At 33.4% G+C, this 108966-nt stretch overlaps 11 protein-coding genes and 2 long non-coding RNA genes across 18 annotated transcripts; 7 read left to right on the forward strand and 6 right to left on the reverse strand.

Moving 5' to 3' along the window:
* Positions 1-1371: 1371 nt before the first annotated feature.
* Positions 1372-3263, reverse strand: LOC111011090 (CBL-interacting serine/threonine-protein kinase 5). The gene has a single exon (XM_022284716.2). It carries the CDS (start codon positions 2931-2933, stop codon positions 1596-1598), a length of 1338 nt encoding a protein of 445 aa, XP_022140408.1. The 5' UTR covers positions 2934-3263; the 3' UTR covers positions 1372-1595.
* A 10457-nt stretch (positions 3264-13720) lies between these two features.
* TAF5 (TBP-associated factor 5) lies at positions 13721-21210 on the forward strand. Of its 2 annotated transcripts, XM_088119728.1 has the most exons (19): positions 13721-14011; positions 15053-15134; positions 15221-15299; positions 15387-15484; positions 15579-15635; positions 15771-15858; positions 15969-16078; positions 16539-16646; positions 16804-16955; positions 17342-17452; positions 17539-17608; positions 17687-17726; positions 18413-18577; positions 18667-18743; positions 19785-19901; positions 20320-20585; positions 20670-20765; positions 20850-20925; positions 21009-21210. In XM_088119728.1, exons 1-19 carry the CDS (start codon positions 13842-13844, stop codon positions 21069-21071), a joined length of 2025 nt encoding a protein of 674 aa, XP_087975854.1. In that variant the 5' UTR covers positions 13721-13841; the 3' UTR covers positions 21072-21210. The 2 variants fall into 2 exon arrangements, with proteins under 2 accessions (XP_087975854.1, XP_087975855.1); XM_088119729.1 differs by lacking the exon at positions 13721-14011 and having other exon boundaries at positions 15087-15134; positions 15406-15484.
* A 512-nt stretch (positions 21211-21722) lies between these two features.
* Positions 21723-25207, reverse strand: LOC111006068 (uncharacterized). The gene is made up of 3 exons (XR_002600815.2): positions 24364-25207; positions 22367-22615; positions 21723-22096 (listed from the first exon to the last, which is right to left on the reverse strand). It is a non-coding gene; the product is annotated as an uncharacterized LOC111006068 (long non-coding RNA).
* Positions 25208-35746: 10539 nt separating this feature from the next.
* LOC111008929 (DOMON domain-containing protein / dopamine beta-monooxygenase N-terminal domain-containing protein) lies at positions 35747-39256 on the reverse strand. The gene has a single exon (XM_022281810.2). The coding sequence runs from the start codon at positions 38913-38915 to the stop codon at positions 36219-36221; it is 2697 nt and encodes an 898-aa protein (XP_022137502.1). The 5' UTR covers positions 38916-39256; the 3' UTR covers positions 35747-36218.
* A 3375-nt stretch (positions 39257-42631) lies between these two features.
* CLPB4 (casein lytic proteinase B4) lies at positions 42632-49141 on the forward strand. 3 transcript variants are annotated; one of them, XR_002600699.2, is made up of 12 exons: positions 42632-43080; positions 43557-43775; positions 43849-44086; positions 44479-44674; positions 44833-44887; positions 45123-45273; positions 45434-45742; positions 45841-46106; positions 46255-47184; positions 47335-47670; positions 48017-48131; positions 48842-49141. XR_002600699.2 is itself a non-coding variant. In XM_022276378.2 (10 exons), exons 1-10 carry the CDS (start codon positions 42805-42807, stop codon positions 47644-47646), a joined length of 2952 nt encoding a protein of 983 aa, XP_022132070.1. In that variant the 5' UTR covers positions 42632-42804; the 3' UTR covers positions 47647-47930. The 3 variants fall into 3 exon arrangements, 1 of the variants encoding a protein (XP_022132070.1); XR_002600701.2 differs by having other exon boundaries at positions 48025-48131; XM_022276378.2 differs by lacking the exons at positions 48017-48131; positions 48842-49141 and having other exon boundaries at positions 47335-47930.
* A 1580-nt stretch (positions 49142-50721) lies between these two features.
* LOC111012098 (U-box domain-containing protein 45) lies at positions 50722-56302 on the forward strand. 3 transcript variants are annotated; one of them, XR_015789083.1, is made up of 4 exons: positions 50722-51560; positions 52164-53107; positions 54318-54401; positions 55425-56294. XR_015789083.1 is itself a non-coding variant. In XM_088120299.1 (3 exons), the coding sequence occupies exons 1-2, from the start codon at positions 50974-50976 to the stop codon at positions 53083-53085; spliced, it is 1509 nt and encodes a 502-aa protein (XP_087976425.1). In that variant the 5' UTR covers positions 50722-50973; the 3' UTR covers positions 53086-53107; positions 54318-56302. The 3 variants fall into 3 exon arrangements, 2 of the variants coding, with proteins under 2 accessions (XP_087976425.1, XP_087976424.1); XM_088120299.1 differs by having other exon boundaries at positions 54318-56302; XM_088120298.1 differs by lacking the exons at positions 54318-54401; positions 55425-56294 and having other exon boundaries at positions 52164-53224.
* A 1104-nt stretch (positions 56303-57406) lies between these two features.
* On the reverse strand, positions 57407-59876 carry SDF2 (stromal cell-derived factor 2-like protein precursor). Its single transcript, XM_022285513.2, has 6 exons — positions 59481-59876; positions 59091-59231; positions 58832-58972; positions 57961-58010; positions 57742-57871; positions 57407-57637 (listed from the first exon to the last, which is right to left on the reverse strand). The coding sequence occupies exons 1-6, from the start codon at positions 59583-59585 to the stop codon at positions 57554-57556; spliced, it is 651 nt and encodes a 216-aa protein (XP_022141205.1). The 5' UTR covers positions 59586-59876; the 3' UTR covers positions 57407-57553.
* A 1162-nt stretch (positions 59877-61038) lies between these two features.
* Positions 61039-61949, forward strand: LOC148208026 (uncharacterized). The gene is made up of 3 exons (XR_015789007.1): positions 61039-61193; positions 61358-61567; positions 61654-61949. It is a non-coding gene; the product is annotated as an uncharacterized LOC148208026 (long non-coding RNA).
* A 1151-nt stretch (positions 61950-63100) lies between these two features.
* On the forward strand, positions 63101-80212 carry PKL (chromatin remodeling factor CHD3 (PICKLE)). The gene is made up of 31 exons (XM_022281549.2): positions 63101-63413; positions 64352-64501; positions 65214-65351; positions 65449-65603; positions 65767-65928; positions 66754-66998; positions 67088-67183; positions 67273-67409; positions 67483-67695; positions 67835-67942; positions 68871-68921; positions 69028-69127; positions 69609-69751; positions 69837-69940; positions 70171-70309; positions 70450-70619; positions 71031-71097; positions 71182-71304; positions 72178-72287; positions 72367-72448; positions 73414-73611; positions 74246-74402; positions 74495-74600; positions 74765-74839; positions 75216-75277; positions 75793-75869; positions 77603-77733; positions 78101-78479; positions 78638-78770; positions 79378-79448; positions 79559-80212. The coding sequence occupies exons 2-31, from the start codon at positions 64355-64357 to the stop codon at positions 80090-80092; spliced, it is 4413 nt and encodes a 1470-aa protein (XP_022137241.2). The 5' UTR covers positions 63101-63413; positions 64352-64354; the 3' UTR covers positions 80093-80212.
* Positions 80213-85005: 4793 nt separating this feature from the next.
* LOC111007449 (HXXXD-type acyl-transferase family protein) lies at positions 85006-89139 on the forward strand. The gene is made up of 3 exons (XM_022279820.2): positions 85006-85666; positions 86486-86920; positions 88422-89139. The coding sequence occupies exons 1-3, from the start codon at positions 85220-85222 to the stop codon at positions 88917-88919; spliced, it is 1380 nt and encodes a 459-aa protein (XP_022135512.1). The 5' UTR covers positions 85006-85219; the 3' UTR covers positions 88920-89139.
* Positions 89140-89240: 101 nt separating this feature from the next.
* Positions 89241-94164, reverse strand: LOC111007438 (two-component response regulator ARR12). Its single transcript, XM_022279809.2, has 6 exons — positions 93713-94164; positions 92925-93077; positions 92181-92561; positions 91798-91874; positions 90466-91725; positions 89241-89550 (listed from the first exon to the last, which is right to left on the reverse strand). The coding sequence occupies exons 1-6, from the start codon at positions 93840-93842 to the stop codon at positions 89479-89481; spliced, it is 2073 nt and encodes a 690-aa protein (XP_022135501.1). The 5' UTR covers positions 93843-94164; the 3' UTR covers positions 89241-89478.
* An 8787-nt stretch (positions 94165-102951) lies between these two features.
* Positions 102952-103716, forward strand: LOC111011115 (C2H2 and C2HC zinc fingers superfamily protein). The gene has a single exon (XM_022284751.2). It carries the CDS (start codon positions 103078-103080, stop codon positions 103660-103662), a length of 585 nt encoding a protein of 194 aa, XP_022140443.1. The 5' UTR covers positions 102952-103077; the 3' UTR covers positions 103663-103716.
* A 3592-nt stretch (positions 103717-107308) lies between these two features.
* Positions 107309-108693, reverse strand: LOC111018319 (Mitochondrial glycoprotein family protein). The gene is made up of 3 exons (XM_022294396.2): positions 108371-108693; positions 107932-108263; positions 107309-107537 (listed from the first exon to the last, which is right to left on the reverse strand). Exons 1-3 carry the CDS (start codon positions 108605-108607, stop codon positions 107378-107380), a joined length of 729 nt encoding a protein of 242 aa, XP_022150088.1. The 5' UTR covers positions 108608-108693; the 3' UTR covers positions 107309-107377.
* Between the last annotated feature and the right edge of the window lie 273 nt (positions 108694-108966).

Below are 108966 nucleotides of genomic sequence, written 5' to 3' on the forward strand. Positions count from 1 at the left end.
TGGACGTGAAATTTGAACCATGTTCTATCGAAAATGTTGTTCATGTCTTAATAATTAAATTATGCTCGAGTCGAGTTCGATAATTTATTTACAGTTCAATAATAATAAACTTGTATACTCATTTATTTGAAATCAAAGTTGGATTTAAATATCATCCCATTTTTTTATTTTTGTATTAATAAAAACACTTCTAGTAATTTCTCAAAAAAAAAAAAACTTTTGTGTTTATTTTTATGATTTAAATTTTGAAATTGATGAATATATTAATGTTTTTATTTTATTATAAACATCGATGAAATTTTAAACGTACTAACAAAATGAAAATTTAAATAAAGTATTGATGTCCATGATATATATTTTTTTAAAAATAACGTTTCGTTTTAAATTTATTCCAAATATATATCAACCTCCAAATTATTTTTAAGAATAATATTTGGAAAATAAGATAAATTTTAATAGGTAACGTTTATTTAAATTTTTTTAAAAGATAAAATAATTTACAATATGTATAATTTAGACTTGGATCTAAGACCTTTAGATAATAAAGTAGATGTGCAATCACTGTAGTAGAATAGTAAACATGTGATATTTTTGCATATGTTTTCTTTTGAAGAAACATGTCAGAATTAAAAAAAAACACATAGATGGCGCCATGTAACTAGGAAAGCGTGAGGTGGCATATGTCGTGACCTACAATTTTCCAAGCATTATTCTTGAAAATAGTTTGAGAGTTGATATATATTTTGAATAAGTTGAAAACAAAACATTATTAAAAGAAAAAAAATCTGATGTCCATGATAGTTTGGAAAAACAATGGAAATTATGAAACTTTTAAGGATTAGTTTGAGTTAATAAATATTATTTTATATCAACCTACTCATAAAAAGTTGAAAGTTGGAATTTCACTTCCATATATTGTTAAAAAAAAAATCGGTACAACAACGTGGGATGGGGGATTCGAATTCACGACCTTTTAATAGGATATAGGTATTTTTAATCCATTGAGTTAAATTCAAGTCAGCAAATCTAAACTATTGATTATATAAATTGGTTTTTTCCTTCTTTTTTTTTCTAGAATATTATTTTCTCAATGGCAATCATGAAATACGACTAGTCATATAATTATAGTGGGAAGCCCTGTTTGCGAACAAATTTTAAACCATATTTAAAAGTATATTATAAAATGTTAGTAATTAAATAAAAGTATAGCTTAGTTTCAACTATTTTTAAAATATGCGACAAATGGTGTCTAAACAAATTTTAAATATAAAATATAATATTGAGATAAAATTGAAAATTAAAAAACTATTTTAAAGACTTTTTGAAGTTGATTAACTTATTAAGCATGATTTTAAAAAGTTCAAGACCACATTTGTAATTTAAGTAAAATTTATTTCTAATTTTATATAATTGGCAACGTTATTATTTACAAAACTCACAGCAAACGTTTCGGAAAAAAAAAAAACTCACAGCAAAAAGAACACAACCCTTTTCCCTCTGGAAGGTAATTTACGTTTAAAAAGGGGAAAAAAACAGTTAAAGTAAAACAGAAACAATTTTCCCAGGCTGTGCCCGTAATCACCGTTTCTTCCTTTTCAGAAAAATCCGTCACCGTCAAATTGACCGTTACGTCCGTCAGCGTTAGGGGTACAATCACCTTGCCACGTCCAAACGATGTCTTTCAGCGCAGGCCGGACGTCGTCTTCACAGAACTTCGAATATTCCAAAGTATCGCCGGACGACTTCGAAAATTCGACGATGGCAACTTCCGGCGCTATCTCGAATACCTCCGCCGTCACAGATAGCTTTCCTTTGTGTCCCTCCGTCGGACCTTGCAGCCGTAGCTTGAAGTCTTTCACTTCTGATACCTTGAAGCTCAGTCTCTTCGCCACCGTCTCGATCTTCTCCATGATCGTCGACACCGAGCATCGAGATGTGAACATGGATCCGCTCTTCCTTTCGTTCTCGAACAAGCTCGACAGATCGAATCCGGACGACATCGACGAAATTAACTCGAACGCATTGAAGAATTTTGGCGTCGACAGTTTCGAACTCTCGGAATCGGAATCGGAGTCCTCTGTTTTCGCTGCGATGATTTCTTTCATCGTGAACGAGAGCGATCTGGAGAAGTCTTTCCGAAACCAAGGAACGCGCGTGATTGCTCCGATTGTGATTCGTCTTCCTGGATCTACAACGAGTATCTTTGAAATTAACCGCTTGGCTTCGGCGGAGAACCATGGCGGACATTCGAATTCGGCCTTGAAAACCTTCTTATACATAGTGATGATGTTCTCGTCCTGAAATGGAAGGAATCCTGCCAGTAAAACATACAAAATCACACCGCAAGACCAGATATCGGCTTTTGCCCCGTCGTAGCCCTTTCTTTTTAGTACTTCTGGTGAGACATACGCCGGAGTACCGCACTGCGTGTGGAGAAGGCCGTCGTTCCGAAGCTGTTCTGGTAGGGCGGAGAGTCCGAAGTCGGAGATCTTGAGATCTCCGTTCTCGTCCAGCAATAGATTCTCCGGCTTCAAATCACGGTGAGAGACTCCACGGCTGTGACAGTAATCGACGGCGCTGATTAACTGCTGAAAATACTTGCGAGCCACATCTTCCTTGAGTTTACCTCTGGCAACCTTGGAAAATAGCTCGCCGCCGCGAACATAATCCATGACGAAGAAGATCTTCGTCTTAGTCGCCATTACTTCCTTCAACTCAACGATGTTCGGATGGCGAACGAGATGCATCACGGAGATCTCACGCTTGATCTGTTCCATCATCCCTTCCTTCTTGACCTGGTCCTTGTTAATCACCTTGATCGCCACACTTTCGCCAGACTCCAATTCTTTACCATAATAGACCTTAGCAAAAGTCCCCTTCCCAAGTAACCTCCCAATCTCATATTTACCAAACAGAACATGCCTCTCCTCCATTATAACACAGAATCTCTAGGCCTCTAAATCTCTCACTTAATTCCTCTACACACACAACGTTTCCAGTAAAATCAATCGGAATCTAGACAAGAGATTCACTTACATTCACGGACGAATACAGCAATGGAATCCAGGAAATGACGTCGGAGATGCTGATTCCGATAATGGATTCCATCAGTGAGATAATAGATGACTTCAAGGAGGAACAAAGGCTGAAGAATGGGAGAGCAATTAAACTGTAGAAGAAAGAGACAAAAAAGAAAGAAAACAGGGAGCCGCCGTGATTCCTGATACTTTCCAGGAGCACACAGAAAGGATCCGTTACCATTGTTTTTATATGGAAGAAGAAGAAGAAGACCCAGGGGTAGAAGCGTCAAAATGGATGGAAAGCTGCTATCCGCTCCCACCACATTTTACTCACTACAGTCGCCTTAGGGACGGAACTTGCAGCCTTGGCTGCAGTGATTTCAGCAGCTAAGCCACGTGTATCCCAATGGTAGGCCCTTTTATTTTTTTTTCTTTTTCTTTTTTAGTTTTTCTAATTTTCTTTTTCTACTTCAATTGTATTGGTTACATATACTTTTTAAAAATTTTTATTCTAAATTTTTGAAACATCAATTTTTTTTAAAGACTTATTATCGTCTTTTTATTATTTAAAATTTAGTTCTAATAACTAATATTTTATTTGATTAAAAAATTAAAATATTATCAAAACTCTAACCAAACTTTTATAATCAATAATTTTCGATATTTACATGAACATAACTTAATTGATTATAATGTTAGTAACTTTTAATTGTCTTACCTTTCAAGTCCAATTTTATTTTTAAGTTATAGATTAGATTTGAATTAAGTTTTAGAAAAAAATATTTAAAATGAAAATGAAAATTATATTCAAATTCAAATAATAGATTAAAGTTTTGAAAACAAAGCAAAATATTAATTAACAAAGCTAATTTTTAAATATAAAAAAATTACAATCAAACAAACTCTAAACAAATAAACTTGATGCTTTAAAAAACTAATATATATATATATATGTATATATATATATCAATTAAAAGTATAATTGAAAATTTTAAGAGTCGTGCATTGAAATAAGAGAAGAAAACTAATAAAAAAATCCCACCAAAAGGGGAAAAAAGAAACTCGGTTGGTAAAAAGGTTTACCAAATAAAGTACGTGTCGTAATTATATTGGGCCACGCGTCCTTCCTTTATGGATTCCTACAGCAAAGGTTGCTGTGCTGGTAAATTTTGTCCAATTTTTAAGGATTTTGGTGCGGATTCAGTGAACGACGTGATGTGCAAAGTGGTGCATCGAGCTATATCGGTAATTTCATTTATTAATTTCCTTCTTTTTATCACTTTTCTGGATTGTTAATGAACTATATTAATTACATACCCTTATATAGAATTCTTTAATTTTTTTTATGAGGGTTTATTATAAGGTTTGGTTAATTTAAATAAGGTCCAGTACCTACACATTTATACGGGAGGAAAAAGACGGTTATTTAATTTTAATTCGATTCTAAATGTTAAACCCTCTCTATATATATATCTTTTTTCGGAGGAAAATATATATATCTTTATTTATTATCTCGAAGTAAAATCTTAGGAGTTAAAAATTTCAGGCATTTGAGTTCAGTCAAATCCATGTTGGAATGAAAATGACAAGTTGTGGTGGACAAAGGGAAAACAGAAATTAAGGCCTTATTTTAATGTATGTGATATGGTCTATTTATTATTAAAAGGATGAGTTCAATCATAATATTTTATTACAAGTACTAAAAAATAAATAAATAATATTTTATTACAAACTTTAAAATACTCATTAAAAAAATTAAGGTTAAAAACTTGAACCTCTCTCTCCCATATTTATAACATTATACTAATCAATAAAAAGAAAAATTAGAAATTTGTTTGATAACTATTTCACTTTTTTAGTTAACAAATGTGAGAGTAGAAATCTTTTACTTGGTACCCATCTACTAAACTATTGTTCGGATTGACGACTGTCGATTATATTTCTTTCCTTTTAATTTCTTTAACACCTTATTAACTAGCCAAATACACTTTAATTAATTTTTTATTCTCACAACTTTTGAAATATTTTGAGAAAGAAAATGAAAAGAGACAAAACACATGATCAAAGTCTTTGAATTTTTTAGTTCAACAATTGTGGGATGCGAGATCGAGAGTACCTAACTTGTCTACTTGAGCTAGATTTGAATCCATCTATTTATTTTTCAAAAAAAAAAAAAATATATATATATATATATATATATATATATATATATATATATATATATAAAAGCCCTACAAAACTAAGGTAGAATGCAAGAGGGCTAAGTAAATCTATCACTTTCATACAAATCGTTTTGAAACTATATATAATAATATAACCCATCAAATAATCTCTGCCCAGTTGGCATATTTTTCTCCTCTCCTAAGACTAATTTTTGTTTTAAATATTGTTGCTCCTAAGATATAAAAGCCATCTTTTAATTTATATTTTAGTGGAGTTTGGTTCGCTTAACCCTTGTAATTTGGCTGGAAGCAATGCTGTCTAACAACCCTTATCCAATATAAAAATATAAACACCTCTTGATGATGCCAATTTCTTTGTATTATTCCTTTTGTTCCATGCACAATCTAGTAATTTCATTCCTAATTTCATATACTTTCATTTTAATTTTTCTTCTTCTTCTTCTTTTTTTTAATACTATTTGGTAAGATATATTTTGAGATTTTTTTTTTTGCCTGGATTAACATTCATATCGGTGTTTTTATATGCCAAATATGAAATGAAGTCAGAGGTTATTGTATTCTTCAAAACTTATCTCCATTCCTCAAGTTTTCATGATCTCAATAAATTAAAATTAAAATTAAAGCAAACTAAATTAGTTGAAGATAATCATAAAAAAAAACGATTATGTTGATATAGGAATTTGAATCCGTATTTTGACGACGAAAGTTCCAATGAACACTTGCAATATATGTATATGTATGTGTGTCTATGTATATATATCTCGCTAAGTCTTCATATTTTGATATCTAAATTAACTAAAAGTTTTTTGTATCTTGTGCAAGAACTTTCTTCGTCAAAATACAATCCAAATTCCTGCATCAACAAATCATTTATCAGTGAGGTATAAAAGAAATATTTAGGATCAAATTTATAGTGGAGCCTTAATTTTGTCATTGAAGAATAATTTATACTGAGATTGAAAAATATTTTATTTTTATTTAATATATAAATATATTTTTTTTAAACACACTTTATATTTAGTAATAAATTCAAAATTAGGGTCATGTTTTAAAGGGAGAATTATTTTTTTGGAGTTTGGATAAGATTTCAAATGTATATTTAAAAGTTGACAAATAAAACACATGAAGCTAAAAACCTAGGTCTTGTTTGATAAAATGTCTTTTTTAATACTTTACTCCCTGCGCAATAAAAATGTTTAGTTTACAATTTTATTTATTAAAAAAACATAATTATAAAATTTTAATTTTATTAATATTTAAAAATAACAATATCTATCCATTATGCTAGTTATTATATTTTTCCGTTATTTGTTTCTCATTTTCAATTTTATTGAAAGCATTTGACAACTATTAATATTTATTGTTTCTCTGGTTTTTTTAGAAAAAATCTCAAAGTTGTATAGAAATTTGAAAACGGAAAAAAAAAATTATTTGGTAATTGACGTTCTTATTTCTTAATTTTCGTTTTCAATTTTGCTAAGAAATTTAAGCATTTCACAACTATTTATGTTTATTATTTCTATTTTCTAAAAACGTTTTTAAAATTATATCGAAATTTTGGAAACAACGAAAGCATGTTTCTTGTTTCTTATTTCCATTTCCAATTTGTTCCCAATTCTATTTTTCTAACCAGAAACATAAACGTTACCAATTGACCCTTAAGTTTCTTGTTTTTTTTGTTTACGTATCCAGTTTTTTTAAAGCATATAAAATTATTTTATTATTTTTTACTTATAAAATACATAATAAATATTAAAAATAATGATAACTTTAAAAAAATCTGAATATTTATTTTAAAAATTAATTTTCATATAAAATTTTTACTTTTTAAATTTAAAATTTAAGGAGTACTTTTTTCGATTGAAAAAATAAAAAAGCAAGAAATAATTATTAATTATATTTTTATTTATTGTAAAAGATGAAGCAAGCAACAGAAATATTACTGATTCAGGCTATATAGATTGAACTAAGAAATAAGAAACCGTTAAAACATTGATACTTTTTCTATAAATTCACTTACACGCATATTAACGAAAGAACTATATATATATATATATATATATATATTATTTTGAAGCGAACCATACTAAATAAAATAATTGTTGGGTCGGTAAAATAAATATAATTAATTAAATACTAAGAGGAATAGATATTATATTTAAAGTAGGAGTTAAATTGTTTTTTATATTTTAAGTTATGGGCCGTGGGCCCCACTAGTTCGCGGGCCCGGGAGGGAAGTGAAGTCCACCCACCGTAAAAAATGTCAAACTGCAACGTCGAAGTCAAGCCTTCATTACGAAACAAACGGCGGGAGCATGACAGGTGCCGACGGCGAGTATTTAACGCTCGTTTAGTCTTTGGTGTTTTGATTAATCGTCAAATCCTTACGCGTTTTCTTTGTTAAAAAGCTTCTCGATTTTTCTACACTCCGTTAAATGAGACCACTTTTATTTTATTAAAAAAATCTTGTAATTGTTAAAAAAATAATAATTTTTCAGAAAAGAGAGAATAGAAGATCCATCGAAACATTATCCCACAACCTTAAAAAATATGTGTCATGGCTATTAAGTTATACTTACGTCAAAAAAAAAAAAAAACTAATTCTCATCTTAAACACGTTCACATGGCACAAAATTTCAAATGCAGTAATTTATTAGTTTCCTTCCTAAATAGTCATATATTCAAATTCTTGCCTTGCATAGTAAAAATAAAATCCGGATGAAATTAAGAAGCCTAAATTATATATTTGAAGAAAAATAAATTACTAAATTATCCCACCAAACCTAAAAGCTCAAGCACATATGTGAAATAACCGTCCATAATAGTCCTCCAAAGTATCATAAATAGTCATTCATCCGTATTTTATTATTGAGCACATCACTTTTAGTCCAGCTGACTCTTTTCTTCTCTAGAGTATACTACCTATCTAATAGAGCTCGACCACGGGTATCAATGACCTTGTATTCAAGGATCACAACTTTTTTGTTTGACATTTGATGGTTCCATTAACACACCGCTAAGTTAGGAGCATGATCATGATTCCACTTATTAGGGACAAGAATCCTCTACATTTTTCCAATGGTATGATATTATCCCTATGTGCGTGAGTCCTTATATAGCTATTGGATTTATTGATGACACTCTCTTCATAAGACCATGCTCTAAGCCTCTAACACTATATTGATAAAATTAAATGAACATTCTACAAAATAGATCCTCGGTAATTTGATTATAAACTTTTAGAAAAAAATTGTATTAATCGATTTGAGTTGGATATTAAAATTACTCTATTTTTGACTGGTTGTCTTTATCGACACACTACTATTTTTTTTTAGAATAATCATTACAAATTCAAAACCTATAAATATTACTGATGCTTTGAGCATTTAATAGCATTATTTAAAACATTTTTTAATCCCAAAATATCAATAATATTTCAATTTTTTTAAAGTAAAACTGTTCATCGTTAATATTTTGATTTTTTTAATTTAAAACAATCTTCTCACAGTTCATATTAAAGTTTTGAGTTTTCCTATTTCAAAATTTGAGCTTGCAATTACAATAGTACTCTTTTGCATTGTCCTTTGTGGAGGGGTACAATTGAAAATAAATAAATAAATCCAATCAGGTCCCACATGGCGCGGCCATCACCCTTTTTTTTTTTTTATTATTATTATTATTATTATTATTATGTTCTTTTTATTTATTTATATGCATTGCGAGCCCCATTAACAATTTAGCACGACACGATATTATTTATTATACCTTTTTTTCTTTTTCTTTTTTCTTATTAATTTTTTTTTGGAGAGAGCAAACATTATATTACACTGAAAATAATAAGAATAATAAATAATAATTACAGTATAAAGAATTTTAAATTGATTTGTTTGCAATGATACTCTATCATACGAGATTTGATTTTGATTAGTTTTTTAGTGGAAAAAAAAACCTTATCGCGAGGAATCTCTGCCCTTCTTGCTGGAAGGCAGCTTCGGCTATTATATGATATTATTTCGAAAAATTATATTTGTTTTATTTTATTCTTTCTACTTTTAAAATATCTATTTATATTTTTTACTTAATTTTTATATCTATAAAATTATCTATTTTGATCAATATATTTTAAAAAATTGTCCTAATAATCAATATTTAAAATAATGATAGATACTTAGCATAACTCGAAGGTAATTGACATGTACTCCTCCCCTCGAGGTCGGAGGTTCAATTTCTTATATCTCCAAATTATTGTACTAAAAAAAATAATAATTGATACTTTACCTACTTAACAAGATATGGTCAAATTAACCCATCCATGCTCATTTAATGAACTAAACAAGTTTTTTTTAACTAAATATATATTATTTAGCCAACTGAAGCATAGCTGAAAGAATTAAGACACTTATATATTGGTCAAAAGGTTATAAGTTTGAATCTCGACCCAATATATTGTACTAAATAAATAAATAAATATTCTTTTAATATTTCAATTTAATTTATCAAAAGAAGACATTAAAATTTTAGAATTGTGCCAACATGAACGTAGCTCGATTAAGGTATTTTGCTCATTCACCAAAAAGGATTTCCAATCCCCCGTTCCCACCTTTGCTGTACTAAAACACAAAACAGTAGGATTATCAAGCTTTTTTCAACTCAACTACCAATTAGTGTCGTCATGTTTATGGAAATTATCATTTCGCTTAAACTCTTTTCTCCATCATATCAATTTCAATAATTAATTTAACTTGAACAGAACTCAACTGATTAATGACATATATATTATGAGTGCGTTTGATTAATGATATGAAAACATAAATTTGAAAACAAGAGAATCAATAAAAATAGAGTTCTATTCCATATTTCAGATATGTGTTTGGTAACAAAAATGAAAAGTGAATCCAAATTAACAAAAAAAGCGTGTTTGTAAATATTTGTAAGTCATTGGTTACCTACTGTTATTTAGATTAATCTAAAATATTATATATTAATTTATTAACATAAATGTTGAAAATTTTGATTCAACTAGTATTTTACAATATTATATCATTCACGATATATTATGTTTTAAATGTTTTAATTTAGAAAAATGAAATAAGTTTATATTTATCTTTCTAAATATAATTCTACATTTTAAATTAGTTTTTGAAAATAACCATATCAAGTAGATATTCACTCTATCATTTGATTCAGTAAATTTAATCAATAGAATCCGAATTTTCAATCAAACTAGCCTTAATTTTTTTTATAAGTTTATAACAAGGTCGAGTAACCAAAAATATTGCCATTTGTGGTTGTCCAAGATAACCAAGGCACGCAACCCAACGATCATCTGTCCAATGTTTTGGCACCAACACTCAAATCCTTCCATTTGTTGAATCCACGTAGCAAAACTCCAACCATTTTTTTTTTAAGAATATTTTCAATGTGGTCCCCAAAAAATGATTTACTTCCAAATATACCCTTGAAAGATTAGAAACTTTTGCAAGGCAGTCCTCAATTAACGTGGGGGCATGGTTGGTGATGGAAAATTTTGTTCTCCGATGATTTAAATCCTAAGGACATGAGTGAGGAATGTATCACTGTCTTGCCTCCATCCTTTTTGTTAGATTTATTGACTCTTGTTCATAAAGTAATCAAATTTATTAAATATTTAATAATATAACATACTAAAAGAAAAAAGAAAAGTAAGATGAAAAAGGTAATTCAAGAAGAGACCAATTTATTCAGCAAGAGTTATAGCTTACAACGTACCTATAGACTTCTATACGTTAACGGAAGTGAACAAACGATTGCAGAATTTAGGAAGTGAACAATTCTTGTATGGTTGTAAAATTTGACCATACATACTCTATTACAATTAATACTCAACTATGTAACATTAACCCAAATCACTACTACCAATTCTTGAACATAACTTAAATAGTCAGCACATATTTTCGATTAAAATATCGTAAGTTCAAATCTTCATTCTACATGTTGTACTAAAATAAAAAAAAGACCAACCACTGCCTAATTAAAAACAAATCATCAATTTTAATTAGCTAAACTGGACATACATAAAAAAAACATTATACTTTTGCTTAGAACATGAATAAATAGTCTGCCCACAATTTAAAACGGTAATGTTTTATTGGAAGGTACAATTTGCCCTGATTTTAAAATTTTTGTTTTCAAACTAATCTCTTTTTATTTTTTTCTTTTTCCTTATGAAATTGTCAGAGTAGAAAGAAAATTAAAAAAGATGTGTTAAGTTTTTTTATCTTTTTTTTTATCTAAATATTCAAACTATTTGAAGATGGTTAGGTTTTTTTTTAAGAGAAGATATATTGTGTATGAGAATATTGCTTAATTGATATATAACATATTTGACATTTTACAGGTAAACACCGAAATATTTCAAGTAAGCTATAATCTTCGTGCCGAGTTCATTTTATTTCAAACAACATTTTAAGAATATGCTAAATGAACTACATCTCATATACATTATACATACACATATCATACATATCATACACACATATCGATGATTGTAATTTTATTTTTGTTGCAAATTTTTTTTCTTTGAGAATATGATCACAAACATTTAGTTATTTAAGTCCCCTTGTGACAATCTTGTTTTTTGTTTTTTAATTTATTATTTTACTAATTATTTGTTCATTAACCAATTTCATTTTGTAGAAAAACACTTTTTGCAATCTCAATCCATTTTAAAAAACAAACCAAAAAAAAAACTACTTTTTGTAAAATCTAAAATTTCGCTGTAATTTCAAATATATGTTTTTTAATATATTAGAAAATAAAAAAATCGCCGATATATATTAACTTAAAAAGAAAAAAATCGCTCTCAGATAAATTTTTATTTGGTATTGAGTGTTCAAAACACGCATTTGCGTGGCTCCACAAAACGGCAATGCAAATGGCATTATTTGATTTGGTGTCTTTTCCCAATTAAAATACAATATATATATATATATATATATATATATATATATATATATTATAATTTTTAATATTTGGCACGCCACGTCATGGACCTGTGGTTTTGTTCTGGATGAACGTGGCATCAAATTAAAATCCCATAGGCTGGTTTTCATGTGCAAAGTTAGTGACTTGGATGTCAGCTCACACTCCTGTCACCGTCACTACCACCAGCACTACCAATAATTCTTTTTCAGTTACAACGACAACTTTACCATTGCTCTCGACCAATATTTCCATAAAACGTCGAGGTCGATATATATTTTTTAAAAAATTAAAAAATAAAAATTTAAACAAAATATTTAAATTAACAAATAATTGTTTGACCACTTCTAAATAAGTTAAATGATTAATATTAATATTATATTTATATTAGTAAAATTTTGTGATATTTTTCACATTGTTGATTTTCTTTTATAATATTACAGAAATGTTGATTTATCCTTCATGTTCATGTCGATGGATACATGAACATGTCCATCGATATTTAATATCATGCTTTCAACCATGAGCAATATAAAACATTATTAATTTTTTCGTTATAATAATGAATTATAATTTAACGATTTTATCGACATCAATTAATAACACCACAACATGAACATGTCCATCGATATTTAAATTAACAGATAATTGTTTCACCACTTCTAAATAAGTTAAATGATTAATATTAATATTATATTTATATTAGTAAAATATTTAAATTAACAAATAATTGTTTGACCACTTCTAAATAAGTTAAATGATTAATATTAATATTATTTTATATTAGTAAAATTTTGTGATATTTTTCACATTGTTGATTTTCTTTTATAATATTACAGAAATGTTGATTTATCCTTCATGTTCATGTTGATGGATACATGAACATGTCCATCGATATTTAATATCATGCTTTCAACCATGAGCAATATAAAACATTATTAATTTTTTCGTTATAATAATGAATTATAATTTAACGATTTTATCGACATCAATTAATAACACCACAACAACATAAAATAATTGATAATTTAAATAGAAATTTGTTGTATTTTTATATAAAATCACATAGCTAATAAAAATTTATAATATTTAATGAGAAGAAAATTATTAGTGGTGCAGCCAAACAAACAAAGTAAGAGTAAAATTATAAAATAATTAATCTAAATAGTTAGACACGATAAGTTGTACTAAAAAAAATAGTTAGACAGGTAAATATTTATAAGAAAAATAGTTAGGACATGTAAAAATGGTAAGAGGCAACATGATCAGAAATACAACGAAATTGATGAGTGTTTTATTTTTTATTTTTTTTCTAAGGGAATTTGCGTTATCGTAGTTCTAGTTAGAAGTTAGAACTCAACGTTAATTTCCAGAAAAAAATAAAAAATAAAAAATAAAAAACTCACTGAGGTTGTTTCGGAGTTTGGACTGCTCATAGGTGGGCTTAGGGCCCAATTGAAAAATTGACGCATTACGGGCTGACAAAAATTTTCGGCCCATGACGCTCCCGTGTTTATTTTCAGGCCCATTAATCAAACACCTAGCCCGTGCCAGGTACAGTGCCCTTCTCTCTCCGGTCCCCTTGAGAGAGAGAGCTGTGGAAAAGTGCGGGAAGAAGAACTGAGAGCTCGCAATTTGTGTTGGAAGAAGGCGAATTACTGAAGGTTGCTGAATCAGAATGGACGAAGAACAAATAGCGAATTTTGTGTCAGCGTACTTGAAGAAGAAGGGTTTCAAGGAGACAGAACAAGCTTTCCTCGAGGAGCTGCGTCACAACAAGACCAATTCCTCCTCTTCATCCTCTTCCATTGACCTCGACTTCGCCAATCACTTACTCTCCTTCACAGAGTACTCTCTTTCCCCGTTCAATTCAATTCCCTTCCCAATATTCATCTGCATTCAGTCATTATAGGGTGATTCGTACTATTTAATCATTCATATGTTGAGAAACTAAAGAGTTTAAAATGCTTTTCTGGAGCTATGGTCGTGGAGAATAGTAGGGAACTAGGAATTTTGATGGGCTCAGAGAAATGGAGCGACTGGGGTTCTTGTAGGATTACTTGATTGTGAATGTTTTTGCTTGTAGCGATTAGATTGGTACCCTAGTGAGAATGTGGATCAAATCTTGTGGTAGCATATTCTCTTTTGACATTTACTTTTCCGGAGGCCTAGGAGCTTATGAGAAACCACTTCATCTTGAAGTCATTGCAAGGAATTATTATTACGTAACAATTTTGAGAGAGAAAGCACCATTGTGAAGCATGGAATTTAGGGAGTGCTCAAATCGTTTCCCAGTATCTACTTCTTTCATTGAACATCGTTCAGTTTCTTTTCTGCCGAATTTTCCAGAGGGAAGCTTTTTATAGCGTTAGTCCACGATAGTCTCTTCTTCCCTTAAAATTCGTTAAAAAAAGAATTCCGAAAAATTTATTTGAAGGAACGATGAAATAAAAGATGGGCTTGATTCTCTTATCCACTCATACACAAGATAAGCCATATTGGGAGCGAGCTCAAATGAAGCAGTAATACTTTCACCTTCTTTATAACATTGGTTAGATTGGTGGACGAAGTACTATGAGTGGCTGTCAAAAGTGAAGAAAGGGATTTACCAGAAAATGTATTCGAAGCTTCAGAGACCCCGCCTTCTTCTTTCATTTTGGTTGATTGGACTGGCATTATGGATCAAATTGAGAACTTCAGAGATTTTCTTTGTGATCTCTCTTGGCTTTTGGGTTTGTGAGGATGTCATGGTTGCCATCCTCGTTTTTGCGTATTTCTTTAATTATTATCATATTGTATTTTATCTAACAAAAGTAGAGTTATAGAATGTGTTTTTGCTCTTTCATGTTTTTTTTTTTTTTTTTTTTTTTTTTTTTTTTTTTTTTTCAGAGCAGAGAATATTCCAGCCAAATACCTTGAAGGATATAGCAAGCTTAGGTCCTGGGCTTACAACTCACTAGATTTATACAAGGTAATTAGTTTAACTTTTTCCTCTCAATTAAGACCTATTTATCCTCTTTCTTCCTATAATGACAACGTTAATTCTTGAATTTTCAGCATGAGTTGCTTCGTGTGCTATATCCAGTGTTTATCCATTGTTTCATGGATCTTGTGGCTAAAGGACACATTCAAGAAGGTTTGCAAATTAATATCTTTCTTGATGGTCTCATGTAATGGTGGTAAATATGATCAATTTTATATTATTTTGCTTGATATCTGCCAGCTCGAACCTTTTTCAATAGATTCCGGGAAGATCATGAAATGATGCATCTGCGAGATCTACAAAAGTTGGAAGGCGTACTTTCTCCCTCTCATTTGGAGGTTTGTTGTTAACCAGTAATGGCATTCTTATGTTTCTACCATTATTTAGTGAGGACGGTATTGTTTTTGACACCATGTTGATAATATATTCCAGGAGATGGAATTCGCTCATTCTCTTAGGCAGAGCAAAGTCACCATAAAAATTTGCCAGGTAATTCCTAGGTTATTGATGAGTATGTAATAGCATGTTTGATTATCATGTGTTTGCTCTCAGATCGATCGTGAAGAGAACTGAATTAATCAACTGTATGTTCTGAAAAGTTTTATTTTCAATTATGTTGTTTAGTACTCCTATGAGATGCTACTTCAATATCTTCATAAGACCCAAACCACAGTGATACTTGGGATTATCAATGAACGCATCAATTTCCAAGGTCTGTTGCTTTTTCATACTTGCTTCACATTGTTTAATTTACTATTATTATTTAAACGCAAGCTGTAGGTGCTTTCGGACTCTGTTATAAGCCCCATCTGGTTTTTTCAGTTTTCCCTGGTCAGCCTAGCTCAATATCGGATGATGCTGAAATTGTGACACTCACTGGAGGCACCCAGGACACTGCCAATCAGATAAATCAAAAAGAAGTCCAATGGGGGGTGCGTTAGCAAAGCTACAAAGCTTACTAAGCCTACAAAGTTCTATCTTTCTGGATGATTATTATTTTGCTTGGTTGTTGCTTTCGCTTTTAGTATTTTGTTGATAAGCGGCATAAGCCTACAATCTGCAATTTTCTCTGAAAGAAGAAAAACTTATGTCAATATATAAATAACAGCAACTTTCTGTAAGTGCTGTTTATGATTTTTCTTTTCTCCCCTTTTCCTTTCTTTCTTCTGGAAGAAGTTTGAATACTTGCTGATTGGTATTCTCTTCAATTTCAGTTCCCTTTTCTTTTCTTTATAATAGATTAGGATGAGTTTAATGGTGAATTTGAGGAAGAATAGTTTAGTCAGTTGAGACCAGTGGCAAATAATTTCAACAAATATTTTTATAGTTTTCTTTTGTTGCATATACCTTATTAGTTATTGATTGTTAGATTTAAAATTATGTTGGTAATAGTTACTTGAAGATTCTTTGGAAGAACGCTTGGAGAAAGCTGCTGGTTTGCTTTCAGATTCTGAAAAGGCTGAGGGGGAAACCAAGGATGGCGATATAGATGAGAATAAGGTATTTGTGTTGATTCAATGCTTCTTATCTTTTATGGAGATACTCTCCTTTTATCTATTACTTGTTATAAATCCCCTGATGCTATTTTATAAATCTGCATTGTATTGTTTATTATTGTCCAACTTCATGATTTTCATGCCATCATTTGCTTGTTTAGAAAAGAACAACCGAGGGAGGAAAGCAAGGCGCTTCAGTTAAAAAGGTCAAGAAGGACAAGACTTCCAGTGCAACTGGGAAAACTCCAAGGGCTGAAGCTAATCCTGCATCTATGACACCACGAGTGAAGCCAGAGCTTGCTTTACCCACAATGTATTTTCTCAAATCCTGTATTATTTTATTTTTCTGTTACAGGTATAATATGTAGCTCTTAGCTAAGTGATTACTGGACTAATACAGCCTCACTGCTCCTCTTTGTATGCGTTAGTGTATGTTATCATCCAGGGGAATGATGTACCCAATATTAGCTTTTTTTTTCCAGCTTTTGTTAGATGTTATGGGAGGGATTAGTTCATGATCTGATTGTGGTTATCACATCATATAAAGGCCAGGTCAAACTAAGTTGTTGTCTTGTCTGAGATTGAAGCAGTGATAGATGTCAGAGGGAAAGATATAGGATTGGTTCTTTGATGAAGATGGGTAAACAGTAACAGTATCAATTATTCTTGCTATTGATTCATCTTGTTGGTTGCTTTCAGTTCAACAGAGGTGGAACAATCTATTCTAGAAGATTTGAGAAACCGTGTGCAGTTGAGTTCTGTTGCTCTGCCATCAGTCAGCTTTTATACCTTCATTAATACACACAATAGGTATCTATATAGTTTCCTTCCAGTTTCTGTTAACAGTTCATCGGGTCTCAATGTGCATGCAGTTGATATCATTGATTCTGATGTAGTTTAAACTGTTCATCAATATCGCATGATGGAGCTTTAGTTGCTGGTGGATTTTCAGACTCTTCTTTGAAGGTAGGTATTCTCTTTAAGTTACTTAAGATGAACTAATTAATGGTTCCTCAATTCCGACATTGGTGGGTTTCTCTGCAGGTCTGGGACATGGCAAAGCTAGGACAACAAGCTGGCAGTAGTAAGTCTATTAAATAAGTTAGGATACCATGGGATGGTTTGATTGTTTATGGCTTTTAGTTTGTAATATTTTACTGTTAATATATTTTTCTTTTGAGAAAAATTATATCTAAACCTTTTCATGCATGCTTCCAATCATGCGATCAAACAGTAGGCAGGGGCTTTGGAACACAGATTAATTTTGTTACTAAAGGCCTTTTTGTTATCCTAGAAAATTGGTGTAGATTTTTTTATTACAAACTTATGCTCAAATGTCAAGTTTGTATGCATTACTAAAGTTATCATACTGTTTAACGTATAGATATTGGTGATTGGTGTGTACTCTTTATGTAAAAGAAATATAAGTAGGGCATTTTCTGGCTGTTGATAATAAGATGAACAGAAGTTGTATAAAGTTTTATGGTGCTTCTTTTGGTGTCATATTAATTTCCCATTGATGGATTCCCCTTCCACCATCTTTCTTAATTCTTGAAGAACTTCTTATATCCTATTTCTGGATAATTGATCATCTTCTCCGTGTACCAATTTTGAATCAATTATTTACCATTCTCCTTTCCCAAATTTCATCCATCAGTTGGAAAAGCTTGCTTTCTCTTGGTGCCATATTTTTCATCATTAGTTTTTTTTTTCCTTCCTGTTGCTCAGATACTGTGGAAGGGAATTTGACCTTTACCATCACCTCTTCAGCTGTTTTGCAGGATGAAAATGACATGTCTACTAGTGATCAAATGACAGGCAATACAAGTGGGAAGAGATCTTATACATTATTTCAAGGTCATTCTGGGCCTGTTCACTCTGCCACTTTCAGTCCTGCTGGGGATTTTGTTCTTTCCTCCTCTGCAGACACGACTAGTATGATCATAATGGCACTTCTGTTTCTTTTTTGCTTGGTTATTGTTTGCTTTCTTGAGGTTATCAATTAACCTGTTGCCCTGTTACAGTTCGATTATGGAGCACAAAACTAAATGCCAATCTTGTTTGCTACAAAGGTCACAATTACCCTGTATGGGATGTTCAGGTAAATATTTTATCAATTTTCTGGTGCTCTTTCACTATCTAGTTGCCACTACATTTGGTCTTTACTCTTAACTTGATTTTGCAACATTTTTGGTGCCATCATATCGGAGACGCTGTTTATGATCCTACTAAAACGAAACTATGATTGGTGCCATCATATCTGTTTGTTGATGATCTGCAACATAGTAACTATTTCTTAAGAGAGAGAAAAAGAAACTAAAACGAAAGAAATGAAACCAAGCCATTCGTAAAAGAAGTGAAATCATGAGTATTGGATAAGGAATCTGAGTATCTGACTAGTGAGCGGTCCATGCAGATTTCCTCAAAAAAAAAAAAAAAAGGCCCATGCTGGAAATGAAGCCCCCCGGCAAAAAAAGAAATAATACGTGAAGGAAAAGGAAGAACATTCTCTGGAAACTATGTTAATTGAAGCTTATACAGTAAGAGTACGAAGCTGAATTCTACTTCAAGTGTTCTTGAGTTTGAGCTTGTGTTCTAAAACAACGCTTATTTCTCTTTTAACACATACCCCACAACTTTCTGATGATACTTGGTTTCTAACAACTTTTTTTTCTCTCCCTAAAGATATACCCCATAACTCTTCAAGGAAAAGAAAAAAGGGACATGGTCTATGGCACATCATTTCTCTGAAATACTAAGACACGGACAGAGCATGGACTTGCTTAATAAAATATACATTTGTTAAATATATTGGTTCAAGAGAGACTGAGAGAATCGTTTACTATAGGGATGAACACTGAATCTAAGATCATTTTTATCTTGTTTCTTTTTCCTTCACAAGTTGTTCCTTTAATTCTAATGTCATTACTTGCTTCTTTTTTTTTTTTTTGTGTTTTCAAATTTATAGTTTGTTAATTCTTTATAGGTAGAGAGGTAGCTCACTTAGTTTGAATGGGACTTCTCTGTTAATACTTCATTTTAATCTGCATGTGGTATTTGGATTTTTCTCTTTTCTTTATGACTTCAAGATATATTGTGCAATGTTAAAGACTTCTTCGTTACACTTGATTCCCTGGTGCAGTTTAGTCCGGTTGGACATTATTTTGCTAGTTGCTCACATGATAGAACTGCGAGGATCTGGTCCATGGACAGAATTCAACCTTTAAGGATCATGGCAGGGCATCTATCTGATGTGGATGTGAGCAGTTCATTCTCTATTCTTTCTCAGATATTTTATTGCTAACTTATAAGTTGGAACGGTTGTAATGTAGGCCCTTCGCATGCAGCATTCAGATATCCCTAAAACAGATCTATTGTAATAAGTATAATTTTCAAGCAGATAGTTGTGCCATTTTTCTTCCTGCTTGGGTTGTCTTTCTCCCCTAAAATTTGAATCATTTTCCTTTGTCATTCCCTCTCCCTGCATGCAGTCGTTTTTTCCTATTTGTTACTAGTCTTCTGGCAGTATCTTTCCCTCCCCCTTTAATGATGGAAGTTAGGACACTAATTTTCATAGTTTAAAACCTTGTCTTTAAGAACAACATTTAAGCTTTTGCTTGATGATATTTTTGTTGCATGATCCTAGTGATCCATAACAAGTCTCACACTATCTTCAGTGCGTTCAATGGCATGCCAACTGCAACTACATCGCAACAGGCTCAAGTGACAAAACAGTTAGATTGTGGGATGTCCAGAGTGGGGAATGTGTCCGAATTTTCATTGGTCACAGGAGTATGATTCTGTCGTTGGCAATGTCACCTGATGGTCGGTTCATGGCATCTGGTGATGAAGATGGTACGATTATGATGTGGGACCTGTCCACTGGGCGCTGTGTTACACCATTGATTGGACACACATCATGCGTTTGGACCCTTGCTTTCAGGTGGATAAAAAGAAAAATTCCCCCCACCCCACATTCCTGCTTGTATTCAAGTTTAGATGTTGACATTGATGTTTACCATTTCAGTTGCGAGGGCTCCCTCCTTGCCTCGGGCTCTGCGGATTGCACGGTAAAATTATGGGACGTAACTTCAAGCACAAAGGCACCAAGAACGGATGAAAAGTGAGTTCTCCCTAAAAATTTTCAAAATGTTTCTGTTAAATTCTGACGTATGCAAAATATAAATGTTTCTGTTCTCTTTATCAGCAAAAGTGGTACTGCCAATAGACTTAGATCCCTGAAAACTCTACCGACCAAGTCGACTCCGGTCTACAGTTTACGGGTAACATAGTTTACTTTTAACCTTATTTCTTCCTGTAACAGTTTTCTGACCAACCTAACGATTTCATATTCTTTTTGGATTAGTTCTCTCGGAGGAATCTTTTATTTGCAGCAGGGGCTCTCTCCAAAAGCGCATCAACTGCTTGACCCTATCCAATCTTTTGTAGTCTTCTTTAATTACAGTGTCCTGATAAAATACTCTTTATAATATTAATTTTTATTGGCTATTTAATGGTCTGTATTATTTCCAGCCTAACTTTTTTGTGCAAAAGGAAATCTTGATGTTTATCTTATCCATGCAGAATCATTCTGCTCATTTGAAATTCTGAAGTGAAATATGACACGCGGGCTCACCTCACCTCACCTGAAATGATTGTATTGTAAAAGAGAATAAAGATGAGAAATTTTTTGAGATTAGACAAAGTGTAAGAGGATATGGACTGTCTGTTGTATTGGGTATGTGAAAGTAAAATAGACAGTGTTTCAAAAAAAGATGACACAAAAAAAAAGTACAGATAAAAAAGTGACAAACTTTCACTGTTGCTCAGGACAGTGGACAGGCTGATAGAGTAGTACAATCATACCTCAATTGAGGCATATTTTTTACTTCTGCCATTTCAGTTTGAGATTGTACTATTTCTCCTGGTCTTATTTTGCATTTTGCAATTCAAAGGATGGGAAGCTCATCAAGAACAGTAGATTCTGACTTGTTAGAGGCAAACTATGAAATGATTCTCATGTTAACTGTTTATCAGGGCAGGAAATGGCAGTGTGAATTTAAGTACCAAAGCTCAGAAGTAAAAAGTATAAAGCTGGTGTCCTTTTCCTCCACTTATTCAAAGCATTAACAAGCAGAGGCCTGGGCCCTGTTATGGAGCTGAGTAGCTTACTTTGCCCCATCTGATAATTTGCAGCTTTTCACTCTTTCTTTCACAGTTCTAGGATGTTCTACTGCTGCTTATGTCATTTTTCATTCATTTATCATATGTTTACACAACTTGATCTCTTATTTGGAGCTTTAAACTTTTCTCCAATGGCTTGTTTGTTTGTACAGCTGCAGGTGTCTCATTTGTGGTTCCTACGAACCGATGAGATTACAGGTTATACTACCGTCTTCTCGGTTCTCAGTTCCCAGTTCCTCTTCTTGGCGGGCTGCAGCGCACACCCTTTCTCTGCAAGTGATTCAACCAATATTCAGTCAGTTTTGCAGATGTGTAAAACTCCATTTTTGTGAAGGAAGTTTTATGTACTCCATGAATAACCAACCAAACTTCCATTATTTTACCTATTTATGCTCTCTATATCTCAAAATAAACAACTTTAAAGGTGAGAAGTACAAGAACGCATGTTCAAAGCAACTTTTTTCAATTAAAGACTAAACTGTAATTGTTATCAACATGCAATTTTGCAATTCTCACAACAAGTGGTAAATCTTTTCCTACCTGAAGCCAACCTTTGTAAAATGAATGTCAACCGAGCGCCCTGAATTAGAAGATTAGATATCGATTCGTCCAAGCTTCAGAGGTTCTGTTCATAAATTGTATCCGTTGTATATATGATTCAACTGGTCGATGCAATTTCTTGTCTCCTTTACTTTCGGTCTCCTTGACATAGGGAAGGGTTTAGGCCGAGTTTCGTCCATTGCTCTGTGATGATAATTTTTATTGTCCTTGCTAATATAGTATGTAACTCTGAATCAACAAAAATAAATAAAATCATAGATATGAACAATAGTTAAGATCATATTATACTCAAAAGTTTTTTAGGTAGCTAGCTAGATTTACTATATTTTTGACCATGTACAGATTTTTCACATTCTTATAGGATACACAATTATATATTATATATACCCGAAGAAACGACACAGATTAATCGTTCGATTAAGTTCTTTGAAAATTTCCAATTCACCATTTTGGTCACAAACATAAACAAGAATGCAAAAAATCATCCACCACTGAACCAGCTAATTTCACACAATATCTTCTATCATTTATCTTCCTTAAGATGAAAGATTAAGAAATAACATTATTAAAAATCTCAATAGCTTAATATATGTTTAATCCTCAATCCATTATGGATTATTATTACGTAATATCAGAATATAATTCCCACCTTACCACATTACAGGTTTAAAGATTTTTGTTCCATAGATTAGAACAAACTACGCCACAGATTTCTCTAGAAGTATTAATTTTCCTCACAAAATTAACTTATAAAGAAGTTCATTGGAATTATTTAAACCATATAAAGGCAATCAAGAAGTACTATAAGAGTAAATATAAAAACATCATGAAATTGGTCTCACCAATAATCAAATATTGTAACAAACGAACTTTATTCGATATGAATAAGAAAACTATTGTCTTTCATATTTATTGAAACTCGAAAAGAGAAAAAAAGAACCCTATTTAATTCCGTTGACAGAATGGCTTATAGTGTACCCAAGCAAGTCGAAGCTCTGAAATGGTAACTAAAGGCCTGATTCATAACGTTTCTATATTCTTGTTTCTTGTTTTTTATTTTTGATTTCCAGTTTTTTAGAAACATAATCTTTTGGTGTAAGTTGTGTTTTTATTTCTCGTTTATGAAATGTTTTCAAAATTGTGTAAAAATTTTAGAAACAAAATTAAATTTCTTATTTCCGTTTCTATTTTTTTCAAACATAACTAAAAATATTATTCTATTATTGTTGACTTATAAACTGCATAATAAATATTAAAAAAATAAATAACATAAAAGAAATTTAAATATTTAATTAAAAAATGATTTAATATTTAATTAATAAATATTAAAAAATAAATAACATAAAAATATTTAATATTATTCTAAACCCCAAACTTTTACCTTTTAAATTTAAAATTAATAAGCATGATTACGAAACATGTTTCTGTTTTTTTTCTCAATAAAAATAAAAAAATAAAAAAACAACTAACAAATAATAACAAAAGATAAAACTAAGAAACGAGAACGTTACCAGATAGACTCTAAATATACTCTATACCACAAACGAATAGCCTCTCGTAGCTACACCAATATATCATGCTTCCAAAGTGATATCCCAAATTTAATCGCTAATGTAACCAATAATATAAGATAACACGTGGCCATTTCAGCTCGACATGTCGGCAAGTCGATCAACATCGAAGTGGCAATTTTTTTCAAATAACCGATGTGAAGTAATAATAATAGAAATTAACCAGTGATCAACCAATCAAACATTTATAAACAGTATAAACAAAGAAATTGGTGGACATACATCAAGAGCCAATATCTAAAACTTATATATATTGATCCTTGGGCATGCATTAAATCCAGTTAAAAGTATAATACCAAGTCAATAATGAGTTAATGAGGCAATAATTGAATTTCAAAATTAAGAAAATGAAAAAATAAATAAATAGGACATGAACTTGAAAAGAAAAATTAAGTAAAAAATTACCAATTTTCTAGTTGAAAAATCCTGCCAATGAAACAGCCTGTGCTCTCTTTCTTGATCCTCCGCCATTAACATCTGCTCTACATCTCACAAAGAAGAAGAAGAAAGAAGGCAAATTTATCTGTCAAATCTGAACCCAATAATTCACTCAATTAATAATAATGGTATTAATAAAATACAATTTTAAAAATACCCATCTAATAATATCAAGAGAAAAAAGCCAAAAAATAAAAATAAAAAAATCCAGAGAATCCCAATGAGCAAAAGACCTGGATTTAGGTAATTACCTCACTTTGTGAACAAAACCAATTCAAAGAAAGTTAAATAATTATAAAAACTAAAAATTAGATTTACAACCCAAGATGTGAAACCCCATCTCTCCATTCTCCCATGAACCAAAAAAAAAAAAAAATTGAAGTAGAAAAAAAAGAAAATAAAAAAATACCCATTTAGAGAGAAGCTGTGGAAGAGGAAATTGAATAATTTGGAGAGGAGTGAAATTAAATTAAATGAAAAAAAAGCATAAAAATGTGAAAAAAAATGAAGAAGAAGAAGAAGGAATTTGGCGGTGGAAACTGACAGAAAGAGAAGTGAGCACGCAAGAGCAATGGCATATTATCATACCAAAAGCCTCTGTGTGCTCACTCTCTTCTGTCAACTTCTAATTTTCCCCAACGCCATCGCCATTCAACAAACAAACAACAACCAACAACCGAAATAAAAGACTTCACTTTTATTGAGGGAAATGAAAAAAAAAAAAAGGGATTTTGGCAAAATGGGTCAAATCAAATCAGAAAAATCTGGAAACCCATATAAGGAAAAATGCCAAAAATGCAAAAATTCTCATGAATTCCACATACCCTTTTAATTAGGGTTTAGGGTAAAGAAATAAAGAGAGAAAGACCGAAGTCTCTTTTTTTCTTTTTTCTTTTTTTCTTTCTCTCTCTCTCTGTCTTCATTAATCAGCTGCCGTGCCTTCTGTCTTTTCTCTCTCTACGAGTTCGTGGCAGAGAGAGAAAAAAAAAAGAAAAAAGAGAGAGAAAATTGTTGTGAGCAGCAGATAGAACAGTGGGTGATGGTCATTGAAATAGGGGAAGGAACAGAAAGAGAAGAATTAGAATAGAGAAGAACCCAAAAAAGGAAAGCTTTTTTTCTTCAATTTTTTAATTTTATATTTTTTGAGATATGGAGGGAAAAAGTACAGTGAAGGGAAGGGCAGAAAAGGGAAAAAAGAAATTAAAAGCAAAGGGAGATCAAGAAGAAGAAGAAGAAGAAGAAGAAGATAGGGGTAATTTTGGCCATCTTATCAATCAAACTGTGTTTTTGATGTGTTTCTGAGAAGACAGACACTTCATTCCCATATGCTGCTTCTTCAAACCCCTTAAATCAGTGCACACAAAGAGAGAAGAGAGAGAAACTATTTCCAGCTGACGATTTTACACCGTTGGATATAGGATATAGGAGAGAAAATAAAAGATGGTGTTTTCCAACGACACTTGTTGGAAAAACGCCTCTCTTATCTTTTCTTTTTCATGCCATATGATACTCTCTTCTCTCTGTCAAAAATTAAATGGTAGGCACAATGATAAAAATCTCTGTTAGAATATCATTATATATTTTATTAGTGAAAGATATAGTTAAGTTATGTCTTATCAAAAGATTATCGTGAGTTTGAATCTCTATTCTTACATATTGTTGTATTAAGAAAAAATAGAGACGTTGTACGAAATAAATCTCTAATCTCTCAAGGAAAATATAACCACCACTATTAAATATTTGTCAAATTAAATAAGATAAAAGAAATGTAAAAATAGAATTCTTAAAAAAAAAATGAGCTGTCAATATTTCAACAGTGTCAATATAGAAATATTCAACATCCAATAGAAAAGTACTTTTTACTTTGTAACGTGGCCCAAAGAAATTAAATGATTAGACATACATATATGTTGGACCTAAAGTTCCATATATCAACCTTTTTAAGGTTAATAAAAAGAAAACTAGTCAACCTTTAATTATTTAAAGCATCTATTTCTAGTTAAAGCGAATATAGTTCAACAGTAATTAACATATAACTTCAACTAATATATTGTGAGTTCGATATCCCAATCATATATGTTGTAGATCGTAAGTTCGAATCTCCAGATGCTAAAGAGAGTTAAAAAAAAAATAAATTGATTGTTATAAATTTGTAAATATTTTGTGACAGATACCTTAAATAATTTTTTTTTTTTTTTTTTTGTCGAGAGGAGTATTGTGTGGAGAGTAGTTTGAGGGTGGCACGTGGTTGGGAGGTGGGTGGGAGACGGGGTGAATGTGGACCGTAGATGGGAGGGGGGAATCCCTGCCGTTGGATATGGAAGGGAAGGGTGTCCCCTGGAGAGCTTTTATGTCTTCTGGGAAATTGGGCTTGATGGGACTGCGTCAAGAGGGGGAGACAGTTTCTTTTTCATTTTTTTTTCGTCTTTTTGGGTTTTTTTTTTAATAAATTCTATATTTTTTTTCCTTGTTATAATGTATATATTTTTATCCTTTGTTTTGGTTGTATTTATTTTTGTTGGTAGCTTTGTGTGTGTGGATGGAATGGGTTGCTCAAATTTCATTTTCCTGACAACAAATTGTGATGCTCATTTCCTCCCACGATATGTAAGGATAGAGAAAGAGGGAGAGAGGACGTGAGAGGTAAGGAGAGAGAGATCGAGGGATGGAGGGAGAGAGGGTGTGAGATAGAAATGTTCATTTTTCCTACCAAAATTGAGTCGTAGGAACCTGCCTAAACGTGGTGGGGATGAGGAAAGTTTTTTTTTTTCCAGGGAACAAAGACTTAGTTCCTCATTTGTCCACCCGTCTTACTTTATATATACACACACGTACACAGTTAAAAATTCTTATTATTCTCTCCCTATATATACATACACAATATACGGAAAATGTCGTATTCTTCTCTATCCATCCAACACATAGAGGATTGGACTGTGTAAATAAAAACTTGTCATTGAAAATTAAGCAATTAAGTAAAATTTTCTTAGAAAAGAATATTTAATTAAAAAATTATTTTAAAAGTAAAAGAATAAATGTAGAAAAAATCTTTGCGGAGAGTCTGGTCCCGTAAATTCTCTGTGGAGAATCTCCACTCCGATCCCTGTAAAAAATTTTACGTGAATGATGAATGAAGTGGGGATGAAGACGAAAACAGAGACGGAAGAAGCCTTCTCCATCCTCACCCTGCCCCATGAACATCTCTAGCTAGTGTGAGATGCAAGGGAAGAGAGAGATGGAAGGATGGATAGAGAGATGTGAGGAGATTAAGAATAGTGGGGGAATGGGGACCAATCTTTTGTTTTGGTAAGGTTAAAAGCATGGCCACTTTTTACTTTTTTTTCTTTCTTTTTTTATGAATAAAGAAAATAAAGAAAAGAGAGAGAGGAGTTGAATATGTTTGGTGATTGCCTTTGGCTATATGCCTGAAACCTCTCTCCCACCTTCTCTTCTACTCTTTCTCCATCCCATTTGCCTTTTCCCTTTCCAAACTCACGACCTTTTGGTCCACCATTTTAGTTGAGTTAGGTTCAGGTTTAATTCTTTTTCCTTTTACTTTTGCCCTTATATACATAAAATGAAAATTTTCCTAATAAATTACAAACACACATTGCATTATATATGACTTCACACAAGGGGTGTGGAAAAAAGAGAAAATTTAAATACCATTCTCTTTCTATTAATATATTACCTACTAAAATTTGTTGACGTGACAGAAAATGAATGAAAATTAACTGTAATATTGAAAATTTTCTCGGACTAAGGTTAAAAAAGGAAGGGAAAGCCACCCTTATTAATTCCCAATATTGTGTCCCACTTCTCTCTTTGATCAAGTTTTAAGGACTCTAGTGTTGGTTGGCATAGACCACTCCTTTAAGAACTCACTTCTTCAAACTCATACCCCACCAAACCAAAATTAATCTCTCTACAACCCTCTCTTTCTCATAGTCACCATCACATTATCGTACAAAAGTTTAAGTTATATATTATGGAATAGTTTCGTACTCTCATCTCATTCGATTATTCTTATCATTATCTTTCATAGATTTCACGTCGCTTTTAAATACTAGTGATAAGGATAAATTTTAAGAATAATATAGGGTTGGGTAAATTTAATACAGGACCTCCCACGATACCATATTAAGGATGAATAAACCCCCACTCACTCCAAAAGTCTAAGCTAATGTGTTAGAAATTTAATTCATATATTGGATATCTAACAGTTAATAGGATATCAGAGCTCAAAAGTTCAAACGAGTATCTTCGATCTAAAAATGAGATCCGGTCAAGATCGATGAGCAAAAAAACCACGATTTTGAGGGGACATGTATTAAGGATTCCACGTTGATAAAAGAATGGACAAGGTTTATAATAGACATGTGCTACCCCTCTCATAGCCAATTGGTTTTGAGATGAAACCTATGAATATTAATATTAGCTACTATAATTATCGCTTTTTTCTTTATTCCTCTCTTCTATTTATAAAAACATTTATGGTCTACGATCAATAACGTAACTAAGTATTATTCAAAATTAATAAAAATAGTTTAGAAAAATATATTTTCTGATAGGTCATCATTTTGGGTGGAGATAGGAATGAGGGATAAAAATTAATCCATCCCCTTAGAACTTTCATATAATTTTTTTTAATACAAACGTTTGAAACAGACCTTTTGATCGAAGAGATAGTATAATAATATTATTATTCACTATGTTCAACTATATTAAAAGAAACCATAAGTTATAATTTTGCTTAATTATAAAATTCTTAAAAGATAGTAGCTTTTTTTTTTCTTTTTTCTTTTTGAAGGCGCATCTTCCGAGAAGACTTTAAGATTTTTGGGATCAGAGAATAAAATAATAAGGTAATGGTCCACAGTTAATGGTGAAATTCCTTTGAAAAATAAAATTATCATGGATGGCTCGTTGGTCCAAAGAGGTTAAGATAAATAAAAGAAAATATTTAGAGAAAATGAGTTTAAACCTCGTGATAATCATGCTCAATGAATATTAAAATAAATAAATAATGATAATTATTATAATAATGATGGTGAAATTATAGTTGTGTTGTGGCATGGCTAGACAAGCAAATCAAACAAAGGTTTTTTTTCTTTTCTTTTTTTTTTTTTTGTATATAAAATTATTTTTGAGTTTTATGGATCCTTTGTCTAGGAATCTTCACAAGTGGGAAGATAGATTAATTGGATCGGCAAAAGCCATGTGAAAATGTGTCGGATATGCCCCCAAAACCATAAAACCCTTAACATTATATTATTTATTCACCCCTTTTTCTTTGGAATCTTTATGCTTCTTTTTAATTTATGCACCCTTACATATGAAATATTTATTATTTCTCAATGACAAAAGTTAAAGACTAATTTGGTATATAAATCTATATTATTAAAATATAAATACTACATATGATTAAGAAAGAGATGTATAATAACAATTGGATTGCGAGGCAAATCTTATTAGTCTTCATATGAGTACTAATGAAATGTACCTAACTTAGTTCATGATGAATGTGCATTTTTTTTATTTGAAATTTATGTAAATAGATTATAATAAAAAAAATGTTTTTCTTAGTACATCATGTGTGGTGGAGAATTAAACCCACGAACTTTTGGTCTGAGATATATGTCAATTACCGTTGAGCTATGCTCGCTTCGGTTAATAAAATAAAAAAAGATTTTGAAGAATTGATCAATGTTTAATGAAATTCGAAAAGTATTTTACAAAAAATAGTACGTTTGAGCCCTCTTTTTTTAACTCAACTAGATACAAATTTTAAGCTATTATTTTATAAGAGGCTTTGTCAAAGGGATGTGTTGGAAGAAAGCACATACATAACAAAATATATACCTTGAAAAAAAAAACTAAATTTAGACTATCATTTTTCTTTTTTTCAAAAAATTAAAATCGACATTCAAAAGATGAATTAGCCACTAGTAATTCCTCCATTGAATCAAGCTCATTTAATTTAAAATTTTTGTATAATATACGGTTCAAATTCTCTCTCTCGTTTTTTTTTCAAGACATCAAATGTGGGGTATGGGGATTTAAATCTCAACCTCAAGAAAAATAGTAGATGCCTTAATCATTGAGCTATGTTAGTTATAATATTTTATTATATATATATATATATATATATATATATATATATATATATATATTTTGTAAAAAGGGAGATTTTTTTTTTTTTTACAATTCAAATTCTCATACATCAATTATAACATTATAATGAAAAATAATGATATATAATAATATAATTTTTTTTTCCTTTTAGTACAACATGTGACGGTGAGGATTCAAACTCACAATCTTTTAATTGAAGACAGATGTGCGTTAACCAATTGAGATACGTTCAATTTAGAAGAAAAATCAAATTAACATTTAACTTACAAGCTAGACTTGTATAGCTCGAGTTGTAAAGTCCAGCAATATGGATTTACTATATTGAGCACCATAATTTGCTCTACTTTTACAAATCAAATACGAATTAATATAGATTATAAAAATTTAGGATTCTTTGATAACATATATTTCAGACCACCAAAAACTACCAAATTTAAATTTCTCAACTTGAAAGTAAATATATACCTAAAAAAATGAATAGAGATTCATATGGGAGTGGTCAATGATGGAGATGGAAAATTGCAATGTGTATTCTAGATTTGTACATGCATGATGGTATGATGATATAATATATATATATATATATATATATACTCCATAGATCTCATTTCACAGCCTAAAAAAGTACAGTGCCAAACATCAAATAAAGGGTTTAATCAATCAAATCAGCACCCACTTTTTTACCTTATTTCAACTCCTCTCTCTCTCTCTCTCTCTCTCTCTCTCTCTCTCTCTCTCTCTCTCTCTCTCTCTCTCTCTCTCTCTCTCTCTCTCTCTCAATGATATGTGACATCAACTTGCACCTTGCAGCAACCTTTGACCAAAATTCTGTCATCTGCTACACAGTAAATTATCATTCACAAAAGTTTTTGAATAAATTATAATAGACACCAATTATTTAATTAAATAGTAACAAGAAGAAAAACAATAGAGTGTTGAATCATATTTCACGTCAGCTCTATAGAAATCGAAATGAAACTAATGAAAGAATAGAAACCACAATGTTAATGTTAGCAAGAGAACGTTGGAATTGTAATTTTACTGAAAACTGAAAAGTTATGTTGTTTTTAGTCTGGGTGATATGCAAAAGGAAAATAAGGGATGAGAGTGACATGGGAATCTTGAATTGAAAGGAGCAAAGACAAGCACATGGTTTCCAAAGAAGTACTATGAACTTTGAATTCAAGTGGGGAGCAAAGAATTTGTAGCACTAAGGATTGTGGGGTGTCCTATTTTAAGTATATTAAAGTTGCTTTATTTCCACATCTTGTAAATCTTTTGGTATATTGCATCTTCAATGAATGATGGTAGCCTTTGATTACTAAAATCAATCTTCATCTTCACCCTTTCCAAAACATTTATCACACTTAAATTAGAAATATGTGGGGGAAAATTCACTTTCTTTTTCTTTATTGGCCATGTATTGGGTGAGTTTTATTCTTCAATACTTTTCTAACTACTATATTATTATTGAATTTAAACTTTTCAACGACTTCAAAAATGAGCAAATTTAACGAAAGTTATTAATATATACGAAGTACTAATTTCACTACCTGTTTAAGTTTTAAGGTTCAACCCAACAAAACCAAAAAAGGTATAACTCAATGATAATCGACATATATATCTTCAACAAAGAGGTTGTGAATTCGATCCCCTACCTTACATGTTGTCCTAAAAAATATAAAAAGTTGAACCCAACAAAATTGAAAGTTAAAATTAAAACTAAGATGTGGGTTAGACATGACTTCCCCTTTTACATTATTTTATTATCAAAATTGTCCCTATAAAATCAAAGTTGGACCACTCAAAATTAGGGTGGGGGGCCATATGTCTGGAAAAAAGTGTGGATCAAAGGATTCCTAGTCAATAAAAAATTGACAAGAAAAGAAAGATAGTAAAGAAAGGAAATAATGTTCAGATAAACAACATTAACCAACCAACTAAAACCTTTTTAATGCCAAAGTGGTCACAATAAATATAGTGGAGCAACAAGGACAGCAAATTCTAAAGACACAACCCACAACCAAAGCAATGCTTTTTCTTTACCAAATCGTGGGGGCATTTCAAATGTCAATTTAGTACAAACATTCAAAGTCAACGAAGCCCGACCAAAATATCTATAAAAAAAAAATTAAAAAACAAAAGAAAAACACAATTATCAATAATTAACTGACCTCCTTTTCCTTCAAATCACAAATGACAGAACCATTTTTCTTTCTCCTTGGACACCTATGATCCTTTGAAAGCTCTAAGCCCTCTTCCTTTCAATGTTGTTCAATATGCAGGTGTGTTTGGGAGTGGATGAGTGCTTTTCATAAAAGCATTTTTATCAAATGCTTATGCTTAGGAACAAATCACTTTTGAATTTTGGTTCAGTATTTTTCAGATCCTACAAGTGTCTTATAAAGCACTCTAGTATTTTTTTTACTTTTTCAAGTACTCTGAATTCTACTCGATTTTAATGAGAGTTATCTTCCACTATGAAGAAATCATTTCTAAATATGCTTGAGATGACTTTTGTATGCAGTGCTTTTGACTAAAAGAAGCACTAATTACTGTGTTTTAAGTGTTTTTAGCTGACAATCAAGTGCTTCTAAAACTCATAACAAACACACTCTAATAATAACTAATAGGACTTCCATCAAAAGCAGAAGAGCTTGTTTGGCTAGTTGTTTAATATTCAACTTTATAAGTGGAATATAAAAAATAACCAAAGAGCATGAGGAGATCCTTACCTTATTTTCCACTTCGTTTTATTATGTTGAAAACTTTCGGTGCACTTATCATCTTCTTTCCCTCCAAAGGATATTGCTTTCGGTTCCTTTGCTTTGGCCATAATTCACAGACGTAGCGCACACGGCACTTCTCCCTGGAAAAATTCCTCGACAAACAAATTAGAGGAGAGAAAACACAACCATGTTCCAAAATGCAGCCATAAAGATGGAATTTCGCAGCCCTTTTACTGTATATTTGCTGTATAAGATTGGATGCTACAAGTTACTTGTAAATTTTTCAATCATAGCAACAGGTCTACCAGAAATTCAGAGTAAAAGTAGAGGAATGTTTGGATAACATAACCTGAGAAGGGGTTAAATTAAACGCCCACCTCTAGATAAGAGAGAACTTCTCCATTTGGCAAGTTCAAATGAAAATTTCTTTTCGTTCATGGTTATGTTTTCTACCAACCTAGGTACTGATATAAATTCCTTCATATATTCTAAGACTTCTAGAATAACATTTTCACAACTGATATACATGACATGACAATTATATCACTTCACACTCCACAAATCAATGGAAGTCCAGGCGTGGCCCTTGATAAAAATAATGACTATTTGGTCAAAAGTCTCTATGGCTATTGAGGTGGCTCTTGCTTTCAAGGTGTTTAGGAGAAGATTTTTCATGCGACTGGATGAAGAAATTTAAGGCTCGTTTGGTAACATTTCCATTTCTTGTTTATCGTTTTCAATTCTCTTAAGAAATTTAAGCATTTTACAACTAACTATGTTTATTGTTTCTCATTTTTTGGAAACATTCTCAAAATTATATAGAAAATTTTGGAAACAACCAAAATAAGTTTCTTCTTTCTTGTTCCAATTTTCAATTTATTCCAAAATATAAATAAAAAGATTGTTGTATCATACTTGAATTCTTGGATGTTGGAGCCATGCAATTCATTTTTCTTCATTAACAGAAATAAGAAATAAGAATGTTACTGAACGACCCCTTAATGATTCGATGGACTTCAGAAATTAATTGAAGTTCCCTTGAGAAACGGCAAGTTTTACTTGGTCCAACACCAGGGTGTGCTTTCTCCTGCTGGCTAAAGAGATTAAAGAGATATGTTTCAAGACACAAGGGCTTTCAGAAAAGTTAGATTAGTGCTAGACTACTCTCCTGCTGTTCTTGAAACAGAGGGAATATCAGTTGGGCTCAGTCTGTTTTTTAACTATTCAGAGATGAGAACTTCTGGCTGGACAATAAAGAACAAGGCAATCCAATACCTTAAACCAGCCTAATATTGCAAAATACAGAAACATCATCACGCAAGTTTGAGAAAAGTCATGCATATATTTTAGAAATCAAAGTAAAAATCATGTACGACTGTAAATTTGAGCCGTCACTATTCTATGCCAAAAGAGAGACACTAGGATCTCACTTACCATCTACTCTGCAAACCACTTGATTTTCTACATAACAGCTTTGCTAAACAAAGGTTCTGACTTTTCAACGCCAGATTTCACTTTGAAGTCCCTTCATTAAGAGTAGAGCACATTTCAACTGGCCAATATCTTATCAGTTATCAGTATCGTTTAAGGCTAACCTGTAAAATGTAGAAAGACAGGAACAGGAAATTAAATAACAATCATCAGTCATGTCATACACCTCAGAAGAGAAGATTTCCACTTTCTCCACGAGCTGGACATGCATCTTCTGTCCATCATGGGAAACAAAAATCAACAGAGATTACAGACATGAAATAAGTGGCCTGAAATAGTAAAATCATCATAGGAAGTATATCAATGCTCATATATAGCAGAATAACATCATCTCTTACACTCAAGATAATTGTGTCAAGTGTCAAAAGAAAACATGAGAACCATCCCGGAAGAAGATTATATCAAATTAAGTTACCACTTGATATCTGCCAATTTGAAGTTCATAAGTCTCTGGAATAGCACTTGGTGAAGTATTTCAGACAGACCGTCATCAAACGTGCTTCACAACTCTTATCATTCTAATAGTAACTATTTATCTCATCGACAAGTTCTTTAATAGAAGTGCTTACTAATCAAGGTAAGCTTGAGAGGTTTAGGTTAGCATGCACTACAGATTAGAGCTTAAAAAAGAACCATCTAATGAATGAACTTGAGTGCATTCACATCAACAAAAATGAATCAATCATACTATTGATAAATTGTTCAGCACATCCATCACAACATACTTCAGCAATAAATAGTGTACTTCAGAGTCCTTTTTGGAGTAATACTTTTAAGTGAACATTTTAATTACCAAAGACAATTGGAAAAATAACAATTAAGTACTCTTTTATAAAAGCAGAAGTGTTTTCAAGTACTTTTGAAATTTTAAAGAATACTCTTTGATACGGAGGCCATCCGTATGAAAATTTTGGAATGTGTTTCAAGAAAAGACACAACATTATTGTCCTAAATACCTTGCTTATGGGGAAATTAAACATAAAGATGGGGAACAATTGGGGCATAAAATGGATTTGACAAACGTTAGTTGCAAATATCTTCACTGCAAAGAAAAGTATCAATGAGAGTCTCATATATACAACAATATATCGCTTTCATTTCGTTTAATGGAACTTCTTGCTTCTTCTCATGCCCAAAATGGACACACCTATAAACCTCCTAACTATGTAGCTGAAACATGGCAAAATTTGCAAGCGTTATTATCCCTTCCGACAAAAAACAAACTGTAGAAATTATCCCTTTCAATTGTGTTGTATAGGTCTGGTATCGTATTCCATAATAAGTAAGGAGATGATGATCTTCGGCAGAGAAAATGGGGCGATTTGTGGGTAAGTGACAAACCCCTTCATGTTCCCGGTGAAAGCTTCAAGAACAAAACTCAAATCAGCTATCTCCATTTTGTGAAATATCAAAGCTGGTGAATGGACCAACTCCATGCCAAAAAGAATAGATTTAGACAAGAAAAATCTATCTTCTTAAAGGTTCTAACTGAACTTCCATAGTTCCTGAAGGATGAGACTCTTTGCCTTCAATAGAAATAGTTGGACCCAAAAGATCGATAGAATCGTCATCATTACCAAGCACCCAACTGCTTCTTCCAGCTATTCTGTCCCTCCTACGCTGCCTCTCCTGGTATTCCAAATAAATAACCATTAATGCAATGATCGTAAACCATGTAATTAGAGCCCAGATAAGGCCATGCACATTTTCACTGTCATATCGTTCGCCTAGATGCTTCATTCCAGTGAATTGCGCTGCAATACCAATACCAATTGCACATCTGCCTACAATTGTGTGTGAATACTCCCATAGAATCCTCTTGTGGGAAACCACTTCCCCATTGGCTGGTGTTTTTGGTCTGAAATATGCATTTATTGGCTGTATACATGCCAAAAGTATTGCAGCAATTCCAAACTTAACATGCAGTGAGCTGACGTAGAAACCCCGAAGCTCAGCAATGGCAAAGAGAAGGCCAAGCAGGACAATTGACAAACCTGAGTACTGCAGGTAAACATGAATCTGATACCACCCATCACCCTTCACATGTTTCAAGTATCTAGCAGACAAAATTCCACCAGGTAACAAAATACCCCAAGCAAGGAACATCATGAACCCATGAACGGCTAATACAGGCTGTAAATCTTGTTCGGCCTCTGCAGAACCACGCATAAGCAGCACCCGCATAGGCCTACTGCTTCGAGAAGAATGCATATTTCTGTCGCTTAAATGTTCATCCACCCATTTAGCACCCATTGCCCATACAACCTTAAGTGGAGTGGTGGGATCAATTACATTTTCACACTCTGGTCCTTGACCTTGAGTACATGATGGTTTCAAGGGGCGGGTGAACTCCAGAGTAATGATACCGCTTTCTGACTTGCACCTCACAAAGGTCAAGTTCTCTTTTGTCGGATGTACATTTAAAGCTTCCTTTCCATCAATCCAGTAGGTACTCACTCTACCTTTGCCAGTTTCATCCATCCAACCCACATAAGCATAGCTATTAACCATTCCACTTCCAAATCCAATAGCAAGATAACCGCTCTTTTTCTCACCACGAGCTGCAATAGTTATTGAATCCTCCGACAGAGTCCAAAAAAATGTAACTTGCTGGTCATCCAAAAGAACACTATTATTATACATGTCTGACAAACCACCATCAACAACCTGCACCCTCCAACCCATTTTTGGTTGGAAAATTGACTGGTAAAAGACTTGGTCCGGAGTATTCCGATCCGGTGCCCAAGTTAACTCCATGGGGCTGGCTTGAACTCCTTCCGCTTCTGGCCCTCCAGCATAAATAACCTCAGACATGTTCCTCAGGGTTGCATTTCCACCAAGCAGATCAGAAGTAATGTAGAGTGCAACATCATGCCCAGCTTGTATTGAGAACTTCACAGGCACCCCTCTCTCAACTCTTAATAGAGGAGCCTCCTTCTTGTTGATATACAGAACTTTTGCAGGATTTGGAGGATTCGGATAATGCACAGCTGGACCACTAGTTACCACAAGAGGAGAATTTGCATCTGCAATTACAACATCTTGATCCTCCTTGTCTTCTGCATCAAGCGGACCCAGACAATCATTCACGTGCTCTGAAACGTTGAGAACCAGATGCCCATAATGCGCACCATGATTTTGAGGAAGATAGAATGGCCGAATTGCATCAGGCGGCTTCATTGGTCCTACTGCCCAAATGACAGTCATGTTTGCAGTATGATTAATTGGCATATCATATTTCTTATCAACCGTAATCAGTGACCTTTGATACCGAACAAACGACACCCCGTCTCTCCTATGCCCATAAATCAATTTTGTATTGTTCACCAAACCAACAGGGTCTGAACCTTCGAAAATCGTATCTGGACAAACACCATGCACTGTACCATCCTTATTAATCATACATTCGCTGAGCTTTGTGATGTAGAAATCATCCACAAGCGGCACTCCATCCTCCTTGAACCCCATCACAGCAACATCTGCCCCAATCATGAGATTAGAAGTTTCAGTCTGGTTTGCCCACCCAAATGCCATGTAGTTCGTCATCGGAATCGCTGCCTCCAGCCCGACGTCAATCAAATGATCCTTCCTGTTCAATGTCCACCTAACCCTGTAGTTATCATTCAACACTTTGCAATTTTCAAACGCCGTGGGCTCCTTAGGAATCGAACCCACATCTTCCCCTGAACTCCCACCTACCGACGGAGATGGAGCCATATCGGGACTACCCGCCGATCCATTATTCGGTCTCCGGAGGATAATATGTCCGAAATCCGAAGCGTCGGGAAGGTCCCAGGCAGCGATGATTTGGATCTGATTCCATGTAACATTCTTCATCAAATGTACAATGAAGGTGGCGTTTTTGTACGTCCCATTAAGCTTTTGATCAGACACAACGAACCCGGACGTGAAATTGGTAAAATCAGGAGCGATCGCACCCCACCAATGCACATCGGAACCAGAAAGCAAATCGAAATTCGAAACCCTAAAAGAGCAATCATCGATTATTCTAAACGAACCTCTAAGTTGGTGCTGTACCATTTTAAATTCGGACTCGAAGTCGACGAGAGAACTGGTTTTAGAACAGCCAGATCCGGCATCCGCATAGCAACAAACAATCGAGCACAAGATAAAACACCCAACGAAAATGGGTGCGTGATGCATGAGGACGATATGGGGATCCAAATTGACTCTCTCTGTATCTAAGATCGGAAAGAATCCGGATTCCACAATAATTAAATCAACTTGTTCGGAGAAAAAACGAAACAACTCGAAATTACACCATTACCAGAGATCTTCGCCGGCGGATGGTTGAAGTTCTGCGATGGGGAATTTAATTGAAGGCGAGTTGGTTTGGAATAATGCAACACAAATTCAAGATCGTGACCAGAAACAAATTAATGGGAGAAATAGATGAAATTCCAAATCGTAGAATGTGAGGGTTCATTGGTCTAAGTTGGAAGAGTGGTTTATGAGCTGTAATCAAAGTGGACAGCCTAATGAAATAACTGCAAATAAGCATATGAATTATAATGGTTGGATTTTCTAAAAAGAAAAAAAAATGGTTGAATTTTCTAAAAAGAAAAAAATATTTTCTTTCCAAAAAGAACAAAAAAAAATAATAAATAAATAAAATTTTGTTGAGAGTGCTAGTGCTCTATGGATGTTGGTATTTTCTTAAATATACCATTAATTTCTTTAGTGTGTCAATTTATTTCAATCACTGAATTTTATAAATAAAAATAAAGCGTATTAATGAAAATGTTATGTGAAACTGCCTAGTGTATATCGTGTATCTTGATATTTATTTTTTCTCCTGAGGCATCTCATATTTTCAAAGTTCTAAAAAAGTCTCATATTTCTAATTTGTTGTACAGAAAAAAAATTTATGTGAAACTAATATACGAGTTTTACTTTTTACCTACGATTCCTCTTTTTCTCTAGAATATATGGCTAAACGAGATGAGTTCAGTTCATATTAGTACTTAAACATATAAATTTTTTATAGGAAATTGACATGTAACTTTAATACACTCATTTAGTAATTCAAAATTCTAAAATTAGTTTACGTTCAAAGTTTAATTAACCATTAAACAGCATAGCTCAATTAAAACATATATCTGACTAAAAGAGTAGAGATTCAAATCTCAACCTCACATTTTTTAATTTAAAAAAAACAGTTAACGATTAAATACATGGTTTGTAGGAAAAAAAATGATTAAATCCATGTGAAAATCACAAATTTAAATACAGTTCAACTAATGCATTATACATTTGTGGTTGGACATTCAAAACTATTACGACATTCGAATCTATCAATTTAACTAAAAGGAGATGGAGAGATGAGCGAGCACACATAATCATCTACACTAAGTTGATGCAGCTCATATTGTAATTTTTTCCTCTTCTTTTTTTTATTTTTTTATTTTTTTTTAAATATAGGAATCAAACAAACATCATTTTGAAAGTTTTCGGTTAGAGTTTATGAATAGAATTACTGAATATATTGTCTTCCAACCTTTGGACGCTACCCAAATATGCAAGATTGGTGAGATTCAGGTAACCATTACAAACATTTTTCTCTCAATACTATGTTATGAATGATTGAATATGTTGTTGTCCTTCTAAACTTATCCCTTGTTGGCTCTGCTTTGAAACTTACTGTGTAGTAAAGTTGATTTGTTTTTTACAATTGATTGGTGTGTTTCAGGTTAAACGATTGGGCGATAGGCTGAAACAGAATAATGATTTCTTTTGTTTACAAGGGTAAAAAGAAACTAAATTGGTGTTGTTTTCTATCGTTTTACATTCATAAGCCGTATTTTAAGCTTACTTTAGTATAAAAAACCTTATATTCGGAGTTATCTTAGGTTATACATGCATATAGGATATTTTTACATCATTTAGAGTTGATTTTAATGGAAATTACAATTTTGTGCAGAAAAAATTCAAGCTAGGTGCTTGACGCCTTGTCCAATTCCAAGAATGTCCTTAATGTTAAACTCAAGTTTCTTCCCCCTGTCCCTCCACGCGTCTTCCATGCATTGATTATGACTAATTCAACAACTCAACCATAAATATAGTAGCTGTCTCACTTCATTCATCATCCTCAAGTAATCATTTCAATTTTAGATATTTTACTCTAAGCTTATTTATGTTTTTACTTTTAAGTTTTTAGGTGTTGTTTTAAACTTTGTTTATTTCAAGTTCATTTTTTATTTTCCAGCTTGTTATTCTTCAATTGTAAGTATGATCTCATTCAATTAAAATTTCAGCAAGTTCCTTGATATTTATCTCTCTCTACCGAAGTTGTAATCACACAATCTTGTGGAATTGATCAGAGTATTGCTTTCCAATCTTGAAAGAGAACGAGTTAAGGTCATTTTGTTTACAATACTACCATTTTCAACTTGTTTTAATTCTATTCATCTTTTAATCATGTCGTCTACTTTTAAAGTCATGAGCTAAATTTATTTTCCCCAAGTCCAATTATGGATAATTAGCTAAAGTTTTTAAAATACAACAAGGCAAAATGTGTTTTTCTCTCTCTTTTTTTTTTTTTATCACTTGAGGTAGTTTTATAAAGTGAAAACTTGATTTGGTTAATTAATGTTTCAGCCAAGTATCAATGGTAAATGATGATTTTGTTTGGGTAGTCTAGACATAGGACCTCGACCTAAGTTATGCACATGTCGCTTAGTTGGGAAAATGTTGTGTATTTTTAGCTAATTCGAAAATACCCAAACACAAGTCAACTCAAAAACAAGGTACGCCTTTTCTATACTTTAATGAAATTGCAATTTAGTTCACGAGCATTAGTTTGTAATAATTTAATTTTCTACTTTCAAATTGATAATAATTTAGTCTCTAAATTTTAATATGGTAACAATTTAGTATCCGTGATGTTTATGCAAGGATATGCACAACAGTGTATTTCAGATTGCAGCACGAACTCGGCCTCCGGACCGATCTGAATACTTGGGCGGACCTGCACAAAAAGGTGAGCACTCTGACGATCAAGTCAGTATAGGTCGGATTCCCAGTTTAGTTCGAGGTCAGAAATCATCGTACTTGATCGTGGAGTGAAGTCCTCTACTTATGGGTGGTAGTCCCGCTAATCTCGCGACGGTTACACCCGGTAATCTCGGGACCGTCGGTTACACCCGATGATCACGCCGCTGACAGTAGCTCACATCGGCCCCCACTGAGCTTCCCGGTAGATCGGACCTCGGTCAGGTTCACCTCGGCCCTCATACTTAGCGTCTGTCAACGCTAGTGGTGGTGATCTCGGCGGTCCGAGCTGGGGCATGACTCATGGGTCACCCTGGAGTACCAATGGCTGTCCTCCACGTGTCCAGAGTATTCTTTCCCCCAAACACGTGATATAAAATATGTAATAATTTAGTTGAAAAAATCTCACCACAATATCAATTTTTATCAAGTAATAATTTAAAATTTAACTTTAAATGAATATTTTTCGTAGGAATAAATCATTTAAAACGTGGATTCCGCAGAAATCTAATCCATTAAAAAGATTGCTCATTGCTCTAAAAAAGAATTGTAAACAAAGAATTTACACAAAAACTCAATGCTACAATTTTTGGAAATTCCTACTTCAATTCCCAAAGCTTTATTCTTTTCCAACAATTATTTTCGAACGGTTAAAAAATACCTACAACTACAAGCTCAGCAAATCGCGAGTGCTACTGCTGTTTAATAATTTATACATTGGTTAAGTATTTGTAATTTCTAAATTTTCAACCAATAAAATCTAAAAAGAGCATATTTGGAAATTCATAATTTTACATTATAACTTCATAATATACCAATTTAAATATATATTTTTTCCAATTATACCAATATATTTTGCAGAATATTTTCCAAATTTGTCAGCGAAAAGCGGAAGCCGAAGCTTCGAGAATCATACACAGATCATTCTTCAAGCTTCCATTGCTTCATCGCCAAGCACTAAGCAGTTCATCTTCTTCCATCTCTCTCAATTCCGAATTTGTGAACCAAAGCTTCTTCTAGTTCCTTCTCTTCCATCGGAGTAATGGCGAGCAGAAGAGCTTCGAAGCTCTCCAGGTCCGCTTTAGCCGCCATTAATGGCGCCCCCAAGCTTCCTCATTCTCGCATGCCTGCACTGTCGCGTTCTTCATCTTCTGCTCTTGCTAATTCCGCCGCTCCTCTCTCTGTGCGCAAGGTTTTCGGTTCCGGACTCGTTCATGGCGGTTCAAGTCTGGCTTCGGCCAAGTATTTGGCTACGATTTTCACTCGCGATTTTCATTCCACGTCTCCATCTCGCTACTCTGCTACGGCTTCTTCTCAGGTTTGATTGTGCGACTGTTTGAAATCGTATTGAAGAAAGAAAGCAATTTGGCTTTTGATTTGATATGCAATTTCTATTTATTCGAAGTTTGTTTTAACTTTTTTAATTTCTGCTACTGGAAGAACTGAGGAGTGAAATTAACTGGAAGTTTCTGCACAGGGAATATGATAGTGCTGATTTAGAAGCTATCCATCATTATAGAATTAGTTAAAAACTAATCATCATTGTTTAATAAGTGATATAATCTGAGCCAAAGTCTAATAAAGTGGTATTTTGAGAAATCGGTAATTTCCAATTATAGTTGTTTCTGTTTTTTAGGGACCGTATCAACTGAATTTTCACTTTTTTCCACCGAAATCCATCCTCAAATGACAGTTGAAATCTAGCAGGGGACTTGTTTTAATAGGTTTTTATGATTAATTGGAAAATGTAAATCTTTGTTATATGTCTAAGATAAGTGTGTTCTGTTTAAGCAGATTAACCAGTCGGATTTCACAGAGATGGCTTGGGAAGGCATAGTTGGTGCTGTTGATACTGCAAGGTTAAATAAACAACAAGTCGTGGAGAGTGAACATTTGATGAAAGCGCTTCTTGAACAAAAGGATGGTTTAGCAAGGAGAATATTTGCTAAGGCCGGGCTTGACAACACGTCGGTTTTACAGGCTACCATTGATTTTATATCTCAACAGCCAAAGGTACATCGAGATAATATAGCTATACCTGTTTTTAAAATTTATAAACAATAAGTAATCATGTTACTTATGACAGGTAATAGGTGAAACTAGTGGGCCGATAATAGGTACACATCTAAGTTTGATTTTGGACAATGCTAGAACACACAAAAAAGAAATTGGAGACGATTTTCTTTCGGTGGAGCATCTTGTGTTAGCCTTCCATTCAGACAAGAGATTTGGGCAGCAACTGTTTAAGAACTTGCAACTTAGTGAAAAGGATTTGAAGGATGCTGTTTTGGCTGTTCGTGGAAATCAGAGAGTAACTGATCAAAGTATGAAGTCAATATTTAATGTTTCAACCACGGTGTAGCTTCTAGAAATGATTATACTGCTCAAACTTGATTGAACCCATACTCACACATTAGAAATAAAAACAAGTTATAAAGTATTTGCTATGTTAATGAACAAAATGATTTGGAGGTGCATTCTCTTAATAGTGTATAAATTTGTTGTTCATCTTTTACATGCCATTTTCATTTTGTTATATTTTATTTAAGAGTTAATATACTTATCAGTTGCAAAATTTTCTTACCTTGGACTTGTTTTATGCTTTTCTACTCATCAATTAGTCAATTTGAATTGAACTTCATTTGCCAAATATTCTTGTACTCTATTTCTTAGCTCCTTAATTGATTGTATTTTTCATCTTTTGTTTTGAACAAAGATCCTGAAGGAAAATATGAAGCTCTTGACAAGTACGGGACTGACTTGACTGAATTTGCTAGACGTGGTAAACTTGATCCTGTTATAGGAAGAGATGACGAAATACGACGGTGCGTCCAAATTCTATCAAGGAGAACAAAAAACAATCCAGTGATCATTGGTGAGCCAGGTGTTGGGAAAACTGCAATTGCTGAAGGGTATGTTGCTGCCTTATCATATGTATTTTGAATTATTGTCTTGTGAAGTTTCTGTGTCATTTTAGATCGGCATATTCATTGTCTTGAAAATTTCAAGAAATTTGTGCCTTGAGATGGTATTTATGATTGATGAGGCTGTCGAGTTCGCCTTCTTGCAGATTAGCTCAACGAATTGTGCGCGGGGATGTTCCAGAACCATTGTTGAATAGAAAGGTTGTAATTCATTTAACTAGTATTAGATGTTTGGTTCGTGGATACCCATCGATACAATGTGAGACTGTTATATATGTCAAAATTTTCATTTGCTGATGATAAAGCATATATATATATATATATATTTTTTTTTTATTGACTTCGATGATAAGCATATATACTCCTACCTTCTCAGTAACTGTTTCCACTTCCATAAAACAATCCCTTTTGATTTATTTGTCTCATGAATTTGCAGTTGATATCTCTGGACATGGGTTCACTGGTTGCCGGTGCGAAATACCGCGGAGATTTTGAAGAAAGATTGAAGGCTGTACTGAAAGAAGTTACCGCGTCAAATGGGCAAATTATCTTGTTCATAGATGAGATTCATACCGTTGTTGGTGCAGGTTTATTCTTCCTTCTATTTAACTTCAACTATAGGTTTCTTTACTGATTTTAGCAATCAATTATGTAAAAGTGCTTGCAAAAAATGAGCAAATTTCACATTTATCTTAGGTAGATGGTTGGATCTGGTGTTTGCATAATTGGCTGATGATTTTCATGTAGGGGCTACGGGTGGTGCCATGGATGCTGGCAACCTCTTGAAACCCATGCTCGGTCGAGGTGAACTTCGCTGTATCGGTGCAACTACATTGAAGGAGTATCGAAAATACATCGAGAAAGATCCAGCTCTTGAACGTAGATTTCAACAAGTGTTTTGTGGTCAACCATCTGTTGAAGACACAATCTCTATTCTTCGTGGGTTACGAGAGCGCTATGAGCTGCACCATGGTGTAAAGATATCGGATAGTGCACTTGTTTCCGCAGCCGTTCTAGCGAGCAGATACATCACAGAACGATTTTTGCCTGACAAAGGTTACTATATAATTTGTGTTTACCATTTTGGATTTTTTTTTCAAGTTCAAATTATCGTGTTGCTCCCTCGAGTTCATGAAGGTTATTTTTCTTTGCAGCCATTGACCTTGTTGATGAAGCTGCTGCAAAGTTGAAGATGGAGATTACGTCTAAGCCCACCGAGTTGGATGAGATTGATAGAGTTGTTTTAAAGTTGGAGATGGAGAAGCTATCCCTAAAAAATGATACTGATAAAGCAAGCAAAGAAAGATTAAGCAAATTGGAGCAAGATTTGAACTCACTCAAGCAAAAACAAAAAGAGTTGACGGAACAATGGGATCGTGAAAAGTCTTTTATGGCTCGTATACGATCTATCAAGGAAGAGGTAGTTTTGAATTACTTAAATTTGATATGCATCCCCAAATCACATTCTTTTTCAATTTTCTACTTCCTTCAATTTTCAAAGAACTTTATTGTTTTTAAGCTAATATATGATAGTCATTTCCAACTTTGGATTTTTTCATCATTGGTAGATTGATAGAGTTAACCTTGAGATGGAAGCTGCTGAAAGAGAGTTTGATTTGAATCGTGCTGCTGAGCTCAAATATGGAACTCTCATATCCCTTAATCGCCAATTGGAAGAGGCTGAAAAGAACCTTCAAGACTTTCGAAAGTCTGGAATTTCTTTACTTCGTGAAGAGGTCACAGATCTTGATATTGCTGAAATTGTAAGCAAATGGACTGGCATACCCCTATCAAACCTTCAACAATCTGAGAGAGATAAACTAGTTCTACTAGAACAAGTCCTCCACCAAAGAGTGGTTGGTCAAGATATCGCAGTAAAATCAGTTGCAGATGCCATTCGACGTTCAAGAGCCGGACTCTCCGATCCAAATCGACCAATAGCTAGTTTCATGTTCATGGGACCGACTGGTGTTGGAAAAACTGAGCTTGCAAAAGCTTTGGCAGGTTATCTTTTTAACACCGAAAATGCTCTAGTTAGGATTGATATGAGCGAATACATGGAGAAGCATGCTGTATCCCGTTTGGTTGGGGCACCACCTGGTTATGTTGGTTATGAAGAAGGGGGCCAGCTCACTGAAGTGGTTCGTCGAAGGCCTTACTCTGTGGTGCTTTTCGATGAGATTGAGAAGGCACATCACGACGTCTTCAATATTTTGCTACAACTACTAGATGATGGGAGGATAACTGACTCACAGGGCAGAACAGTGAGTTTTACAAATTGTGTGATGATAATGACATCCAATATTGGTTCCCACTACATCCTTGAAACTCTTAGTAACACAAAAGATAGTAAAGATGCAGTTTATGAGTTGATGAAAAAACAAGTTGTTGGGTTGGCAAGACAAACTTTTCGGCCAGAGTTTATGAATAGAATTGATGAATACATTGTCTTCCAACCTTTGGACGCTACCCAAATATGCAAGATTGTTGAGATTCAGGTAATCATTACAAACATTTTTTCTCAATACTATGTTTTGAATGTTTGAATATGTTGCTATCCTTCTAAACTTATCCCTTGTTGGCTATGCTTTAAAACTTACTATGTAGTAAAGTTGATTCGTTTTTTACAATTGATTGGTGTGTTTCAGATTAAACGATTGAGTGATAGGCTAAAACAGAAGAACATTAATCTTCAGTACACTCAAGACGCTCTTGAGCTTCTAGGGATGTTGGGTTTCGACCCCAATTATGGAGCAAGGCCAGTTAAAAGGGTAATACAACAACTGGTAGAAAATGAGATCGCAATGCAAGTTTTGAGAGGCGATTTCTCGGAAGATGACTCGATACTTCTCGATGTGGATGCGTCTCCATCAGCCAAAGACCTACCTCCCCAAAAAAGATTGCTGATCAAGAAAATAGCGAGCAATTCTGCCCCAGATGTTATGGTTGCCAATAACTAATTGCATGCGGGATCGAGTAACGTGGTAGGTACATAATAGGTGATTATTTAGCTTTTGTCTATTCTTGATACCGTGACGTAAATGTTGGATCTTTAGATGTGAGACTGCCATGCCCTTGTGTTGCATTCTTCTAGTAGTGTTCACAAAATTTTTTTTTAAGTAATATCAAAAGACATCCATAAATTTTCAATTATAGCTGTGGATACAATTATCTTGGGTAGTAGGAAAAGTTGTATTGTAATTGCAACAATGATGTTCTGAGAGAGTAAGAATTATTTCTCTTACCGTCTGTCTTTCAATACTATGTTACTGATCAATTCCATGCTCATCATTTTTGCACCAAAACACTGTCCTCATTTATTCTACAAAGTAACACAGGCTTCTCAAGAACACAGTTGCCTTCAAACTTGTCGACTTCCCGGCCATCAGTGACACGTCTTCGAAGTCGAAAAACTGCTTCACCGAATGATTGTGGTCGTCGAAAGGTACTGCCTATATTACCCTTCTCTCCTTAGTTTGAATGAGCAGGATGGGCAAATTTGACCCAATATATAATTTGATTGTGTACATGATTCTTGAGCGGCAACCAACAAACAGATGGTGGATACGAATCCAGAATTGATTGCCCAAAATTTGAAAACTTGTGTCTGTACACTATTTAGTGGATCAATTCTGAGTGTCCTTTGTTTGGGATATTTTTTATTTAGTTTGGTGAGAGAGTGGCCGTTTGTGGTAGGTGATTGATGGCCAGACACCGACACTAAAAATTACACCTACGTTTCTTTGTTTAATGTCATTCCTAGATTTGACATTAAAATGGTTCTACGTTGCTGGTTGTTTTGCACGAAAATATCTTTAGTTTCATGGGCTAACATTCTAATCTCATTTACAATTTAACACATTATTAAGCAATAGTTTACTCTGAATCTCGTGCTTCTATAAATTTTCCTCGTGTTTAAGTGTCAACTATGCTCATATATTTTTATTTACTTTAAGAGTTCGTTAGTTCAAATTCTCACTCTCATATGTGATATAAACATTCTCATCATGTGTTTGGTATGTAATGATTTGAGTAAGATATTTTTCAAATATATGATGTCTTTACTTCAATTTCGGATCTGAGTTGAGCATACTTATTTTAGGCATAATTTTAAACTTTGTGATGCAAAATTAATAAATTGTGTTTTGATTGCAGAGAAATAACTAAATTGGTGGGCCTTAGTCGGAGATATATGCCAACTACAATTGAGTTATTCTCGAGTTCATGCCGATTATAACAAAATATAGTTGAAGACCAGGAATGGGAGTCCAATTCAAGTGGGGGTGGCTTTGATTTAATTTCCATCCGTCTCCTATCAAAAATTTGACATTTTAAAAGATGGAAAAAAAATCAATAGGCTCTCTTTTCTTTAAAAAAAAAACATTTTTTTATAAAATAATTATTGTTATTATTATATTTTGAATAGCTGTGAATATAATTTTTGTTTTAAATTTATTAATCACTCGTTGAGTTAACAATAAGGTTTCTCTACTTACCTTCAGTAGTGATGATTTATTTATTAGTTTAAGTAATTATAGTAATTATGTATAATTACCTTTTAAAAATTATCATTTGTATAATATTTCATTCTTATTATATTATTTTACTAATCGATCTTAAAAGTCAACAGAAACATAAAATCAATTGATAAATAAAAAAACAGAATCCAACAAATTCATATTTGTCCTGATCATATTTCAGAATGGAAAACGACGTAAAAAGACCGAAAATATGACCCACCCTACCGATTCACATTCAATTCAACTTTTTTATTTTCAGAAAAAAAAACCCCAATCTTCTAAAAAAAACAAGAAATTATAATTAAATGAAATTATCTAAGAAAAAAAAGCTACATTATATTTATTTCTTGTTTATATTTTAACCATTGCAACTAGGTGATTTGCAGTCGGTTGGCGCCAACTTGTTTTTTTTTCCCTTCTTCTTTTCAAAGTTGGGAGAAGCGGCTAAAGAAAAATAAAATATGTGTACACATACATACATAATTTTATATATAACACTAAGTCACTTGGTCGATTTTCTATAGGTCAACGATAACTAATTGATCATCGGTCGACTTTGCATGTGCCACTAAAACAAACCAACTAACTTCGTTTCAATCGATCGCTTTTTTAAATATTATGTGCACCCCTATTTACAACAACTTAGTTCAGATATTTTGATTATACTTTGTGACAGTTAATTAATATTTATCCAACATCTCTAACATTATAGACTAATTATTTTTCAAGTTATGGTGGTAAACTTCATAATTCACACACATATTATATATATATATATACACAACAGTTTATACAACATGTAGGGTAGTTGTGGTTGAAGATATATACCAATTATCACTGAGTTATGTTTGTTTTGGCCATAATTCACATATTTCAACGACGTCTGGTACAAATATTTTAGTAAAAATATATAAGTAGGGTTAGAGCTAATTTTATTTTAAAATATAAGTTCAACCATGGGTTAAAATACTTTCAATTTTGGTTAATTTTGATTAATTTTCTATTCATTTCAATCTCTATATTTTCAAACATTCATTTTGATATATATGTGCTCTTAAAAATCGACATTTTCTATTTTTGTTTGTAAAAATTTAACACATGTTCTACACACAAAATAAATCCTTTAATCTAAAATTATTGCTACATTTCAAGAATTATATTGAGTGTGGTACCATATTAAAATTGTGATTGAAAAAAATGAGATAAAAAAATGAAGAGATCAAAACGATCAATTTTCAAGAGTGTAGGAACTAAAATAGATAAAAGTTTGAAAATACGTATACCAAAATAAATTTTTTGAATAAAAAAAATAAATAAACAAAAAGCTAAAAGTTGACCTAAATAATATTTTAACCATAATTTTAATGTAACCTGTCAATAACCTATCTTAAATTAAATTTGAAATGATATATTTTTATTACTGTTTCATTAGAGTTAAATAAAAAAAGAATTTTATAAAATATTTATAAAAAAAAATTGAATAACAATAATTTAATATATAAAGAAGGGTCCTGAAAGAAAGAGTAGAGAGTACTCCATCTTTGCCGCTAAACTTAAATACTTCTCTGCTTCTGATTTCTGACTTCTGAGTCTGAAGCTCTGCTTCTATAAAGCCCAAACAAAATTTTCCAAGAGATTGAAGAACAGAGCAAAATCTAACCATTAATGTTCCTGCATTTTCTTCTTCTTCTTCTTCCTATGGAGATTGCTCGCGCTGCTCTTATTCTTGCAATTTAGTGTTTTCAGTACCAGTTTCCGGTTTCCGATATGGCCAAGTGCCGGAGAAACGACGCCGGATCTGTGGTTTTTGATCGCGTCTCAGTCTCCACTTCCACTGCCGCCGCCGGCCATTTCCGCCTCTGTACTTCCTTCTCAGCCGCTTCATTCCGCAGGAAGATTTTCGACGCTGTTAGTTGTGGCGGTAGTTCTCGCTACCGCTATCACCACGACGGCGGCGGTGGCGATGATACTGTTGCCTCTGCGATTAGGTCGGTGTCCGAGATTGTGAAGGAAAGGCAGGCGGCGAAGCCGACACGGTCCAATGCGAAGTCGGAGAAGCTGTTGGACCTTCTGAGGTTGGAGTCGCCGGAATCGGAGCCGGAGACGAGGAAGAAGGAGGAGGTGCTGGAGGAGTTCAAACGCGCGGTGAAGAAATTGCAGGATGAGGATTTGGGAAAGAGGAGAGCGGCTGCTAGTCGAGTTAGGTTTCTTGCGAAGGAAGACGCAGAAGCGAGAGGCACGCTCGCCTTGCTCGGAGCCATTCCGCCGGTTGTTGGAATGCTTGATTTGGAAGACGACGAATCTAAGATCGCCTCGCTTTATGCATTGCTCAATCTCGGCATTGGAAACGATATGTATGTGTTTCCATTTCGAATCCTCCAATTTGATTTGTTTTATTGCTCTCTCGTTCTCTACTTGCTTGATTAATTTTCACATGGTTTCGTTTTCCAATCGGTTCTCCTTTTCTTCATTCTGCGTCAGATTTGTGTTCCTCCGGCTTCCTTTTTTTTTTTTTTTTTTGGAAAATGGTATTGATGAGTCACTTTCAGCACTCTCTAATGTTTCATTGATGCTTCCATTCCAAGTTCTCTTAACATCTGATTCCATTATGCTTCTTTCCAGTGATTGATATGTTTCTGTCCTTGTTTTGTCTTCGTCTCCCTCTCGAAAAATGATACATCAAAAAGATAATGATTAAAAGAAAGTGAGAGAAAAAAAAAAGGAAGGATAGTGAATGAAATTACATGAAATGTCGTGGAGGCACTGGATCCTCAGTATTTTGTTTCTTTTTACCTTTTCTACGTCTTTGTCCTGTTAGGCTGTTACTGTCCTTTTAAATTACAGTCTCGCGAATCTTGTACTGTCCTTTTTATCTTATTTACATGCACAGATTGACCACTTCATTTCCAGAATTTTAACCCCTTTGGATTTTGGTTAATTTTTCACCCCCTTCGCAGGAACAAGGCGGCCATTGTTAAAGCAGGAACTGTTAACAAAATGCTTAAACTGATCGGGCCTGATGATTCCACAAATCCATCTATTTCAGAAGCCATAGTTGCGAATTTCCTAGGCTTGAGCGCATTAGACACCAATAAACTGGTAATTGGGTCATCGGGTGCAATTCCATTCCTGGTGAAGAACTTACATAACTCAGATCAGAAAAATAGCTCGCAAGTCAAGCAAGACGCTCTTCGTGCACTTTATAACCTTTCCATTTTCCCATCCAATGTTCCATTTATCTTAGAAACCAAGTTGATCCCATTTCTCCTAAAAATGATGGCAGACATGGAAGTAAGCGAAAGAGCCCTCTCTATTCTGAGCAATGTGGTATCGATCCCTGAAGGTCGAAAGGCCATCAGCACTTTCCCAGATTCATTCCCAATTCTGATTGATGTCTTAAATTGGGCTGATTCGCCAGGGTGCCAAGAGAAGGCCTCCTACATTTTAATGGTAATGGCACACAAATCATATAATGATAGGCAGGCAATGATTGAAGCCGGCGTTAAATCAGCTTTACTTGAACTGACCCTTCTGGGAAGTACATTGGCTCAGAAGAGGGCCTCAAGGATGTTGGAGTGTTTAAGGGTTGATAGAGGGAAACAGGTTTCGGATCATTTCAGTGGGAATTCATCTGCTCCGATTTGTGGCTCTTCATCTTCTTATACGAACCCGATTCTGGGTTCCGCAGAAGGTCATTTGGAAGGATTGGATGATTTGGTTAGCGAAGAGAAGAAGGCTGTGAAGCAATTGGTGCGGCAGAGTCTGCAAAACAACATGCGGAGAATTGTGAAGAGAGCGAATTTGCCTCAAGATTTTGTGCCTTCTGATCATTTCAAGTCGCTCTCATCAAGTTCCACCTCAAAAAGCTTGCCATTTTGAGTGCTAAATACCAGATTCTGAAGTCAGTCTTCCATCTATCTTGTGTAGTTTTGATTTTTTTTCTTTCTTTTTCTGGTGGGGGGTTGTAAATTTGCCTTTTTTGTTGACTATAAAGTTCAAATATCACAAGTTTATTTCAGATTTGTTTTATCAGTTACAACAAGAGTTAGCTTGCACAATCTTGCGATCACACTTAGTTCAGGTCTATGAAATCAGAACGTCCTAAATCTAGAACCCAAATGAAGAATAGAATTGGATTGCCAAGATATATAGGTTCGAGACCCTCCAGTTGGTAAAGGCTTGAATCTCTTGGTCATACTGACTTAGAGGTGACTTAGAAGTTTTAGGTTCAGACCTTCCGATAAACTTAGGAGAGCAAAGTTCCGACTCCCGGTTATTATAAAAATATATACATATGTATTGAATCTCTGGGTCATATTGGCTTAGAGGTGACTTAGAAGTTTTAGGTTCAGACCTTCCGATAAGCTTAGGAGAGCAAAGTTCCGATTCCCGGTTATTATAAAAATATATACATATGTAGGTTCGATTCGTGGGATTTTCTACCGTCCAGTACCAGTCGTTTGTCCTAGAATCTGCAAAACTCTGTGGATGATGTAGTGGAAGGCTCTTAGATTTTTCGAGATCCAAGTATTCTCAATTAAATTGCTGGTACCCTTTGTCTCTCCTACTGGCCACAGTCGAATTTAATATTCACTATTTCTTTTTCAAACGTTGTCGGTCATTTCTTCCCTCCTAGAAAGAAGAAATCTGAAAAAGTCATTACTTATTATCTATTTTTTTCTCCTCGAAATTGGAAGATGTCGTTGAAACTGGGACTGCCCACTGCCTCCTCCTATCTCGGAATCTTTTACTTTTGATTTCCTAACATGTGGCTCTGTCATATTTTATTATACATTTTTGCATCTTTCATTCTTATAGTGCTCCGACTGTCCTAGAATCGCTAATCTAAGCTTAGTTAAGACACCTATCTCTGATAAAAAAGTCGTGAGAATTCGAATTCTCACCTCCACATATTGTATTACTCGGTAAACCAAAGAAATTAAACACAACACTCAAAACTCAGCGACCAAATTTATAATCTAACCATATATATTATATTGTATTGTATTTAAATTTATTTCTGCAAAATTAGTGATTTGATGAAGAAGCACTTCTAATACTACAAATGGATGAAGATCTTGCCAAGCTATTTTATTTTGTGCTGTTTGCAGATCTTGCTATGCCACAAGGTTGGTGTCTGGAGCTGGCCGTGAAAGGATAAAAAAATACCTGAGCACTCATCTCCACTGCACGAGGTAGATGAATGCATTTATAGCACCAACTTTACTTCTCTGTCAACTGCCATATATTTTGTAATTTAATGCCTCTCCCTCTCTTTACTGTGCTGCTTTTAAGGCTTCTTTTGACTGATTTTCTCTTCATTTTGTTTTTGGCATTCAGTATCTGTAAATATCTCCATCTTTTGCATATATGTGTATATATATTATAGCCCATATCCTTCGTCAACGTCTTTGTCGTATTCAATCTAACCAATAGGGGCTGGTGATACAGCGTAGTGTCCTTTAATTTATCTGATTCCCTGTGTAAATTATTAACCATGAACAGAACTCACCTACTCACGTTTATTATGTTCTTATGTGGTCTAGTTTTGTCGATTTAGGGTTAAATTATAAGTTTTATCTTTTGTGATTTGGACGTAGTTTCAATTTAATTTATATGCTTTGAGTTTTGATTCAATTTGGTCTAAAGTTCAATTTAGTCCATATAGTTTGACAAACTGTCTTGTTGTTATCGACCCATTTTTTAAGTGCCAGCAAGACAATATTTTTTATTTGGCTAATGGTGTTAATTAGGTGGTTACAGAGTACAAAATAGAAGGAGATAAGTAGAATTTTTTTTTAGTTGGGAGTTAGAGCTTTGCTCCCCTGTACCCAGGGACCTCTGCACCTGCCCCAAGGCTCGGACCCGGTATTAAGGTCACTAGAAAGTTCGAACTTGAGACCTCTAAACCAATATGACCAAGAGATTCCAAACCATTTCCAACTGGACTACTCTTGAAGGTGATAAGCAGATCTTTTGAGTGAGTAAAAAGACAGGTTTAAAACTATACCAAAACTAGCTTAAACCATAGGTCCAAATCCTAAGGGGCCATATTTGCAAATTACCCATTCATGTATTTATATTTTGTTATATAAATAAGTAGATCCTGCCAAGTTTTCCTTTTTTGTATTACATTATTGCATGGACCCAAGAGATTACAGGCTACAGCTGTACTAAAATGTAGTAGTATAACATTAACAGTGCTTCTTTTAATGCAGTGAACTGCTCTTTATAGATTTGGCTGCAACCCTCTTCATCCATTATTTTCCTTCAACTTTTGTTTCCCCAATATTTAGGTATATTTACTAACATCAGCTGTTCCACACATTTTACAATTTTTTGGTGTTTAAGCCAAAAGTAGCTGGCTTGGGCAATAAGTATGTTTGGGAATGATCTGAAAATGACTGGATAGTGAATAGCCAACAATAACTCCTATGTTGTTTACAATAATACATTCCATACTGCTTCTTGTTCTTGTATTGGACTTTTCTCTTTGGCTGAAAACAACTCAACTGTCTCATTCTTTTGATTGTGAAGTTAATCTGTGGAGTAATGAGTGTTATGGGCTGGTGGTTGTGTTCTTTATGACTCTCTTATCTTGTGCAAAGAAAAAGGGGAAATCACTTTCAGTATTAGAAACCGTAGCTGGCGCCTTAGACATTAGATTTAAGAATAATTGATTTTCAAAATCACCATTAAATGATACCTTAAAAATCAATTTTGAGTGATTTTATGTTTTTCTAAAATTAATTTTTTAATTTGTCAAACATGATCGGTGGAAATAGAGTGATTTTGGCAATAGCAAAAGTGATTTTGTCGTGCCAAAATCACTCTCAAACACACCCTTAGTTCGTCCGAGGTGACAGAGACAGCGTGGGCTGTGATTTTGTGAAAAAAGTTAAGGATGTTTGATTCATTGTGTTGGTGTCAGCTTTATATTATGGTGAGAATTGTGTTGGTTTTTGATAATTGTTGTGGAGGTAGCTCTGAATTTTGGAGGCAGGAAGATGGAATTATTGTTCTTTGTGGAATCATTGAGGGAATGATGGAGATTGCAAGAAGATTGGCCATTCACGTCACAACGTGGGGCGTGGTAAAGTTTCTCCTCTCCTTTTTGGTTTTCTTCTTTTCTCCTAATCATGTCATGTCACGTCTTCATTGGGCCACTATTTTTCATGTCTTGATATGATTTTTTTTTCTTTAAATACATACTTCTAATTTTTGTTTATGTTAATCTCTAGGTCTTCAAACTTTGGTTTATTTTATTCGTTATTTTGGTCCTAATTTTAACACACATTTTATACATAATGGAAATCATTTTAATACAATTTTACTATATTTCAAAAAATTTAGTGGGTGAAATATCATGTTAAAATTATTATCTAAAGAGATGAAATGAAAAGATCAAAATAGGTCCATTTATAAAAACACCGTTAGTATTTGACCTTTTATGTACTTATTATTATTGTTCAATTAAAATATCTTTCCACTAACACTTAGATTTATGGTATTATTTTATTTTATTGTAGGGATTTTTTTTAGGGATAGCTCAATAGAGTTTGAATCTTCCTAGTTCCTAACCTTAAAACTACTGAATTAAAAATTCAAGTAATACGTGAAATTGACGAACTAAGGCAATGTTAATTATTTTACATAAATTTAATTTGAGTAATCAAAAAGTATCCTCTTATGATGATATGATAATGGGAACATTTAATAATCAAATAGGAAAAAACTTGACTCCTTTAAAGTGAAGGAGGAACTTCCTCCTTAATACCATTAAATATTTGTTCCTCAATATAATCCTCTTTGATAATTATTCTGTTTTTTATTCTTTATTTTAAAAAGTTATGCTAACTCCTTCCTGCATATGTTTCTTGGTCTTGGCTTTTAAAAATGTTTTCAAAATCAAAAGTCAAAATTTAAAAACTAAAAGAAAAAAGTAGTAATCTTTAAAAATTAGTTTTTTTTTTCAAATTTGGCAAGAGTTCAAAAAAAGGTAAAAAAAAATAGGAAACAATGGTTTGTTGGGTTGTGGGAATTTTGGTGGAAGAATGGCTTTGGAAAGATCAAAGATTCGATTTAGATTTTAGATTTAACTGGGCCTCCAAGTGAATTGGGCCTCATGGATTCAGAAGTCCATTTTCATTAATTTTCAGTTTTCCCCCGAGTTGAACTGAATTACCATCCCTATTTAGAATAGCAGCAATCTATGAACTTCTTCATCGACAGTTTTAAGTAATCAGCTCAACACGTACCAGTCTGTTACTCAACATTAACATTAAAAAGATCTAGTAGCCTAACTTTCAAAGTTAATTAATACAACTCTTATCTCACCAAAATGTTTCTACTTTGTCTCGGTAACGGGCAGGTAAACGCCTTCTGCAGCCAACCACACATTGTCAGCGCGCTTTTCTCGCACTCCACACACCTGTGATTTGTGAAGCCATACAAAATGGTAAGCCAAAACCATTGCTACAATGTTTATATCTTCTGATTATTGACCACATTATTTGTTCTTGTTCTTGTTCTTACCTCCTGCTGCCCCCCAGCTATGCGGCTGTACTTCTTGTCGTGGCTGTGCAGGTAGCCACCAGTATCGATGTGCTGGAGTCGAATTTTCTGTTCTTGCTTCCATGTCTTCCCACTCCCTTCGATCATAAGTCTGTACAGAACTCGGAGGTGAGCAACCACCTCGAATTAAGATATGTAATATACATTTTCTGAAAAAATTTAAGAGATGAATAATCTCACCTCCAGTAATCACCAGTGTCAGAATCAGAATCTCCACCAAAGCAACTAACCTGCAGCAAGCAGTCTGGAACCATCAGCAAGCATGGAAACCATGAACAGAATTTGGAAGCAAAATTCTCTCCCACAAACATGCAACGAAGTACAGCCAAAACAAGTCACATAGCGATCATCTCATCATCGTGACTAGGGAAACTTATATACCGGTCAAGTCATAATAGAAAAAATCGCCATCACGAAGAACTTGTGGATGAAAAGGAGACATTCATAAACTGACGTTTCAGGGGAAATAGCAAGGAATGGTATTGCATTTTTTGTATAATATTGAGGCTAAGTGCCAAGAAATCATCTTTGATTGATGGCTAAATTCAATAATAGAATCTATACACTGGAAGACAAACGTTTCTAATAAAAGACTAGCATACTCTTAACAAGCAATCTTTGGATTTTGAGAGTACCAGAAATTCAGTACATCTAAATGAACTGAACATTCTCCAAACAGAGAAGCACATATTGATTTCTACAATATCAAGCATGTAGGCTACATTATGGCTTCCATTAGTAACTAATAAGTGGATTTCCATGAATCTAATTACAAATAATATGCATGACAACCAGATTCATTTTCTTCATCCACTTTACACAAACAATGTTGGGGTCAATGAATACGCCTAAATAAAGGCAATGTTGAACTTTCTGTATGCATTCAATCATCACGAAGTAAGAACAAAAGCAACCAAAGAAATTCAATACATAGAGATCATCACAGCAGGGAGCAGACGATACAAATAGATGCAATGCAATCATTATATGATTATGAGATTATCCAGTCCTCAAAAAAAAATGCATAAACTGAATTTCATAGTCCAATAACCTCCAGATTTCCCGATATTGGGGATGCATGCAAGTGGCTGTGCAGCCATTTCCTTGTCCTCATGTGTTGCAATCTGATAATTGTCCCACTTTTAATGGTGTCACCCTGTTTTGCACCGATCCCTGGCTGAGGTCTTACTATCTGCCAATGGTAAACTCGTTACAATTGCAAACTAAGACAAAAATCAAAGAGGGAGAAATAACAGATTACAGTTTTTGTTCAGCACAGAAATAAGAACGCAAGGGGTAGAGAGATTTACCCAATAGCTATTGGAATCGTCAACATTTGGGAACCCGGTGACCGACTGTTGCCCACTGCCAGAACCATAAGGCACGTCGTGAGAATGCAAACGGAATTTGGTTTTCTCGTGCATTAGCTTTATAACTGACCCGTACGTAATCTATCAAAGAAACAAAACACCGATCAAAATACGACGTTGAAAAGTTTTGAGTGATTTGAGTGTATTCCATCTGCTTCGTACATTTAAGCCCAAATTAGAAGCAACATTGTCGTTTTCCTCATTCATTAATCACTACATCTTCCTAATTCGTTTCATTTGATCATTTCTTCGCCGAGCAGCTACATAATAATAATCTAAACTTCTGATCAGATAATCCAGCGTAACAAAAAAAGGTGAAGAGATTCAAACCTCAACGCCCTCGGAGGACGCAGCAGAGGCGGACGAGAGAGAGCCACGGTCGAGATCCAGACCGAGGAAGAGAAAAAGCGCAAGAGCGAAGAAGCCGATGGCCATGACGAAAAGCAAGCCGATGAACCAGTTTCGCTGCCAGAAAGGCAAATCGCAATGCGACGGCGGAACTCTCTCTCTGTAGACGATCCTCGTCGGCCCCGGCGACGGAGGAGAAGAGGAAGACGAAGGTTTTCTCCGAGACAGACCAGATGACCCTGACGAAGCCACGGTTGATCGGAAGAACTCGCCAAAACGAACGACGTCAAAACAGGAAGACGAAGAACAAGAAGAAGAACCAGCGATTTGATCCGATCGGTGGAATTGGATTTAAGAATTAATCGAATTTTTTTGTTTGTGAAGTCGCGGAAATTAGAGTAAATCGGGGTTTCGGCTTGGTTCTGGTGACACGTAACGAGACTCTGACTGGACGAATAGGAACTCTACACGTGGTGTTTGAACGAGGTGGATGGTTTTTATTGGATGCAGCTGAGTCTTCTCTCCGGTCTCCGTGGCCGTGCTTTGGTCAATACTGACGTGGACTCCGTTTCGGGCGACTTCGTTAATTAGGAGTTTAGGACATCAAATAAATATTAATTTTTATTAATTCTTCTTCTTTTCTAAGGAATAAAATGTGTGTTTTTTTTTTGGTAGAATAAATTTGGGACGGAGATCAAATTTTCTTAACCACTTAGGTACGCTCAAATTGGTAATGTACGTTTTTTTTTCTAATAATATATCATTGTATTTTTTATATATACAATCATACGGCATAACTTGATGATGGTGGGCATTGCTGAGAGTTATTTTGTATATCCAAGTCTTTTTAAACTATTTGTATATTATTTCAAATGAAGGTAATTTTTATAATTATGAAAATAAGTTTTGTTTATGAAAAAAAAAACTTTCAAATATGTCTCGGAGTGTTTGGATTTCCACTACTCCAAATCTTTTGGATCCTCGAATTTTCTCTTTTTTTTTTTATTTAGAGTGTTAGGTAATTAAGAGATATTTGAACCAATTTGATTTTTGATTATTTAATATTTTTTTGTAATCAAAAGTTGGTGATTACCTATAATATCCAGCTTACTAGCTAAGTGAGTGAAAGACAAAAATTGGACGACCATTAACTATAAAAATAAAAAATAAAACAACTGTTATTATATCATTTATCTATCTTATTTATAAAAAATTTATTGGTGGTCATCAAGAGACATACTAGTAAAAACTATTATTCTTTTTCAATAATCAACCTAAAGTTGATTATCTTCTTTTAAAGTTGTTGATCAAACCATTTTATAATTATTATTTTATTTTATGATAATTTGACTTTGTAACCCAAACAATGTCGGCATTACGATTAAAATCACTTATTGTAATTTGATATATTTAACATTCTTAAAACTTAGATCGATAATTATTAATATGAATTTAATTCAACTAGTTAGTAATAATATCTGTATCATGTTTAAAAAGAAAGATGAATAATTATAAAACAATGTTCCTTCTCAAAGCGAAGTCTCTGGCCGACTCAAATGGATTTGAGGAAAAACAATGGAGAACTCAAATGGGAAGCTCATGGCGCAAGTTCCCGATATAGAGCTTCACTTCTAGATCTTCCTCCGTCTTCATGAGCCGATTCGTCTTCTCTTGATCATCGTCATTTGATTTCTGGTTAGTGTTCCTCTTTTGGTCTGTTCCGAGCATTCGACGAAAGATTTTGCCTATTCTCACGTCTTATTTGTATGATCGAACGATTTCTCTGTATGCGATGGTTTGACTACGGCAACATCTTGATCCATCGCCTTCTTTGTTATGGCGTTCTGTTTTTGCCCTAGTTCGTAGCCACAAGAAGCGACGAAATGTAACATTTCACAATTCACGAAGTCGGACGAACAAATTCAATGCATATTTCTGATTCCGATGATGCGATGCCTTAATTCAAATTATTAAAAAAATCCAAAGCCGACTCTACAATCTACATCAAGAACTCAAACTGGCTCTTCGTCTGCAGCTAGCGGCGGTTCAGTTTTCAAATACTGATTTGGGTAAAACCAGGCATTAAGCCGCAGGTGTTGTGTTTATTTTCCTGCATTTCTACTGAAATAATTGGCTTCTGAAACTCATTCAACAGATTCAGGCTTCCATGGCACTGTAAGCTTAGCGAAGGAGAATGGTGGTGGAAAATCCATAACGGCAAGAGCAGATTGAAAGCGATGGTGAATGAAGCCTACAAGACGATGATCCAAATAAGGAAAGTTTAGAAAAATACAGAAAGATCCATTATAGTTCAATTTCATATGCAGGATCTTTTAAAGGCGAAGAAAATTACTAAGTCTGCAATATTTTAAACTTTTTCGAGACAACTCTTTTTAAATTCGACACTCTGGTTGCTCGTTTCCGATATTTTTTTTTTTTTACGCCGTATAAATAAATCTTGATTCGATATTATCAAATATGTAAATAAATATTCTAAGAATAAGATATTAACTTTTACATTTTTTGATAGACGCACTGGATTTGTTTAATAGGAGTTAACAAGCGAATTTATGCGTCAGCTCTTAAAAAGTACTGAAACTCGGAAATCCAAACACCAAAAAATATAACGATTAATTGCTTTGTTTTTTTTTCAACTCACGACAGTTATGGATTTTTTTTTATTTTATTTGTTGTTTTTTTTATACTAAATAATATGAATGAATTTATTTTTCTCTTTTTGAAAAAACCTGCTTCTATGATTTTTCGAGTGTTATCGGTAGAGGTGATAAAAAGTAATGATTCTTGTCCAGTTATTAGTTGCTAATATGAATATAACTTAACTGATTAAGGTATATATTATTGATTAAAATGTCGAAAGTTCGAATCATAGCTCCTACGTGTTATTGATTTTAAAAGAAAAAAACGGCAAGCTACTTGTGGAGTTAAGTTGAGGTAACTTATAATAACTAATTTTGTTTACTCCCCTTGTTGACATAAGACATTGAAGTATCGTTGTTTTTTTTCTTGTTATCATGCAAAAGAAACAAAATGAAAACACTGAACGCCACTAATTTTAACATAATGTGTGAAAATATGACAATTTTTAGTAAAAATAAAAAGCGTGCAAGTATGACAATTCAACGTAGTCAAACTAAGAATATTAAATAATCATAGTGTACATACTAATGTGAACTGGATAAATTTATGAGTCTGGTTAATTAAATCGCTCCATAACCCCTCTCAACCCGACAACAAACACGATCAACTTTATTCAACTATTAATGCACTAAACATATGTAAAACACGTGAACGAGACGTATTTATGAATTGAATAATTAAATCGGTCCAAAACATATCTTAATTCGATAACGAACACGATCTAACAGAATCGATTATTTATAATTAAATACTATATATAGATTACTTCCATATATCCATACCATAATCACGAAGACGATCAAAACAATCATATTTCCAATTTCAACAATTGAAGAACACACAAGACTTGAAGCTCTAAAATGGAAAAAGAAAGCCCAAGATAGTCAAAGCCCATTTGACGAGGTCAATGGCGCGGCACAAGAAGGGCTTCTCCTCCGGCCCCCATTTTTGTGTATCGAGAGCATCCATAGACTGTTACAGACGAGTAATGTAAGAAATTTGATCGTCTTCTCTGTTGGGATGAGGCTGATCTGAGTAAAATTCTCCAGCTTCATCATCCATTTACCGCGTTTCTGTTCAACTTCGTACAGGAAACTTATCAGTTCTCTTCTCACCTCCGAAATCCCACTCTCTTGCGCGATTAGCGCCCCTTTCTCTCTCTCTCTTGACACCGGATTTTACTCTCTCTCCTAACTCCAGTTGTGGGTTCCGCCAGATTTCCGATAATTCATCTGTCCCGAGATCCGGCGGTCTTCGGTAATTCTCGTGTTATTCTCTCCCGCGGCGCCGCATTATTGTCATTATTATTATTTTTTATAAGTGAAGTCTGTTTAGTTCTCCATCTCAGCTGGTTTTATGAAGTGGTGGATGATCTTTAGTTTTTATTTTTATTTTTTGTATCTTTCTTCTGAATGTTGCTGATGGGGTTGTTTAGAATTTATGAATTTGTTTCTGGGTCGTGTTGTTGGGTTGGGAAATGTGTGTTAGGTCTTCTGGGTGGTGATGAAAATGATCGTTTTTCTTTTGCGGAGAATTCATCGTCGTTATGGCAGTGGCATTTGGTGGTCATACGTTCGTTCTTTTCGTATTTGCTGGGATTGAACATGCTCTGCAGCATTCCTTTTCAGCTCATGTAGAAATCTTTGCTTCGTCATTTATTTAAAATTTTTCTGGGTTTGAGCGCTGCAGGTACGTACGTATATTCGAGAAATCGTTTATCGCGTTTCATACTGTAAATTTAATATTGTTCTGGTTTATACTGTAGAATTCTTCTGTGATTTTATGTCTGGTTTGATTTTTTCATGGTTAATGCATGTATAGGGCAACTGTGGACGTAGGATTTTATCAGGTGTTTTTAATGGTTCAAAAGTTTGTTTCATACTAAAGCGAACCCTAGAATTAAGAACTTTTTGACCATTTCAGACCACAATTGTATATTTTCTGCTAAAGATTTTGTGTCTGCAACTATTCTTACTGTCGTATCGGTATCTGAATTGTATATTTTCAGCTGAAGATTCTGCATCTGCAACTATTCTTACTGTTCTATTGGTATTTGATAATTGCAGTCAGTTATAACCTCATCTAGAGGGATTTGTTTCTTTATTTTTTCATTTATACAAATTCTTTTGTGTTATTACTATTTATTATTGTATGTTAAGTTACTAACGTGATGGGTTCTTCCCTCTCGTGTGCAGAGGATGAGTAGCCTGGTTGAGAGGCTTCGTGTTAGATCAGAACGAAGGCCAATTTATAATCTTGATGAGTCAGATGACGAATTTGATTATAAGCATAAAAAACCTGGCTCGTTGCAGGAGAATTTTGAAAAGTTAGTGAGAGATGACAAGGTTTGTTTTCTTTATTTACTTTTTTAATCAAGGCGTACATTTTCTGTCATGTTTCCATATGATGGTTAAATAAATAGTTTTACCTGCTTATTAGTTTTGTGTAAATTGAGCTTTTAAAGATCTCTCTTAATTTCATGTCAACTACCTGTGAGTGAGCCGGATGAAAATATGGCTGCTTTTAGAAACCATCCGTTTACGTAGTGCCAATAGTGAATAGCATAGACTTGTTCTATTTCATCCCCTATCATACCCCAACCCCATGCAGAATCACATTTTCTGTGTAGGTGGTACAAATTTACATTGAAGGGATGCTAACCTTTTAATAACCGTAAAAGAAAAAGAAAAGGAATATATTAAGTCCATTCTTATAAATCTCTGAAGCTTCCCCAAATTAGTAAGGACTTTATTAGAAAACCTGTGCAGTGAGATAAACGATATCTATTTGAATGAGGAACCTACAATAATGGTATGTTTATTTAAAATACTTTTTTAAGGGTTATTGAGGAGAGTTTTGAACGTTGATATTGTCAAGTGGAAACACAATTTAGTAGAATCCTCATTCAGAAGGGTTCTCATGCCTTCCTGTATCATTTACATTGCTATTGTAGATGATGTTATTCTGCTATAGCAATTGATATATTTTCTATTATGATTTCTAGTCTACTTATTGTAAGTCTATTTAATTTAGTTGTCTTTTCACTTCCCATGGTAGAAAGAAGATGCATGTCAAGCTTGTGGAGAAAGTGAGAGTCTTCTCTCTTGTGAAACCTGTACATATGCTTACCATCCTAAATGTCTACTTCCACCCTTGAAAGCTCCTCTACCGAGCAACTGGAGGTGCCCTGAATGTGTATGATTCCTTTTTCGGAACCTTGAGTAGTTTTTTGTGTAGACTTTGTTGTGGTGACTGCCAGTCAATTGTTTTTCCATCTATTTACATCTCACAGGTTAGTCCCCTAAGTGATATTGATAAGATATTGGACTGTGAAATGCGGCCTACTCTTGCTGGAGACAGTGATGCGTCAAAGCTTGGTTCAAAGCAAATTTTTGTGAAACAATATCTAGTAAAGTGGAAGGGGTTATCTTATCTACACTGCACATGGTAAACTGATTCTGTTCTGTTACGGCAAACCTTTTGGAGCTGCTGACTTATTTTATGTATTTTTTGGTAGATTGTTATCTATCTCTTAGTAGTAGTTTTACCTACATGCTTCCCTGATTTATGTCATATCTTTGATTCTGTTCCCTTTATTTTTAATCGTCAGGGTGCCTGAGAAAGAATTTGTAAAAGCCTTTAAGACTCATCCTCGCTTGAAGACTAAAGTAAACAATTTTCATAGGCAAATGGCATCTAACAACAATGCTGAGGAAGATTATGTTGCTATTCGCCCCGAATGGACAACAGTCGACCGGATTCTTGCTTGCAGGTTTACTCTTGTTTCCTTTGTAACTAAAACTTTCATCCGTTGGTGCCAATTGAAAGCAATTTTTTGTGATTCCTTTGAGGAAAAAAAGAGAGTTCCATGTTCGCATCACCATCAACCCATCATATCTTATATGTGGTGTAAAGAGACCAAGAAGTTGGATCTATTTTCCTATATGACGGTTCTCCTGATCATTACCCAACATCTTTTATGTTATTTCTCAAATTAAACATTGGAGTTCCTTATTTTTCTTTTTCTACAGAGTTCCTTTGATCATTATTTTTTGCTATGTTTTCTAATGCCCAGGTGCTGCGGGATGTTTTCTGTTCATTTGCATTTTTCGTTTTCATCATCAGATATTTTGTTTCTAAATCATTTTGCACATTATGTTTTTCTTTTTATTTTATTTTATTTTTAAATTTTCATGAGAAACCAAGCTTTTCATTGAGAAAATGAAAAAATAACTCATGTTACTCTCAAAACTAGGGTCTGTTTTTACTGACTAGTTAGCACTCAATTATTCAAGGAGCATCTAATTATTATGCCTTCCACATATTGTCCGTTGGTTTCAAGACAGTAGAAATTTTCTTTTGTTACTTGTTCAATTCAGTTATCCATGCCTTAGAAAAGTTTGCATGTACATAATAGGTTTAATCGAGTATTTTTTTCAAATAAATATATGTTGGCAGTCATGGTTTCTCTTGTATGGTTTTGAAGCACTTCAATGTAGATCACATGTATTGTATTGATGTTGTATGTATATTGCAATCAATTTTAGTTAGGGTGGTGGAAACTGATTGATGTGGATGCTATTTTTCAATGATGTAGGGAAAATGATGAAGAAAAAGAATATTTTGTGAAATATAAAGAACTTCCTTATGATGAATGTTATTGGGAATTTGAATCAGACATCTCTGCCTTTCAGCCCGAAATTGATAAATTCCATAAAATTCAGTCTAGATCCCGCAAGTCCTCTAATAAGAACAAAAGCAGCTATGGTGATATTGGCGAAGTAAAGAAAAAACAGAAAGAATTCCAACAATATGATAGTAGTCCTCAATTTCTTTCTGGAGGTACATAATTTAGTTCTACAGTTTCTAGTGCCGTACATTATATTTTTCCCACGACGATGTCATAAGCTGACTTTTTGGTGCAAATGAAGGAACATTACATCCATACCAGCTTGAAGGGTTAAATTTCTTACGTTTTTCTTGGTCCAAGCAAACACACGTGATACTTGCTGATGAGATGGGGCTTGGTGAGTTATTGATCCTAGCTGTAAAAAGGAGTGTAAAAAGAGGCACCATTTGACCTTTAACTTGAAGAGCCTTTTCTAATTGGTTACAGGAAAAACCATACAGAGTATTGCCTATTTAGCATCCCTTTACGAAGAGAATCTGTTGCCCCATTTGGTGGTTGCTCCACTTTCAACGCTTCGAAATTGGGAACGTGAATTTGCTACATGGGCTCCTCATATGAACGTTGTATGTATCTGTTGGTTATTAATTTATCATAATGTTGTTGGCTTGCAGTATGATAATATATTACATGCTGTAGGTTATGTATGTGGGCTCTGCCCAAGCTCGTGCAGTTATAAGAGAATATGAATTTTACTTCCCAAAGAATCATAAGAAGGTGAAGAAAAAGAAATCTGGCCAAATTGTTGGCGAAAGTAAGCAAGATAGAATCAAGTTTGATGTTCTGCTAACATCATATGAGATGATTAACTTTGATGTGGTAACACTGAAGTCTATAAAATGGCAATCCTTGGTAAGAATCTGCCGCAGTTTATCTTTATAATTAGTTCTTGATCTATGATGTTTATTTACTGCAAACTATGTGAAAATTTGAGGTATCATTAATTGTTTACTGACAATTTTTTTTTTCTTGTTGTTGATTTCTCTGCTAGATTATTGATGAAGGCCATCGGCTTAAGAATAAGGATTCAAAATTATTTTCTTCATTGAAACAGTTTTCAAGCAGTCATCGTGTACTCTTGACTGGAACTCCTCTTCAGGTACGTTTCAGATTATATTAGTGCATTTGAAGACCATAGGTCACTGACGGTTTTGACTTTCAGTCATGAAGTTTATTTAGTTTTAGATTTTTCATTGCATTTTGGCATAGCTTATATACCAGCAAATATAATTATTTATATTATTCTTTTGAGTGGAATTAAGATTGAGGTTGCAGTAACGACATAAATTGTGTTTCTATGTTAAACTACAAGTTATAGGTTACTGAGAAGTTTAAGTTATCATGGTTAACCAGAACGTCCTTCATATAATAAATTATTTCTTTCATCAAATAACAAAAATATCCTTCATAGGGAAAAAAAGTGGAGAAAGTTTGAACTATCAGCAAATGTTCCAACAATAATTCGAGCAAAGACCCTTGGGGTGGGCACAGGTGTCCCTGAGTATAGGGGAGTAAAGCTCCGACTCCTGGTTATCGAAAATAATTCGAGCGAAGATATATATATATATAAATAAATTATGGTCAGAACCTTTCTGGCTGTATATGTGGAGCAACGGAGATGTTGATCCTTACCCAACCTTTATCGGACAAAGATATTTACAAATTGTTTGAAATGCTAGCATAAAGTAGAGTAGCTAGAGCTGCCTCTATATGTTCGTATCACCAATGAAGAAGCTGCTTGTATTTAACATATTGATAGCAGTTGTCAAACGGAGAATAAAACGGAAGACTTAGCCATTCTATTTTTCATTCTATTGATGCTATCTGATTTTTCATTTTATTGATGCTGAATTTATTTTTCTGAATATGACGTAATGTTGAAAAAATGGTCCATTTATTGTTTTGATCTAATTGGACATTTTTGGGTGAAGGTTGCTTGTTATTGTTTCCTACCATTTTGATGTAATGTTGGGTTAATGGGGTAAATGGCTGCACTTTTCTCACTGTTACTCATGTTTGCGTTTCAGAATAATCTTGATGAACTTTTCATGCTTATGCACTTCCTTGACGCGGGGAAGGTTAGTAGGATGCTCCAATAAAATCAGATACAATTCATATGTTGGTTATAAATCATACAAACACGATCAATGGGATTTGATCACTTTGGATGCTTATGTTTTTCAGTTCGGAAGTCTTGAGGAGTTCCAGGAGGAGTTCAAAGATATTAATCAAGAGGAGCAAATCTTGAGGCTTCACAGAATGTTAGCTCCTCATCTCCTGAGGAGTAAGGTTCTTAAACCTTTTCTAGTGATATTGGCTGATTGTTTAGAGTGCCAATATTCATTTCTACCTATACTTTGATTTCCTTATGCCCCATATCTTTGCTTTGATCTAGGGAACATTATTTACTGCTATATTGTAATCCCATTATTTATCAGCATATTTTTTAGCATTTTACTATATACACTCATAGATACAGTTGCATTAGTTAAATGCTATCTTATAATTGTTTCTATACACTTACAAGTCTCCGTTCCTGTAGGCTTTTTTTTCTCTTTCTTGGATTTCTATCACAACTCGCATTTCCTTTCAGTAATGAATTTTGTTGTTTTTTTTTTTGTAAGGAATAGGGTATTTTGTTGTTGTTGTTGTAATGAATATTTTTGAGTTGTTAGTTTCACAGCACAAATGGAATATTTTTGTCTTCATTAGTTTGAAATTATTTTGTGTTAGAAGCGTTTTTTCCAATCTTTAATTTCTTTCAGGGCTCAAGAAAGATGTCATGAAGGACCTACCCCCTAAAAAAGAACTTATTTTGCGTGTCGAATTAAGTAGTAAGCAGAAAGAATATTACAAAGCCATTTTAACCCGAAACTATCAAATATTAACCCGCCGTGGTGGTGCGCAGGTAAGATTACAAGTTCACTGCTATAATTCTTTTCCTTTCTGTTTGAACCTTATAAGATTGTTGAGGTTTAAAACTTGTCTGTCAGATTTCTCTTATAAACGTTGTTATGGAACTGCGGAAGCTCTGTTGTCATCCTTACATGTTAGAAGGAGTTGAGCCAGATATAGAAGATGTGGAAGAAGCTTACAAGTAATTTTTCTACTCTGATCTTCAGCCTTTCATGTTAAATAGTTAGCTTGGCTAGTGGAAAGTTATGATTTTTGCAATATTCGTCTACATATTTACTATACGGAACGTTATTGTATGTTAACGAATAACAACGAGAGTCAGAACAAATGCTAGTTACTTATGGAATTCCAATTAGGTGCCTTTTTTTTCCATCAAAAAATAATTTTATACTACTGTATTTAACATGACAGACAGCTTTTGGAAACTTCTGGGAAGCTGAATTTATTGGATAAGATGATGGTGAGACTCAAAGAACAAGGTCATAGAGTTCTCATATATTCACAGTTTCAACACATGTTGGACTTGCTGGAAGATTATTGCGCTTACAAGGTATGGATATATCTTTATTTAAGATAACAAAAGCTGCCTTATAAAAAAATCAGTAGCTATTCTCATTGAAAAGTAAGGCAGAAGCTGCAATGCTTTTGAGTGGATAAAAGTCTGATTAGTATGATCACTTTATGGGACAGAAATGGCAGTACGAAAGGATCGATGGCAAGGTTTGTGGTGCTGAAAGACAAATTCGAATAGATCGATTTAATGTCAAGAATTCCACCAGATTTTGTTTTCTGCTTTCTACAAGAGCTGGGGGCCTGGGAATAAATCTTGCAACTGCTGACACAGTTATCATATATGACAGGTGGGACAACATTCTCATTTTATATTTGTAGTTCTCTTTTATATTTTATGGGAAATATCTGAGATGTGGTATTACTGTAGTATTTTAGTAGAATAATAGTTGTACTCACCTATTACCCGAGGTGAGTGCTTGGCTGCACTCCAAAATGACTGATCAATGTAACCATAGTTTATCATTGGCTTGGACTAAATAAAACATGCCTCATTCTGGATTGATCGTTATTGATAGATGATGTCAAATTAATAACAAGGATGATTAACATGACAGTGCATTTGGTTATTACTGAACGGTGAAAATTTTTTCTAGGTTTCTGATGAGTTATTATGTGTTACTCAACCAGCTTATAATTTTCCATTCCATAAGTTATTAAGTTCTATTAATCGGTAGTATTCTACTCCTGTCTATCTGTAGTGATTGGAATCCCCATGCTGATCTACAGGCTATGGCTAGAGCTCACCGACTTGGGCAAACTAACAAGGTTTTGAATATTCTCTTTGGGAGTGTTTTGCATCTTGTAGCAGTTGATTACTGTTTTTTCATGGTGCTTGGTTTGATGTCGCAGGTAATGATTTATAGGCTAGTAACACGAGGAACTATTGAAGAAAGGATGATGCAAATGACAAAGAAGAAGATGGTGTTAGAGCATTTGGTTGTTGGAAGGCTGAAGGCTCAGAACATTAATCAGGTATACATATTCTCTAATATGTGCAGTTTTATTATCTAGTAGCATGCTGATCCTTGTTGTTGAATTCATACGTGGTGCATTGCTATTAAAAAGTGAATTTGTATCTCAATCACCAATAACAAATCTGAATGCGGACGTGAGAAAGGTTCCCAAACCGAAGCTAGCTAAGGATTTCCATAGCAATTATTGAAGAGAATAATTATAAAAATAGATTACAGAAAAGGATGGCAAGTTGAATGATTAAAATTACTGTAATTACAAACTTTTTTTGATGTTATACATCATACAGACTCTTAAATTTAGTTAAACTTTCCAACGTTCTGAAATTTTTATCCTCCACTACACTTCTGCGACTCTCTACTCGAATGTCACATATGAGGGCCCTTATCATATTTCCCTAAAGGGCTTCATACTGCACTTTTGGTCACACAGAAGCTGTAAGACAGCTTATCTTCTGTCCTTTTGGGACACATTAGTTCACACCACCAAAGCACCCAAGAAACTTGGCCCAACCCTTGAAGCAAAAGAACCCAAAAGAAAAGGGGAGATTGATCTTCCATTGACTGGGTGTACGTACACACCAGTTGGGGGATAAACAAATATTACGGTGATGTTTCCTTTTAAGTTTTCTCTACTTTATTAAACCACCAGGGGCTGTTGTCTATAGGAATACTTCAATTTTCTTGCTAGGTTTAGGGCTCATTTGAAAGTATTTTTCTGTTTTGTTTTCAGAATTGTTTGTAAAAACTGTGATGATGTTAAATGTTATTCTGCTCATTGGAATCACTATTCAAACTCTGGGGGTACGTTGGGAAGGGGGGGAATCTCCATGAGTATTGGACTGAACATTTTGTCTATCTCATTTCAATTCAGGAAGAGCTAGATGATATTATCCGGTATGGCTCAAAGGAATTATTTGCTGACGAGAATGATGAAGCAGGAAAATCTCGGCAAATTCATTATGATGATGCTGCCATAGATAGGTAACTTTTTTCTGCTTTAATTTAAACAATACCTATTTTTACACATGCTATTAGTTCTTATACTTATAATTTAACACAGATTGCTGGATCGTGATCAAGTTAGAGATGAAGAAGCAACCATCGATGATGAAGAGGATGATGAATTTCTGAAGGCCTTTAAGGTTTTATTTACATTAATTATTTTATTGTGCAGTCTTAAAGATTCGGTAGTTGACCTGCATATTTATTCTCTATATATTTAAAATCCCTATGGTTTCCAATGGTGTATTCCATTCCAATTTTCTGTCCCTCTCTCCCTCCTTATGGTTTTCCCCCTATCCTATGGTGTTCCAATTTACTCTCTTTTGGAATATGGGTTGGTGGCTGGGAATTACCAAACAGGGCGAACAACGTTCTCATTGCAGCACATATAGGAACATGAAAAGAGGTCTACAAGGATGAATATTCTGAAGTTACTAAATGCTTGTTTATGGATTGTTGTTGCTTGCTATTGTATGGTCTATTACCTCTACTGGACGTGTTGTTTTCCCAGAGCTGAAACTATATTTGATCCTTTTTTGGTGGCAGCATGTGCTACCATTGTTAGATTGATGTATTCTGTTATTACTGCACTTCAGATTACAGTATTTATTTTAAATTTATGGAGCAAGCATGCCATTGCTTAAATTGGGAAGGAGAAGCATCACATTTTATCCATCCTTTTATTGACCCGCAGGATTTTCTAGTTAATGGGTGTTTGACATGTCTTTTAAAATAGTTATGGATGACCAAAAGTGCTTTTTTAAAAATTGATAGGTTTTAGTTAAAATTTTAAAGAGGGGTACAAGTGCTTTCTACTAATTAAAAATATTTTTTAATAATCAAAAGTGGTTCAAAAAATTCTAAAAGCTTACACTTAAAGTACTTTTAGAGGAAGCATTTAACTAATTTCTTCCAAAAAGTGCTTGTATAATAAGCACTTAGTTTATTTATTTATTATTATTATTATTATTATTTTAAAGGCATGTCAAACACTGATATATGTGGGTTGCCCACGGTTAAAACTTGAATTTCCACAGTAATTGTTTTTACATACCAGATTCTTACATCATTTTGTGAGTGATGCAGATCTAATTATATGCTGTAGGTGGCAAATTTTGAATATATTGATGAGGTGGAGGCTGCAGCTGAAGAGGCAGCAAAAAGGGCATCCATGGAAAGTAAGCCTGTTGCAAGCAACTTGGAAAGAGCCAGCTATTGGGAAGAGTTGTTGAAGGACAAATATGAAGAGCATAAGGTTGAAGAGTTTAAAACTTTGGGTAAAGGAAAGAGGAGCCGTAAGCAGGTCAGTCATCAATGACGTTATTATTGCGTATGTAGTATATTTGATGCAATTGCTACTAGTAGTGCCACCTTCTTCGAGTTTTGAATTTACAGTTCTTCGAGTTTTGAATTTACCGTTTTTCTTTCTCCAGATGTAGTTTCCCTAAGGTATGTCTGTTGGTTTCCTTTATTCTGCTTCGTTAGTAGTGTATTTGTATTGTGTTATTAGAAATTCATTGAGGAGAAAAATTGTGAGCTAGATGAGGACTCGAACATAGTTAGCGTTAATTCTCCTTTGTGGGTAACTCCAATGGTTTTTTAAATGACTTATTCTTCTGTTATATACGAGTTCTGGAGCTCTCATGATATCTATAACTTTTCTCTTAGGTTCTTCCAGTTAAAAAAAAAGAAAGAAAGTTCCTTTAAAAGAGAACTCAGTCATAGCTGAGCTCTTTCCTCCCCACTTGGAATTGATTTTCAGTCTCTGTGTGTGTGTGTCTGAGAAACACTCAGTAGCTGTTTATTGAAATATATAAAAGCATAACTGCTAGGTTCCATTTAACTTCTTTGAAATTCAGATTTTCGTCAGTTTGGTTCAAATAGTCAAGGGATTCCTGATTGAAGTTTGGGTGATTTGAACTTTGAAATCCATTTAGATGGTATCTGTTGAAGAAGATGACCTTGCTGGACTAGAAGATGTGAGCTCCGAGGGCGAGGATGATAACTATGAAGCTGAAGCTGATTTGACTGATGGTGAAACACATTCTTCTGGTATTCCTTCTGGGAGAAAGCCTTATCGGAAGAAATCCCGTGGTATAGTTTTTATCTGCACCCTTTGACTCTGTATGATTATATTAATCATCTCTTATTTCATTGTTCTCAACTTTTCATGGTTTGGTTTCCAGTGGATAGCACTGAGCCACTTCCATTGATGGAAGGGGAAGGAAGAGCGTTCAGAGTTCTTGGTTTCAACCAAAATCAAAGGGCTGCGTTTGTGCAAATTTTAATGAGGTTCTTGCAAACTTTTGTGCTTTATTTTTATTTTCACTGCCCCTGCTTCCCATTTTATGTTTAAACTGGTTTTGTGCCTACTTTCTTGTGCCTGCAAGTGCGACTGTACCAATATTCTCATTTTCAGTATTTCTATGCTATTTACAGTTATTTACTTTATACAGGTTTGGGGTTGGGGATTTTGACTGGAAGGAGTTTACTTCTCGTATGAAGCAGAAGACTTATGAAGAAATAAAGGAGTAAGTGATATGGAAATTGCTCTCAGAAAGTTCTTTACTCTTTTCCTCAGGAAAATGTGGAAATTTGTATTAATAGGACTTTCACCACACACCAATGTACACATATTCTCAATCTCTCGGATGTTGGCCTAGCTTTACCTATCATTGGATAATCTTGAGTTTTACATTTCTTTTGCTGTAACAATTTGATAAGTTTATATTGCTCAAACAAAATAAATGCTATTAAAATGATAGGTGGCCTTTATCCATGAGACTTTGGGACTTATTATATGAGAAAAAAACTGGAAAGAGAGGCGAGTGCAAGTGGGTTTCTGTGAAAATGTTCCTTTTTATGGATGTTTGATGTGTTGATTTACGATCACTACTTTTTGCTCAGATATGGGACACTTTTCTTATCTCACATTGCTGAAGATATTACTGACTCCCCCAACTTTTCAGGTATTGTATCCTTAACACAGTGAGTGTGTTGTGTGTAAGAAAACCGAACTTCCATTAAGATAGAATGGGTAACCAGAAGTTAAATAGTTCTTGAGATATACAAAAGAATATAAATATGCCCTAGCTATTAGTAAAAAAAGGGTGATATTTGGAATCTCAACAGTAATGCAGACCGAAAATGAAGCTTTAACATGCATAAGACTGGGTGTCTAACTCACAAGGTTTTTTTGGTAATTACAGTCTAAAGATGCTTATACGCGATTGGAAAGCTGTCCTTCATTAGTTTTTTGAGTGGCAGGGGCTTTCTATCGCCCTGCCCTTAGGCTGTTCTTTTCTCCTCAATATACGAATTCTGTTTCCTATAAATAAAAAAAAAAAAAAAGGAAAAGGGAAAAACATGCATAGGACTTCATATCTCTAGCATCCTTAATGCTTCATCTTAGTACTGCTGTTTCTGCCTTTTAATTCTTTATGGAATACTAATATTTTGATATTCTATGTGATGGCCCGTTTAGATGGCGTTCCTAAAGAAGGACTCAGAATACAAGATGTGCTGGTCAGAATTGCAGTTTTACTCTTGATAAGAGATAAAGTAAGCTATAATTATGTTTACTTTCCTATTTTATTGTTATAATTCCTTGTATTTAGCATGAAGCTTCTTCGGGTGTCTATTTTACAAATTATGGACTATCTAGGGGATTTCACTTTTCTATGGATGGAAATGCAGCTCAAATGCTTTGCAGTCATCTTTTCAAGGGGAAAGAAAAAAAACTATAGATTAAAGATATAAAATAAACACTGTGGGGGAGTATCTGGCTGGAAAAGATCAGCTTAGCTTTTACTAGAAAGGGAAAAGATTGGTGGGGGATGAGTAAATTAGCAAATGGGATTAGTACATTGATAGTTTATTTAGAAACTATAATTACATAAAAAGATTGAATGGTATAAAATTTACACTTTTGTCATGAAACAACCTCATTTAGGATGGTACCCATCACCCCATTTACTAATATATCCTTTTGTATCTCACTTCAATATTAATTAATTTTAAAAATACAAAATTGGCTACTTGGGAGGTTACATTTTAAATCCCTTAAATTTTGCCTAATTTGACTTTCCAAAAGTGAAAAATATCAAATCCCCAAAATCCTCCATTATTGAAAAAATTCGAAAACCTCATTCCTCCGATTTTTCTTCTTCTTCTATCGTTCTGTTTCCGTCCATTCCTTCATCTCCGGCCGCCGTCTGCGTTCCTTCGTCTCCGGCCGCCGTCTCCGTTCTTCTTCGTCGTCGAAACTCCGTCTAGGTTCTCTTTCGTTTCCGGCCGCTCGTCCATTGTTTCCGTCCGTTTATCCCGAGGTTTCTTTTTTGTCGCCGGCCGCCCATCGATCATTCCAGCCCTCCGTTTATCCCGGCCATTGTCTAGTCGCCGACCGGAAGGTTTGTAGATTATTTGCTTTCTTTGTTAATTGTAGATGGATATAGTCGTATATACTTTATAGGTTATATCTTTATATAAGTGTATGTTATAATGGCTATAGTTTATATCACCATTGTTAAGTGTATGTTGCTTAAGTTTATAGCCGGATATAGTTTATATTTACATATAACTGAAAATGTAGTCGGATATAGTTTATATTTACATATAACCGAAAATGTAGTTAGATATAGTTTATATATATATATATATATATATTTCTATATAAGTAGAAATAAATAATTTAATAAATTATTTCTATGTAATAAATTTCATTCTTTAGTAGAATATATTAAGGAGTAAATTAGGGAATTATGAGAATAATTGATTTAGGTCCCACATTAATTTAATGTTTACAAAATCAAATTTGGAATATTAATCTTTTGCATTTAAATAAAAGACAAATTATAATAAATATAAATGTCATAAATACAAATTATAATAAATATAAATGTCATAAATAAGGTCAAATTTGGCATTTGAAAAAGCTTTTAAATCCAGAAACCTAATGTAAAATTTGTAAACATTGGAACATTTGTGAAAATAAATTTGCAAAATAGTTTATCCAAGACATTATCTCCTAGGGGTATATGATATTTTTAATGTTCTTGTATGACCATTAAAATTTTGTTGATCGTTTGTAATCAACAAAAATTGGGGAGAATTCTTGAATGATTCCTTGTGGTTTAATGTTCTTGAAAAATTTATTTTGGAGTTTGAGGGTTTAACTTCCTAGGGGTATATGACATTTTTGTTATTGATTTTGTAGTAATCTTTTCGTAAATTTTCTGCCAATGCATGTTTACTCATGAGATTATTTCTGAGGTATCTTTTTGCTGGAATTATAGGCGAAATTTGCCCCAGACAATCCGAGTGCTCCACTTTTTACAGATGACATTTTATTTCGATACCAAGGATTAAAAGGTGGAAAACATTGGAAGGAAGAACATGATAGATTGTTGCTGCTTGCTGTTCTGAAGTATGGATTTTAAAAAATTTGCTTCTACTATATGGTTATATTTCTGCTGTGGTAAAGGGTTATATACAAATACATAGGTTTTCACAAATATCTGATAGATTTTCTACTCAAAATAAAAATTTTAAATCCTCTATCTGGCATGGGGAGGTTGGAATACGTTACTATAATTTTGACATGTGTGCATGTAGTCACAGATGAAGATGCTTACAGCACCTACTACCCTCTTGCATGTCAAGTATTGATTACTATTATTAGGTGGTTTATTTAATAGGCATATAATCATGAGAGTTGATGGTAGATTTTTTTTTTCTCTTTTCAAAGATTTGATTTCCATTACTTAATATCCTCTAATCTTCAAATCCTGAAGGCATGGCTATGGTAGATGGCAAGCGATTGTTGATGACAAGGACCTCAAGATTCAAGAGTTGATTTGTCTGGAGTTGAATCTTCCCGTCATAAACCTACCTGTCCCCGGACAAACCGGTTCTCTTGCCCAGAATGGTGGAAACACATCAAACACTGAAGCAACTGCAAGCGAGTCAAGAGAAAAGGAAAATGGTGGTGGAAATGATGCTGCATCTGATGCGCAGGGAGGAACTGACACTGCCAACCAATCCCAGTTATATCAAGATTCATCTATCTTTTATCATTTTAGAGATATGCAGAGGAGGCAGGTTGAGTTCATCAAGAAAAGAGTGCTCCTCTTGGAAAAAGGGCTGAATGCAGAGTACCAGAAAGAGTACTTCGTAAGTTCTAAACTTCAAGGAACTAGTCTGGTTGTCAAAATTATGTCTCATACCAGCAGTGGAAAAGATGCACCACATTGGATGCGTGTTATATAGTGAAGATTCAATTTCCCTTAAGTTCATTTCTTTCTTTCTTTTTCGCTCCTCTCTCCTCCCAGGGTGACACGAAGGCAAATGAAATGACAAGTGAAGATATTGATAATGAATCCAAGGTTTCAAATGTGCCAGGTCCTAGCTCTGTGGAGACTGATATTCAAAAGATGGATCAGTTGCCTCAAGTAGATCCAATTTGTAAGCCTCTTCTCTTAAATAATTCCTTGCTTCAGAATAGCATGCCTAAACTTGGTTACGATACAGTAGTTGAAGAATTATCTATATACGTAACACAGTAGTGAAGAACTTTTTTCTATAAACCCTTTTGAAAGAAATTTTAATCGGGTCCAATATTTGATTGCATTTTCAATTTAACTTTGCAACCAAATACTACGAATGTTTTGGAAGTAATTTTAATCGACCAAAAATGCTTTTTCACCGTTTCAAAATTATGACTCACACTACTTGCGTCTTCAAGAAAAACGTCATGTGGAAAGTTTTTTTTGGTAGATTTGATACGAATGGGTGGATCTTGGTTTGTTTTTTGTTTAGGTCAATTCTGCTTTCTGTGCAACTATTTAGGAATAAATTGAGTTTATCCACTGAATTTGATGTGCTTGCTGAGGATGTTTCTGGTTGTAGCTAAAATCCTAGATTCTTTGGTAATAGACTTTAGGGTGGAAAATGAGCATGGTTGAAACAATCCTTTGTAGGACCAAATTAAACCATCTTTTGAACCCTTGTCAAAAAATCCCAGATTTTCCTTGGTAACAGAATTTTGGTGAACTGTATTTTGCTTGTGCAGCTTCAGAAGAAAATTCTGCTGCTTTTGATGACAATCCTGATAGATTGGAATTAAGCCGGCTTTACAACGAGGTAATCCCTTTTGTTTCTAAAAATTGATTAGACCGTGTTCTTCAGCTATGAACTTCTCTTCATGAACACCGGTTTCGACTTTTTTCATGCATCATCTGTTTTTCTTACAGATGTGCAAGGTTGTGGATGTAAATTGCAGAGAGCTGGTGCATGCTCCCTCTGGGAGCCACCATGTCGCTTCTGACTTGAAAAATAACCTCCTCCCTCTTGAGAAGATTTTCGAAGACGTGAACCGAATCTTTTCTCCACAGCCGAACCCCACTGAAGAACAACCAACATCGGATTCTGGTCCGCAACTTGCACATGGTGAATCACCGAACAATAGAGCATCATCAGTTGCAGATTCAGGGAGCGAAAGGGCTGCCGTTGCCACAAACATGGAGGTAGATTCTGCAACAGAATCCAAACCTCAAAAAGAAAGCGACAAGTTGATGCAGGTAGACCTCAGTCCCGCAGAAGAAAAACCTGAGCCATCTGCTCATGTTCCAGCTTCTGAAGATCCATGCCTCGCTCAGCCGGAATGCACACCTCTACCAGATAAAACTAGCATCTACGAAATGGAAGTTGAGGCAAGCAAGGACACCGCTGCACCAGAAGAACACAACGGGGAAGGTAAGTCGGGGGTGATCGTGTTAGACGACTAGAGAATACAAGCAAATTCACCCATAGTTTCTCTTTTGATTTCACCTAATGTAAGAATTATAACATACATTGTAAAAGGAAAGAAAAGGGTTAATAATACGGACTCCCATTTGGCTGTTTAAGGCAAGTTTTCTACCATGTTGGTAATTTGTATCCACCTGCGAGAGCTTGAATTTTATAGTGAAAGTTGAGAATAAAGTTGAGAATTTATCAAGGAGATACGAATCTAACAGATACCTTATCTATTAAGTTATGTTCGGATTGAGATATAAATCAACTTTATATAATTATATTTACACATATTTTTGGATTGAGATATAATCTAACTTTATATAATTACATTTACACTATATTTTAGTTACGCTTAATGCTCGTTTCATTTTCTTTAGTCATTGTCATGTCCGAGGAATTTGTGTCACATAAAAAAAACTATCAAACATCTTTAAGAGAAAACTATCAACATCTGGAATTTAATCATTTGGAACTAAGTTTAAATCTCGAAAATGTCATTAATTACAAGTTTTGTTTCTACCTTCAATTTTCAAAATGCTTTCAAACTTATTTTAAAAAATGACAGAGATCAAGTTAAAACTAAATTGGAAGAGCTATAGAGTGGGTTGCGAGACATAGTCTAGTGGTTCAAAATTAAACAATTACATAAATACATATCTAATGCATCCTAGTAATGGCCGTCGCCATCGTGATTGTCACATATTATAAAAAATAGAAAATGGTCTTAATAATCAATCAAGAAGATAACATTTCTTAGTCACCACCAAAGTTATTTCAACATATTATTCTTTCCTTTACCTCATTAAAAAGAGAGTGTAGAGCTTAGCCAATTTTTAAAAATGTTTTAAGCTTAAGAAACTAGGGGGTATAATGGGGAGGGCAGCTCCTTTGTCTTCCACTTTGGCTTTGGCCTTCAAAAATGGCCAAAACCCAAAAGCTGAATTTGATTATCTTTTTCAAAAGCAGCTCAAAAATTCAACAAAAAGGTCTGGTGGGTTTGGCTTATTATCAACAATTATTGGTTATTATTATTCAATCTAAAACACACAAAATTCTCTGAGGAGCTGGTTGGAAAGAGGTGTCTTTCTGAATCATTTTGTGGAAGATGACACACATTTATTTATGTCTAATGTGCTGAGATTTGTCTCTATATACATTCCACTGATGAATTTATATATACCATCAAGTTGGTCTTGTATTTTGAGAGAACAATACTATTCAATCTGTCATGTCGTACGTGTCTTGACATAGTATTGTTTCGTTAGGTTTTCACTAAGAAGATCGAAAGAGTGAGTCAGGGCCTAGGATCAGACCGAAAAGGCCACATTCTATTCATTTACATGCATGACTGTAGCTTTCTTTTTTTCTCCTTTCAAAAAATAAACATTTAATGATAGACATTAGCAACTTTTTATGCATCATATATATACACACACGAAAGGACCGATAAATTTTTACCTTTTTAACTTTTCATATATATAATTTACCAACCGGTTCTGAAAATTTAGGGAGGGAACAAATTAAAGAAGAAACTTTAAAATCTTTTTTAACTTTTTATAGCGGGCAATCGTCCTTCTCTTCTTCTCCTTCTCCCTCCGCCCTTGATTATAAGATCGAAATCAATGGTGGAGGAAAGGAATACATTCCTTTGGAACTCATTTAGTATTATATTTTTGAGAGAAGCAAGAATTGAATTGAAAATGAAGGGTGGTGGGCAAAAAGAAAGAAGGATTCTTTAATAGAATAAACAAAGTGGGAATTAGAGAAAAAGGAATGGATGGGAGAAGAATTAGAGAGCAGAATATAAGGCAAAGTGTTGCCAAAGTTGGAGACATCAACAGACACTTTGGGCTTCAAATCCACGCTTGCTCGACCCCACATCTCTTTTTCCCTCGATATTAAATATCGAATAATGTTTAGTACGTAACAATCTAACTTTTTCGGGTCGTTTATTTTTATGGTTGTAGATGCCTGAAATTTTAGATACTTGAATCTTTAGATAGCTGCATTTATTTGGTAGGAAAAATTATAAAGATGGTCGAAAATATTTATATAGCTATATTTGTTTTGCGTGATATATGAGAATGTTTTAAATTTATATAATGAATAGTCTTACCGTTTATACATTAATTTAATATAATTTACATTTAATATAATATATTTGTCTTTATTAATTTAATGTTTTTTTAGGTTATTTGGTAGAGAAAATTACTTCATGTTAATATAAGATTTTTTTTTTGTTGAATAATTATTTTTCGATATAAATTTTATTTTCGACTTAATATTTTTTTCAAAAGGACAATTATATAATATTAGGTGAAATTTATTTATCGTATTATCAGATTATATTTTTTTAAGAATAAAAATATCAAATGTATGTTGCTCGCTAAAAAATGTTGCTATATATTATAATAAACATTATTAATAACAATTCCTTAAAAATATTAAAAATAAGTGAAATATTATATAATTTAATTAATTTAGTAATATGTAAATGTAGTAGGTAAAGATGCATAAAGTTGTTTATTAGTTAATCAATACATTAATTTATTTTGATTATAAATTAAAAATAAAATAAAGAAAATTGACCCTAAAAAATGAAAAAAAAAAAAAAGAAAAAATGTAAAAAAGGATGTCCTTAACACAAGAATATGTTTCAAAACGGGATTCAAAACATGTTAGATATTTCCCGTATGGACGTCCTAAGATACTAGCATCCTGTATTTCTACAAAATAAATATGTGAGTCTAGATGCTCGTTCAAATGACCCCTTATACACTAAAAAAGACTAGCCCATTGTAGTATAAAATTTGTAACGAATCTTTCTTTGAAAAATCTTCTCACAATGATTAATTTCAGATTTAGTTTTTATAGTTTATATTCTTATATGTATTTATTATTATATGGTATGCTAATGGAATTAAATCATTATAAATAATTAATAAAACTACTAAGGTTAAATTGCTAAGTACTAAATTTTCACGAATTTTAAATAGTAAAAACAAAATTTTTTTACTTACTAAATTCAAGGATTAAATCGTGATTTCCAGGTTGTTAACTAAAAACATCACAGCCTTGCTAGTTTATTCAGTATTTGTGCACCCGCCAGGCCCTCTCAGGCTTTTAATTCAGTTTAAGCAAAATTAAGAAAAATTAAACGTTCTATTTCTAAGTTTTTATCTATATCTTAAAAAAAATACGAACCAAAAACTTGATTGTATTGTTTATGAAATTTCTATATACTGTTCTTAAAATGTTTAGTAAAAATAAAAAACGAGAAACAAGTAACAAGTAACAGTCAAAGTTAAATCTCTAGGTTTCTAAAACGTTGGAAACAAAAATTGAATGTTATCAAATTGGTAAAAAAATAACTTTTGATTTTAACTTTTCACCTGAAAAAAGATGGTAAAAGAAAGCCAAAAAAAAAATAAAAATAAAAGGGTTTTCTTATTAATCTCTTGATCATAACGACATGACTTGTAATTTTTAGTGTGTTCCTGAAAATTAAACACAGCGCAACAGAATACTAAAATTAGGGTTTTGCAGAAAAATTTCAGAGGTTCCATGAGAGGTGGATTTGAAAAGCATGCAGAGCTAAATTTAAATTAAAAGACTGTCACTCATTCATTATTAAATATTAATGGTTATAATAATGAGATTTAGGGCAAAAACAGGTGGTGGGTCGTCATTTTCTCATCCTCTTCTTCTACTTCCAGTCGGTGATTTCACTGAATTCCCCCATTAATTAGGGCTAACTTAATATATAATCTTGTTAATACAAAAATTATAATTAATTTCACTTTATGTTGCTTGATTTTTAATTAAGTTTCTGTGTTTACTCTCTTAATATTATAAGATTTTTTATCCGGTTGATGTGATGTAGTAGATAACTAAATAGATTAATAATAAGCATGTTATATATGTCTGAAACTAAATAGAAGTATAATCTAGGCGTTTAAAAATGTAACTAAAACTTCTAAAATTTTAGAAATGAAAAATAGATCACAAGTTCGTTCAAGAAGCTTCAAATGATATAGAAACCGTAGGGGTATATTTATTTAGGGTCTGTTTAGTAATGTTTCCTGTTTCACGTTTCTAATTTTCTACTAACTATGTTTTTTTTCTCATTTCTGAGAACATTCTATTGTATAAAAATTTTAGAAACAACCAAAACAAGTTTCTTTTTTCTTGGTCTCATTTCCAATTTGTTACAAAATATAATTTCATGGAGGTTGATGTCATACAATTTATTTATTTTTTATTAAAAATGAAAAAATAGAAACAAGAAACAGGAACAAACGGACCGTTATTATTTATCTCTTTTCTAGTGGGATCGAGCTTTCTCAACATTTAGAGAAGGTAATAAAGGCATTTTATCCATTAAACCATACTCGGAGTGACACATATGCAATGTGTACTGTTGTCTGTATAAAAATGTTTGGGAATGAGAGAATTTCTTGAACTTATTGTAGCTCAATATATTATTCCTTACATGCGACAATAATAAGCTTAAAAAGTGGATCAAATACTCTATACCATATTAATTAAACACATAAAATAGATTGGTTATGTATCATGTTTATCTATATGTTTCTTAGTATAATTATCAGCCAATTTGACCATAGCTCAACAATAATTAAGATATCTTTTACCTTTCTACCCATCGAAAAGTTTGAATCTTTACTCGTAGAATTGTAGTTGTTATACAAATTTGCTTCTTTCATACTACAAATTTGCTAATCTTACAAGCTACATAAACACAAACCCTAGATTTCATAGAGTAACCCTACCTTTTTGTATACTATATAAATTTATTCTAACAAATGCCAAATAGATGTAATTAAGCACATATATATAGCATCAATGATAAACAAAAAGAAAAACAATATAATTTATAATTCTTACCAAACATAATTATGTAGGACCTAACTTATGAAAACAATTTTCAATTAGAGAGATGAACCCTAGCTAGGAATCTCCAATCTCCAACCCCAAGCCCTTATATTTGCCAAAATCTTCTCTTCTCTTCTTCACACAAAAAACAGAAAACAAAACAAAAATCCCATCACAAAATTAAACCCTAGTGTTCCTTAATTTCTCAAAAAAACACCCCATTAATGGCCACTCTCCATGAAACCCATTCCCAAGTTTCTGTTACAAAAATTATCTCTGTTTTCCCCAAAACCTTAAACCCTCCAAAACTCTTGGAGCTCTCCAATTTGGACAGGCAGTGCCCTTTGCACATGTACCTTGTTTTCTTCTACAATCCATCTCCTGCCTACTCAAGTTCATCTCTTGATTTAGTCTTCACCAAATTGAAGGCAGGCTTAGAAGAAACCTTGGCGGTCTGGCCCCAGGCTGCGGGGCGGTTGGAGCCGAGCCCCACCGACGGGAAACTGAACCTCCGGTGCAACAACCGCGGCGTGATTCTTGTTCAGGCGATGACAAACGTCGAGATCTCGGGACTGGGAGATCTCTCCAAGTATAATGAGTTCTCTGAGAAGTTGGTTTATAAACCTGTTTTGAATGGCAATTTCTCTGAGTTCCCTTTGGTTGTGGCTCAGGTGAGAGATTATATATATATATATATATATATGATCAATTCTCTATCTTTTATATACTGATGATCAAAAAAGTGAATCAAGAAATCTGTCTTCGATTCTTGTTGCCATGTCTAGAAATATTTGTTCACAACACAATTTTTCTTTAGTTTCATGACAAAGAAAAGAAAGGAAGGATTTTTTTTTTTTTGGGATGATGTTGATTTTATTTGCTTGGGACAAAAGAAACAAAAGATCAGTGGCTATGTCTATGCTTTATAGGGCAAAGAGACAAGCTTTGGATTAGACAATGAATACTTCACAGTCTGTAAAGGCAATTATTTTTGTTCATCCTTTTAATGTTGTTTTGAAGCTTAATAAAGCGTTAGATTAACAAATTTATTGATAATACAAAATTGAAAATTAAGTGTCTAGACTGGAATTTTTTTTTTAACTAAATAAGCACACAAATTTGTTTGTTTCTATGAAATTTTGAAAGATTTCAAATCCTAATGAATTTGGTTGTTTGTTATCATTTGAAATATAATGAAATCGTGGGTGGTTACTTCTTTTATGTAAACAAAAATAGTCGAATTTTGTAGAATTCTAAGATAAATTACTTGTCATTCTAATTTTCAATTAGTAAATCAGGATAATGAATTCGAAAACCTATTGACCTATTTAAACGTTTCTTGAATTTTCTATTGGACAATATTCTTGCTTAGCGCCATTAAAAATTTGAGAGTTCATTTTTTTAAAAGAAAAAAAAATATTTTTTATCTGCATTTTCACTCTCGCAAAGTAAGAGATAGTTGTTCACGAATAAATACTTAAAATCCACAGTTGACGAGATTTGGGTGCGGAGGATACACCGTAGGGACAGGAATAAGCCACAGTTTATTCGACGGGCCAGCTGCGCACGATTTTCTTACTGCATGGGCTGCAAAATCCGCCATTTTCAAGCAGAGGATGGAGCATCAGGTTGAGTTGCAGAGGCCAGTGCACCAGAGAGGGAGCCTTTTGGATATGGCTAAGTTCGGGAATCCCCGGAGTTCGGCATCGGCAGCGGTGGCGATCGAGCATTTGTACGGGTTGATAATGCAAGCTGGCCGTGAGAATAATGGTGAAATGGGTAAAAATAAAAAAGATGAATATTTTTGCACAACGTTTAGAGTGAGTAGAGAGATGATTCAGAGGCTGAAGAACAATGCTAATTTGGGTGCAAATGCTGCCTTCCATTGTTCCTCTTTCGATGTCATTGCTGCTCATCTCTGGAAGGTAACTAACTACGACTTTCAATAATTTCGTGCATTTTTTCCTGTTGTCTACCGCTAAATTTTTTTTGTGAATTAGAATACTGGAAAATTTTAGAAAAAATATTTAGTTTATTACCAATCTGTCTTGACAATTATTGAATGTTTGATATTTGAGAGAAAAGTGGAAAAGTTGAGATTTTTTTAGGCAAAATGCATTTTTATCCATGAAATTTGAGTTAGGTATATATTTAGTTTCTAAAATTTTAAAATATACACTTTTACTCCATGTTTAGAAAATAATTTAAAATGGTCCTAAATTAAATTAACTGTTAGTGTTATTAACTAATAAAATTTTAAATGGAGTGGTCTTGATTTGAAACTCTCCTCCTTTCCTCTTTTCATAGTTCGTCTCTTCTTCTTTGATGAACTGCTACCCCCAAATATTCTCCCTCGTCACGTATGATCTTTAAGTTGTTATATGAATTTAATTCTTTTTTTAGTATAACAAATTGGGATATCGGTGTTTGAACATTCGATCTTATGGAAAAAAGTAGATGTCAATTACTACAGAGCTGTACTCTTGTTGGCATATATTAAATATTTGTTCATATAGACATCTATTGACCCATTAAACAAATAAAAAAAATAGTTTTTAAAAATGATATTTAAAAATTTAGAAACCAAAATAAAATAGACATAAAAGTTCAAGAATTACAATAGAATTTAAACCATGAAATTAATCGAAGGGTTTGTTATCATTTTGAGAATTTTTTTGTAGAAATACATTCTAATTAGTAGTTGGTCCACAAAAGTTGAATGATATTTGTTTTCACTTATGTTAAAATTTTAAAGAAATAATTTTATTTTAGAAACAATTTCCAATTATAATGAGAAAATCTTAACTATATTTCTTTTGAGTACAACAAAGTGAGATATAGAGATTTAAACTTTCGACCTTACAATAGGGAGTAAATGTTAATTACTGTTGCTGGATCTTACTTTAACTATTTAACTAAATCATTTGACATTTTTACACTAAACTTCTTATTTCCTTTTATCTTTAATATGCGTGCCTAGTAAAAGATAATTTATGTTAATTTTTATTTTGGTAAAATCGTATGTTTAGAATATTAATAAAATATGTTACTTTTTTTTTAAATTAAAAATCCATTAATTAATATTAGGAAACATTTCATTCTCCAGCTTTGTACTTCGTAGAGTGAAATTAATTTACTTTTAAACTTAAAAGTTTAAATAAGTGATAAGCGCATTACCAATATAAACCTAACTCAACAGTAATTGGCAACTATGTCCGAGGTCGTGAGTTCAACTCTCTCACCCCACTTGTACGCAAAAAAGTGATAGAATCATTAATCAAATTTTAAACAATTTTCTACCTCCTTTTTTATTAGTATCATTCATTTAGTATTATTATTATTATTATTGCATGAAATTAAGATTTGCTTAATGCTGAGGGGTAAAATGAAATTTCTGTGGCCCGGTTTTCTGACTTATCGGTACAGGCAAGGACCAAGGCTCTGTCTGTGAACAAGGAAAAAATGGTGTGCTTACAATTTGCCGTAGATGCCAGGAACAGGCTTCTACCTCCTCTGCCCAAAGGCTTCAGTGGAAACGCCTTTGTGCTCGCTTCAGTCACCTTAACTGCAAAACAACTCGAGGAAAAAAGCCACAGAACAATAGTCGAAATGATACAAAACGCCAAGTCTCGAGTCAACAACGACTATGTTCATGCATACAAACTAGGCCTGGAAGGGCCTCAGGCTTCACTTCCTCCCCTCAAGGAGCTCACTGTTGTATCAGATTGGACCAGAATGCCATTCCACAAGATTGACTTCTTACATGGACAAGCTGCCTACGCTTCGCCTTTGAAGCCCCCGATCCTCGAGGTTGCTTACTTTCTGCAGAACCCAGCAGATAGCCAGTCGATCGATGTTCGGGTCACTTTGCTCTCGCATACTCTCGACACTTTCTCTTCCTACTTCATGACCAGTATGCAGTAAGCTTCAAAGTTTCTCTTATTCTTCAGGGGTGGCTGGCTTTATTTTAGGGTATCCCTATAGTGGGTCAGAGTGATAAGTTTGAATAGGATCAGAGAAAGAGTTATAACAATAAAAGGGTTTGTTCACTATAGAACAAATTGTCAAATAGTAGTACCAAGAGACAAAAATGTGATTTCTGCATAGAATAAGAGGGATTTGGGGGTGGCTTTTGTGGTCTAAATCAGTGTCAACATTGAGGTGGGTGCTGTAATAACTTCCATCTAATCTAAAAACAGATATCGTTTCGAAAGTCAACAAAAACGAAACCGATCACGTGTAGTGTAGTGAAACAGAATCATTACCCATATGAATTACAATGTACAATTGTTGGCCAACATGAATAGCAACAAACAGTCATGGAATTAAAATGAAAACAGAGACTTCCTCTTGAACTTAGGAGGATAAATGAGAAGAACAATGGTCAGAGAGCTAAACCTGCAGGAACTAAATACATTAAAATCTGCTTGAGGAAAAACTAGACAACACTGGATGTTCGATTCGAGACTTTTTTCTTCGGGATTCACATGCATGTTCCGATCGGGTAACTATCACATCCAAAGTCTCCTTCCAACAACTTTCCATCATCTTGTTCCTGCAGAGTATCAAATTTTGTTTGTGACTGGGAAACTATAGTGTTAAAAGACAATAGCAATTTTTTTTCATAACCGAAATCTTGGCTGAAAATAACGTTGACAATACAAGTTATGAGTTCCTGATAAGAACTGAATTTAAAAATGAATATCTCTTAGTATTGATATGGAAATGTACCCATACATGCAATTTTGACCATTTAAGAAAGTACACTCTTGGTTGCTAACTATCCCTCACAATGTCCTTACTATCCCTCTTTATGAACTTATCAATTTCATGTGAATTTTTGGGTTTGAATCAGAACCACATATATAGTGTAAGGCTAAATAGCGAGATGATCTTAAGAGTTCATTACTCTTCTGTTATAAAAATAAGCAGACACAGAATAAAGGGAAGGCCTCAAGTGAAGAGAGAGGAGAGGAAAGGAAAAAAGTAGCATAGACACAGGGCAAATAAACTATTCACTTATGAAGGCATAGATTAAAACAATAGCCAAGAACATGTTCTCTCTCTTTTTGTTCTTTAAAGGGAAAGAAAGATTATCGAATGCATCCAAACAAATGTTTTGCTGGCATTCATGTATTGTTTTCTCATAGAAACATGCCATGGTTGATGTGACAGACACATTGAACTCGAGTAGAAACTGAGTTGTCAACTGAAAAAAGCAAAAAGAAAAATCTGAGAGAATGGATATTCTGTTATCATATCTAATGGGAAAGGATACCAATTCGCTGTTCACTACTTGGTTTCAGAATTGCAGTAAAAGAAGGAAAGGGGTTCTCACTAGATACAATCACAAAGTTACAATTTTCTCCCTTTCAGTACCAGCGCTATTAACTTTGAAGATACTAAGGTTAGTGATTGAAGCCTAAAACCGCTAAGTGAAACCACTAACAAGACAAAAAGAAGAGGTTACCTGTTTCATCATTGCACATGCTATATCTTCCAAGGAGCCACAGTTACTTGACGAAAATCTAGCTTGCATCTTTTGCTGCTGATCGTACAGGTATCCTTGTTTCAACACGAGTGATGTCTCCATAGCTGATTTCTTGAATTGATCATGTTCCACCATTGCATGATCAAGAACATTTGCTTGACTAGTCACATTAAGATCCTTGCTTCCGTAGAAGATCGTGTTATGACTTTCCAAATGCTTGGGTAGCGTCTCAGCGGCACCATTCACGGGTGTTAAAGAATTTGATGAGCTACAGGCGACAGCCGTGTGGTAATAGGCATCCTCTTTGTGGTCGTTCCAATTCTGAACAGGAACCTTTTTGAATACTTGATCATATTTATTGCTGGTTGTGGCTACTTGACATTGAGAATCTGTTTGCGAATCACGGGACTGGGTAGATATTGAAGTGATGGAAGAAATGTCAGAAAGACAATTTCCAATATGCAATGCACCGGTAGTATTGTCTCTCAAGTGACTATGGTAGGAAGTAGAGATATTAGAAAGGTTGTTGGATGGAATGGTATTCAAGTGGATCCTGGATGAATGAACAGCTTTCGACCAATTGTCACCGGTGCATCTAGCATTATCTAGAGAAGGACGTGAACTTTCTGAGTTGGAGGATACTACTGAAATGGAAGATTGAGGTCCAAATTTTCGACCACTGTGGACTTCATGATGCTGGACTTCTGAAATCAAGGGATCATTAGTTAATCCTAAAAGAGGATTGCTCAAGCTACCAGCAGTCATAGTTGCATTTGGTAGGCCAATGGAAGCAGGAAATACTGTTCTCTCATCAAAATCAGGAGAGAGGTCGTCCACATGGGTCCCATGCTTAACATGTTGTAGTTGATCAAGTTCTGAGGGCTCTGGCATTCCTCGGAAAATATTCCCGCTGCGGTTTCCAGAAAGCATGATTGGCTGAAATGCAGGCTGATCATTGCTTGGATTGTTCAAACTACCCAGTTGAACTGTACCCGGAGAAGGAAGGCTGTGCATACCCATACAAGCAGGAGTATTCAATCGACCAAGCATCCCAGTAGTCGGGATAGATCTGAAAGCAGTGTTGGGAAACTGTGGAGGTCCACTCAAGGAATGGAAATTCCCAATTCCACTAAGAGAACCAATTCTCAAATAGGAAGGATCTGCACTGCTCAATGCAGTCACCATGTTAGCTTGCTGGTTTGCTACACAGCTGATTCTTTTGAGATAAAGCCTGTATTTCTGCAACCCACAGAAGTAAATGTTAGGCTTCTAAAAGTAATGAACAGGTGCAAGAATCACCAGACTGTTTACCTGGAGATGGCTGGCTACATTTTCTCTTGTGAGCTTATCTACATTCATCAAGTCCAAAATCTTTTTAGGCACTGCCTCTGTAATGCAAAAAGAGATAGAGAAAGAACTATTAGGGAAAGAAATCCACATGACTATAGAATGATATACATTTTTAATAGGAAATCACATTCTGAAGCTAACTATTGGGTACCTAGATGCATTGGTTAAGTTATCAATACTATATCCTGAAGCTAAAAAAATATGATAATAATGGGGAAAGTTGCAATTCAGCAATTCCATTTTTTTTCAAAAGGAATGATGAGAAGTGTTGATTCATGAAAACCATTTTTACCAACCAAAAAAAAAAAAAAAAAGTAAAAAAGCAAAGAGGATGAAGAACTCACTGTCTATGCCCAACTGGTTAACAGCATTTACAAACTTCCTATGCAGCTCCACAGACCAAACAACGCGAGGTTTCTTCTGGGTCGACGAGTCATCATTCTCTTGCCCATTATAGTCCTGGTCCTCATCTTCATTGTAGTTCTGATCCTTCCTCTTTTTATTAAATTTCCCATTTGAATCAGCTGCTTCTTCCCCGGTCTCAGAATCAGGCTTGTCCAGATTGTCAGAATTCATTCGGTCCTTCGGATCAAATTTCTTTCTCCTGATTACATGCTGCCAAATGTTCTTTAGCTCCTCAATGCGAACAGGTTTCAGCAAGTAATCACATGCTCCATGAGTAATTCCTTTCATCACAAGCTTGGGATCACCATTTGCAGACAGCACTAAGAACACGTTCACATATCAAAGTAAACAACTGGTTAATATTCTTCAGTTTTAGCTTAAATTTCAAAAGAGAAATTAAAGGGTAAAAGTGCACCATAGGTCAAATTTTATTGAGACAAATGCAGGGACGCAAACAAGATAAGTGTGTAATTTATTATTTCTTAGAATATACCATCATACTTTTCTCTAAAGTAGCCAAACTTTAAGATCTAGTTCTGGTCAACTATGGAAAATTTTAAATTAATAATTTATCTGTATCCAAAATAGACCTTCAAAACTTTCATTGAAAAGCTTCCTTGCAAAAAACCAAAGAGAGAGACAACAAAATGAAGTTTGTGTGTGCAGCGCAGTTCAAGACTTACTAATAACAGGTAGGTCCATCTCCAGCCCAACAAGCTCTAGCAGCTTAAATCCATCCATGTCAGGCATGTGGACATCACTGATAACCACGTCGAACTTGTTCTTGTTTTCTCTCAACAACTTCAGCGCCATAACAGCCTGATTAGTTGTAGTGACTGCAAATATCAGATAAAAACAATTAACTTACATTGGATCAAGTCTTCAAAAGCCAAACGAATCATTAAACCTATAGACAAACCAAGGAAAAGATCCAAAAATATTGCAGGCTTAATAGATCAGAAGAAATGAGATGGAACGGACGACCAATTTGCAGGGGTCCAGAGCAAGATTCAAAAACTAGACAATTCTATCTGCAGAGATGGTATGTACCAGTCTGATTTGAGGAGGGGTCCAAGAATATGCACCATGTAAAATTCTAAATGCAACCAAGTCATAAACATCATAGAACCAGAAAAACTGTTCGTGTATGCAACGAATCTCAATTAGGCATAGAGAATTAAATAATTAACACAACGAGACACATGAAATCAAGAAAATCAAATTCTCTGATACCATACAAGGGGAATCCAAATAAAAGTTTGAAATTAATCTTATTCCTTTGCATTCAATCAAGTCAACGGACGGAATAGATTTGACAACCCAAGTAACTGAGACAAGATCTCACCAAAATGACCAAGTAAAAAGTAAAGAGAGAGGCACAATCCTCAAGAACAGAGCAGAGTCCAGAGACTACATACCAATTACAAGAAACGAAGTGAAGGGCGAGAAACAGAGGAGGATGAGAGCATACCATGATACTGGCATCGACGAAGCAAAGTCTCCAAAATCAAAAGGCAAGTGGGATCGTCGTCAACGGCGAGCACACGCATTCCAGACGGAAATTGATCAGTTGGGTCGTCGACTCGCGGCTCAACCGTCATCGTTTCAGCTTCCAACAGGCGAGAACTCCGGCGGGTTGAACTGGGGGGAAGGATTCGGCCTCCGTAGGATGAGATTCGCGAAGACCCAGAAGAAAACGTGGGATTGAATATCGTATAAAATTAAGGAAGGTCTGAAAATATGGGGAGCGAGAGAGAGAAATGGAAAATGGAATCTGCAATTATCTACGGACAGGGAGTAGCTGTGGAAGAAGAACAGAGGCAGAGGCTGTGGAAGAAAAGCTTCTGTAGAGTTTCCACAGTATACAACCTCTCACTCTCACTCAGCTTTCAATGGCGATGCGAAAATGGAATTTCGTTTCCACGATTTCCCAAATCCGGCGCGTGTTTTATACGTCCTATTCCACTAGGGGTTGACCCACAAACAACTTCAGTTCTTTTTTTTTTTCCATTAAAATTATTGGAAAATTTATTCTCAATTCTTTTACATTAATTTTTCTAAAAGATTGATTTTTTTTTTTAGGGGATGAAACTTGAAATTAAAGGATCGTCATTACTTTTTTAATACAATAGAGGAGAGATTTGAATTTGTGACTCTAGATTTTAGACATGTGTAAATTATCTCTGTTAATGTGGACAATTTTGATAGATACTCAACCCAAACAGATATTTTGTTAATATAAATTTCTATAGAATTTTTGTCAAATAAATTATTAGTTAATAGTAATGACTAATATGATACTAGTTCACTTGTAGATGTATCAATTAAAAAGAATGGTAAATATTCAGTTATTTATTACTTTTTTTTTTCAAAAATTTAAAGCTATTTATTATACAAATTTTAAAATTCAAAATAAAAATATTTAAACTTAAAGTTTGAAGACCAAACATAAAATTTGAACACTAATTTTCCTTTGAAATATTGTATAAAAAAAAAGGAAAAAAGAGGCACCTACATATAGGCATCTCATTAAATTTATTTTAAAATATTGGAAACAAAAACCGTTTTATTTGCAGATTCCAAACAAGGAATAAGGCATGAGATTCCCGAAGGGTGGGATCCGGTGTGGTAGGGGACACAGCAAGGCTGTGTATGGAAGACACGTGTGCAGGCGCATTGCCACTGATGAAGATGCACCTCACTAGAAAACAAAATTATAATTAATTAATTTATTTATTTATTTAGCCCTAAAAAACTTGAGCTTTTAACAGCTTTATCTTTTATAAAGTGGGAAAAGGGGTGCTTTTGAGATCAAAGTTGAGTAATTTCTAATGGTCTTTGAGAAACCCAACTCAAGTGTGCATTTTGACTCTCTAAGACCAAGAAATCATATCCCTCATGTAAGTTTTTTTTGGCAAATTTAACCTAACAATTTTTAAATTAATAAAAAATCTATGTTCTGGTTTGATGGGTTTTGATTGGGTTGATTGGTTTTTATTAGTTTATTACACATGGTTCTTGAATTAGTTTTCGAGTTCGACGTGTTAGTCCAAACTTTTACTTTAACTCAAAGTTGGCCTAATTTACACATTCATCATACGTTAAATACCTACTTTTAGAAATTTGAATTTGGGATATTCTACATTTTAAATGACTATTTCATTCCAAAAATTAAATGAGTTTTATTTCGTTTCGAGATGTTTTTTTGAGTTGAACGTCAATGGAATTATTGGTAGAAAGATAAGATGTCATGCACCATGCAACTCACTAAAAAAAACCATCTTTATGAGAATATGTTAAAAAAGATTAAAGGAGATAATGAATGAATTAATTAAGGTGCATTTTCTCAACCAATATTTATAGCATCTTGTTCGGTCTCGTGATAATTTTCAAAATAATTTTTGTACCTAAAAATAAATCATTCCAGGGATACAAAACTCAACTAAACAAAGATTAGTTGAAAGGTAAATGTGTAGTTATGAAAATTATAGATGCTTATAGTTGGTTAAATTACAACTTCAGTCTTTATTGTTCGAGATTTAGTACAACACTGTGGGTGGAGAATCGAACTCACAATCTCTTAGTTGGAGATATATGCAAATTTTTGGGAGTTGAGTTTCAAAGATAATTGGTTTTGAAAACCAAAGGAGTTGGGATATTTTATGACCTTTCGCCCGAGGAAAAATTTGATAAACCAACCCCTTTTAATCGATAAAAACACGTTCTTTTTTATACAAAATCGATTAGCTTTATATTTTTAACTAAATCTCCAAAACTAGATCACAAAAGTCACCCACACACCCATCTCCCTTTCCTCTATAGAACAACCATTAACATTTTGTATCAATAAGGAATGCTTAAAAACAAAAATAGTAATTCAACATATAATTGGAGGGCTTGAATTAAAATGCAAAAAGATATGGCATATGCATGGTGAAGAAAGAAAGAGAGGGGAATTGAATAATTGGTCCCAATCCAAAGGGCAACAAATTATGAAAGAGGTAAATGGGCACTTTTGTTTGTGGTGGAAAACCCAAACACTTACACCCCAAAGCATGCTTCATTTTTTATAAAAGCCCTTTTAAATCATTACTTGATGTGATTGGAATCTTTCCCTCCTAAATATCTCTCTATATCTAATCTAATCTAATATATGTCCCTCCCTCTCTACAAAAAAGCTCATTTCTTTTTCTCTCTCCTTTTAACTCGTAAATTATTAACCGATACAAATATCACTTTCTTAGAAGAAGATCATATCAAAGATCATAAACCACGAAGTAAAATGGTATCAAATGAAGTTATCAATACAACAGTAAGAGTTGCGCCATCAACTAGGGTTGATTTGGGTTGACGGAGCCAGTATATCGGGTCAACATAATTCTTATCGAGATTAGAGAGGGCCTACCAACCGACTGATATTGATTTGGTCGGTTTTTGGTCGATCGGATCGATTTTTCGGAAGCTTTTGCTCACCCCTAATATCTACTATATTATACTACTGTCTCATATGGAAAACATATACTGAAAAGCCTGTTTTCAAATTTTGTAAAAAATTATGCTGTTATTTTATTTGGTCTAAAGAAATATATTTTTGTATTTTATTTTAAATGTTCTGAAATAACACTTAGGTGTTTATCTGTCAGCATATCTTTTACTAACTATCTTTAAATTTCAAAAAATTAAAAAGCTGCATCATCCTTGGTTGACTTAGTGGTCCAAATCGGTTGGTATATTCTGAAGAATTTAAAGGTCATGAGTTCATAAATGTAGTAGAGTCAGACGGTTGTCTCCTGAGATAGAGCTGTGAAATTTTTATTGGTGTCGATAAGAAGAGGAGTGATGACTTGGCGAGGTTGTTTGGAGTTTAAGAAGAAGACAAAAGGGTTGGCCTTTGGTGAAATGGGTGGGTGAGTTTGGTTTAATGGGGATAGTGGCTAAAAGATTTTGTAAATATATATTCATAGATATGGTGATGTTTCATATATACTCTGCCCCTTTTTTTTTTTTTTTGCTTTTATATATATTAGTGGGTATGAGGAGGATCTTTTATATTGTATTTATCATAGATTCTTATCATATCATAAAAGTTATTTTATTTTTTTTATTTTCTTTCTAATTTAGTTATTTTTAACTTGTTTTGCAGAGTGTTAAAAATTGCTAATTCTCTTCTTTGTATGTTTTGTTCAAAGGTTGACTTGAGTGAGACTTTTCTAAGAAGGTTTTTATTGTGGCAAATATAGTAAAGAACAATATTTAGAATTTTATTTTTGGTTTGAATATATATGTGTTTGTTATATGATTTGGTAAGATTGTAAGCTTAATTATTTAGAGGATGAAGACATATATATAAAGTATATATTCTAAAAGTAAATTTGATGACATGATCAATATATATTTGGTAAGATTTCTATTCCCTCCTATTTAAAAAAAAAGAAAGAAAAAAAACATATCTTTGCCTTGTCTGGTGGAGCTTTCAAAAGTTTTCTACGCTTGAATTTAATTTTAAATCCCTTCCATGTGTGCAATGAAATTGAGACAAGGTTTTAAACGACGATATGGTATGGAAATGTCGAAGTCTCAATTTTATGAAAATATCGACGTCGATGGATATTTTTAAAAGAATTATAAAAATAAAAAAAATCAAAACAAAGATTTAAATTAATAAATTAGTATTTAATCATTTTAAATAAGTAAAATATTAGTAAATTTACGATTATGTCAATGTCGACGAATATTTAATATCTTAAATAGAGGAACAAATAAAAGAAAAAAAAATAACAATGAATATGTAATCAATTATATAATTGTTACTTTCATTTTTAATAATTCAACATGTTATCTCATTCTCATAGTTACATATTACTTTTAGGTTGGTGAAATAGTACTAGGAAAAAAAGACAATAATTTTGAATGAAAACGAAGCACTATTCATAGCATTGAATAAGAGCCATATACGAATGAGGGCATTATTTATTATGATTATGCAACATATGATTCAACCATTCAACAGTTAAGATATTTTGTTTCTTTACTAGAAGTCTGATGTTCAATTTCATATATCTCCACATTTAAATTCAGCAAAGAGAATCAAATCTTAAATCTTGTGAAAACTCCAAATAATAATAAAAAAAAACCACGACCCACCAGAAAGAAAAAATTATTACGTTTAAAAATACTATAATCACAAAATTAAAATTTCTCCCTCCGATCCCATGTACAGAAAACACTTGTTTCTTTATAATATTTTGTCAAGAACTCAATACTTGCCGATACTTTATTCACTTAATTATTTATTGGCTGAAATAAAAAATTATATTTTAAATTTTAAGAGAGAGAAAAAAAGAAAATATAAAAAAGGGCGTGGGATTAGCTAATATTGTCTCCTATGATTAGATTTAGAATATAATAAAATAAATCACAAGTAGCTTCCTCCCACCTTCTTTCTTCTCTTCTTCTTCCCATTGGTGCCTTCCCACTTACATTATTTATGTTTTCTCTGCTTTTTACAATACATGCATCTGAGAGTTGAGACACTAATTTGAATCTCAATAAGTTTTTTTTTTATATATATTCATAGACATGTGTTAAAATGGGCTGTTTCTGACCGCTAATATTATATATATATATATATATATATATATATATGATTGATGATTAACATATTTGATTCATTTAAGTGTATTAATTGACATGGGTTAATCCAATAATTTTTTCTTGGAAAAAAAAGGAGATTTATTATTTATTTTGTAAAGTTACAATCATGATTCGAAGCATATTTCCATTATTATAATTTTGATAGAATTTTAGTATAATCCTTTTAAAAATATTTGAATCTTATTTTTCTATCTCTCCTATTTCATTTTATTTTAATTTCTAAACTTTTAAACATTCTATACTAGTCAATTGATTTTCTTTTAAAAAAAATAATTTTTTATAAATTATTTAACAAAAATCTGAAAATAGATTCGTTTTTTTTTTTTTTTTGAGAAATAGTGGCTTTCATTTATTGGACTAATGAGGAGATTTGTATATAGACGATTATTTATATAGGTTGGGTGTTGAATTTCACAATGAATTTAGCCTTTTTAAAAGAGAAAAGGTAATAGCACAAAATATTTGAAAGTTGAGGGAACGAAATAAAATATTTGATAGCGGCCAAAATAAAAATACGTTTGAATTTTCAAAATTTTCTTTAAAAAACAAAAATAATACAGTATTTTGATCATTCCTATCCAATATTAAGGCCCAATGTTTAGCCCAAGCCCAAACTTTATTATTGAGAAATGATTGTCAGGGCTTGTAGGCCTATGGGCCGACAAGAGGACTATGGGCCCACAATCGACAACATTGTCTCTGGCTCGCCGAACTTTAGTACAATCAAATTTATTTTCTAATGTCTTCAAACTTTTATCACTGCCACATCTTATACGTTACATGTAATTTTATTTTATTTTTCGTTAAATTTTATCCTATGCTTTAAATGGTTACTTCTATTTTCTTTGTTTAGTTTAATTTTGAGTTTTTAACAGAAATCTTAACACAATTTCAAGAAATGAGAAAAATAGATTTTGAAAACTGATGTTTTTCTTTCTTATTTTTTTTAAATTTTATTTAGAATTCAAAATTATTTTTTGAAGGAGGTCATTATACAAAGAAATTGTGAGTAAGTATCGTGTTAAAATATTTTAATACAAATAATTTTTTTTTTCCAAAGGAAAATTTGTAATTACATTTCTAGAAATTTAATAAGTTGAAGTATCATGTTAAAATTACGATTAAAATAAATGATATAAAAATGAAAATGAAGGGACCAAAATAATAACTTTTTAAAAGTACATGAACCAAAACAAACGTTTTATATCAGTACATAGACTAAATTGAACAAACATTAAAAGTACATCAACTAAAATAAACGTTATGAAAATATATAAGTAAAAATAAAAAGGTACAAGACTGCAATAGTTAAAACATAAATTTTATATTCAAAGTGAAGAAGTCCAATATTAAATAAAATAATACAAAAAATAGTGAAGTTTCTTTTGAATAAAAATTGAACACTCAAATGTTAGAAAGACAGAGAAATCTCATAAAGAGATTTAGTTTCAATATAATAAATAAAGTAAATGATTCATGCAATCACATGATGTGTCCCTTTAGATAACACCATGAGAGTTCAATTTCAAAAGTTCCAACTTTTTCCTCTCCTTTCTTTCCTTCTATTATTATTATCATCATCATCGTTACAATATATCCAGACTTCTTTAATATTATATAATTCATAAAAATCAACGAAACTAATTTTTAAAGTTCAATATATTTATATTTCCCAAAAATCATATCAGATTCTAAGTTATTACAGTCTACAATCAAAAGTCATTTCGAATTGGACAGATGAACCAAAACCCACTAATTTAGAGCTTCGGAGAAGGATTAAAAATAATGGAAAGTTGTAGGAAGATGACAACATATAGATGATTGAAAAATGGTCGCTTATCTGTAGGGCATGCAACAAAATTAATGGACAATGACAAGAAATGTGAAAAGAGAGCCCTAAAAAAGGGGCATCAAAGTTTAGGGAGAGAGAAATTAAGGATAGGGTGCCCTTAATTGAGAGATAGATTTGGAAGTACATTGGGCATAGTTGTTTGACTAGCGTCCCATATTGTCCCCTCTATGATCAATAAGGCACCTAATAAGTAGTTGCTTCTGACACCCTCCACTCTATGCTTCCCTCCCTCTATTTCGTCTGGATTCAAAATGATTCGATTGTAGATATCTGTTGATATTCAGTGGGCGTACGATTTTGTGTATCAAAATATCTTTAATGTCTGTAAAGATCTTCTGTCCAATGATATGATCCACATCTCTTAGAGCATATCCTTACAGACCGCTCCTCTATAAAAGAAAGAGTACCCAAACCCTTATTATACGAGAATCTAGCACCCAACTACTTGTCTTCCTTCTAGCTCTTTTGAACTTAAGATTCGGAATGCATTAGGGGTAGAGTACTACGGTGTTGAGTTCGGTTTTGCACGTTACGCGCACGCAAGAGAGATCACCAATCCATCTTCCGTTGTATACACATCACCCTAGATCAAATTTTGGCATCAACAGAAGATTTTTACTTTTGGCTTTAGTCTATTTTCGTATGTTTTACATTTAATTTTTGTTTATCTTAGTCTCTATACTTTCGAAACGCTGATTTTATGGTCAAACTAAAACTGATAAAAATTGACAGTACAGAGACCAAAATGAAACAAAATTGTTTAAAATTACAAAAATCAAAATTACATTTAAATCATAAAGAAAATAAACAACGGTCAATTTTTTTATAATGGTTAGTAAGTTAATAATTATGGACTGTTCATCCATAAACCCAAAAATTTAAGAGGATGGATTAAAATAAATTTAATTATTTATATGATATCTAACCATAAAATTCGAAATACAATTCTAAATTTAATCTCTCTTTTTTTACTTCTTTTCATCTATTTGTTTGGTGAAGAAGTTGCTGACTTTTGTTTTTCAGATAATGGGAACTAATTAAGCTCTAGATTTTAATGGGTTTTATTTGTCTGAAAATCTACTTTCTAGGAAGGGAAAAAGAAAAATCTTGATTTCGACATTAAAATTTAAATCAATAAATAATAAAAACGTGATGCTTTATCAAATTAACAAGAGATCCTCCACGATTCGTTGATGGAAGATTTTTGTTCGTATCTGTACCGTCGGCCTTTATTTCTTTAGGTTTCCTTCCAAACTGTTTGTTTATTTTATTTTATTTTTAAAAAAACTTCTATATTTCTCCTGACATAATTTAATAGATAAAATATCTATTACCATCACAAAAGTCTATTGATTTATTTATTTAAAAATTCCAAGTATTTCTCACCGTTCATTTGCACATAATTCTCCCGCTCATTTATAATTAATTCTTTAATATTACTGAGCCTCAGTCCTTATCATTTAGACGCTATTGATACTGATTAGATTTAGCAACGATCTTCCTTTCTAAGTACCATTAAAAATTTCATACCACTTTTTTTAAATATATATATCCTTTCTACATTCATTTCTCTTTTACTTGTCAAAAATTTAACGATCAAAGATAGGTGTTAACCGATGATCGGAGTATCATTCTTGACGAGGCTATACCGTAGCACTAAAAACATTTCGTACCAAATAGAGAGTAAGAAATAAGAATTTTCACATAGAGAAACTTAAATGATTATACCTTATAATTTTCCACTTTCAAAAAATTTGATAACTAATTCTGAAAAAATAAATAAATAAGAAAAATAATCTTTTTCTTTCCATTCATCTCTCGTACTCTTCTGTGTATAATATATTTCTCTAAAAATATTTAGGTACTGATCAGGGAGTATGTATTTTGTATTGACCCATTAAAATTTTTATAAATAACAAGAGAAATACAAATGCAGGGAAAATTAAATAATGAACTACCAATAATTCAACACGGTCGTATCCTTTGCTCGACTCGAGACTCTACTATAATCCTAAAAGGCTTGAGAAATTATTAGAGGATGCCACCGCAACAATTAATTTTAAACCATTTGAATGAATGAAAAATCACAATAAAAATATTTCAAAAAGTGTATGTAATTGTTACAAGAGCATGTAGCAGAGCTCATTGAACAATCTTTACTAAGAAATTTTCTTTGAATTTTATGTATAATATAGAAATAAAAAGTAGCGCTGTTACAGTAAGCGATATTTGTTGTTATATTAATGAGATTTTGCGACTCCAGACAACTCCTTTTTCTCTGAAAAAATCTCTCTCTCCGTCGAAGAAATTAAACCTGCAGCCTCCAACAAATGGAAGCCACGAGCAGAAGTAGTACGGCGGCGGACCCATGTCGGCCGCCGGAGAACCCATTTTCCGGCGACCAAGATCAAGAAGAAGAACCCATTTTATTGGATCTTCACCTGTGTTCAAATCCAGACGCAAAGCCCAGAATTTTCTCATGCAATTACTGCCAGAGAAAATTCTACAGCTCCCAGGCTCTGGGCGGCCACCAAAATGCCCACAAGAGAGAGCGCACTCTCGCAAAGCGGGCCCACAGATTCGACTCCTGTAATTGGCCCGCCCTCCACGGCGGCGTGTTTGACCGACGCTCCCTCGGAATCCACGCGCACTCTCAGCTGATCCACAAGCCGCCGCCGGGTAATGCCTTTTCCGGATCCGGGTATGGGTGGTCCAGGCCGGCGTTCATCGGTCAGCTGCCGGCCGTCGGGCGGCTCACGGCGGTCGCTGGCCGAAGCTTTGGGGTTTTTGAAAACGTGGGGTGGGCGGCGATCGGAGCTTCCGCCGCCGGTAATAATAGTAATAGTAATATTGTTCATTCTCAGACGAAACAAGATCAGGAGACCAACTTCCTTGACTTGTCTCTCAAACTCTAACCTAAGAAGATTATTATTAATTAATTATTATTATTATTTTTTCCATTATGTTAATTATTAATCTCTCCCTTTTTGTTTTATTCTTAAATTCTTAGATTTGACATCTTTGTTTGAAATATGGAAAATCCATGCATTATTTCCAACATTTATTATAGGTATATATCAATATCACAAATATATAGGACGGTATTGACAATTTTGAAATAAAGATATCTTAACTATAATGAATTATGTTTATCTTCGTCTATCATATTAGAACAATATACTTGTGTATACATTAATAAGCTAAGTTTTTGCATTATTTTTATTGTACTTAATAGATGAGTTGATCCACCAAATTTTATATCGGTATATAAATGGTTTCTTTTTTTTATATATATAAAATTTTAATTTTTATGCAAAATTTGAAGGAGAAAAAGGAAAAGAAAAATTTTAAAATATGCACGTGAGTAAATAAATAACATATAATATATAAGAGGCTAAGAGGATTTTCTATTTTATTACTATTTCTTTAAAATTTTGAGATATTTGGTTCAATTATTTCCTCTTGTATCAAATCTAATGGGTGTTATATAGGTTTCTCTTCTTTTAGAACAATTTTTTTTTTTTTTAGTTGTAGGGCAAAGTTTCTGAATTTAAAAAGTAAAAAAAAAAGGACAAAAAAGAATCTATTTAAACAGTAAAAAATTGACATCGAAGTTTGTGTTTAAAAACAAATTTTTTTGTTTCATCAAATGTTTAAAAAAAATTTTGAATACAACATTAAATTGTACTTTTAACCAAGTCATGAAAATTGAAATTTAGTGACAGAAGGTGAAAATATATATATATTTATCACTTTTATAATTCTTTTTTTTTTTTTAACATATAGAAGAGAGATTGGTAGGGAAGAGATAAGATTGATTTTTTTTTTTTTTGACTTATGGAGATAGAACGATTAAAATTCAAACTTTTACATTAATTAGACTTTTTCAATTGGACGGTCGTATGAATCAATTAGATTAATTGATTGATAGATTTAATTATGATCATTAATTAACATAGACAAGACAAAAATGACCTACAGTAATGAAAATGTTTAAATTTTAATTAGGGTTATGGAATGGCCATATGTTATAATGAGAAGGCCAGCACGCCAAATTTTAAGATTTAATTAAAATTTTTTATTGTTATTATTATTGTTTTAAAAGTTAAGGTTAGGTCATCATCATGGAAAACCATTGATTTTGCATTCCTGTTTTAACAATTTTATTATTTAAAAAGATTTGGGCTATGGGGAAGGAAAATTTGGTAATAATTGGGAGTTAGAAGGGCATAATTGTCATATCAGGAGTGGCCATACTGTAATATAAATCCAAGGAGGATCTGCTTTGGTTTTTTTATATAATAAACTCTCACTTGGTTGATTCGATTATGCTCTTATGTGTCACGAAAAGCTATATGACACATTTGGAATTTTATTGGATAATATTTATTATTGTTGTAAAAGTAATAATCTTTTCCAATTTTTTGTTAATTAAAAAAATATTTTTTCCCTAATTTTGATTCGAGCATCAAAACCCAAGAAATTTAAAAAAAAAATTATGCTTCAAACCTTAATCCCGACTCGCTTCTTATTTGAGCATAACTATGATTAGTATAATCTCAACCAATGTAAACATAACTCAACTGCAAATAACATTTATTGTTTCCCTTAACGTTGAGAGTTCAAATTCATATACCTCACATTTGTTATACTAAAAAAAAATATAAAAATAAATAAATAATGAACATCTTCAAAATAATTTTAAATTTTCATTGCTGGAAAGAACAATGTGTCAAAGAACAATATTTTAAATGTTGATCTCGATAGAAATGTCTATGTCTCAATTTTATGAAAATATCAACAAAATGTTGATGTCGATGGATCTTCTAAACATGTTACGAAAAAAAAATCATAAAAAAACATTTAAATCGTACAACTTTACTAAATAAGTTAAGAAATTATTAATATTAATATTATGTCTATATTAGTAATATTTTGTGATATTTTTCATATTTTGTTGAACATATACATCAGAAGTATAAAAAAATCAATGTAAATACTAACAATGGACATTTATAACCCAATAGGAGTGAAATAATCACAAACCATTTATCAACATCAACATTATTATAGCTTTTTTTTTTTAAATCCGTGTGTCCGGGCCAGCTTGTACGCAACCTCGACTAATCACGGGACCCTACCACATTTGGTTGACAAGGTAACTCCTAGGATATTAAATCCTAGGTAGGTGGCCACCATGGTTTCAACATTATTATAGCTTTAAGAGTTTAAATTATCAATCATCAATATTTAACTCTCCTCTGTAAAATATAACATCCACATAATTAACATCTTGCAAAGTTTCATTATCAGCATAATTCCATCACAGAAAAGAGGTATATAGTGGGTAAATCTTAAAACTCAGAAACATTCATGCAGACAATAAGTCAACGCTAGAAAATCCTATATCATCACAAGCTCACGTATCAAAACAACAAATAAAATAAATAAATAAATAACGTGAATTTTATGTTCAAGTTTAAGAATTGAAGTTGAACTTGTGAGAGGAATCATAAAGCAAGAAAAGAAACGTTGGCATGGTTTAGTCAATTATGATGGCACATGCGGGGAACCAACAGAAGCTAAAGCTACCAATGTGAACAAAATCAAGGCCATAATTTAACTTAGTTTCGCTTAATTATCGACATTTAACTTTTGAAAAGCATGCTGAAACAGAAAATTACACCTTTAGACATATATAGACGGGAATGGGGCGAGAAGGGCCGTGTGGTACAGAAGAAAACTCGAAAATGGAGATCGGTTTTTGTCTCTAATTGTGATCTTACAACTAATTTCTAAAAAGTTTACCTTTCTAACTTGACATTATGAGACTGCAACATGAGTAGCCCCAGCAAGAGAAGTTGGCCAAAGGAAATGTTACTGGGGCGCGGTTCGGCACTTTAAGCCCGGGAAAGTTAAGCCCGAGACTATAAGTAGAGGGTTGAGGAAACCAGTCTTTGAAGTGCAGAGTTAGAAAGTGAAAGAGGAGGTGGACTTAAGATCCTAATGAAACCCCATGAATTGATCCGACTTAACAAACTCATAGCGTAAACACGACTTTAGCATCTTAAGCCAAACCCATCCTAATTCAAACCCTCACCCCAATGCCATTCCAAAAACGTACACTGTTTTCATTCACAACTAAGAGAAAGCTGTTTTCAAATTGAAAAGCATTCTTAAAGATGTCTTGATCCCGAATCCATCATCAACATAATTTGTATTTCCAAAAGATAATAATTGCTAACAAACATCAGATGCAGGCAATCACAGAACCGGTATTAATGTAAGGAAACAACAGTGCAGTCATTTCTTTCAATGATTCTATTAGGACCAATTAACAAGACTTTATATTCAATTCTAACTATGTTTTCCCCCCTTTTTTGTGTTCTCGGCAAACTGGCATAGAGTCTTTTGTAATCACCATAGGCACTAAGTTCTACCTTTCTGCACCCCTTCTTTTTATTAACACAATTTCACTGACCCCCCCCCCAAAAGAAAACGACTGTATAGATGTTAACATTAATCATGATTCACGAACTTTGGTTATTGCAAATGACGATATAGAGAAAGAGAGCATAATTTTGAATACCTTAAAAAATGGAAACAACAATGTTTGATGAAGCGTGTGTTTTATCTTTCCACAAAAGACTTGACAGTTCCCAACCACCGAATAAGTTCACATCTGTCTTTGTTCATCATAAATTCGTGCAAAAATAGAGTAAGCTCGTTATCTATCCCTCGTTCTGCTAAAAACTCACGAAATTTCGTCTGAATCTCACCACTCAGTTTCCTGAAGTCAGAAAAAAAAAAAAAAAAAAGATCATTAGTAGATAAAAGGAGTTAGAGCACAACAAGCTTAAAACTTAATTCCCTTAACTAAATTATGCATTGCGATAATAGCCAACCAATATTGGAGAAATTATTTGAGGGGCTAGAACAATCCTATACCATTTGATGTATAAAATAGAATTGAAAAACCATACTTTGAACCAATATCCAACTATTGTTAAGGGCAGACAAATTTTCAACCCCCATCAAACTGTTATTCAAATTTTTTCAGATATTGGGCATCCAAATCTACACCAAAATGGGCAATAATTTGTAATGAATCACCAAAAGTGGCCGAAGCAATAAAAAAGTTAAACAGAAATGATGAGAAACAGAGCATCTGAGATTAGCGATACCTAAAATCAGGACCCATAAATGGTCTTGCCAGCATTCTATCTCGCCGAAGTACATATACTTTCTGAACCTCCAAAAAATCAGGCCATGCCGAGCACATAAACTCCAAATCGTCGGAACCATCACCCTTCGAAATGTCGACAAGCACGCTAATATGGAGACGGAGGTCCTCCTCGCCATCGCTGTCGTCTCCAGGTCTAGGAACAGTTTCACAGCCATCGAACATCGTCGCTTCGATTTTAATTTCTTCTGTGTCCATAAATTTCCCTCTCAATGTGATCCACTGTTCGCCGGGTCGGTCTTCAACCGAAAATGAATTGAACTTCGTTACAGGCTATAGAATTCCGCAACAGAATTAAAGCAAGCATTCTAAATGATTAATCAAATCTCAAATTAGGGGGAACAAAATACAAATATAGGACGAAGTAAGAACCTCTGAACCTGATGGGGAGGAGCGTAATTGGACTGATACTCGATCTCGTTACGAAGTACTCGGAGAGCGATGGCGTCGAAGGGAGACTTGGGATTAGCGGCGGAAACAAATGGCCTGGTGAAGAGCGACGTCGAGATGATGGTGCTTCGTGAAGGAGAACAATGGCGGCGCCATAATCGAGGATTGAAGATTCTACTGTAAGAAGAACGAATCTCCCGGTGAGCTGATCGGAAAACGCCCGACATGAATAGAGATTCCGGCGGTAAAAGTTCACAGTTCGTGAGTTTCGGTCGGAATTGCAAAGAAGCGAAGGAAGAGGGTTTAGTCCCTGAGCCCCGCTGTACGACGTCGTTTCATGGATCGCCAGGGTTTGGACTTTGGAATTTGGATGCAGTCTCTTCAATTCACAGCCCGTGGGCCTCCGGTCTTTTGAGTTTGGGCTGGCCGAAATTAGTAATATGCAGCCCAATAAGCTCATTAAAACCCGTTTCATAACCATTTCGTTTTTTAGTTTTCCCCTTTTTAAAATTCAAGTTTTCTTACCCACAAATTCTTTTTGTATATTTTCACATTTCTTGAAAAACATATTTAGTTGAATTTCAAA

This window comes from Momordica charantia, assembly GCF_013281855.1.
Source record: "Momordica charantia cultivar OHB3-1 chromosome 11 unlocalized genomic scaffold, Mcharantia_2.0 BLBB01000011.1, whole genome shotgun sequence".
Taxonomy (NCBI): domain Eukaryota; kingdom Viridiplantae; phylum Streptophyta; class Magnoliopsida; order Cucurbitales; family Cucurbitaceae; genus Momordica; species Momordica charantia.

What these genes read in the sequence shown, in the direction of transcription:
- LOC111011090 (XM_022284716.2), bottom strand. Translation starts at nt 2,933, where the DNA reads ATGGAGGAGAGGCATGTTCTGTTTGGTAAATATGAGATTGGGAGGTTA.
- TAF5 (XM_088119728.1), top strand. Translation starts at nt 13,842, where the DNA reads ATGGACGAAGAACAAATAGCGAATTTTGTGTCAGCGTACTTGAAGAAG. An exon ending in GCGATATAGATGAGAATAAG is followed by an intron (nt 16,647 to 16,803) that starts GTATTTGTGTTG and finishes TTGCTTGTTTAG; the next exon opens with AAAAGAACAACCGAGGGAGG. An exon ending in GGCATCTATCTGATGTGGAT is followed by an intron (nt 19,902 to 20,319) that starts GTGAGCAGTTCA and finishes CACTATCTTCAG; the next exon opens with TGCGTTCAATGGCATGCCAA.
- LOC111008929 (XM_022281810.2), bottom strand. Translation starts at nt 38,915, where the DNA reads ATGCATCACGCACCCATTTTCGTTGGGTGTTTTATCTTGTGCTCGATT.
- CLPB4 (XM_022276378.2), top strand. Translation starts at nt 42,805, where the DNA reads ATGGCGAGCAGAAGAGCTTCGAAGCTCTCCAGGTCCGCTTTAGCCGCC. An exon ending in TTATATCTCAACAGCCAAAG is followed by an intron (nt 43,776 to 43,848) that starts GTACATCGAGAT and finishes TACTTATGACAG; the next exon opens with GTAATAGGTGAAACTAGTGG. An exon ending in AAAACTGCAATTGCTGAAGG is followed by an intron (nt 44,675 to 44,832) that starts GTATGTTGCTGC and finishes GCCTTCTTGCAG; the next exon opens with ATTAGCTCAACGAATTGTGC.
- LOC111012098 (XM_088120299.1), top strand. Translation starts at nt 50,974, where the DNA reads ATGGCCAAGTGCCGGAGAAACGACGCCGGATCTGTGGTTTTTGATCGC. An exon ending in CTCGGCATTGGAAACGATAT is followed by an intron (nt 51,561 to 52,163) that starts GTATGTGTTTCC and finishes CCCCCTTCGCAG; the next exon opens with GAACAAGGCGGCCATTGTTA.
- SDF2 (XM_022285513.2), bottom strand. Translation starts at nt 59,585, where the DNA reads ATGGCCATCGGCTTCTTCGCTCTTGCGCTTTTTCTCTTCCTCGGTCTG. An exon ending in ACGATTCCAATAGCTATTGG is followed by an intron (nt 58,973 to 59,090) that starts GTAAATCTCTCT and finishes TACCATTGGCAG; the next exon opens with ATAGTAAGACCTCAGCCAGG. An exon ending in CAATATCGGGAAATCTGGAG is followed by an intron (nt 58,011 to 58,831) that starts GTTATTGGACTA and finishes TGCTTGCTGCAG; the next exon opens with GTTAGTTGCTTTGGTGGAGA.
- PKL (XM_022281549.2), top strand. Translation starts at nt 64,355, where the DNA reads ATGAGTAGCCTGGTTGAGAGGCTTCGTGTTAGATCAGAACGAAGGCCA. An exon ending in ACAGTTATCATATATGACAG is followed by an intron (nt 70,620 to 71,030) that starts GTGGGACAACAT and finishes GTCTATCTGTAG; the next exon opens with TGATTGGAATCCCCATGCTG. An exon ending in AGTACCAGAAAGAGTACTTC is followed by an intron (nt 78,480 to 78,637) that starts GTAAGTTCTAAA and finishes CTCTCCTCCCAG; the next exon opens with GGTGACACGAAGGCAAATGA.
- LOC111007449 (XM_022279820.2), top strand. Translation starts at nt 85,220, where the DNA reads ATGGCCACTCTCCATGAAACCCATTCCCAAGTTTCTGTTACAAAAATT. An exon ending in TCCCTTTGGTTGTGGCTCAG is followed by an intron (nt 85,667 to 86,485) that starts GTGAGAGATTAT and finishes TAAAATCCACAG; the next exon opens with TTGACGAGATTTGGGTGCGG. An exon ending in TTGCTGCTCATCTCTGGAAG is followed by an intron (nt 86,921 to 88,421) that starts GTAACTAACTAC and finishes TTATCGGTACAG; the next exon opens with GCAAGGACCAAGGCTCTGTC.
- LOC111007438 (XM_022279809.2), bottom strand. Translation starts at nt 93,842, where the DNA reads ATGACGGTTGAGCCGCGAGTCGACGACCCAACTGATCAATTTCCGTCT. An exon ending in TCGTCGATGCCAGTATCATG is followed by an intron (nt 93,078 to 93,712) that starts GTATGCTCTCAT and finishes TGATATTTGCAG; the next exon opens with TCACTACAACTAATCAGGCT. An exon ending in CATGTGCAATGATGAAACAG is followed by an intron (nt 89,551 to 90,465) that starts GTAACCTCTTCT and finishes GATACTCTGCAG; the next exon opens with GAACAAGATGATGGAAAGTT.
- LOC111011115 (XM_022284751.2), top strand. Translation starts at nt 103,078, where the DNA reads ATGGAAGCCACGAGCAGAAGTAGTACGGCGGCGGACCCATGTCGGCCG.
- LOC111018319 (XM_022294396.2), bottom strand. Translation starts at nt 108,607, where the DNA reads ATGTCGGGCGTTTTCCGATCAGCTCACCGGGAGATTCGTTCTTCTTAC. An exon ending in ATTACGCTCCTCCCCATCAG is followed by an intron (nt 108,264 to 108,370) that starts GTTCAGAGGTTC and finishes GGAATTCTATAG; the next exon opens with CCTGTAACGAAGTTCAATTC. An exon ending in TTTATGGGTCCTGATTTTAG is followed by an intron (nt 107,538 to 107,931) that starts GTATCGCTAATC and finishes TTCTGACTTCAG; the next exon opens with GAAACTGAGTGGTGAGATTC.